The following is a 144179-nucleotide window of genomic DNA, read 5'->3' on the forward strand; positions in this document are numbered from 1 at the left end:
CATTACGTGGTGACTTGCCAATCATGTGAAGGTGTTCTTGAGGACAGGAGTGGAGGAGAGGTAACAGACTGAGAGCTACATAATGGTAAGAGCAGAGTTCACAGCAGCACAGAATATTTCAGGAGAGGAGCGTGCAGATTCTGTGCTGTTGTGAACTCTGCTCTTACCATTACGTAGCTCAGTCTGTTACCTCTCCTCCACTTCTGTCCTCAATAACACCTTCACATGATTGGCAAGTTACCACCCCACACAAGATCTGCACGCTCATCTCCTGAAATACTCTGTGCTGCTGTGAACTCTGCTCTTACCATTACGTGGTGACGTGCCAATCATGTGAAGGTGTTCTTGAGGACAGGAGTGGAGGAAAGGTAATAGACTGAGAGCTACATAATGGTAAGAGCAGAGTTCACAGCAGCACTGAATCTGCACGCTCATCTCCTGAAATACTCTGTGCTGCCTTAAACTCTATGGACAGGTCAGGATCCTGTTTCTTTTAAATGCTGCACTATAGCGCAGCCTTATATAGTAGATCGAGCGGGTTCCCCAGCAGCATTTAAAAGAAACAGTGTGTGTGTTTGGGTATGTGTCTTTGTCTGTTTTTGTTTTTATATGTGTGTTTGTGTATATGTGTGTTTATGTGTGTTTGTGTATATATGGGTGTGTTTGTGTATATGTGTTTGTGTATATGTTTGTGTATATGTGTGTGTATATATGGGTGTATGTGTATATGTTTGTGTGTAGATGTTTGTGTGTATGTGTTTTTGTGTGTGTTTGTGTATATGTGTGTATATGGGTGTGTGTTTATGTGTGTGTTTGTGTATATATGGGTGTGTTTGTGTATATGTGTTTGTGTATATGTGTGTGTATATATGGGTGTATTTGTGTATATGTTTGTGTGTAGATGTTTGTGTGTGTGTGTGTTTTTGTATATGTGTGTGTTTGTGTATATGGGTGTGTGTTTATGTGTGTGTGTTTGTGTATATATGGGTGTTTGTTTATATGTGTGTATGTGTGTTTGTGTATATGTGTGTGTTTGTGTATGGTTGTTTGTGTGTGTGTGCGTGCGTGTATATATGTGTGTGTAGGTGAGTAGAAGTATTGTTATTGTTCACATTGATAACTGTTTTTTTATGTTGTTGCAGATTTTGATGTACAGATTGGACTACATCTTCGATTCGTTGGACTACTGCGTAGATCTACGTTTTTTCAAATTTTAATAAAATGGTTAACGAGGGTTTTGTTGGGGATTTCTTATTTCAATAAAAAAGAATTGTCTTTGTGTTTTTTTTTAAACTTTATTAGTGCCTAGATAATGGCAGTTTGCTGATTGACAGCGTCCATTATTAAGGCGGTACTTAGTGTTAGCCGGTGCAGAGGCTAGCACTAACCACCCATTATTACCCCGGTACCCACCACCACCAGGGGTGCCGGGAAGAGCTTGGTATGATCCAGTACCCGACCATCTGTTGTGATGGTCGGGTACTGGGGCGGCCGTAGGCTGGTATTATGAGGCTGGGAAGGGCCAAAAACAGTGGACCTTCCCACCCTTGTAATGCTAGGCTGCTGCTGCTGTGTTGTATCGGGCTGGTTATAAAAATTGGGGGGACCCGCACGTCGTTTTTTTTTTTTAATTTATCAAATTTAACAATAGACGGGTCCCCCACATTTTTAATAACCAGCCATATACAAGGCCGCAGCAGTCTGGCATTACATGGGTGGGAAGGGCCACTGGTTTTGTCTATTCCCAGGCTAATAACACTGTGTTGTATGTGGCTGGTTATGATAAATTGGGTGGAACCCCATGTCTTTTTTTAAAAAAAATTAAAAAAAAATAATTATTCAAAAAAATGACGTGGGGTCCCCCCCACTTTTATAACCAGCCAGATACAACACAGCAGCAGCAGCAGCCTAGCATTACAAGGGTGGGAAGGTCCACTGTTTTTGGCCCTTCCCAGCCTCATAATACCAGCCTGCAGCCGCCCCAGAGACCGACCATCACAACAGATGGTCGGGTACTGGATCGTACCTGGCTCTTCCCGGCACCCCTGGTGGTGGTGGGTACCGGGGTAATAATGGTGGTTAGTGTTAGCCTCTGCACCGGCAGACAGACAGCGGCCATTACTAAAGTGATAAAGTAATAAAATTTGAAAAGAAAAAGACAAAGATATAGATAAAATATTTTATTGAAATAAAGCACCCCCACACAACCCTCATTAACCATTTTATTGTAGAAAAAAAAAATGTCATCTAAGTAGTCCTCGAAACCGACGTAGTCCAAACACCAAACCTGTAAAATATAAAATGAAATAAAACATGTCGTAGGCTTAGATTCCGTTTAATGTGTGATACTGACTGTTATACCATGTATAGAAGCCTGCCGCGAAGTTGACTTAGATACAGGGCGCCAGCAGACAGTATCATACATGGCCATGCAGACATATATACAAACAAACATACATGCAAACATATATACATACATACAAACATACATACATACATATATATAAGCATGCACATATATACATGCAAACATAAATACATGCAAACATAATTACATATATAAACATACATGCAAACATACATGCAAACATACATGCAAAAATAAAAACATGCAAACATACATGACAACATACATACATATATACATACATGCATACATGACAACATACATACGTACATGCAAACATACATACATGCAAACATACATACAAACATACATGCATACACACATGCAAACATACACACATGCAAACATACATACATGCAAATATATACATGCAAATATACATACAAACATGCACATATATACATACATGCCACAATACATGCAAACATACATGCACATATATACATACATACATGCAAACATATATGCACATATATACATACATGACAACATACATACATACATACATACATGACAACATACATACATACATACATGCCAACATACATAAATGCAAACATACATACATGCAAACATACATACATGCAAACATACACACATGCAAACATACAAACATACATACATGACAACATACATACATACATACATGACAACATACATACATGCAAACATACATACATGCAAACATACATACATACATGCAAACATACATACATGCAAACATACACACGTACGTACGTACGTACGTACGTACGTACGTACGTACGTACGTACGTACGTACGTACGTACGTACGTACGTACATGCAAATATACATGCAAACATACATGCACATATATACATACATACATACATACATACATGACAACATACATACATGCAAACATACATACATGCAAACATACACACGTACGTACGTACGTACGTACGTACGTACGTACGTACGTACGTACGTACGTACGTACGTACGTACATGCAAATATACATGCAAACATACATGCACATATATACATACATACATACATACATACATGACAACATACATACATGCAAACATACATGCATGCATACATGCAAACATACATACATGCAAACATACATGCATACATGCAAATATACATACAAACATGCACATATATACATACATGCCAATATACATGCAAACATACATGCACATATATGACAACATACATGCATGCCAACATACATACATACATACATACATGCCAACATACATACATGCCCAAAAAAAATAATACGTTCATACTTACTTTCCTCCTGTCCGGCCTCCAGCGATGACGTTTCATCCATGTCGCCGCTGCAGCCTGTGATTGGCTGCAGAGGCGGTCACGTGGGATGAAGCGTCATCCTGACGTGCGTGACCGCCACTACAGCCTGTGATTGGCTGCAGCGGCGAAAGGGATGAAACGTCATCGCTGGAGGCCGGACAGGAGGAAAGTAAGTACGAACGTATAATTTTTATTTTTTTATTACATTTAAATTGTATTTTCTGCGCGCCGAGCATGTACTGTCAAGGTTGCTGAAAGAGTTAGTGCAGCCCATTAACTCTATCAGCACCCTTGACAGTAGCATGCTCGGCGCACGGAAGTGACAGGTTCGGTCCGAACTAGTTCGGTCCGAATCAAACTTTTTTGTGAAATTCTGCGAACTAGCCGAACTGAACTTTTGATAAATTCGGTCATCTCTAATCCTCCATATCATTGTGGGTGCCAACCAGATAAGTGTGAGCATTAACAAATTCCTCCATACTTTCTTCTAAATGAGCTGTTCTCTCCCCCACCTCCTGTAATATTAGCATGCATAATGGAGATTGTTGACTGAATGTCATTGTGCAGACCGGGAGATCAGATGGAGGCAGCGCTGCAGCTACAAAATTCCCCTCAGGGGAGAGGGACGGAGGAAAGGGTAGTTTCTCCGGAGAGAGGCTGGGTGGTCTGCTCGTCTGCAGGTTTATCAGAGCCAGAGATATAGTAAGGCTGCTAGTAGGGAATGTGCTCACCTCCGTAGCTGCTAGTAGCTGTGCAGGTCTCCGGCGTATTCCGGCGCCATGTTGGGAGACTGGCGGGAAAAAAGCCGTTAGTTTCGGCGGACCCTGACCTTTCCTCTTACTCCTCGTCATTATTGCAGAACGCCCCAGGTTGAAGGGAGGTAAGCAGGCACAAGGAGCGTGTGTCCAGGTTAATTTTTGCTGCTGTTTGAGCCGCTAATGGAGAAAGTAGCGTGGAGCTCCGGCCTCACACGTCCTCTTCAATCGGCATCCTGCCACGACCTTTTTAACTAGATTGTAAACCAATATGTGTCCAAAGATAGATAACCTATAGATTTTCGGGTACAATTAACACAAAAAAGTGTGGCGGAGAAAATATTAATTTTATTAACATATATCACAAACAATTAAAAATGAGTCATACAGAGCATGAAAAATAAAAACGGTCACCCCCGGACGAAGGCATCCCGCCGAAACGCGCGTCGGGTTTGACGGTCTTTTATCGCAGGGACACCATCAGTATCATGGGCATGTTATTCAACTCATTTCTCCCATGCTGCTTGGGTTTACTATAACATCTATTTTTAAGCAACATTTACCTTTACTCTCTAGCTTTTCAAGCAGTTATATGGGTGATTGGAGTTTGGCTACAGACTTCCATATTGTTCATCACTTTACATTAGTGTCATTGCACATTGTTGCCTGTTACAAAACATCAGTTTGGATCTCTGTGTAGACCATACAACAATGTAATCAGTCTGGTTGCTACACTCACTGGACTTTGTCCCCATTTTCTTTGTACCTGTGCTCCCTGCGATTTTTGAACGTTTTTATTTTTCATGCTCTGTATGACTCATTTTTAATTGTTTGTGATATATGTTAATAAAATTTATATTTTCTCCGCCACACTTTTTTGTGTTAATTGTACCCGAAAATCTATAGGTTATATATTAGTCATTGAGGGTCAATGCACCAAGTCAATTTGCTTTTACATATCGATCTTGTCTTAAATATAGCACTGTCTGCCACACTGCGTTACATTCTTTAGCAAGATCGCTTCCTGTCTGTACCAATAGGTGTTGTGTCCAAAGATAGGCAGCACTCCACGTCAAGGTGAAAAAAGTAGCTTTTAATAGCCCTCGTGCAACGTTTTGGCTCAATACAAGGAGCCTTTCTCAAGCATGTTAACAGTGCACAAAACAGTGGTATATATGGAGGCTAAACAAATAGTCCCAATTAACAATTAACAATAAACAATAAAAAACAGCAAAAATGCCGTACATATCAATGAATATAAAAATACATATTGTGTCAACAATGATCATTCTAAAAGCAGATCAAGTGCAATAATTCCTCAGATGTATGAATAAAGTGCAAAAGTGCTAATTGTTACAAACAATATTAAACAGGTGCATATGTGTGCAATTTGTTAAAAACCACATTGCCATGTAATACAGTGGATCCATGTTCCAGTGTGCTGTTATGTTGTATTATTTCCGGCGTCCTGAGTTTCAAACTGTGCAGGTCTGTCGTTTCACAAATGAGGAATACATCTTCATTAAAATAAACGCTCTTTCCGGCAGAAACCCATTGCGCATGTCCATGCATGCGCACTGGTGATATGAGGTCGTCGGCGGCCATGTTTGGTGAGGTTTTCTCCCCTATAATTATATATACCAATGCGCATGTCAGCGCCTGCGCACTTCAGCGATTATCGTAAATATAAAACAGGACAGCAGTATGCTTATAGATATTAGTAATTGGGATCTCTGCAAGTTATGGAAACAGAGGCTGCATTTTTTTGTAGATTAAAACGAAAAAATCCATCTCATAATGTGGATACTATGATAAATATGCATAATGGAGCCTTAGAAAAATAATTTTTGCGGCTTCAATAATGATAACGTGTATATGTGTATTAATGTCATGGAAAAGGTCTCTGTTGTTGGCCTATGTCCTAGACCTCTAACATTCCATGATAATATTTTCAAAAAATTTATAAAAAAGAAAGAGAAAAAAATAAAAATAAATAAATAAAACAAAAACACAAACTAGCCTTTCCGCTTATCCTGCCTACCCACCCCCATCCTATAACCCCTTCCCTCTTTAGCCACTTTTGACCTTCCTGACAGAGCCTCATTTTTCAAATCTGACATGTGTCACTTTATGTGGTAATAACTCCGGAATGCTTTCACCTATCCAAGCGATTCTGAGATTGTTTTCTCGTGACACATTGGACTTTATGTTACTGGCAAAATTTGCTCGATATGTTCAGTATTTAATTGTGAAAAACACCAAAATTTAGCGAAAAATTGCAAAAATTAGCATTTTTCTCAATTTAAATGTATCTGCTTGTAAGACAGGCAGTTATAATACACAAAATTGTTGCTAATTAACATCCCCCATATGTCTACTTTAGATTGGCATCGTTTTTTGAACATCCTTTTATTTTTCTATGACCTCACAAGGCTTAGAACTTTAGCAGCAATTTCTCACATTTTCAAGAAAATTTCAAAAGGCTATTTTTACAGGGGCCAGTTCAGTTGTGAAGTGGTTTTGAGGGCCTTATATATTAGAAACCCCAAAAAAGTCACCCCATTTTAAAAACTTCACCCCTCAAAGTATTCAAAACAGCATTTAGAAAATGTCTTAACCCTTTAAACATTTCACAGGAATTAAAGCAAAGTAGAGGTGAAATTTACAAATTTCATATTTTTCTGCAGAAATACATTTTTAATACAATTTTTTTTATAACACAGAAGGTTTTACCAGAGAAATGCAACTCAATATTTGTTGCACAGTTTTTGCAGTTTTAGGAAATATCCCACATGTGGCCGTAGCGTGCTACTGGACTGAAACACCGGCCTCAGAAGCAAAGGAGCACCTAGTGGATTTTGGGGCCTTATTTTTGTTAGAATATATTTTAGGCACCATGTCAGGTTTGAAGGGCTCTTGTGGTGCCAAAACAGTCAAAATCCCCCAAAAGTGACCCCATCTGGGAAACTAGACACCTCAAGGAAATTATCTAGGGGTGTAGTGAGCATTTTCACCGCACAGGTTTTTTACAGAAATTATTGGAAGTAGGCCGTGAAAATTAAAATCAACATTTCTTCAAAGAAAATGTAGGTTTAGCGATTTTTTTTCTCATTTCCACAAGGACTAAAGGAGAAAAAGCACCGCAAAATTTGTAAAGCAATTTCTCCCGAGTAAAACAATACCTCACATGTGGTAATAAACGGTTGTTTGGAGACACGGCGTGGCTGAGAAGGGAAAGAGCGCCATTTGGCTTTTGGAGTTCACATTTAGCAGGAATGGTTTGCGGAGGCCATGTCACATTTACAAAGCCCCTGAGGGGACAAAACAGTGAAAACCCCAAACAAGTGACCCCATTTTGGAAACTATAACCCTTGAGGAAATTATCTAGGGGTATAGTGAGCATTTTGACCCCACAGGTTTTTTGCAGAAATTTTTGCAAGTAGGCTGTGAAAATGAAAATCTACATTTTTTCAAATAAAATGTAGGTTTAGCTAATTTTTTTTCATTTCCACAAGGACTAAAGGAGAAAAATCACCATAAAATTTGTAAAGAAATTTCTCCCGAGTAAAACAGTACCCCACATGTGGTAATAAACGGCTGTTTGGACACACGGCGAGGCTGAGAAGGGAAAGAGCGCCATTTGGCTTTTGGAACTCAAATTTAGCAGGAATGGTTTGCGGAGGCCATGTTACATTTACAAAGCCCCTGAGGGGACAAAACAGTGGAAACCCCCCACAAGTGACCCCATTTTGGAAACAACACCCATTGAGGAAATTATCTAGGGGTATAGTGAGCGATTTGACACCACAGTTTTTTTGCAGAAATTATTGGAAGTAGGCCCTGAAAATAATAATCTACATTTTTTCAAAGAAAATGTAGGTTTAGCTAATTTTTTCTCATTTCCAGAAGGACTGAAGGAGAAAAAGCACCACAAAATTTGTAAAGCAATTTCTCCCGAGTAAAACAATACCCCACATGTGGTAATAAACGGCTGTTTGGACACACGGCAGGGCTTAGAAGGGAAAGAGCACTATTTGACTTTTTGAGATCACATTTAGCAGGAATGATTTGCGGAGGCCAGGTCACATTTGCAAAGCCCCTGAGGGGACAAAACAATGAAAACGCCCAAAAAGGGACTCCATTTAGGAAACTACACCTCTTGAAGAATGCATCTAGGGGTGTAGTGAGCATTTTGACCCCACAGATGTTTCATAGAATTTATTAGAATTAGGCAGTGAAAATAAAAACAGTCCTTTTTCTTCAATAAGACGTAGCTTTAGCGCAAATTTTTTCATTTTCTCAACAAATAAAGGAAAAAAAGAACCCAACATTTGTAAAGCTATTTCTCCCGAGTACGGCAATACCCCATATGTGGTCATAAACTGCTGTTTGGGCAAACGGCAGGGCTCAGAAGGGAAGGACCGCCATTTGGAGTGCAGATGTTGCTGGATTGGTTTCTGGGCACCTGTGGGCCCAAAACAGTGGAAACCCCCCAGAAGTGACCCCATTTTGTAAACTACACCCCTCAATGCATTTACCAAGGGGTGTAGTAAGCATTTTAACCCTGCAGGTGTTTTGTAGAAATTAGTGTGCGCTCAATGTTGCAGAGTGAAAATGGGATTTTTTTCCATAGATATGCCAATATGTGGTGCCCGGCTTGTGCCACCATAACAAGACAGCTCTCTAATTATTATGCGGTGTTTCCCGGTTTTAGAAACACCCTACATGTGGCCCTAATCTTTTGTCTGGACATATGACAGGGCTCAGAAGTGAAGAGTACCATGCGGAGTGGAGGCCTAATTTGGCGATTTACAAAGTATTGGTTCACAACTGCAGAGGCTCAGATGTGAAATAATAAAAAGAAACCCCTGATAAGTGACCCCATTATGGAACTGCACCCCTCAAGGCATTTATTAAGGGGTGTAGTGAGCATTTTCACCCCACAGGTCTTTTCCATAAATGAATGCGCTGCGGATGGTGCAAATTAAAAATTTATATTTTTCCCTAGATATGCCATTCAGTGGCAAATATGTCATGCCCAGCTTATGACGCTGGAGACACACACCACAAAAATTGTTAAAAGGGTTCTCACGGGTATGACGGTGCCATATATGTTGAAGGAAACTGCTGTTTGGGCACGCTGTAGGGTTCAGGGCCGAGGGAGCACCATTTGGCTTTTGGAGAGCGGATTTTGCTTGGTACTATATTTGTTTGAGTATTGCTGGTGTTTTATAATGTGGGGGTACATGTAAGCGGGGCGGAGTATATAAGGGGCATAGTCAGGTGGTATAAAAAAATAAAAATAATCCATAGATGTGTGTTACGCTGTGAAGCAATCCTTTCTGCACAGGCCGGTGTCGCACTGATAAATGGTGTCATTTCTTATCCCCCTTTTGGTCCACACTCCGCGCCTTTGTAGTTTGGGGAATTTTGCTGGGAAAGTATTATCCTGGTATAATACGGGCACCGTCGCTTCCATCGGATATGATTGGGCCCTCCCTTCCTGGTTCCCTAATTTTAGGTCCTTGATAAATCGCCTCTTGAAACAGAAGAAATGTTCTCCTCGGGCACAACTGCATATTTTTTTATTTCCTGACTTATTGGAGCCATAACTAATTTTATTTTTCATAGACGTAGCGGTATGAGGGCTGGTTTGTTGCGGGACGAGCTGTAGTTATTATTGGTACCATTTTGGGGTACATGTGACTTTTTGATCACCTTTTATCCTATTTTTTGGGATGCCAGGTAAACCAAAAAACGCAATTCTGGCACAGCTTTTTTTGGGTTTTTTTTATACAGAGTTCACCACGCATTATAAACTACATGTTACCTTTATTCTGCGGGTCAGTACGATTCCGGCGATACCTCATTTATAGAACTTTTTTATGTTTTACAACTTTTTGCACAATAAAATTACTTTTGTAAAAAGAATGTATTTTTTCTGTCGCCAAGTTGTGAGAACCATAACGTTTTAATTTTTTTGTCGACGGAGTTGTATGAGGGCTTGTTTTTTGCGGGACGAGCTATAGTTTTTATAGGTACCATTTTTGGATACGTGCGACTTTTTGATCACTTTTTATTGTAATATTTGTAGGGCAAAGTGACTAAAAAACAGAAACTCTGGTAACGTTTTTTACGGGTTTTTTTTACGCTGTTCACCGCGTGCAATAAATAATATAATATTTTGATACCTCCGGTCGTTACGGTCGTGGCGATACCAAATACATATGGTTTATTATTATTTTTCAATAATAAAGGACTTGATAAGAGTAAAAGGGGGATTGTGTGTTATTTGATTACTTGAAACTTTTATTGTTTTCAAACTTTTATTTTTTGCACTTTTTTTTACACTTTTTTATACTTTTTTTACACTTTTTCTCAAGTCCCACTAGGGGACTTGAAGGTCCAACGGTCAGATTTTTTTTTTTCTAATACATTGCACTACCTATGTAGTGCAATGTATTAGATCTGTCAGTCATTCACTGACAGCAAGCCGTTTAGGCTTCGCCTCCCGGCGGGGCCTAAATCGGCTTCCGTAATGGCAGAGCAGGAGACCATTGTGTCTCCTGTTGCCATAACAGCAGTCGCCAGTCCCGATTGCCTGTCAGGGCTGGCGATCTGCTTGTAACCGCTACGATGCAGCAATCGCTTTCGATTGCTGCATCGAAGGGGTTAATGGCAGGGATCGGAGCTAGCTCCGGTTCCTGCCGTTACAGGTGGATGTCAGCTGTACAGTACAGCTGACTTCCACCGCTGATGACGCCGGATCAGCTCCTGACCCGGCGCCATCTTGCCGGCAGCTACGGAAGCCGATCAGGCTCCGCCGCCGGGCGGATCTTGACCGGCTTCGGTGCTAGGCAGACCGGGAGGCCAGTATTAGGCCTCCGGTTGCCATTGCAGCCACCGGAACCCCGGCAATTTCATTACTGGGGTTCCGATGAGCTGCAAACACCTTAAGTGCAGCGATCGCGTTTGAGCGCTGCACTTAAGGGGTTAATGGCGGGGATCGAAGCTAATTTCGGTCCCCGCCGTTACAGTCGGATGTCAGCTGTAAGATACAGCTGAGATCCGGTGATGATGGGACCGGCTCAGCTTCTGAGCCGGTGCCAAACGTTTGACGTACATGTACGGCAAGATGCGGGAAGTCAGTACTTTCCATGACGTACATGTACGTCAAATGTCGGGAAGGGGTTAATAGCTCCCCAAGAAACATCCTAGAAAGCTCCTAACCCAGGCATTGCTATTGTTGAAATAGATTATATCCCTTTTTTTTCCCTACATGTATATACATAATGTGGGGGCACATGTAAGCTGTGCAGAGTACATCAGGGGCATAGTCAGGTGGTATAATGATTGGGTTAAAAAAACCAGTAAAATAATCCATAGATGTGTGTTACGCTGTGACACAATCCTTTCTACACAGGCCGGTGTGTAACTGATAAATGTCCTTCCTTATCCCCCTTTTGGTCCACACTCCGCACCTTTGCAGTTTGGGGAATTTTGTTAGGAAGTGTTGTCTTGGTGAAATGCGGACACTTTCGCTTCCAGCAGATATGTGTAGTGGCAGGAAGGAGGTGAAGGGAAAGTGAGCCCTAATCTACCCACCGCCCTGTCCCTGCCTACTTGCAACGACCCGCCCTAGGCGACGGGGTACAACTGGGCGGCGGTCCCTACGCTGTCTAAGTGCACGGGAGAACAAACAGGGAACACGCAAGGTAAGGGGCAGTAGCCACGGAACGCCGCGAGAAAACGGAGCAGTGAATGAGTAGTCAGGACCAGGATGAAGTGGAGTATACCAAAGTGAGCACGGAGAAGGAAGCAAGCCAGGGGCAAAGCAAAGCAGGTTAAGCGGAAGGCAGAAGCACGGCAGAAGCAGGCTGGAGCAAGCAGCAGTGAGGCCAGGAATCCAGAAGAATTACAAGCACTGAGGAAGAGAACACGGCAGGTAATAAAGGACAGGGGGCGGAGCTAACCCCGACTGACCAGGCCGCGATAGGCTCTCCCACTCCTGAGCCTGCCACCCTGGTTGGTGGGAGATGGTGTCAGTCGAACAGGTCTGGCCTCAGGTGTGGATTGATTAATCCCAGGAGTATACCTAGACATAGTACCTGGCAGTACCCTAACAATATGTTTGGGCCCTCCCATTCCTGGTTCCCTAATTTTAGGACCTTTATAATTCACCTCTTGAAACAGAAGAAATGTTCCCCTCGGGCCTGCACATCTGCATATATTTTATTTCCTGACTTATGGAAGCCTTCACTAATTTTATTTTTTATAGACGTAGTGGTATAGCTATCGCTATTTGCGGGACGAGCTATCGTTTTTATTGGTACCATTTTAGGGTACATGCGACTTTTTGATCACTTTTTATCCTATTTTTTGGGAAGCAAGATGACCAAAAAACTGCAATTCTGGTATGTTTTATTTCGTTTTCTTTATATAGCGTTCACCATGCGTTATAAATTACATGTTAACTTTATTCTGAGGATCAGTACGATTCTGGCGATACCTATTTATAGCACTTTTTTATATTATACAACTTTTTGCACAATAAAATTACTTTTGTAAAAAGAATGTATTTTTTTGTGTCGCCAAGTTGTGAGAACCATAATGTTTTAATTTTTTCTTCTACTTTTTTTGGGGGAAAAGCAATAACCCCAGCAATTTTGCCACTTTTTTGCATCCTAAATTTACATTCCGAGGTGCATCTGTTGCTCAGCGCTGCGGGACGCGATGTGACGCATCCACCATAGTTGAGAGTCTATGGAGGGATGCGTGATGCGTGAAAAGATAGGACATGCCCTATTTTCCCACGGACCCTTCACACGGTCCGTTCAAACAACGGCTGTGTGATCGGCCACATTGAAAAACATAGGTCCGTGGGACGGCTGCTATTTAAACGGCCGTCCCACGGACATTTAACACGTTCGTGTGAATTAGGTCTTATAAAGTAAAAAACCTTTTTTTCCTCAAAATTATTTGTTTTTGTGTCTCCAAATTTGAAGAGCCATAATTTTTTAATTTTTCCGCCGATGCAGCTGTATCAGGGCTTTGTTTTTGCAGGAAGACTTGCAGTTTTTAATGGTACCATTTTGGTGCACATGCAACTTTTTGATCACTTTTTCTCACCTTTTTTTGAAGGCAGAATGCCCAGAAAACAGCAATTCTTGCACTTTTTTTTAAATTTTTTTACGCCTTTTGCTGAGCGGGTTAAAGGGCGCAATAGCTTTATAGTTGAGGTTGTTACCGACGCAGCAATACCAAATGTGTAACTTTTTTACAGGTTTTTCATAATAAAACAAATTGTAAGGGGAAAAAGTGGGTTTTTCATGTTTATTTACTTGGGAATTTCGTTTATTTATTACAAACTTTATTAACCCGTTAGTGACCGCCAATACGCCTTTTCACGGCGGCCACTAACGGGCTTTATTCTGATGCATATGCCTTTTTACGGCACTGCATCAGAATAAAGTAAACAGAGCAGGGAGCTGTCAAATCTCCCTGCTCTCAGCTGCCAGACGTAGCTGAGGGCTGGGAACATCCCTGCTTGACCGGGTGAGATCGACATTAGTATCGATCTCACCCGTTTAACCAGGGGCGTAGCTAAAGGCTCATGGGCCCCGATGCAAGAATTCTTACTGGGCCCCCCCCGCAAACGTCTCATGGCCGACGGTCCGCAGCTTTCAGCTGCATCGCTTGGTCTCCTAAGTGACCCAACAATGCAGCACTAGCAGCCGGAGGCGTCACTATGGCTGGGTTCACACATCCTATTTACGGACGTAATTCGGGCGTTTTAGCATTGAATTACGTCCGAAAATGCGGCTCAAAAGCGTTGGCAAACATCTGCCCATTCATTTGAATGGGTCTTACGATGTTCTGTGCCGACATTCAATTTTTTCACGCGCCGCTGTCAAAAGGCGGCGCGTAAAAAAGACGCCCGCGTCAAAGAAGTGCCTGTCACTTCTTCAGACGTAAATGGAGCCGTTTTCCATGGACTCCATAGAAAAACAGCTCCAATTACGTCCGTAATGGACGCAGCGAAAGACGCCTGCACATGCCATTACGGCTGAAATTACGGTGCTGTTTTCTCCTGAAAACAGCACCGTAAATTCAGCCGTAACGGACGCTGCCGTGTGAACATACCCTCAGGGCTTAAAATGTCAGGGGAAATAGCCCCAATACATATGTGTCCGCCCCCAAAAAAATGTGTGTATAGGAGACAGCATAGCATATCTATAGCACTACGACCCTATAAACTATGGATAGGATTAGATACAGTGGCTCAGCAGACAGTATCACACATGATAGGATTAGATACAGTGGCTCAGAAGGCAGTATCACACATGATAGGATTAGATACAGTGGCCCAGCAGACAGTATCACACATGATAGGATTAGATACAGTGGCTCAGCAGACAGTATCACACATGATAGGATTAGATACAGTGGCTCAGCAGACAGTATCACACATGATAGGATTAGATACAGTGGCCCAGCAGACAGTATCACACATGATAGGATTAGATACAGTGGCTCAGCAGACAGTACCACACATGATAGGATTAGATACAGTGGCTCAGCAGACAGTACCACACATGATAGGATTAGATACAGTGGCTCAGCAGACAGTACCACACATGATGGGATTAGATACAGTGGCTCAGCAGACAGTACCACACATGATAGGATTAGATACACAGCTCAGCAGACAGTATCACACAAGATACGATTAGATACAGGGCCCAGCAGACAGTATCACACATGACGGGATTAGATACAGGGCCCAGCAGACAGTATCACACATGATTGGATTAGATACACAGCTCAGCAGACAGTATCACATATGATTGGATTAGATACACAGCTCAGCAGACAGTATCACACATGATTGGATTAGATACAGGGCCCAGGTCGCTGACATTGCGTCTCCAGCGCTGGACCCAGGATAGGTAAGAATAATAATTTTGCTTCTTTATGTGTTACTGATTATTTTTTTGTGTTTGTGATTTTTTACAGGTTCGGTTGTTGGACTACGTCGGATTCGAGGACTTCAATGATGGCGTTTTTTTTTATTCTCAATAAAATGGTTAATGAGGGTTGTGTTTTTTTATTTCAATAAAATATTTTTTCTATGTGCTTGTATCTTTTTAAACTTTATTATCACCGCCTTAGTAATGGCCGCTGGCTGATTGACAACGCCCATTACTAAGGCGAGGCTTAATGTTGGCAGGTGCAGAGGCCAACACTAACCCCCATTATTACCCCGGTAACCACCGCCACCAGGAGTACTGGGAAGAGCCGGGTACGAACCAGTACCCGACCATCTGTAGTGACGGGCAGGCACCGGGGTGGCCGCAGGCTGGTAGTATTAGGCTGGGGAAGGCCAAAAACAGTGGCCCTTCGCACCCTTGTAATGCTGCCTGCTGCTGCTGTGTTGTATCTGGCTGGTTATGAAAATCGGGGGGGACCCCACATCGTTCTTTCCAATTTTTTTTTTTTTTTTTTTAAATGACGTGGGGTCCCCCCCATTTTTCATAACCAGCCAGATACAATAAAGCAGCAGCCTATCATCACCAGGGTAGGAAGGGCCACTGTTTTTGGCCTTTCCCCTCCTGATAATACCAGCCTGCGGCCACCCCAGTGGCCGACCATCACTACAGATGGTCAGGTACTGGATCGTACCCGGCTCTTCCCAGCACCCCTGGTTGCGGTGGGTACCGGGGTAATAAAGGGGGTTAGTGTTAGCCGCTGCACCGGCTAACACTAAGCCCCGCCTTAGCAATGGACGTCGTCAATGGACGTCGTCAGCCGGCGGCCATTACTAAGGCGGTAGTAATATAGTTTAAAAAAAACCACAAAGACATAGAAAAAATATTTTATTGAAATAAAAAAAAACCCACACAGCCCTCATTAACCATTTTATTGATAATAAAAAAAAAGCCGGCATCAAAGTAATCCTGGAATCAGACGTAGTCCAACGACCGAACCTGTAAGAAAACACACAAAAAATGATTAGTAACACGTGTTAGGCTTAGATACAGGGCCCATGTGTGATACTGTCTGTGGGACCCTGTATCTAAGCCTACCACAACGTAGGCTTAGATACAGGGTCCAGCAGACAGTAATCTTATACAGTATAAGATTACTGTGTGCTGGGGCCCTGTATCTAAACCTACAGTGTGGTAGGCTTATATACAGGGCCCATCAGACAGGATCACACATGGGCCATGTATCTAAGCCTACCATGTGATTGGCTTAGATACAGGGCCCAGCAGACAGGATCACGCATGGGCCATGTATCTAAGCCTACAGTGTGGTAGGCTTATATACAGGGACCACCAGACAGGATCACACATGGGCCATGTATCTAAGCCTACCATGTGATTGGCTTAGATACAGGGCCCAGCAGACAGGATCACACATGGGCCATGTATCTAAGCCTACCATGTGATTGGCAAAGATACAGGGCCCAGCAGACAGGATCACACAATCTGTGATCCTGTCTCATGGGCCCTCTAAGCCTGCTACATCGTAGGCTTAGGGGTTGTACAGTCCCTAAACATTAATGGCCTATCCACAGGATAGGCCATCAATAGCTGATGTGTCGCCCGGGACCCGCAAATCAGCTGTTTTGAAGGGGCCGCAGCACTCGTACGAGAGCTGCTTCCCCTTCATTTCACTACTCGCTCACACTGTGAATCGCCGACACGGATTCACAGTGTGACCGGAATGAAGTGACAGGAATGAAGGGGAGCAGCTCTCGTACGAGTGCTGCGGCCCCTTCAAAACAGCTGATTGGCGGGTCCCCGGAGTCGGTCCCCGCCAGTCAGGGCTAACCTTACCTTCCTCTTCGGCCGCGGCGGGAGTTCTGTCGTCTCGATGCTGTGCGCGGCGCATAGCGCTGTGACGTCATGCGCTGCGCACAGCGCCTGACGTCAGGACCTCCGCTGCCATCCGGAACCAGTAAGGTAAGTAAAGTATGTTACTATAGTAACAGGGGCCCGCGGCCCGAGTTACTATAGTAACTTTTTATTGATGTGGTGCGGGGGGCCGTGGGCCCCCCTGGCTTCGGTGCCCGGTCGCAATTGCGACCGCTGCGACCCCTATAGCTACGCCAGTGCGTTAAACCCTTCAGATGCGGTGCTCAATAGCGAGCACCGCATCTGAGTGGTTTTGGAGGGAGGGAGCTCCCTCTCTCTCCCACCGACACCCGGCGATAAGATCGCCGACTGTCTGTGTCTCCAATGGCAGCCGGGGGCCTAATAAAAGCCCCTAGGTCTGCCTGTACCGAATGCCTACTAGATCATGACGGAGGCATGACCTAGCAGATGCCTGTCCGTGTACAAAAGTATTGCAGTGTATTATAATAGCGATCGGAGAATCGCATATTAAATTCCCCTAGTGGGACTAGTAAAAAGTAAAAAAAAAAAGTTTAATAAAGTTAATAAAAAAAATGTGAAAAAAAATAATGAAAAACCCACTTTTCCCCTTACAAACTGCTTTAGTATTAGAAAACGTAAAGTAAAAAAGTTACACAAATTTGGTATCGCCGCGTCTGTAACGTCTGTAACGACCCCGACTATAAGCTATTATATTACTTAACCCACACGGTGAACGCCGTAAAAAATGAAATAAAAAACGACGGAAAAATTGCTGTTTTCTGTGAATCCTGACTTTAAAAAAATATGATTAAAAAGTGATAAAAAGTCGCATATACTCCAAAATGGTACCAATAAAAGCTACAAGTCTTCCCGCAAAACAAAACCCCTCATACAACTGCATCGGCGACAAAATAAAAATGTTGCGGCTCTTCAAATATGGAGACACAAAAACAAATAATTTTGAAAGAAAAGCGTTTTTACTGTGTAAAAGTAGTAAAACATACAAAATCTATACAAATTTGGTATCGTTGCAATCGTAACAACCCGCTGAATAATGTTATTGTGTTATTTAGGGGTCTTCACTATGTGATCATCTGATTGCTTTTATAATACACTGCAATACTTCTGTATTACGCCTGTCAGTGTAAAACTGACATTAACTAGAGGCAGACCTGGGGGCCATTGTTAGACCCGCGGCTGCCATAGAAACCATTGGCACCCTGCGGTCACACCTTCCGGTAGCTGAGAGCAGGGAGATTTAACTGCTCCCCCCGCTAAAATGTATTGTGATGCAGCGCTGTAAATAGTCAACTGCATCAGAATAAAGCCTCTTAGTGGCTTCCATAAAAACACCTATGGTCAGTCACTAATGAGCACCAGTGTCATAATATATATAAAGGGTTAAAATTGTGGGTGCTAGGACTACCCCTTTTAGAGAGCACAGGAAGATCATTTGTGGGGATATATATATATATAAATATATATATATATATATATATATATATATATATATATATATATATATATATATATATATATATATATATATACAGTGAAGGAAATAAGTATTTGATCCCTTGCTGATTTTGTAAGTTTGCCCACTGTCAAAGACATGAACAGTCTAATATTTTTAGGCTAGGTTAATTTCACCAGTGAGAGATAGATTATATTTAAAAAAAAAACTGATAATCACATTGTCACAATTATATATATTTATTTGCATTGTGCACAGAGAAATAAGTATTTGATCCCTTTGGCAAACAAGACTTAATACTTGGTGGCAAAACCCTTGTTGGCAAGCACAGCAGTCAGATGTTTTTTGTAGTTGATGATGAGGTTTGCACACATGTTAGATGGAATTTTGGCCCACTCCTCTTTGCAGATCATCTGTAAATCATTAAGATTTCGAGGCTGTCGCTTGGCAACTCGGATCCTCAACTCGCTCCATAAGTTTTCGATGTTATTAAGGTCTGGAGACTGGCTAGGCCACTCCATGACCTTAATGTGCTTCTTTTTGAGCCACTCCTTTGTTGCCTTGGCTGTATGTTTCGGGTCATTGTCGTGATGGAAGATCCATCCACGAGCCATTTTTAATGTCCTGGTGGAGGGAAGGAGGTTGTCACTCAGGATTTGACGGTACATGGCTCCATCCATTCTCCCATTGATGCGGTGAAGTAGTCCTGTGCCCTTAGCAGAGAAACACCCCCAAAACATAATGTTTCCACCTCCATGCTTGACAGTGGGGACGGTATTCTTTGAGTCAAAGGCAGCATTTCTCTTCCTCCAAACACGGCGAGTTGAGTTAATGCCAAAGAGCTCAATTTTAATCTCATCTGACCACAGCACCTTCTCCCAATCACTCTCAGAATCATCCAGATGTTCATTTGCAAACTTCAGACGGGCCTGTACATGTGCCTTCTTGAGCAGGGGGACCTTGCGGGCACTGCAGGATTTTAATCCATTACGGCGTAATGTGTTACCAATGGTTTTCTTGGTGACTGTGGTCCCAGCTGCCTTGAGATCATTAACAAATTCCCCCCGTGTAGTTTTCGGCTGAGCTCTCACCTTCCTCAGGATCAAGGATACCCCACGAGGTGAGATTTTGCATGGAGCCCCAGATCGATGTCGATTGACAGTCATTTTGGATGTCTTCCATTTTCTTACTATTGCACCAACAGTTGTCTCCTTCTCACCCAGCGTCTTACTTATGGTTTTGTAGCCCATTCCAGCCTTGTGCAGGTCTATGATCTTGTCCCTGACATCCTTAGAAAGCTGAACTCTTAATGGTTGGTAGGGGATCAAATACTTATTTCTCTGTGCACAATGCAAATAAATATATATAATTTTGACAATGTGATTTTCATTTTTTTTTTAATATAATCTATCTCTCACTGGTAAAATTAACCTAGCCTAAAAATTTGAGACTGTTCATGTCTTTGACAGTGGGCAAACTTACAAAATCAGCAAAGGATTAAATACTTATTTCCTTTACTGTATATATATATATATATATATATATATATATAGAATATATATATGTTTATACATCCCACTGAAAAGGACATTGGGAGGAGCATTGTATCCACACAGAAAATCTGAAGGTTAGTCCTATTGAATGACATGTGGCTAATCCTCATGATGATCTGCTGCACACCTATGGCACATCCACAACAAAAATGACTCGGATTTAGGACATTTCAGTACCATACTAGTGTATGCCTCCCCCAAAATGGTACGTGTAGAAACTACAACTTGTCCTCCAAAAAAAACAAAACCCCTGACTGAAGGGATTGTAGACTATTCAACCTTCCGCTAACCATTAAATCCCCCCCCCCGCTTACAATTATTTAGGATTTTCTATATCCTTGGATAAACCCTTATCACCCCTTTCGAATACAACCATATAAATACAACTACTTTTGGTTTTCAAAGGCCACAGCAGCCAATTTTATTATCCATCAACATTTAAAACTTTTAAATACAACTAAATAAATAAATAAATAAATAAGAACCTGTTCACATGAGCGCTGCCCTTCCGTTGAAGGTTTCCGTGGGTTTAACCCCCCAACGGAAAGGCAAATGTAAACCTTAGCTTTCGTTTGCATCACCATTGATCTCAATAGTGAAGGAAACTTTGCTAATGGTTTCCGTTTGTCACCGTTGTGAACGGGTTCCGTTTTTTTGATGGAATCAATAGCGCAGTCGACTGCGCTATTGATTCTGTCAAAACAACGTAAAAATCGACGTAAAATTATATTGAAAAATATAATCTTACTAATCGAGCATCATTCTTTAATCTGCAGCTGACCCACGCACTTAAGGTGGTTTTACACGGCCCATCCTGGGTCGTGTAAACGAGCGCCGATCAACGAGAAAGGATTGATAGCAAAATGTTATAAAAAATTACTTAGTCAGAAATTGATAAAGTTCCCCCATTTAATAAAAAAAAAAAAAGGTAGGCAGGAGTAGTAGGAGAATTGGAAGATAGAAGCTGACAAGAGATTATATCAGGGATTAAACATATGGCTTTAAATTCAGCACAAAGACTCTCTCCATTCTATACCATACATAGGTTTTATTATTCCCCTGGAAAATTGACCTAAATGTGCCCAACAAGGCAGCGGTCCCCAACCTTTGTTGCACCAAGGACCACTTTCATGCAAGACAATTTTTCCACGGATCGGCGCACGCGGGGGGGCGGGGGGTTTTGGTTGGATCACACGCATCACAAAACACCCTGCAGACTGCAATTAGATGGAAATAAAGTAAAGTTGGAAACGTTTTTAGGATGAGATCACACGTCGCGTAATTACTGCGGATTTTCCGCAGCGTCATTTGTTTTGCGAAATATCAGAAGCATAATACAGTAGCAGCAAAGTGGATGAGATGGAACAAATCTCATCCACATGCTGCGTAAATACTGAGCTGACAAATGCTCAGAAATTGTCATGCGGTGCAGTTTTATTCCGCAGCAAGTCAATTCTATTTACTGCTTATTTGTTGCGGGTTCAATGGGGAATTCAACCGGGAGGTGAAACCCACAACAAATAGCAGTTGTTGCGTTCATTAGGGCGAAATCGCATCGATTCCACCACAAAAAAACACAACTCAGAAAAAAACAATCTTATACTTACCCAGAAGTCTGTGTTTCTTCCTCCAGGCGAGCATGCTGGGAAGACGTTTCATCCCATGTGACCGCTGCAGCCAATCACAGGCTGTAGCGGTGGTCACATGGGATGAAACGTTATCCCAGGAGGCCGGCCTTGATGACGTCAGACGCCAATCACAGGCTGCAGCTGTCTCCTGGAATGAAATGTCATCCCAGGGGGCTGGCCAGCTAGCAGGCCGGCTAAATGCTGCAGTTTTCCGCAATGGACATTCCAGGCGAAAAACTGCACCACAGTTTGGTGCGGCTTTTCACCCGGTATTCCCTGCAGCCACCGTGGCGGATACCGCGGCCCGGTATCAAATTATCCACGACCTGGTATTGGTCCGCGGCCCGGTGGTTGGGGACCACTGCACTAAGGGACTCAGGGTGCCTGAGATGTGGGGAGGAGGAATCGGACAATTTACATATATTATAGAAAAAGGCCCCTTATTGCAGTATAAACAATTTCTACCTATTTTTATAGGTTCTACCTATAGGACTAATTGGAAGACGGATTAAAAACAGAGTGGTGACTTTTAGCTCATTCAGAAGAGTGTGATCCTCGTCCGTGTGCTGTCCGTTTAAATAATTGACCGCACACGAACAAATGCATTTCAATGGAGCTATTCAGACATGCATGAATTTTCACGCAGCGGCTGTCCGTTGCGTGAAACTCAGTGCATATCCTTTATTGGTCCGTTTCTGCAGACGTTGTCAAATATTGAGGTCTATTGGTGCGTTAACAACACGGACAGCACACGGATGACATCCATGTGCTGTGCGTGTTTCACGCATCAGTTGCTAAGAAATGCAGAGAAATAAAAAAAAATAGAAAAGGGAGTGCTTGTAGAGGATAATCACGGAGGTGAAAACGGATGGCACACGCAAAGCACACTGAGGGCACACGAACATGAAATGCAGGAAATACGGTCTGATTTTTGTGCACAGAAATCAGACATGCTCGTGTGAATGTCCCTAATTCTATGCTAGGAAGTGAATTGTGAAAAACTGAATAAGGAAAGAGGCTCCGGTAATTGAGATGAGGGTCAGATATTCCGATTTCTCCATCCTCAGAGAGAGGTTGTAAAAGATGTTGGGATAGATGGGCATCTCGGGATATGCCCCAGGAGGAGTATAATATAGTGACTGGGGGTGCAGGACGGTAGGGTAGTGGAGATTTTTATACATGATTTTTTTTGGTCTTTTTATGTGAAAGTATGGAGGGGTGTAGTTGTAGGGGGTGGGGGTAATAAGTTGGGCAGTGTAATACACAACTATATAATGGGATTCCTCACGGTCTAGATGACAGATGGACTCCATATTTATTAGGTTTCTGTGATTGTGACACATAGCTGGTCATAGTTTTCTGACGTTGTATTAGAAGTATTCACTTATAGGGGGTTTTGTTAAATCAATAATAATATCAGAGGTAAGAACAAGGTGACCTGAATTAGACGTCTGACAGAGGTCTGTGCAATGCAGTTACCCCCAGCACTATCAGGATATGCTATAACTGGTATTATCCTCCTGCTAGAAGTTACCAATATGAATTTTGCTACTAATTATAATCTATCGTCTGAAACAAGTTGTGCAAAAGTTGTGTATTTATGTAATTGTATAGTACTGTATTCGGAGTAACCTTATTCAATGTCTGATATATTATGTATTCTATACTTATATGTTTTTGTTTTTTTTACGGAAAATAATAAAGATTTAAAAAAAAAAAGAAAAAAAAAAAGGGTTAAAATAACTGTTACAGGAAATGTGGAAGACTTGTCCATAGCAACCAATCAGGTTGCTGCTTGCATTTTGAATCCTGCAGTCAGTTAGAAACCGTTGGTACCTGCCATATTTGGCTGATGGTGAATGCTGAAGAAGCAGTGGTTGTTTTCTTCCTACATTTATACAATAACTATTATTGATAATGTTCATGACAATTATCATCGGGAGCATTATTGTAACAATTGCTCTGGGCCAGGCGATAAAAGAAAGTCCAATAAGGGTCCTATGCTCAGACCCCTCAGACAGGGTCTACACACGGAAGGACAACGAGACACAGGTCAGTTGCATTTGGAAATCAGAGACTGAATTTACATTTGACCCAACTTCTACAGTGGATGTGAATGGCCCCCCACCAAATTGTGCTTGGCACAGAAATAGAGAAAAACTATTTGATACATTGGCCTGGTCTGGCACCATAAAAGTCTCCACCACTGTTGATGATACAGTCACTGTACATTGCATCACTCCCACCTGCTCTTTACCTACTTGTATTCACAAGAAAACCACCATTACGTTGTACAAGCAAGATGTCAAGTTCTTCTTCAGTCCCCCATCCCCCATTCAGCAGTATGAACTTGTATATTTTGGTTGGTGTGCCAAGATGAAGAGCAGTGCCTGGAAATATGAATTTTCCAGCAGGCAAGGTGAGGCAGCGACTGTTATACCAAGCAATTACCACACAGAGATTGAAGACTCGGCTTACCCGGCAGGTCTACGTGACTACTGTTCTACCTACTACAACTACAAGGTCCATGTTAGATATAGCAAAGTGGGAAAATATGTGGCTTCTCTTACTCTCCAAAATAACATGATGCCCGAGCTGGTGGTGTCTATAGAAGTTGAACGGGCTCTGCTGTATGTACTGAGGGCCACCTCTCCCCTACTTCCCCCTAACACTGAGGTAAAACTTTCTTGGATGTTTGAGCAATTGACAAATAAAGTGTCTGCCTTTCAGCTCACAGATGAAAATAGAATAGGGAATTGGGATGTGGCCTTCACCAAATATGCAATTAACACCGTGTTTTGTTCATCACCTTTCAGTACTAGTGGACATGGATTTGCAGTTGCACATTTTTTAACCAATGGGAGCAAAATAGGAAAAGTCAATGGGGATTTTTTGTACACCAAAGGTGCTGTTGCCTTGACCGTCAACCTTAAATCTTCATTCTCTGTAAAACTAAACCCTAGTATTAAAAAAAGCAACACCTACTACTTTAGTCAAACAAGTGGCCTGCACTTCTCATCTGAGAATAAAGAGGACATGAATGGCAGCGACCACTTTATATTCCTTCAACAGGAAAGTTTTGTATATTTGTTCCAGCTTAAGTTTGTAGATACAGAAAAATTCTCTCTCACAGTAGCCGTGTATTTAAACAGAAAAAGCCTTTTGTATAAGTCTTTAAATGATACGGGTCTGGAGGTTCACCTGTTCAGTAGTGGATCTTCATTACTGTATACATCCATATACATAGTTTGGTTTATACCATTTCAACATCCATCTTTACAGTGTGAATGGACCTTTATACTAGAACTATATGGGTCTAAAAAAAACTACCTGTTCAGAAATACAACATACACCTATACAGATAAGGTTTCCAATGCAGCATCATTCATACCAGGCATTGTCCTACCATTCAACCCCAGGTATTATGCAGGCTTTGTAGCCAAGGTGAACTTTACTAGAAGTGGAGTGAAGCCTGTTGTCCTAAAAGCTGTGTATGGCAGACATGACAGGAAAGTATTAGAGACCTCGGTATACTGCTACAAAGTCTTCTGTCAGATAGATGAATTCCGCATAGAAAGACCTGCACATCCAGCAATTATAGTGTCAACAAGAGGAGCACGTCTTTCCATTTTTGTAGCCATACAAGTAAATTGCTCTGCCATGCAAGGGGTAAATATCTTGTGGAGAATCTATAGCGTTTCCTCAGAATCTGACACACCAGTCTGGGATAACTATTTACAATTGCCACAAGTATTAGCAGTAAATCAAAACAATATTGAAATTCCAGAGTTTTCTTTAAATTATGGGTTTTATGTTTTTAACGTCTCCATTGACATTGCTACTGCTGATGATGATGAAGAGTCCTCACGTGCCAATACAGATTCTGTTGTTGTGGAGGTAAGGGAGAGTGACTTGATAGCTGTCATTTCAGGGGGCTCTTATAGGACTGTTGGTTTCAGTGAAAAGTGGACTCTTGACGGGCATTCTTCATATGACCCAGATTCACTAGATCCATTTGAAGGGCTGACATTTTCATGGTATTGCTCAAAAACTGCATCTGATTACCAGACTATGACTCTAAGTACAGGAGAAAGCTGTCAGTCAGAACAAATAAGCTTATTATGGGTGAACCCGAGTGCTGTCAGCCAGTCTGTGGAGCCTGAAACCTTACAAGGCAACAGACATTACCATTTTAGACTGTCTGTTAGTAAAGCAAACAGGACAGCCTATATTGATCAGACCGTTTTCATTGCTCCCGGGTCTCCACCTGCTGTCAGTGTTAAATGTATAGAGAATTGTCGGAGAATTTTAGTTCCAACTGAACGATTTTCTTTGTCAGGAAAATGCACTGATTGTAGTAAAACAAGCCGGCCCCAGTATGAATGGTCTATACGTCAGAGTTCAACAGAATTGAGCTTTGACTGGAAGGCAAAGACCACTACTGGAAGGTCTATTGCCTACATGTCCTTCATGGCTTCAGCATTTATAGATGTTGCAGATATGTGGTATAGTCTTGATCTAACAGTTACGACTTGGACTGGTGCACCATCGGCTTATAAATACACATTTTATGTTAATTCCCCTCCAAAAGCTGGCAGCTGTAATATTGAGCCGTCTATTGGCATCGCTTTGCAGACTAAATTCATTGTTAGTTGTAAAGGATTCTCGGACAAAAATTTACCGTTACGTTATAAAGTTCTAACAGCTTTAGATAAAGTAAGTTACATAAGTTCATTGCAGCAAAACTCATTAGGTGTAATTATTTATGATGGCTATAACAGTTCCACGTCACCATTGTTGCTGCCAATCGGAGCCCCTGATAATTCCTATATTTTGACCGTATATGTTCAAGTGTCCGATGCTCTTTCTTCATACACACAAATAGCCCTAAGTGTAACTGTGGTCAATTCATATGAGGATCAGCCAGAAGAATCATCCATTGAAGAGCTTATTTCCCATGCCCATGACCCCACAATGAGATTTTTTCTTGACACTGGAGACTTTTTAAAAACAGGGCATTTTATATACATGATAGCCTCTGTTTTAAACAGTTTTAAGACCGACACCTTTGTACAAGCTTTGATGGACAAGAGAAGTGAATTGAGAGAAAGTCTTCTGAACATGTCATCTAGTATAATGATCACAAATATCATGGCTGTCAACCAAATAATCACAAGTATCAGCCAACTTACAGAAGAGGCCAAAGAAGTGAATACAAAATCTCAACACATTGCATTGACAAAGTTAAGAGAAGTTAGTGTCGCCTTAACCAAATATAGGAAAGGAATCATTGGTTCCGTAGAGAGCGAGAAGTTAAGCTCTGGTATACTAGAATCCCTGTCCAATGTTCTGAATGCCTCATTAATAAAGATGGACAGATTTGCAGCTGAAATACCTCTTCCATCTGTGGACGTGCTTAAGAACACTTTATCTGTACTGGAGACTGTGACAGATGCTGTATCATTTGGGAAAGTTCCTGGAGAATCGGAAACGTCCATGGTAACCAATAATTTTAGGATCACATTAAAAAGAGAAGAAAAATGGGATCTTTCTGGCTCACATAGAAAAACAGAGAATACGTTCCCATCTTTTTTCCTAAAATTACATGATAAGGAATCGACTGTACCTGTTGATGCTATTGTAACATATGCGTTTTATGAATTCCTGGAGGATCCTCTGCCGTGGTTAAAAAATGGAAGAGATATTGATACGGTGATAACTGGGTTTTATATGGTAGCTCCAGATGATACAGGAAGGTTAATGAATTTACATCCTACTCAAGTTGATGTTATTATGAAAAGAAAGAATATACCTCCCGTTTTTGATATTTGGGTTTCACCAGATGTTCATAAAACAACAAGTGGAATATTTTGTTTTGAAGTTGACCAAACATCGGAGGCAGAGTGGTTTGTGCAGTTTTTTTATGCAGAAAACATCATCTTTGATATTTCACTTCACATTGGGGATAATATCACAAATAACCCTGTTGCATTTTTCCGTATTCCTAATTCAGAAGAGCAAGCAAAAACAAGCGAAGACGAAAACATAAAGACTTGGAATTCCAAAATGATTCGCATTCCATTGGAATCTTTCCCTGAGATCTCGCTCATACACAATATTACAATTGAACTGACCACTACATTTGTTGTTTGGCGCAAAACAAAATTATTGCGCGCATCTATCTTTAATATTGCTTGCTTAGACTTTGAAGACATGGAAAATAATTGGAATGCAGGGAACTGTAAAGTAGGTCATTTTTCAAACAATACAGTGATACATTGCATTTGTGGGGGTTTGACAAAAGCACAAAGACGAAATGTGCCCTTTCTGAAAAAAAGACACACATTTCTATCAGCCAGAGTATTCGTTCTGCCTAATCCAATAGATTTAACGAAAGTTACTGTCCGATCTTTACAGTCAAACTTAGTGACATTGCTTTCTGTTCTTGTCATTTGCGTTACTTATCTGGGATTGTCTATGTGGGCGAGAAATAAAGATATAAGTGACCAGACAAACCGAGATGCAATAAGGTTACCAGCCAATAGCCCAGGCCATGAACATCGTTATAGTGTTACTATTTATACTGGCAGTGGCTTTGGATCTGGTACCACAGCAAAAGTGTATTTGGAAATTATGGGCACAGAGAGAAACCACCGTGTATTGTGTTTAACATTCCCTGGCCGTCAGTTATTCAGACGAGGAGGGATAGATACATTTATGTTTACTACTAGCTACCCCTTAGGAGACATATCTAAAATCCGAATATGGCATGATAATACTGGGAATTCTCCTGGCTGGTTCCTAAGCAGAGTTAAAATTGAAAAAATGTTTAGTGACCAAGAATGGTTTTTTGTGTGTCAGACCTGGCTTGACGCTGAAAGATATCATGGATTAATACATAGATCATTCTCTCCTATGAATACTCAACAGCCGCTAGAAAAGTCGGAATATTTCTATATTATATTCTCTTGCCGGCTCAGAGAAGAACATTTGCGTTTTTCCGTTTTCCTCACTAATTTGCCATTAACTTTGACCAGATTTCAGAGACTTTCGTGTAGTTTTGTGATTCTCATGTGCAGTCTGCTCATCAACATCATTTTTTTCAACGCAGAAAAAAGTGAAATCGATGAACCCGAAATCCAGGTTATTCGATCTTTTATGGTTGGACTTCAAAGCTCCACAGTTATGTTTTTTATAGAGTGGCTAGTAGATAAATTAATACCATTTTCTGCACTGACAACAGCAAACCAGGATTCTTCTGGAGATGGAACAACGGAAAATAGTTCAGAAAACATAGGAATGGAATCTCGTGTCTCCCCCATGGAATGTTTACCCACCAGGCAACGCATGTCACATAACAACTGTGTGCTCCCGGAAGACATAGCGAATCAAATAGATGTATTAGAGGATAGTGATACATGTACTGAAGAACACCCTGAGACACAGCAAGAAAATGTCATGCTAAAAACATGTTATAATGTGTGTAACCATCTGAAAGTAGCTTCATGTTTTCTTGTGGCTTGGGGGTCTAAGTATGTTGTGTGGGGATTACTTTTTAGCATGACCATTATATCAGCAGTACTCATTATATTGTATGGCTTGTCATATGGGTTTAATTTGTCAATGATGTGGCTGACCGCGTCTGTAACATGTTTTTTCCAAAACGGTTTTCTCCAAATTGCCAAAACTGTATTCTTCAGTTTAATTTCCTGCATTAGGCCAAAATATTGCAAAGACATCCCTTGGCCATGTAGACATATGTCAAAGAATAGTGTACTAGAAATTCAGAGGTGTTACAGTTAAGAAAAATGTTGCATTTCACATGTTTAGCACTTTGAAACATTTATCAAATAAAAAAACAAAACGCTAATAATTCTGAAAAATGCTCTAAATAAAAAAAGTTAGTTTATCACAGTCTGTGAATGGATTATTTTTACGTTTAATCGGCTGGAAACAAAATGTATTTCTGCCCAAGTATAAAAACATTGGCATGGGGTGGGTGTAGCCTGTATAACACCAGATTAGTTATCTCAGTGCTTTGGAACATGTGCTTTAATTCCAGAAGGTTTCGGCTAAAGCTGACTTTACACCTTAAATGGATATTCCCAGAATCTTCAATTATCACCGATCCACAGCATTGGGGATAATTGTCTGATCGCTGAGCGCCCCAGCCCTGGGACAACCAGCGATCTTAAGAACGGGAGTCCCGAACCCCCAGATCTTCCTCAATGCTCGACTGTAGGCATTGAATGGAACGGCTGTCCAGCGTGCGCTCTGTGGCTCTATTCAAAGTCCATGGGAATGACGGAAACAGCCGAGTAAAGCCCTTGGCTGTTTCCATCAGTCTCATAGACAGTGAATGGAGCGGTGAATGTACGCAGCATGACACAGTGATCTTTGGATGTTCGACCTGTATCGTGTGTAGCCCCAGCCCAATTGACAAAACTGACAGCATATAATGATTAAATGATGGGCATAAGGCCTCATTTACACGAGCGTAATATACGCGCGTGCGACGCGCGTGCTTTTCACGCATGTTGTACGCACCTATATTAGTCTATGGGGCAGTGTAGACGATGCGTGAATTTTGCACAGCGCGAGTGCGTTGCGTAAAACTCACGACATGTTCTATAATCGTGCGTTTTTCGCGCATCACGCACCCATTGAAGTCAATGGGTGCGTGAAAACCACGCATGCCGCACGGAAGCACTTCCGTGCGAACTGCGTGATTCGCGCAAGAGCTGTCAAAAGGATGAATGTAAACAGAAAAGCACCACGTGCTTTTCTGTTTACAAACATCCAAACGGAGTGTCAAATTAGAGATGAGCGCACCGAACTTCACCGGGTTCGGCCGAACTCGTTTTGACCGAACCCGGCAAAAAATGTTCGGGTACGCGACGGCAGGAGACAGTCACTGTCCACGGTGCTGAAAGAGTTAAACTGGTTCAGCACCATGGACAGTGACTTCCGATCACAATATACATGAACGTGTAAAAAAAAAGTTCTGACTTACCGATAAACCTCCCGGCTTCTTCCTCCAGTCCGACCTCCCGGGATGACAATTCAGTCCAAGTGACAGCTGCAGCCAATCACAGGCCAAGCACAGCCTGCAGCCAATCACAGGCTGCAGCGGTCTCATGGACTGCCGCGTCATCCTGTGAGGTGGGGCCGGATGACAAGAGAGGGACGCGTCACCAAGGCAACGGCCGGGAGACCGGACTGGAGGAAGCAGGAAGTTCATGGTAAGTATGAACGTCTTTTTTTGATTCACAGGTTGGTGTATATTGTGATCGGAACTCACTGTCGAGGGTGCTGAAAGAGTTACTGCCGATCAGTTAGCTCTTTCGGCACCTTGGACAGTGACGGGTGTCGACTAGCCTCATCTCTATGATGGCGGTTGCGCGAAAATCACGCAGCCGCACATCATACACGGATGACACACGGAGCTGTCAAATGCCTTTTGTGCGCGCAAAACGCAGCGTTTTTTGCGCGCGCAAAACGCACACGCTCGTGTAAATCAGGCCTAAAAGACTGCTCATGGAGATACAAGCTTTAGGCTGCGTTCACACGTAGCATCCACAGCGCAGCTGATTGGCGGATGGCGAGCTTTTCGACAAAGTTATTATTTTGGTTTCAGGACTTTGTATGTGCAATTCAGCGTTCACTCAATAGTTTAAAATATTTCACTCATGTAAGTTTAATAGGTTGTGGATTGTGGATGGTGTCGTGGTTTGACAGCAAAACAGCAATTTTACCTGAAAAACCGCGCTGCCATTAACAGTCATTAAAAAAAAGTGCCATTTTTGTGGTTTAATCGCATGTGGGCGCAATTTATTGGTCACATCACCGTGCTGTGGCCGCTATGTGTGAACTCAGCCTAAGGAGCTTATCTGAGTGAAATAACTTTACCCATTTAACCATTGAGTGAATACTGAATTACACATACAAAATCCTAAAGCGAAAAAAACCTTGCTGAAAAACATGCTGGCCTGCCCCACTTTTTCAATGGAAGTGATTGTTTGTTTTTATTGATAGCATTTTTCAATATAAACCCCTTCCCAACATTTGTCGTATGGATACGTCATGGAAAGCCAGTGCTTCCTGTATTTTACCGTATTCATACGACAAATGGATGGCACCGGCTCAGAAGCCGAGTCGGTGCCATCATCGCCGAATGTCAGCTGTGTATTACAGCTGACATCCGGCTGTAATGGCGGGGACCGAAATTAGCTTAGATCCCCGGCATTAAACCCTTGAGGGTATGTTCACACGGCTTATTTTTGGAAGCAGAACGCCTCCAAATATCTGCCCATTGATTTCAATGGAAAAAACAGCGTTCTGTTACAATGGGCCGTTTTTTTATGCGGCCGTTTTGAAGAAAACGGCCGCGTAAAATAACAGCTGCGGAAAAGAAGTGTATGTCCCTTTTTGGGACGTTTTTGAAGCCGTTTTTCATATACTCTATTGAAAACAGCTCCAAAAACGGCCGTAAAAAACGCAGTGAAAAACGCAGCGAAAATCAAGTGTGGCTTAAAAAACGTCTGAAAATCAGGAGCTGTTTTCCCTTGAAAACAGCTCCATATTTTCAGACGTTTTTGAGTTTGCGTGTGAACATACCCTAAAGGGACAGTGTCATGATTTTTTTATTATTATTAATTTATGTGTTTTTATTTAATAAAATATTATATTGACATTATTTATTTTTTCACATAAAAAATTTTTTTATTAACACATACACAGATGGAATACGGCAGCTAGAGTGTATACGGCTCTCGTTCATTGTATCCTCTGCTTCTGCTATGTCACTCTGTACTGCACAGGCACAGTTCAGAGTGACCCAGCATAGAAGCTGGTTTGTAGTTGGAAAGCCGGCGCCATTAGGAAGACCGGCAGCACTGCAGGTAAGGTGTTTGTCCATGTCTGTCTCTAGCGGACCCCCTGCCACACCCCCCCCCTCGTGGCCACCCCCGCACACCTGCTGTAACTGTGTGTGTGTGTGTGTGTGTGTGTGTGTGTATAGCAGAGCTGTATGTGTGTGTGTGTACAAGAGCTGTGTGCTGTGTGTGTGTGTAGCAGAACTGTGTGTGTAGCAAAGGCTGTGTGTGTGTAAGAGAGCTGTGTGTGTAGCAGAGCTGTGTGTGTAGCAGAACTGTGTGTGTGTAGCAGAGATATGTGTGTGTGTGTGTGTGTGTGTGTGTGTAGCAGAGCTGTGTGTATAGCAGAGCTGTGTGTGTGCGTAGTGTGCGCAGAAGAACTGTGTCCTATTTTTGTGCAACGGAGTATGCAAGGGCGCCGCTGATCCTTCATAGCCGCTTATCAGGTGCTTTGAAGAATCAGCGACAAGCAGCCCCCACCACACTCACACACACAAATCCCGCCAAACATGCAGCTGTGCCACACACAACCCCCCCACACTGATCTTTTTTATGCAAAATTATATTTTAAAACGCTTGCATAAAGAAGTAACGGCTCGTTTTCCCATTGATGTAAATGGGAAGCTTAATCAAGCATTTGCCACCTTGTTTGCGTGTTTTTTGACGCATTTTGTGTGTGCATTTTGGCGAATAATTAGGACTCCCATTGACTATGGGAACATTTGGCGTGTTTTACGTGCATAGTAATTGACTCGACACTTCTATATTTACACAGCGCGTTTTTTAAAAACACGTGTCTAAAAAAGCGGGTTGTATATACTAACAGCGCACTTTACCAATTATGTAAATGATAAGTGCAATCAAGCGTTTTTTGATGCAGTCTTTGGTACGTAAAATGCACCAAAAAATCACTCCAAATACACGCCATGTGAACCTGTCAATTGAAAAGTCATTCACTTCACTTTCATCATTTTTAGGGTATGTGCACGCGTAGTGTTTTCAGACACTTTTCGGGCAGTAAACGTCTCAAAAAACGGCTGAAAAATCAGAAGCTGAACGCCCACAAACATCTGCCCATTGATTTCAATGGGAAATATGGCGTTGTGTTCCAACGGGGCATTTTTTTACGCCTTATTTTCAAAAAACGGCACGTAAAAAGACGCCCCACGAAAAAGAGGTGCATGTCACTTCTTGAGCTGTTTTTGAAGCAGTTCTTCATTGACTCTATACAAAAACAGCTCCAAAAACGGCCGTAAAAAAACGCAGCGAAAAAAGCAAGTTTGATTAATAAACACCTGAAAATCAAGAGCTTTTTTCCCTTGAAAACAGCTCCGTATTTTTAGACGTTTTTTATTAAGCGTGTGAACATACCCTTAGCCTTTTGGTGTGTCCTATAGCGTCTACCAGCTGCATTGTACAATCACTCCCAAAATGGGAGCCGGACAATGCTTAGCAATTTGAAGACACCTTTTCCTGGCTTGTAGACAAAAATATGGAGGGGGGTGAGATTCCCTTACACATTTACAGCAGCTGTGAGTCAGCTTGCTTTACCTTATTCACCTTGCTGTAATTCTGGGAAGTACTCCCTCTGGTGGCCAGACATCCACCTGTAATGGCAGGAACCGGAGCAAGCTCCGATCCCTGCCATTAACCCCTTAGATGCAGCGATCGCTGCATCCTTGTGGTTGGCGGCAGATCGGCAGCCCTGCCCTGCAATCGCAGGGCCGCCGACTGCTGCTATGGCAACAGGAAGCCTAACGATGGTCTCCTGCTCTGCTATTATGTAAGCCGATTAGGCCCCGCCCGGAGGCAAAGCTTAATCGATTTGCTGTTAGTGAATGACTGACAGATCTGATACATTGCACTACATAGGTAGAGCAATGTATTAGAAAAAAAAAATCAGACAGTTGGACCTTCAGGTCCCCTAGTGGAACTTAAAAAAAGTGTCAAAAAAGTTTCAAGTAATAAAATAAAATACAATCGTCCTTTTCCCTTATCAAGGCCTTTATTATTTTTTTAAATTAATAAACCACACATATTTGGTATCGCCGCGACCGTAACAACCTGAACTATAAAAATATTATGTTATTTATTCCACGTGGTAAAAAACCCATAAAATCTATACCAGAATTTCTGTTTTCTGGTCACTTTGACCTACAAATATTGGAATAAAAAGTGATCAAAAAGTCGCATGTACCCAAAAATGATACCTATAAAAATTATAGCTTGTCTTGCAATGAAAAAAGCCCTCATACAGCTCCATCGACAAACAAATGAAAAAGTTATGGTTCTCACAACTTGGCGACAGAAAAAATACATTATTTTTACAAAAGTAATTTTATTGTGCAAAAATTTGTAAAACATAAAAAAGTCTATAAATTTGGTTTCGCCGGAATCGTACTGACCCACAGAATAAAGTTAACATGTAATTTATAATGCATGGTGAACGCTGTATAAAAAAAACCCTAAACAAACTATGCCAGAATTGCGGTTTTTGGTCACCTTGCCTCACAAAAAAATTTGATAAAATATTATCAAAAAGTCGCATGTACCCCAAAATGGTACCAATACAAACTACAGCTTGTCCCACAAAAAACAGCCCTCATACCACTGCGTCTATCAAAAAATAAAATTAGTCAAGGCTCCAATAAGTCCGGAAATAAAATATATGCAGTTGTGCAAGCCCGAGGGGAACATTTCTTCGATTTTAAGAGGCAAAGAATCAAGGGCCTAAAATTAGGGAGCCAGGAAGGGGAAGGCCCAAACATATCTGCTGGGGTGCCCGTATTATACCAGGACAACACTTCCCAGCAAAATTCCCCAAACTGCAAAGGTGCCGAGTGTGGACCAAAAGGGGGATAAGGAAGGACATATATCAGTGCGACACCGGCCTGTGCAGAAAGGATTGTGTCACAGCATAACACACATCTATGGATTATTTTATTGTTTTTTTTTTTACCCCATTATTATACCACCTGACTATGCCCCTGATGTACTTTGCCCAGCTCACATATGCCCAACTGTGAAATTAATCCCCATCACTCTTGAGTTCCTTTTCTCCATAACAGAATTTGTCCAGGATTCATTCATATTTACAAAAATGACCGATCGGGAGAGATTGCACATACAATGGTTTGATGTACAGAAATCTAAAATGGCTGTGGACGGAGCCTTTATTTATAGGTTCATGCTTTCACTTAAGACACAACCAATCAGATGATGCCAAGTACATATAGGTATACACCCAACAATACTTCCATATAAGGTAATGACTTTATTCCTGGTACTCATCTGTTTGGAATGCCAGATGATGTAATCTTTACCCTATCTTAGGGGATAGGGAATGCATTCATTTAAGAGAAGATTAAAAACATATCTAATACACATCTAATACATATCTCAAACAATATAATGCAGTCATTTTGTATTGATAATATTAATACAAAATAAATCTAACAGGTATTAGATTTATTACTGACAGTTCCCCTCTTTTTGACAAAATACTGCATCCAACTATTCTATCCCTATGGGAACCGATATCCTCTGAAGGTGAAAACTCGGATCCTCCTATCCCTTCCTAACCTAGTATGGTGTCCATTAGATTGGGGAATCTACCTATCATGAGTTACAGCTGAAACTGTGGTATTGTAATGACGGGGTATTGAGACAGACAGGTGAGCCCTAATCTACCCGCCACTCAGTCCCTGCCTACTTGCATGGCCCGTCCTAGGCGACGGCGTACAACTGAGCGACAGTCCCTACGCTCAATATGTGTACGACAGACAAACAGACAAGGGCACACAGAAGCTAAGGGAAATGGGGCAGTTGCCCATGGCAACACCGTGAGCAACAGGAGTAGTGAAAAAGCAGAGTCAAACCAGGAGTGTACGAGGTACCAAACGCAGAGCATGAGCGTAGTCAGTAAAGCCAGGGTCAAAATGAAGCAAGCTCAATAATAATAGCAGGAGCAGCAGAGCCAGGAAACAGGAAAGAATCACAGGCAAAGACAAGCAGGAAATGCAGGTATAAATAGACCGAGGGCGGGAGCTAGAACCGTCTGGCCTTGCTGTGATAGGTTCTCCCACTCCTGAGCCTACCAGCCTGAGTGGTAGCAGATCGAGTCACTCTATCAGACCTAGGAGCAGGTGCAGACTGATTACCCACGGGTGTCGACACAGAAGCTGTGTCTGGCAGATCCTTTACAGGTATATCACGGATTACACGGGTAGCCACATAAACAGTGGGATCATCAAACTTGCCTTGAGATCCTTTCCCACAGATCATCTATAAATCATTTACCTAAGAGTGGGGTGTTCCTGGCCACACAAATCTATTCCTAATTATATGATTCTTTCCTAACACCACCACGATGGACACATATGTCGACCTGAGAGGGGTTTCATCCATCACAGTAGGCGCATATCCATCCATCATCCTTAATGAATTGAGGCGTGGGAACTGTTACTGGAAGCAGGGATGTAGAAGTTATTTTATGTCCCAATGTTTCTCCTTTTTCTACACATAGAACTTTAATCTGCGTTGGGTTTTTATAACTAATTATAGCTATTATCCTGCTCGATATCATACGTGACTTGCAACAGGCCAGAGGGTTCTATATAATGGCAGCAGGCAGGGCCTACTATCTGACACATACCTCCTTGGGATGGTATGAGATAGTCCAGAACTACAGCATGCTGGATAGTTACTAAGATAAGCTAACTGGTAAATGTGCTAGTTATATTTAAAGAGGCTCTGTCACCAGATTTTGCAACCCCTATCTGCTATTGCAGCAGATAGGCGCTGCAATGTAGATTACAGTAACGTTTTTATTTTAAAAAAACGAGCATTTTTGGCCAAGTTATGACCATTTTTGTAGTTATGCAAATGAGGCTTGCAAAAGTCCAAGTGGGTGTGTTTAAAAGTACAAGTCCAAGTGGGTGTGTATTATGTGCGTACATCGGGGCGTTTTTAATACTTTCTCTAGCTGGGCGCTCTGATGAGAAGTAACATCCTCTTCTCTTCAGAACGCCCAGCTTGTGACAGTGCAGATCTGTGACGTCACTCACAGGTCCTGCATCGTGACGGCCACATCGGCACCAGAGGCTACAGATGATTCTGCAGCAGCATCAGCGTTTGCAGGTAAGTCGATCTTACCTGCAAACGCTGATGCTGCTGCAGAATCAACTGTAGCCTCTGCTGCCGATGTGGCCGTCACGATGCAGGACCTGTGAGTGACGTCACAGATCTGCACTGTCACAAGCTGGGCGTTCTGAAGAGAAGAGGATGTTACTTCTCTTCACAGCGCCCAGCTAGTAAAAGTATTAAAAACGCCCCGATGTACGCACATAATACACACCCACTTGGACTTGTACTTTTAAACACACCCACTTGGACTTTTGCAAGCCTCATTTGCATAATTACAAAAATGGTCATAACTTGGCCAAAAATGCTCGTTTTTTAAAAATAAAAACGTTACTGTAATCTACATTGCAGCGCCTATCTGCTGCAATAGCAGATAGGGGTTGCAAAATCTGGTGACAGAGCCTCTTTAAAGCATCAAAAACATATTCTGTAATATTGTCAAATAAGTCAGCAAGCTTTTCAATATTATGTGCATTTCTTACAGATAGCCCTACTAGTATGAGTGATAGGCCTAACTTTTCTTGCCAGGGAACATATACTAGGGATTTAGCCTTACTCGGGTTAGCTTCCCTCTTGAACAACATATGGTTTGATATGTTACTGTAAGGATAATCATTATCTTCCCATACCCATGTGGCTGACTGGAGTCTAGCTAATGTACAGGTTCCTTCTGCTCCCATAGGTATCCATTTATATGCATTATTACCACACTATATAGATATCATCCGGAAGCTTAAAGGCGCCACTCCTATGATGTACCATCATATCTGCTAATTCCACAAGTCTTAGTGAATTATGGAAAAGGCACCAGGGTTCACTAGTCTTGTTACCCATGGGGCTATGATATCTTTCCTGTCTGTATATGGAAGGATCACTTTGATTAGAATTATCCCCAAGATCAGGAATAGCTCCCCTTTGGGTACAGGTGGTATTTTCTCTTTTCGTAAAATTTGATGCCCATCCACAAGCTTAATCGTGCACATACCAACCTAAACAGTCATTTGAATGTGGCATGTGACAGCCTAGATAATCTGAGGCCTTCTAAAAGCTAATTTTCAATTTACTACTAGTAGTATCTCCCAGCTTAAGTGCCATCATATTGACCCCTTTCCAATTTCCTGGGATTCCTTATCTGTAGTCCATCATCCACGGATGCACTCTTTTAGTAATGTTGACCACCCATCAAGGGTCAAAAACATGCCCTACTATTGTATGAGGGACGCTGACATTCGTCCACATATGGTAATCGTACAATGTCAAGTTCCAACCATCGGACACAAGTTAGTCATTTTTTACGACAGTCTGATGATATTTGATAATCTTGTCTCAATTCTCCTTTGGGATTTAAGGATGTAATACATTGGAGTAAAAGATAGGTTACAATGATGAAGCCTCGGGGTTCAGAACCTTCTTGCAGTGACCGGTAAATATCCAGGAAGCTTTCTCTTCAAGTTTTACCGAACTGGAAATGGTCAGCTGGCTTGATACGGTTCGTTACATCCGGGCTCAAGAGTTATCCAGACGTGTGTCTTTACCATTATCCAATCTCTGGGCTTAACATAATGAGACCCTGCAAGGAAATCTGGATCTGGAAGGGAACCATAAACACGATAATACAAAGAAATTCTATTTTTATTCAGTGCTCCCACAAATGCAGTAAGATCTTTCTGTTTGGAGTGACTCTGACTGAGTGTAACGCTATTAGAAGGCATTCTGTCCATGTTTTTCCTGTCTCAGACATTGCCTTTTGAATTTTTAACTTCAGTGTACCAATTCATTCTTTCTACCGCCCCACTACGCTGGGGGTGATGGGGTTTATGGAACGTGTGTTCAATGTTTAATGCTGACATTACTTCTCTAAATATTTCCCCTGTGAAATGTGTAGCTGGATAATTTTCTATGGTTTCTGCAACACCAGACCTACATATCACTTCATTACGCAGCTTCTTAGCCGTTTTTTTGCATTGGCTGTTGCCACAGATCATGCTTCAGGCCATCCTGAAAAGATATCAACACAGACAAGGACATATTCATACCTACCAACCTTGTGTAGCTGTATGTAATCAATCTGCAGTCGCTGCAATGGGTACAATGGCCTTGCGGTATGCTACTCGGGGGCTTTTACTGTTCTCCCTGTGTTATGGCCGGCACAGAGAAGACATGTCTGCACATATCGGGTAGCAGTGTTGTTGTACCCAGGGACAATCCAGAACCTGGAAACCAAACTTACCATTGCATCCATGTGTTGGTTCATCTGTCATCATAGGGTATTGGACCAAAGGCCGGCTTCTGAGGTTCCCCATACACTGGACACTGGGATACGCCCCCTAACGCCTCTTGGCCGCTTGCACCGCCTCCTTTACAGGAGACGGCGTCCGGCGCCATCTTGGCCACATTGAGTTGAACCGACACCATTTTATTCTGCCCGCTTTCCCGCTCCGACTCCACTGTAGAGGCCGAAGCTGGGGGATTTGCGGGGCTTGCGTCCCGAACGGAGCTCTCACCTGGTCCGAAACGCAAGGAAGACAGGTAGGAATACTTATAGGATACCCCACCTGTCTTCTTCCGTCTTATCTTCCATAGCTTTTTCTTTTGCACTTTGTCCTCCTCCGGTGGCAACTGAGCTCCAAAACAAATGTTCTGGAGGGACACTGGGGACTCCTGCAGCCGTATTTGCGTGAGCAACCCCCGGGGGCTGCTCACTGCCCGATTCAAAGTTTTGTACACCTTGGCTGCAGGAAAGTTCCCCACTTGCCCCTCCATTACTGCCTTCCCAGGGGGCCTCCGAGCCCATCTTCGTCTCCTCCCGGATTGGCATCCTCTCCACCTCCAGACTCTCCTCCACTTCTGCGGCCTCCACTTCTGCGGCCTCTGTAATCCTGGCTTCCTTTTCTGCAGCCTCCAATGCCTCTGCACTTTTAGCAGCCTCTTCATTTTTCCTTTCTTCCCCTTTGTAGGGGGTTTGGTTACATAGCGTGGGGGATGCCATCAGGGAAAACCTCTCGTCATTCTCCAGCTTCTCCCCGAAGGCTCCCCCACCGGCCACGATCTCCAATCTCCTTTCCTCCACCGCCTTCACTTCCTCCAGAATTTGTTTTACCTGGAAACTATACCGGGACCTCTTGGCGCCTGTTGTTTTCGCGGCTCGTCCCCTGGCGACTGCCAGATCTTCCCGTAGCCGCCGCAGGGACTTACTGAGGTCCCGGTATTCTTCCAGTCGGGCAGCTAGGCGGGGGCTGAAGGTTTCCACCGACTTCCCCGACCGCAGTAGCCCCCACTCCTCGACCGTACTCTGGTCCCTGGGTCGGGTATCTTGCCTTGCTGGGCCTTCTCCTGGGCCTTCTCCTGGGCCTCCACCTGGGCGTACTTCCATCTCCTCCTCCACGTCTCTCCTCTCGACACCTTCCAGAGCCCCAGCATCAGGGGGGGCCACACAGATCTTTCCACGGGATGACCTTCACACCCCTGATGCTGGCTGCATCTTCCCAACAGGTTGGGAAGACCCTCTACCCCCCGCCTGCATGCTCAAGGGGGTAGAGGTCTGAGGCTCCATGTATGAATGGAGCCTCCTTCACAGACGTTTCCTTAGCCCAGGCAGGTGATATGAACCTGGGCTGGTGAAAAAAGGAAACTCCCTCCATCCTGGGTGTGGTCCTCACAAATCAGACACAGCAGCAGCACTCAGACACAACCTCCCTCCTCATTAGTCACTGCTGGTACTCTTTTAATAAAAAATATAAAACATTACAAAATATACAATATTTGCAAAACACAACAAAAAAAATGTATGTACATTTCTGTACATCAAAATTAATTTACCCAGCCTGACCATTCTTACATACATCCCCATGCATACATAACTATAATCCCATACTCATTCATACACACACCTATACCCCCCAACCCCAAGGAAACATAACTATAACACTATATACAGCATACTTATTATAACATACTCTTATAACCTTGTGCCAACCAATGGCCCCCTAAAAACCAAAATCACCACATATATAAAACAAAATGAATAATAATCACACTAATAATAGAAATAACAAAATAATAATAATAAACTCTAAAAAATAAAAAATTACCATCCCATGGTGCACTTACTTCAGTGCATTATGTAAATGAAAAAAAAGTACAAAACCCTCAAAAAAATAATGATTTTTTTTTTTAAATGATTTTTTATTTTAGATTTTTTATTTTTTTTTTAATTTAATTTAACTTATCCACATTCATGCCTAACCTTATACATACTAACTTTTTCATCACCACCCATCACCTCCCCTGACCAGCATCACGCCTCATGTCCTCCCATGTCCGCATAGTTCGGATGCTGGCCCCCAACACCCAACACACCGACCCAGCCCGATCCAACGTCACATCTCCTCTTCACGTCCACGTAGTCCAGAATCAGGCTGGGCACACCCCCAGGCCCCCCACCTATGTACTGCCCATCTTACCTCAACATTCACACAAACCCATGCATACACCTATACACCATTCAAATCATAACAGACACATAACTATAACCAAATAGCATACTATATACATAAACCCGAAAACCTAAGTTTGGCCGCTTGTAAACCCTTTTTCTGTCTCCAAAAGCTCAAAACAAACACCTACTTGTGCTTACTCAGCCCATCAACAGAGGGGAAGGAGAGGAAAGCCCCCCTAGAGCACCAGCCCAGAGGCCAAAGCCACCCCCAACCACCACCCCGGTCCCTATCGCTAAACTTATCCAGCTTCCCTATCTCTATCCCTTATTACTTTATAAACTAATCTGTCCCTCCGGCTGTCCCTCATTCTGTCCCTATCACTATTTCACGGTGTCATGGCCAGGTGTAGACCCCTACCCCCAGTCTAATACCCAGGGGCACCCCCTCCCCTCCCCCTAAAGGTTGGTTCGACCTAAGGCACCTAAAATTAAAGCCCCTCCAAAGTCGAGAGGCCTTGGATGCACCCAGTCTCTCAACCTCCAGAGACCGGACCTTCACCAGGTCACCCATGATATTCCTACACACCTCGTCCTCCAGGAGGATTTTAAACTGAGTCGACACGAAACACAAAAATACCTGATCACTAAACTAACTAAAAAATAAGTGCAATGATCCCTTCCACCCAGTTCTCCGAATGCCCCATAGCCCCAACCAGCGTAAGGAGAGGTTAGTCAGACCGGGCCAACCGATGGAAGCTCCCACCCGTTTGTAAACCTCTTCATTGAAGGGACACCGAAGCAAGAAATGGTCCATGCTTTCCAGCGTGTCACCGCACTCCTCCCGAGGACAACCTCTTTCATCTGAGTTTCTATACTTCAGATTGCCCCTTACATACAGCCTCCATGGAAGCAGCGCCAAGCCAGATCCTAAAACTTCTGGGGAATCCTCACAGAGTTTAAAAGTTTTAATCCCACCACGAGGTCTCTACTTGGGCAGTTCCTGAGCGCCAGGGGCTTCTGAAAGCAGGTCAACAAGACCTTTCTGTCAAGAAATTTTCTCGACATGGTCTTGATCTCCCTCGCCTCCAGACCCCACCGACGAACAACCTTCAGAACCGGGGCGGCATGAGTCGGGAGGTGCCCATGGGGTGCACGCAGGTCTTTCGCTTGGCCTCCTGTCTCCCATTCCTGGAAGGTAGGCCGAAACCATCCCCTGCAGGAAGATATCCACAGAGAAGCCCTTTCTCTTTCAAAGAGGTTCGCCAAATTGATTTTAACCCCTTCCCGCATTTTCATGTACAGTTACGTGATGGGAGATGGTGTTTTCATGCAATACCACGTAATTGTACGTGAAGGAGATGGAGCTGGCTCAGGAGCTGAGCCAGCGACATAACGACCGTGTGACAGCTGTATGTTAAAGCTGGCACCCTAAGGTATCGGCCAGGACTGGAGCTAGCCTACGATCCAACCGATTAACCCCTCACATGCTGCGTTCAATAGAGATCGCAGCATGTGAGGAGTTTATAGCCACCGGCACCCCAGCAACATGATCGCTGGGTTGCCGGTGGCTGCAAAGGCGATCGGAGGCCCAATACCTCCCGGTCTGCCAGCAACGAAATCCTCCTATGACCCGTCGTCGGCGGGGCCCAAAAGGCTTCCGGTACCATCGGCAAGATGGCACCGGCTCAGCTTCCGGCTCACAAGCTGAGCCAGCGTCATCAGCAGTGGGTGTCCGCTGTATGTTACAGCGGACATCCCACTGTAAAGGCAGGAAACGGAGCTAGCTCTGATTTCTGTCATTAACCCCTTCAATGCAGCGATCCAATGCAATCGCTGCATCAAAGTGGTTTGTATGAAATCGGCAGCCTGCCAAGCGATGGCAAGGCTGGCGACTGTTACTATGGCAACAGTATGCTTAACAATGGCTTCCTATCTGCCATTACGGAAGCCGATTAGGCCCCGCCCAGTTCTAAAAAATTGCACTACATAGGTAGTGCCAATGTATTAGAACATCAAACAAACAGTTGGAGCTTCAAGTCCCCTAGTGGGACTAAAGAAAAGTGTAAAAAAAAAGTGCAAAAAAAGAAAAAATAAAAGTTGCCAAAAATACAATAAGGCTGGGTTCACACGACCTATTTTCAGGCGTAAACGAGGCGATTTACACCTGAAAATAGGGCAACAATACGTCGGCAAACATCTGCCCATTCATTTGAATGGGTTTGCCGAAGTACTGTGCCGACGACCTGTCATTTACGCGTCGTCGTTTGACAGCTGTCAAACGACGACGCGTAAATTGACTGCCTCGGCAAAGAAGTGCAGGACTCTTCTTTGCAACGAAATTTGAGCCGTTGTTGATTGAAGTCAATGAAGAGCAGCTCAAGATTACGGGCGTCAAAGACGCTTCGCAATAATGCGAGGAGGAGCTTTTACGTCTGAAACGACACAGCTGTTTTCTCCTGAAAACAGTCTGTCTTTTCAGACGTAAAAGCCAGTTCTCGTTTGCACATACCCTTAAAGTTTCAAGCAATAACATAAAACGCAATCGCCCTTTTTCCCTTATCAAGTCTTTTATTATTGAAAAAAATAATAAAGACATACATATTTGGTATCGCTGCGATCGTAACGATCTGAGCTATAAATATATTATGTTATTTATTCCGCACAGTGAACGCCGTAAAAAAAAAAAAAAAATAAAAGATACTAAAAGATACTGACATACTTGCTATTTTTTGGTCACTTTTCTTCCAAAACTTTAAATAAAAAGTGATCAAAAAGTTGCATGTACCCAAAAATGGTACCTATAAAAACTATAATTCTTCTCGCAAAAAACAAGCCCTCAGCTCCTGCGATGAAAAAATTAAAAAGCTGTGGCTCACACAACTTGGCGACAAAAAAAATCCATTCTCTTTACAAAAGTTATTTTATTGTGCAAAAAGTTGTAAAACATAAAAAAGTGCTTGACTAGCCTAAGTAGAGTCATGTGCTGATTAACCATTTTACCTTTATTCCCCTTTTTTCGCCCCCTTCCCAATAAAGATACGTGACAACCGAGGTTGGATGTGAAATGGCCACAGCAGCCGTTTATTTATTTAACATTGATTAAATGCAATTTAATCCGAAACATTCAAATAACTCTTTTAGGAATTCGACCAGAGAATTCCTACTATAATTCACATGACTCAACATGGGTCAATTAACACTAAACAGAGCAGGGGAAGTCCTTGAAGCCATTTTTCCGATTTCCTTTAAATTAGCCATCTGCAAACCACCACCAACTATTTACCTCCAGCTGTAAACCAGCTCGGAAGCACCGCTCACCCCTGTAGATGGCTCCAACCACCAGAAGACCACTTCAAAGGGATAACACCCTATGAAGTCTTCAAATGATCTACCATTTTTTGGGGGACGCATACCCCCGTTGCGACCCCCCCAACATTTTGTACTGACCAACCTCAAGGCTCCCCCCGCCAGCTGCCATGACACCCGGACCTGCTTAAAAGAAATAAAACAAAACACAAGTTACATAAGCATACATCAAAAGCACAAGAAACAGATAAACCCACACCCCAATCCCATAAATGGAACCTAATTCAGGGCGGGTGGGTGGAAGCTAAGTTTTTTGCTTGTTTCTCCTCCCGCTTCTTCCGGCTCAATGCCGAAAACAGCGGGAGGAACAGTTACCACACCCTGGCTCCTCCCATCTCTCCCTCCTCCCTCACCTAACCTGTCCTTCCTATTGGCTGAACCCTCCCTCCTACGGCAGTCATGGAGGCTTCCCGTTAAGCCCTCCGTGCTGCCGTCCAGCCTCTGCTATAAATTAGGTATCGCCAGAATCGGACTGACCCACAGAATAAAGGTAACATGTAATTGATAACGCCTCGTGAACGCTGTATAAAAAAAAAACTAAAAAACTATGCCAGAATTGCTGTTTTTTGGTCACCGTGCCTCCCAAAAAATAAAGGATAACAAGTGATCAAAAAGTCGCATGTACCCCAAAATGGTACCAATAAAAGCTCGTCCCGCAAAAAAAAAAACGCCTTCATACCACTACGTCTATGAAAAAATAAAATTAGTTAAGGCTCCAATAAGTCAGGAAAGAAAAAATATGCAGTTGTGCCGACCCGAGGGGAACATTTCTTCTGTTTCAAGTGGCGAATTATCAAGGCCCCTAAAATAAGGGAACCAGGAAGGGGAGAGCCCAAGCATATCTGCTTGAAGCGAGGGTGCCCGTATTATACCAGGACAACACTTTCCCGGCAAAATTCCCCAAACTGCAAAGATGCCGAGTGTGGACCAAAAGGGGAATAAGTAAGGACCATTTATTAGTGAGACACCGGCCTGTGCAGAAAGGATTGTGTCACAGCGTAACACACATCTATGGATTATTTTATTGGTTTTTTTACCCCATTATTATACCACCTGACTATGCCCCTTATATACTCCGCCGAGCTTACATGTACCCCCTACATTATAAACGGAAACACCAGTAAAAGTACAAACAAAACTACTGCCAAGCAAAATCCATGCTCCAAAAGCCAAATGGTGATCCTTCCCCTCTGAACCCTACAGCATGCCCAAACAGCAGTTTACTTCCACATATATGGCAGCGCCATACCCGGTAAAACCCTTTTAACAATTTTTTGGGTGTGTGTCTCCAGTGGCACAAGATGGGCACGACATATTTGGCACTGAAATAGCACATCTAGGGAAAAATTTTAATTTTACTTTGCATCATTTGCAGCGCAATCATTTATGGAAAAGACCTGTGGGGTGAAAATGCTCACTACACCCCTTAATAAATGCCTTGTGGGGTGCAGTTTTCAAAATGGCGTCACTTCTCAGGGGTTCCTTTTATTATTTCACATCAGAGCCACTGCAATTGTGAACCAATACTCTGTGAATCACCGAATTAGGCCTCAATTTTGCATGGTACTCTTTCACTCCTGAGCCCTGTCAAATGTTGAGGAAAAAGATTAGGGTCACATGTAGGGTGTTTCTAAAACCGGGAAACACAGCATATTAACCCCTCCCCGCCGCAGCCCTTTTTTCAGATTTTCATTTTCGTTTTTTCCGTCGATATAGTCCTATGAGGGCTTGATTTTTGCGGGACGAGTTGTAGGTTTCCGTTGCATCATTTATTGTGCTATATAATGAAGTAGAAAATGGGAAAAAAAGTTATTTGTGGGGTAGAAAATGAAAAAAACAGCGATTCCTCCATGGTTTTTTGTGCGTAGTTTTTTTGACGGAATTCACTGTGCAATTAAAACAACATGTTAACTTTATTTTTTGGGTCAATACGATTACGGCGATACCAAATATATATAGTTTTTTCTATATTTTACTACTTTTACAAGTAAAAACCTAAGTGTAAAAAATAAAATGTATTTTGTGTCGCCAAATTCCGAGAGCCGTAACTTTTTTATTTTTCCGTCGATTAAGTGGTATGAGGGCTTATTTTTTGCGGGATAAGCTGTAGTTTTTAATAATACCATTTTGGTGTACATGCAACGTTTTGATCACGTTTTATTTCATTTTTTGTGGGAGATTAGTTGACCAAAAAAATAGAGGCTCTGGCGTTCACCGTGCGGGTTAAATAATGATATATTGTAATAGTTCAGACTTTTACGGACGCGGCGATACCAATTAAGTTTTTTTTTTTTTTTACTATGCTCTAGGGCAAGGGCATAGCTAGGGGGGGCAGGCGGGGCATGTGCCCCAGATGCAACTACAACGGAAGGAAGGGGGGGCGCCGACCAGGGGAGTGGAGGCATGTGCCCTCCGGGCCGATACCCCCATAGACATTTAGTGCCATGGGCAGCACATGGGACAGGAGTGGGAGCTGTGTAATGTATGCACGATGTTCTCCTGCACAGGCAGAGCGTGTGTGTGTGTGCTCCGGGCAGCTGCATTATACGTCACATGTGACGTCATATAATGCAGCCGGCCATACACTCTGCCTGTGAGGAGAACACCATTGAAGTGTTCAGCTCCAGCTAGCAGACAGACAAGCAGGGAGGATGGAGGAAGAGAGGGATGGGGAGGAGCAGTCTTATCCACAGCTATTCTCCTGCCTGCAACGTGTGACCCCTCATAACATGAAGATCCCACTACGGAGCTCCGAACTGATAAGTACAGCTGTGTATGTGCAAGTAGGGGGAGGTGTGTGTGGAGGTGTGTGTGGAGGTGTGAGTAGAGGTGTGTGTGTGTGTGTGTGTGTGTGGAGGTGTGTGTGTGTGTGTGTGTGTGTATGTCTGTGTGTAGGTGTGTGTGTGGAGGTGTGCGTGTGTGTGTGTGCGTATGTGTGTGTGTAGGTATGTGTGGGGAGGTGTGTGTGTGTGTGTGGAGGTGTGTGCGTGCGTGTGTCTGTGTGTGTGTGTGTGTGTGGAGGTGTGTATAATTGTGTGTGTGTGTGGAGGTGTGTGTGTCGCGCGCGTGTGTGTATGTGTGTGTGTGCGTGTGCGTGTGGAGGTGTGTGTGTGTGTGTGTGTGTGTGTGTGGAGGTGTGTGTGAGTGAAGGTGTGTGTTTGTGGGGAGGTGTGTGTGTGGAGTTGTGTGCTTGTGGAGGTGTGTGTGTGTGTGTGTGTGTGTGTGTGTGTGTGTGTGTGGAGGTGTGTGGAGGTGTGTGGAGGTGTGTGGAGGTGTGCATGTGTGTTTGTGTGTGGAGGTGTGTGTGTGGAAGTGTGTGTGTGGAGTTGTGTGTGTGTGTGTGTGTGTGTGGGTGGAGGCGTATCTGTGGTGGAGGTGTGTGTGTGTCTGTGGAGGTGTGTTTGTGCGTGTCGAGGTGTGTGTGGAGGTGAGTGTGTGTGTGTGTGGAGGTGTGTGTGTGTCGCGCACGCGCGCGCGCGCGCGTGTGTGTGTGTGTGTGTGAGTGTGTTGAGGTGTGTGTGTGGAGGTGTGTGGAAGTGTGTGTATGGAGGTGTGTGTATGTGTGTGTATGGAGGTATGTGTATGTGTTTGTGGAGGTGTGTGTGGAAGTGTGTGGAGGTGTGTGTGTGTGTGTAGGTGTTTGTGTGTGGAGGTGTTTGTGTGCAGAGGTGTGTGTGAGTGGAGGTGTGTGTGTGTATGTGGAGTTGTGTGTTTGTGGAGGTTTCTGTGTGTGTGTGTGTGTGTGTGTGTGTGTGTGTAGAGGTGTTTGTGTGTGGAGGTGTGTGTGTGTGTGTGTGGAGGTATGTGTGGAGGTGTGTGTGTATGGAGGTGTGTGTGGAGCTGTGTGTGGAGGTGTGTAAAGGTGTGTGGAGGTGTGTTTGTGTGTGTGTGTGTCTGTGGAGGTGTGTGTGTGGAAGTGTGTGTGTATGGAGTTGTGTGTGTGTGTGTGTGTGGAGCTGTGTGGAGGTGTGTGTGTGTGTGTGTGGAGGTGTGGAGGTGTGGAGGTGTGTGTGTGTGAGTGGAGGTGTGTGGAGGTGTGTGGAGTTGTGTGTTTGTGGAGGTGTGTGTGTGTGTGTGTGTGTGTGTGGAGGTGTGTGTCTGTGTGTGTGTGGAGGTGTGTGTGTGGAGGTGTTTGGAGGTGTTTGGGGGTGTGTGTTTGTGTGTGTGTCTGGAGGTGTATGTGTGTGTGTATAGAGGTGTGTGTGGAAGTGTGTGTGGAGGTGTGTGTGGAGGTGTGTGTGTGTGTGTGTGTGTGTGTGGAGGTGTGTGTGTGTGTGTGTGTGTGTGTGTGTGTGTGTGTGTGTGGAGGTGTGTGCGTGTGTGTGTGTGTGGAGGTGTGTGTGTGGAGGTGTGTGTGTGGAAGTGTGTGTGTGGAGGTTTGTGTGTGTGGAGGTGTGTGTGTGTGTAGGTGTGTGTGTGTGTGTGTGTGCGTTTGTGTGGAGGTGTGTGTGTGTGTGGAGGTGTGTGTGGAGGTGTGTGAGTGTGTTTATAAATCGTTTTTGTGTCGGAGGTGTGTGAGTATGCATATAAATAAGTTGGGTGAGGGGATTCTGTATAATCTGTTTTAGTGGGGAGGAAGGATTTGACTGTATAGCCTCATGCACACTTCCGTCGGCCGTTCTACTGCCGCTAATGACGGTTTCCGTGAATCACGGACCTCACACGGATGGCTTCCGTGTACAGTCCGTTGTTTCACGGACCAAATCAATGCAAATGCAGAGACTGTTCCGTCAAAAACGGGCAGGAGTAGGACCTGCCCTATTTTTGAGGGAACGGCGGCACGATTGAGTTAAAACAATGGAAGTGTGCATGGACCTATTGAAATAAATTTGTCAGGGTGCTATCAGTTCAAACAACGGATAGCACCCTGATGAAAAAAACTGAAGTGGGCATGAGGCCCAAGGCCTCAAGCACACAACCGTTGCCATTTATACGGCTTCATATCACGGATCCGCAAAACAAGGACCGCACATAGAACTATACTGCTTGTAAAATGTACAAATGGCTTTATGCTCCAGTTACATTAAAATAAAAGTGAAAAAAAAGTTACACCTCATTGATTGGTTGATTAAGCAAACATTGTGAGTGGGAAGGAGATGTCGGGAAAGAGTTTGGGGGGGGGGGGGGGCGCCAAGGTGAATCTTTGCCCCGAGTGCAGGAGAAACTAGCTACGCCTCTGTCTAGGGGGAAAATGGGGAAATGTTTTTTTTTTGCACTTTTAATTTTTTTCTTTTTTTTTTTACATAAAAAAAAAAACTTTGTTTAACTCATTTTTACTTTTTTTTATTAGTCCCCCTAGGTGACTTCAACCAGCGATCGTCAGATCGCTTGCACAATATACTGCAATACTAATGTAAGTACTTATGTAAGGGCTCAATAGATGCACAAAGACGGCGGACCTGGGGGCCTTCATTAGGCCCCCAGGCAGCCATAGAAACCATCGCCCCACCCCCGCGCGATTGCGTTGCGGGGGGCGCAATGAGCTGTTAGAGGGGGTCGCCCCCCTCTTTCTAATGAGTTAAATGCTGCGGTTGCTATTGACCGCAGCATTTAACGAGATAAACGAGCGGGATCGGACTCGAGCGAGATGCCGCTCTTTACTCTGTAACATACAGCAAACACTGGCATCGTATGGAGCGGGTTCACTCTGTGAACTCGTTCCATACTTCCCCTACCCAACTTTGGCGTATGGATACGTCAAATGTCGGGAAGGGGTTAATTAGAGAGCTGTCTTGTTATAGTGGCACAAGCTGGGCACCACATATTGGCATATCTATAGAAAAAAATCCCATTTTCACTCTGAAACATCGAGTGCACACTAATTTTTGCAAAACACCGGCAGGGTTAACATGCTCACTTCACCACTAGCTGAATACCTTGAGAGGTGTAGTTGCCAAAATGGGATCACTTCTGGGGGGGTTTCCACTGTTTTGGACCCACAGGGGCTTTGCAAATGCGACATAGCGACCAGAAACCAATCCAGCAAAATCTGCATTTCAAAATCCAAATGCCGCTCCTTCCCTTGTGAGCCCTACTGTGTGCCCAAAGAGCAGTTTATGACCACAAATGGGGTATTGCCATACTCGGAAGAAATTGCTTTAGAAATGTTGGGGTTCTTTTTTTCCTTTATTTGTTGAGAAAATGAAAAATTTTGAGCTAAATCTACGTCTTTTTATTTTCACTGCCCAATTCTAATAAATTCTATGAAAAACTTGTGGGGTCAAAATGCTCACTACACCCGTAGATGAATTCCTCAAGGGGTGTAGTTTCCTAAATAGAGTTAGTTTTTGGGTGTTTTCACTGTTTTGGTCCCTCAGGGGCTTTGCAAATGTGACATGGCCTCTGCAAATCATTCCTGCTAAATTTGAGCTCCAAAAGCCAAATGGCGCTCTTTCCCTTCTAAGCCCTGCTGTGTCCAAACAGCCATTTTCAACCACATTGTTTTATTCTGGAGAAATTGCTTTACAAATTTTGCAGTGCCTTTTCTCCTTTAGTCCTTGTGTAAATGAGAAAAAATTAGCTAAACCTACATTTTCTTTGAAAAAATGTAGATTTTCATTTTCATCACCTACTTCCAATAATTTCTGCAATAAACCTGTGGGGTCAAAATGCCCACTATACCCCTAGATAATTTCTTTGGTGGATGTAGTTTCCCAAATGGGGTCACTTTTAGTGGTGCCCTTCAAACATGGTGCCTAAAATATATTCTAACAAAAAGAAGGCCCAAAGAATCCACGCTAGGGCCACATGTGGGATATTTTCTAACTCTGCAGAACCTGGGCAATAAATATTGAGTTGCATTTTTCTGGTAATACTTTCTGAAAAAAAACATGAAATTTGTAAATGTCACCTCTATTTTGCTTTAATTCCTGTGAAACGTCTAAAGGGTTAAGAAACTTTCTAAATGCTATTTCGAATACTTTGAGGGGTGAAGTTTTTAAAATAGGATGACTTATTGAAGGTTTCTAATATATGAGGGACTCAAACCCACTTCACATCTGAACTGGCCCCTGTATAAATAGCCTTTTTAAATTTTCTTGAAAATGTGAGAAATTGCTGCTAAAGTTCTAACCTTGTAACGTCCTAGAAAAGTAAAAGGATGTTCAGAAGAACAATGCCAATCTAAAGTAGACATATGGGGGATGTTAATTAGCAACTATTTTGTGTGGTATAAATGCCTGTCGTACAAGCAGATACATTTAAATTTAGAAAAATGCTCATTTTTGCAATTTTTCGCTAAATTTTGGTGTTTTTCACAATTAAATACTGAATGATGGAGCAAATTTTGCCAGTAATATAAAGTCCAATGTGTCATGACAAAACAGTCTCAGAATCCCTTGGATATGTAAAAGCATTCCGAAGTTATTACCACATAAAGTCAAACATGTCAGATTTGAAAAATGTGGCTCTGTCAGGAAGGTCAAAAGTGGCCAAAGAGGTCCCACCTCTGGGACCCGCACCTATCTTAAGAACGGGGCCCCCTAAACCATGTTCTACCTCTTTCTCGCTGCCTCCCGGCCATTTCCTGACTTCAATGTCGGGAGTTACAAAAAAAAGCATAGTTTGCTGAGTTACACTGTTTCCGTAAGTCCCATAGAACCGAATGGTAGTTACGGAAGCAGCGTAGCTCGCATGCTACGCTGCTTCCGTAACTGCCATTCACTACTATGAGAATTATGGAAAGTTACAGAGGGTGACTTCCATGAAGTCAGGAAGAGGCTGGGCGGTAGCAAGAGCAAATTTTCAAATTTCATTTTTTTTTGCAGAAATTCATTTTTAATCTATTTTTTTTGTAACACAGAAGTTTTTACCAGAGAAACGCAACTCAATATTTATTGCCCAGATTCTGCAATTTTTAGAAATATCCCACATGTGGCCCTAGTGCGGTAATGGACTGAAACACAGGCCTCAGAAGCAAAGGAGCACCCAGTGGATTTTGGGGCCTCCTTTTTATTAGAAAATATTTTAGGCACCATGTCAGGTTTCAAGGGCTCTTTCGGTGCCAAAACAGTGGAAATCCACCAAAAGTGACCCCATTTGGGAAACTACACCCCTTGAGGAAATTATCTAGGGGTATAGTGAGCATTTTGACCCCGCAGGTTTTTTGCAGAAATTATTGGAAGTAGGCCGTGAAAATAAAAATCTTCATTCTTTCAAAGATAATGTAGGTTTAGCTAATTTTTTCTAATTTCCACGAGGACTAAAGGAGAAAAAGCACCACAACATTTGTAAAGCAATTTCTCCCGAGTAAAACAATACCGCACATGTGGTTATAAACGGATGTTTGGACACACAGCGGAGCTTAGAAGGGAAAGAGCGCTATTTGGCTTTTGGAGCTCAAATTTAGCAGGAATGGTTTGCGCAGGCCATGTCGCATTTGCAAAGCCCCTGAGGTACCAAAACAGTGAAAACGCCAAAAAAGTGACTCCATTGAGAAAACTACACCCCTTGAGGAATCCATCTAGGGGTGTAGTGAGCATTTTGCCCCCATAGGTGTTTCATAGATTTTATTAGAATTGGGCAGTGAAAACAAAAAAAATCCTTTTTCTTCAATAAGACGTAGCTTTAGCTCCAAATTTTTAATTTTCTCAACAAATAAAGGAAAAAAAGAACCCCAACGTTTGTAAAGCAACGTCTCTGGAGTACGGCAATACCCCACACGTGGTCATAAAATGCTGTTTGGGCACACGGCAGGGCTCAGAAGGGAAGGAGCGCCAGTTGCTTTTGGTGTAGAGATTTTGCTGCATTTGGTTTGGTTTCTGGGCGCTATGTTGCATTTGCAAAGTCCCTGTGGGACCAAAACAGTGTATCCCCCCCAGAAGTGACCCCATTTTGGAAACAACACCCTCAAGGTATTCACCTAGGGGTGTAGTGAGCATGTTAACCCCACAGGTGTTTTGCAGAAATTCGTGTGCACACGATGTGGGAGAATGAAAATGGTAATTTTTCCTTAGATACGCCAATATGTGGTGCCCAGCTTGTGCCACCATAACAAGACAGCTCTCAATTATTATGCGGTGTTTCCCTGTTTTAGAATCACCCTACATGTGGCCCTAATCTTTTGCCTGGACATTCGACAGGGCTCAGGAGTGAAAGAGTACCATGTAAAATTGAGGCCTAATTTGGCGACATATAAAGTATTGGTTCACAACTGCAGAGGCTTTGATGTGAAATAATAAAAGAAACCCCTGAGAAGTGACCCCATTTTGGAAACTGCACCCCTCAAGGCATTTATTAAGAGGTGTAGTGAGCATTTTCACCCCACGTGTCTTTTCCATAAACGATCGCGCTGCGGAAGGTACAAATTTAAATTTTTCCCTAGATATGCCAATTCAGTGTCAAATATGTCGTGCCCAGCTTGTGCCACTGGGGACACACACCCAAAAATTGTTAAAAGGGTTCTCCCGGGTATGGTGATGCCATATATGTGGAAGTAAACTGCTGTTTGGGCACACTGTAGGGCTCAGATGGGTGGGAGCGCCATTTGGGTTTTGGAGCGTGGAATTTGCTTGGTAATAGTTTTGTTTGGAGTATCACTGTTGTTTCCGTTTATAATGTGGGGCACATCTGAGCTGGGCAGAGTACATTAGGGGCATAGTCAGGTGGTATAATAATAAGGTAAAAAAAATAATAAAATGATCCATAGATGTGTATTACGCTGTGATCGATCCTTTCTGCACAGGCCGGTGTCGCACTGATAAATGTCCTTCCTTATGCCCCTTTTGGTCCACACTCCGCACCTTTGCAGTTTGGGGAATTTTGCCGGGAAAGTGTTGTCCTGGTATAATACGGGCACCGTCGCTTCCAGCAGATATGTTTGGGCCCTCCCCTTCCTGGTTCCCTAATTTTAGTGCCTTGATACATCGCCTTTTGAAACAGAAGAAATGTTCCCCTCGGGCCGGCACAACTGGATAATTTTCTTTCCTGAATCATTGGAGCCTTAACTTATTTTATTTTTTCATAGACGTAGTGGTATGAGGGCTCTTTTTTTACGGGACGAGCTGTAGCTTTTATTGGTACATATTGGGGTACAATCAACTTTTTGATCACTTGTTATCCTTTTTTGGGAAGCAAGGTGACAAAAAAAAAAGAAATTCTGCCATAGTTTTTTAGTTGTTTTTTTTTTTATACAGCGTTCAACATGCGTTATAAACTACATGTTACCTTCATTCTGCGGGTCAGTACGATTCCGGCGATACCAAATTTATAGAACTTTTTTTATAACTTTTTGCACAATAAAATTACTTTTGGAAAGAGAATGTATTTTTTCTGTCGCCAAGTTGTGAGAGCCATAACTTTTACATTTTTTCGTCGATGCAGCTGTTTTTTGCGAGACGAGGTATAGATTTTATCGGTACCATTTTTGGATACATGCGACTTTTTGATCACTTTTTATTTCAATTTTTGGAAGACAGTGACCAGTAATTATGGCAGTGTTCTTGAGGTTTTTTTTTTACGGCGTTCACTGCGCTGGATAAATAACATAATATTTTTATAGTTCAGGTCGTTACGGTCGCAGCGATACCAAATATGTATGGCTTTATTATTTTTTTCTATAATAAATGACTTGATAAGTGAAAAAGGGCGATTGTGTTTTGTGTTATTATTTTAAACTTTTATTGTATGTTTTACAACTTTTATTTTTACTTTTTTACACTTTTTTTTTACACTTTTCTTTAGTCCCACTAGGGGACTTGAATGTCCAACTGTTTGTTTGATGTTCTAATACATTGCACTACCTATGTAGTGCAATGTATTGGAACTGTCAGTTGTTCACTGACAGCAAGCCGATCAGGCTCCGCCTCTGGGCGGGGCCTAATCAGCTTACGTAATGGCAGACATGAGCCCATTGTTAGGGCTCCTGTTGCCATAGTAACAGTCGCCAGCCTTGCCATCGCATGGCAAGGCTGCCGATTTTCTACAAACCTCTAGGATGCAGCGATCACAATGGATCGCTGCATCGAAGGGGTTAATGCCAGGAATCGGAGCTAGCTCCGGTTCCTGGTGATAGATCGGGGTGTCCGCTGTAACATACAGTGGACACCCACTGCTGATGACGCCAGCTCCGCTTCTGAGCCGGAAGCTAAGGCGGCACCATCTTGCCGATGGTACCGGAAGCCTCCTGGGCCCCGCCGACGACGAGGCATAGGAGGATTCCGTTACAGGCTGATCGGGAGGTAAGCATTAGCCCTCCGATCGCCTTTGCAGCCACCGGCAACCCAGCGATCACGTTGCTGGGGTGTCGGTGGCTATAAACTCCTCACATGCTGCGATCTCTATTGAACGCAGCATGTGAGGGGTTAATCGGTCGGATCGGAGGCCAGCTCCGGTCCTGGCCGATACCTCAGGGTGCCAGCTGTAACATACAGCTGTCACCCGGCGGTGATGTTGCTGGCTCAGCTCCTGAGCCAGCTTCATCTCCATGATGTACAGTAACGTCAAAATGCGGTAAGACACCGGTTTTAATGACGTTAATATACGTGATCCGGCGGGAAGGGGTTGAAGTGTAACTAAACTACTAAAAAACTTCTGACATGTCATAGTGAAATGTCAGAAGTTTTGAACGGTGGGGGTCCGAGCACTGAGACCCCCATGGATCGCTATAACAAAGTGGCAGAAGGACCGCTGTGCCGCTTAGTTTCTGATCTGCTCTTCTTGAAAAGCCGAGCAAGTGGTGTACCACTCCGAGGAATGACGATCAGAAACGAAGCGGCTTAGCATTCAATCGAGTGCTTTTGCCGCTTCACTTTAGCGATCGGTGGGGGTCTCAGTGCTCAGACCCCCCACCGATTAAAAAGTCTGACATATCACTATGACATGTCAAAAGTTTTATATTAAGAATATATTCTGTGAGAAAAGAGAGAAATAGTAAAAATAAGGGCCAGCACCTATTAGACCCTCGCCCGCCCACCACCCTGTCCCTGATAACGGTATGCGCCGTTTGTATATTGCCAATGCTGCCTGTGGCAGCATATGGCAAATAGTAACAGCCAGGGATCAATCTGAGTGGTCCCTGCAGTGATCTATGTAAGTCTGTTTAGAAAATACAACAAGGACATTGGCTGTCTTCCTCTCCCCTCACTGTAGTTGATCTGTGAGTGAAGAGAGAGACACTATAACCAAATCCTGAGCTGTACAAATGAAGTAAAGTGAAAAAAAACACAAACTTTTCATGTCTGTGCCCCCTGATCACCCCATTTGTGCCCCCTCATCCCCTGTGTGAGCACAAGTGATCAGCCAGTTTTACATATATTTTTTGGCGCTGGATTTAGGAATCTATTTATCTACCTAGTGATAAACTTTTTTTTTTTTTCTTAGTTTGAAAAAAAATACCAAAAAACAAAGAAAATGTTTTTTAGACATAAAACGTAAAAAAACGTAGTAGCCTAATGGTTACAGTTCTACCTAAATAATGGCTCAGAGAAGGTTTACTGTGGAGCAAGCGTACACCTTGATATGCTCCGGCAGTTCAGGCAGCCACACCGACTGCTTCAGAGGTGGAACTTTTTTCAGACAGTGACGGCTCAAGTTATACTTCTACCTCTGGACCCCAGGCCCTATGGTGGTGGAATCAATTGTTGCTGTCAAATCCCCGGTGCAGGGTCAAGTGGTGCAGGGCCTCCCATGTTCTGGGATCCTGCAATTTAATTTACCTCCAGGTCCCGCAACTGTCAGCAATCCCAGGAATAAATGTGGATGTTGCTAATTATACCCCTTTGAACTTCTTCCACATATTTGTCAGTGACCAAGTCCTGGAGTTAATTGTCCAATAGACATATATCTATGCAAGACAGTTTATTGCACAGAAACCCACATCCATCTACTCATCATGGACCCCTACTAGTGTCCCTGAGCTTAATTTTTTTTTAGGCCTAATCTAAATATGGGGTTGGTCAAAAAAACAACTATCCGCTCCTACTGGGCATCAAGAGCTGTCCACACTACCCCTGTATTTGCAGCAGTTATGTCCCGATACCGATATGAATCTATAATGCGCTTCATGCATTTTACAGATACCTCCCAAGTCCCCCAAAGAAATTAACCAAGCTACGGTGGCCTTAATAAATTGAGGCCTTTAATTTCCCTCCTACAAGAATCTTTCGTCAAATTCTACACCCCAGATCAAAATTTATCGGTGGATGAATCCCTGATTAGCTACAAAGACCGTCTTTCATTCCGGCAGTTCATCCCCTCCAAAAGTGCAAAATATGGCGTTAAACTATATAAAGTGTGCTAGAGCACAACAGGTTACACCTGTGGTTTCTTGATCTATGAAGGCAAAGACCGCCAAATTAATCCCCCAGGCTGCCCAGAGACAATTGGCACATCCGGCAAAATTGTGTGGGACCTAATGGTGCCATTCCTGCACCAAGGGTACCATGTCTACACTGATAATTTTATAGTAGTGTCCCCCTTTTTAAATCCCTCCATGCTGCAAATACAGGGGCCTGCTAAACAGTCCATAAAAACAGAGTGGGATTCCCAAAGCAATTGGTGTCCAGACGTGTGGAAAGGGGGGCGTCATTCACACTGGTAAGCGAGCAGTTACTTGTAGTAAAGTGGAATGAGAAGAAGGACATCTATATGTTGTCCACTATGCATCCAGGCACCACGGTGGCTGTTAGAGAGAGGGGGCCATCGTGGAAAAGCGTAGGCCTGTCTGTGTGACAGAGTACAATATATTCATGGGGGTGTAGATCTGTCGGACCAGATGCTTCAACTGTATTTAGTGAAGCGGAAGACCAGGGCCTGGTACAAAAAGGTAGCAATCTACCTAATTCAGATCACTACCTATAATGGGTTTGTACTTTATAAAAAACACAAGGAACGCTCACCTTCCTCCAGTTCCAGGAGGAGGTTATTGAGCGTCTCCTATTTTACTCCAATGACCCTGCATAACCCTACAAGTCTGACGATGTGCAAAGTCTTGCAGAGCGCCATTTTCTTCACCCCGTCCCTTCCACCGAGACGCAAAGATATCCCCAAAAAAAGGTGCCGGATTTCCAGTAAGCATGGAAGGAGGAGGGATAGTCGCTTCTACTGCCCGATGTGCCCATTTCAACTCAATTTTAATTTATATTTTCATTTTAGTTTGTGAGCTTTCCAAGTGGGGAGGAATTATTTTGGGAGAGGTAGTAGAGTTTATTTATTCAGAAAATATTTTAACCCTTTCATATTTTAGATCATTTTGTTTCTTTTGAACAAAGCTGTTATTTTTATTAATATTTCTAATTGGTGATACGGGCATGATCTTTTTTTTTTATTTGGAGGATCACTAATAATCAAGCTGTTCCTAATCGATACACTATGGGCTTTACTACATTTGGGTTTTCGCAGGACCTCCTGCACACGACAATGCTTCTGGAAATACTGACATCATTTTGGGGATCCTTTAGGGTATATTCACACGCTTAAAAAAAACGTCTGAAAATACGGAGCTGTTTTCAAGCCAAAACAGCTCCTGATTTTCAGCTGTTTTTTAAGCAACTTGCGTTTTTTGCGGCGTTTTTTACGGCCGTTCTTGGAGCTGTTTTTCTATTGAGTCAATGAAAAACGGCTCCAAAAACGGCTCAAGAAGTGACATGCACTTCTTTTTACGTTGCTTTATTTTACGTGGCCGTTTTTAAAAACGCCCTGTGGGAACGGAACGCCGTTTTTCCCATTGAAATTAATGGGCAGATGTTAGGAGGCGTTCAGCCCCCCGCATGTTTAGACGTTTTTCGGGGCGTTTACGGCTCGAAGAACGGCTGAAAATCGCCTGTGTGAACATACCCTTACTGTTCCTATAGATGGTTTTGGACACTGCCCCTTTATATATACTTTAACCGTTGGTTGTTTTGTGCACATAACAGTTCCTACCTTGCTGGGCAGAATCAGTTGGCACGTTCGTCATATAGGGATTGATGGAGCTAAAGAGACGTTGTACAACCAGTCACTGAAAAAAAAAAACCTTGTCATGACAGCCGTGCAGGTGTTCAGTGAACAGACTCGAGTTTGCAACATAGTTGGATGCATTTTCCTCCATTATTTTTTTTTAAATATTGCCCGTCACTCCAGTATAGTTTATTTTTTCCTCTCTGACTGATTTTATATTAGGACAGAATTCTGTCCACAATGACATCAGATGAGGGACAACTGCTTCTTTAGCAAGCCATAGTCATAAGTACAGGCAAATACGTCTATAGCGACATGCATCCGTTATAAATACACAGCTTCACTTCTCTTTTGCATGCTCACTACACCACTAGATGAATACCTTTAGGGGGTCTAGTTTTTAAAATGGGGTCATTTCTGGGTGTTTTTTTTTTTTGCTCAGGCAGCTCATTGCTTCTAAATGCTTGATATGGGGCCTATAATTTATTCAATTGTGCCCTGAAAGCCTCCATGTGCTCCCTTCCTTTTGGGCCCTGCCATGCGTCCAGGCAGCGTTTTAGGGCCACAATGAGGGTACTTTTGAAAACAGGAGAAACAGCTTGATGGATTTTGGGGTGTGTTTCTTCATTCTCATGTTCGCTTTACAAAGAAATCTGTCTTTACAATGACACATTTGTGTAAAAAGTGGAATTTTATTTTTTTCCACGTGCTTTACATTAAATTTAGCAAAAAACTGTGGGGTCAAAATGTTTGTGGCATCAAAGGGGGTCTAGTTTTCTAAATGGGGTAATTTATGGGGAGTTTCTATCGGTCTAGCAGCTCAAAGCCTCTCCAAATATGCGGTGGGGTCTAAAACATTTTCAAGCAAAATATGTATCCTGAAAGCCTCCAGGTGCTCCCTTCCTTTTGGGCCCTGCCGTGTGTTCAGGCCGCGTATTAGGGCCACAATGGTGGTATTTATGAAGACAGGAGAAACAGGGTGATAGATTTTTGGGTGTGTTTCTTTATTCTCATGTTCGCTTTACAAAGAAATCTGTCTTTACAATAACACGTTTGTGGAAAAAGTGGAATTTAATTTTTTTTCACCTGCTTTGCATGAGTTCTTACAAAAAAACTGTGGGGTCAAAATACTCACTACACTTCTAGATAAATACCTTAATAGGTATAGTTTTCAAAATGGGGTCATTTGTGGGGGTTTCCATCATTCTGACCCCTATGAGGCCCTGAAAACCTGGTGCAGGAAAACAAAATGTACTTCAAAATGTATGAAATGATTATTAAATTTGTAAGTCTTCTAAATTGTTCAAAATGTATTTTATTTTTTCAAAATTGCTGCTGGAATAGAGTAAAGAGATGGAAATATATATTTAATAAAAAAAATGTACAGTATGTATGTACACATATGTGACATATTGCCAGTTCCAAATAGGGAAAAATGTTAATGTTAATTTTTACAAAATGTCATAAATTTAGATATTTTTTCATTAATTTACACAAATCGTATCAGTCTACTTTTACCAATAAAATAAAGTACAACGTGGGACAAAAAAACGATGTCAGAATTCCTTGGATATGCAAAACTATTGCAGAATTATTCTCTGATAAAGTCACACATACCAGATTTGACAAATCTGGCTTGGTCATTAAGGTCCAAACAAGCTTGGTCATTAAGGGGTTAAAGAGAGGTGATACCTTTTTTTTTATTCTTTTTTTTTGTTTCTCTAATAAAACAGTGTGTTTGGTGCAACTTTCTAAATACTTTTTATTAAAAATTATTTTTACTTTTTGAGATACAGCTGCTTTATATCCTGAATAAATAGCGTCTGTATCTAGTGCTAAAACCTGTATCCGTCAGGTTAGTGGCACTGACGGGTACTGTGTCAGCGGGTTGGGGGGGGGGGTCGAATTGCGTGCGAGGGGAGAGAAGGGGGCCCAAGTTGTGTCAACAGCCCAAGGCACAGGGTACACTTAATCCGCCACTGCTGAGTGACCACACCCAGCACTCTGGGTCAAGTCATATAACATTGTAACAATATGCAGCCCATTATTGCCCCAGATATACTACAGTAGTTTGGGAAATTTTACTGGGAAAGTGTTGCCCTGGTATAACACGGGTGCCCTCGCTTCCAGCAGATGTGCTATGTCCCTTCCCTTCCTAGTTCCTAAATACTAGGGCCCTGAAACTGAAGGAATGTTCCCCTCTGGTCTTCAGATCGGGATGTTTTTTCATCGCCGCATTACTAGTGCCATAACTTTTTTATTTTTCGGTTGATGGAGCAGTGCGCGGGCTTGTTTTTTGTGAGACAAGCTGTAGATTTTATTGGTACCATTATGGGACATATACGACTATTTGATCACTTTTTATTTCATTTTTAGAAGAGGAAATTACCAAAACAAGCAATTCTGGAATAGTTTTTTATTGTGATTATTTTTGGCATTCACTGTGCGCCATAAATTACATGTTAATTTTATTCTGCGGGTTGATACAAATACGGCAATACCAAATTTAGTTTTTTTCATGTATTGCAGCTTTTACACAAATCACTTTTTAAAAAGAAAAAAAAATTCCTGTGTCTCCCTATTCTAAGACGCATAACTTTTATTTTTTACGTCGACAAAGCTATGTCAGGGATTTTTTGCAGGAAGGGCTGTCGTTTTTATTGGTACTATTTTGGGGTAAATTTGACTTTTTCATTACTTTTTATTCAATTTTTTTATCGATTTATTTCTAGAGTAGGAAATTATACAGCTTTCTGATATATATGTATTTTAAATTTGGATCATATGCCTTTTTATACCAGTGTAGTTGTAGTGGTACTGCTCACAGATTAGTCCACAGAAATGAATTTATAGGATAACTGAATAGACTAAGGATGGCGGCAGTCATGTGACCCCTGGCATTCAGGTAATACTGTCCGGGTATATAACAGGTGAATAATAGGTTATTGAAGAGCAGAAGTTATAAAGTATTTCTACCTACAGCAACATCTCATCTTGCCTGTCAGTGTCTGTGAGGAGCAGCTCTTCTCCCTGTCTCCTCTGTGTGTTGTTAATAAAGTTAAAGGGGTTTTACCAGCCAATAAAAATTGATGGCCTATCCTCAGCATAGGCCATCAATTGCTGATGGGTCGGGGGCTGACTCCTGGGACCCCCGCCGATCAGCTATTTTGAAGAGGCTGCAGCGCTCGTAAGCCCCTTCATTTCTTCTTGCTCACTGTGAATGTTCGACACATTTAGTGGCGATTCACAGGTATTGCAGCCTTCTTCTCCCATTGAATTCAGATGCTCATCTCATGAACAGTGCGGCCCTGCTGTCTCCTTCTGTGTATTACATGAGAGGTGTGCAGTATGGGTAATATAAAAGTCCATGCGGAACAGTCCAAGAGGACAAAACACAGTAGTAGAGTATATTACAGTAATCAGTAAGTGCTGCACAATGTTATTTATTACATATAATTGGGGGTACACTTTATATTATGAAATTATTAGAATCTAGGCTATAGATGGAATCTATGAGGTGTTTTCCCAAAAATGGATTGGACTGAAATAAAAACATCAAGTGACAGAACCAAATACTAAACAAACTGAAAAAATCACATAACATATAACAGAATACCTTCCGCAGGGGCGTAGCTAGGGGGGGGCAGGCGGGGAATGTGCCCCGGGCGCAGTTCAGAGGGGGGCGCCAGCGCCACCTCCTCCTGCACTATAATTGTACGTGTGTCGCAAGGACACAGGTACAATTAGAAGCAATGAATGACCGGGCACGTTCCGTGCCCGGCCTTTCCGCGCCTTTCCACGAATGAAGCAACTGGTACCTTTTGTACCAGTAAAGCTTCCGTCGATGAAAGGCGCTGACTGACTGACAGGGAAAGTCATCCTGCCCAGCCAATCAGCGCCTTTCTTAGATGCTGTGTTCAACTCCCTGAAGACCTGCGCAGAAGAGAGCAGGTCTCCATGGCTGCCGGACGGCGTGGGAGCGGGAATAAGGTGAGTTTGAATTTTTTTATTTTTTTAAATTGTAATAAAAGTGTGTGGCTGTATCTGCGAGGGGAGGGGGAACTTTGTCTACACGGGGGGGGGGGGACTTTGTCTACACGGGGGGCCTTTATCTACGGGGGGGGGGCTTTATCTACAGGGGAACTATATCTACAGGGGAACTATATCTACAGGGCTGGGCTATATACAGAGGAACTATATCTACAGGGGGGCTATATACTGGAGTGGGCTGTCTATAGAGCACCATATACAGGGGTGGGCTATAGCTACACCTGTAGATATAGCCCACCCCTGTATATGGTGCTCCATAGATAGCCCACCCCTGTTTATAGCCCCCCTGTAGTTATAGTCACCCTGTATATAGCCCAGCCCTGTAGATATAGCCCCCCCTGTAGATATATTCCCCCTGTATATAGCCCACCCCTGTATATAGCCCCCTGTAGATATAGCCCCTCTGTAGATATAGCCCCCCTGTGTATAGCCCACCCCTGTTGATATAGCCCCCCTGTGTATATCCCAGCCCTGTGTATATCCCAGCCCTGTGTATAGCCCAGCCCTGTGTATAGCCCAGCCTTGTAGATATGGTCCCCCTGTAGATATGGTCCCCCTGTAGATATAGCCCACCCCTGTATATAGTCCCCCTGTAGATATAGCCCACCCCTGTATATAGTCCCCCTGTGGATATAGCCCACCCCTGTATATAGTATCCCACAAATAGCTCCCCCTATAGTGCTCCACAGAAAGCCCACCCCTGTATATAGCCCCCTTGTACATATAGTCCACCCCTGTATATAGTGCTCCACAGATAGCCCACCCTTGTATATAGCATATACAGGGGTGGGCTATCTGTGGAACACTATATACAGGGGTGGACTATCTAGTGGAGCACTATATACAGGGGTGGACTATATGTACAAGGGTGGGCTATATACAGGGGTGGGCTATCTGTGAAACACTATATACAGGGGTGGACTATATGTGGAGCACTATATACAGGGGTGGGCTATATCTACAGGGGGGCTACATACATGGTTGGGCTATCTGTAGAGCTCTATATACAGGGGTGGGCTATATCTACAGGGGGCTATATACAGGGGTGGGCTATCTGTAGAGCACTATAGGGGGAGTTATTTGTGGGACACTATATACAGGGGTGGTCTATATGGGGGCACTATCTACAGGGGCCCTATGGCAGGCACTATCTACAGGGGGCACAGTGTGTGTGTGGGACACGGTGTATGGTGCTATTATAATTAGAGGTGCAGTGTATGGCGCTATTATATGTAGGGGCGTAGTGTGTGGTATAATGATAACGTTATATTTATTTATAGGTGCAGAAATGTAGGTAAAGTGAGAAGCTGAAGACATCTGAGCGGCAAACTGCAGAAATGGGCTGTGACCGGGAGAAGTCATCATAGAGGTCTGGACCGGATGGAGAGGAAGAACTAGAATCTGAGACGTCACCGGTGAGTCACTTAATGTAAATGTTTGTTCTGCCTCTAATCAGTATTGTAGTCACTGTATGATCTGCAGAGAGATGATGGGTGGTATGATTATGATAGGATTTATTTTTTGTGAAACAGCATCTCCCAGCATATCCTTATCATTGTTTGGGCCATGCTGGGAGCTGTAGTTGTACGCCGTACACACCTATACACCAGGGGTTGCACTAAATTGAGCTGTATTTGTGCTGGTGTTGTATATATGTAGTGAGCTTGCTTCTGGGGCTGTATATATGTACTGAGCTTGGTTCTGGTGTTGTGTATAGAACCATATTGCTTGTGAAATGTACAAATGTTTATATGCTCGCGTTACATAAAAAGAAATGACACGTCGATTGGTAGAGAAAACAAACACGGCGAGGGGGAAGGAGATGTCGGGAAAGAGGTTGCGGGGGGCGCCAAACGGAATCTTTGCCCCGGGTGCTGGTGAACCTAGCTACGCCTCTGGCTTCCGGAAAGATCCATGATTACTGACACTGAAGAACTATCTACACAGCTCTGTATATAATATTCACTGATATGTTCTTCATCAATGTACCTGCTGCTCACATACCAATGCTCATTGTGACATCACTACTACATACCAGTGCTCATTGTGACATCACTTCTACATACCAATGCTCATTGTGACATCACTACTACATACCAATGCTCATTGTGACATCACTACTACTATAAGGGCAGCTCTCCCAGGGCGGGGCCTTTAGAATCTTGCTGATTGGTTCTTGTGCGCTGCACGTCTCGTTAATTAGCAAAGTGATTACAAAATGTTGAGGAAAGTGAAGAAAGGTTTGAAACTCGATAAGAGTTCCAGTCTGACCCGGGCCGAAAAAAATATCTGGTAAGTGAAGGAGGAGAATCTCAAGTGTTTCTAAAATGTTTAGATTTCCACAATATTATTAAACACGAGATGATGTTTTGTAGAAACATTTTGTCTCTACGAAGCTTGTCCCTGTTCACACTGGGAATAAATAAATCCTGTATTTTATAGTGTGAACAAAGGTTTATTTCTTCAGGTTCTGTAAGAGAAGTAGATATCCCAGATCTGCTGTTCCATCAGGAATCATAACAAGGGATTGTGTGTTTTACCCCCAGAGCTGCTGGATCCCAGCTACAGACAATCTGCCCTGGGATGTTCAGATACTGATTTCTCCTGCATTACAATGACTATTGAGCAGTAATCATATTTGTACAGTATATGTATGTGGAGAATATATATAGACACAGACCTTGCACTTGACATGCATTTAACTTGTGCACAACTTTTCTTTATGTCCATGTCTTTCTGATTAATATTCATGTACATGTAACTCAGTGTAACTCTATGGACTGTAACTGTCACTCGCAGTTTACATTGGAGCCATCACTCCACAAATAATAAATGTATCTCCAGTCTTATAGAGGGAGTTATGAGTATGGGGCCCCCCTCTATTACCTCATATGGCCCAATAGGTCAGTATTAACCCCTTCCCTCTTTGGCCGCTTTTGACCTTCCTGACAGAGCCTCATTTTTCAAATCTGACATGTTTCACTTAATGTGGTAATAACTCCGGAATGCTTTTACCTATCCAAGTGATTCTGAGATTGTTTTCTCGTGACACATTGGACTTTATGTTACTGGCAAAATTTGCCCGATACATTCAGTATTTAATTGTGAAAAACACCAAAATTTAGCGAAAAATTGCAAAAATTAGCATTTTTCTCAATTTAAATGTATCTGCTTGTAAGACAGGCAGTTATACCACACAAAAATGCTGCTAACTAACATCCCCCATATGTCTACTTTAGATTGGCATCGTTTTTTGAACATCATTTTATTTTTCTAGGACGTTACAAGGCTTAGAACTTTAGCAGCAATTTCTCACATTTTCAAGAAAATTTCAAAATGATATTTTTACAGGGGCCAGTTCAGTTGTGAAGTGGATTTGAGGTCCTTAGATATTAGAAACCCCCAATAAGTCACCCCATTTTAAAAACTGCACCCCTCAAAGTATTCAAAACAGCATTTAGAAAGTTTCTTAACCCTTTAGACATTGCACAGGAATCAAGGCAAAGTAGAGGTGAAATTTACAAAGTTCATTATTTTTTTCCAGAAATTCATTTTGAATCCATTTTTTTTGTACCACAGAATGTTTTACCCAAGAAATGCAACTCAATATGTATTGCCCAGTTTCTGCAGTTTTAGGAAATATCCCACATGTGGCTCTAGTGTGCTACTGGACTGAAGCACCGGCCTCAGAAGCAAAGGAGCACCTGGTGGATTTTGGGTCTCCTTTTTATTAGAATATATTTTAGGCACCATGTCAGCTTTGAACAGGTCTAGTGGAACTAAAACAGTGGAAACCCCCCAAAAGTGACCCCATTTGGGAAACTACACCCCTCGAGGAATTTATCTAGGGATGTAGCAAGCATTTTGACCAGCCAGTTTTTTTGCAAAAATTTTTGGAACTAGGCCATGAAAATGAATATCTACATTTTTTCAAATAAAATGTAGGTTTAGCTAATTTTTTTTCATTTCCAAAAGAACTAAAGTAGAAAAAGCACCACAATATTTGTAGAGCAATTTCTCCCGAGTAAAACAATACCCCACATGTGGTCACAAACATCTGTTTGGACACACGGTAGGGCTCAGAATGGAACTAGCACCATTTGGATTTTGAATAGTGTCTGGGCGCCATGTCACATTTGCTCAGCCCCTGTAGTACTAGTACAGTGGAAACACCCCAAAATTGACTCCATTTGGGAAACTGCACCCCCTGAGGAATCATATAGGGGTATAGTGAAAATTTTGATCCCAAAGGTTTTTTGCTGAATTAATTAGAATTAAGCTATGAAAATGAAAAATAATTTTTTTTTCCAACAAGATGTAGTTTTAGATCAACATTTTTCATTTTTACAAGGAATAGAGAAGAAAAAGCACCCCAACATTTGTAAAGTAATTTCTCCCGAGTACGGTAACACCCCATATGTGGTTATAATCGGCTGTTTACGTATATGGTAGCATTCAGAAGAAAAGGAGCGGTACTTATCTTTTGGAGCGTAGAATTTGCTGGAATGGTTTGCGGACGCCATGTTGCATTTGCAAAACCCCTGATGTACAAAACAAAAGTGACCCCGTTTTAGAAACTACACCCCTAAAGGCATTTATCAAGGGGTGTAGTGAGAATTTAGACTCCACAGGTGTTTTTCAGAAATGAATACGCAGTGGATTGTGCAAAGTGAAAATTGCAATTTTTCCACTGATCTGCCTATTCATCGCACAATATGTTGTGCCCCTGGAGAATCTAACCCCATAAATTGTTAAGCGGGTTCTCCCGGGTATGGTAATGCCTTACTTGTGGCCATAAATTGCTGTTTGGGGACGCTGTAGGGCTAAGAAGGAATAGACCGCCATTTTGAGCATGGATTTTGCTTGGTAGTTTTGTTTGAGTTTTGCTGGTATTTCTGTTTATAATGTGGGGGCATGTGTAATCTGTGCGGAGAACATCAGGATATATGTAATCTGTGCGGAGAACATCAGGATATATGTAATCTGTGCGGAGAACATCAGGGCATAATAAGAGGGTATAATAATGCGGTAAATAATACAATTATCCATAGATGTGTGTTACGCTGTGAAGCGATCCGTTATGCACAGGCCGGTGTAACACTGATAAACGGTTTTCTTTCTTATCCCCCTTTTGTAACGCTCTGCACCTTTTGGGGACTTTTTCTCCTTCGTTGTTTGGGAAATATTGCTGGGAAAGTTTTCTGCTGGTATAATACGGGCGCCCTCGCTTCCAGCGGATGTGCTATGTCTCTTCCCTTTCCTAGTTCCTAAATACTAGGGCCCTGAAACTGAAGGAATGTTCCCCTCCGGCCTGCACATTCAGATGTTTTTTCATCACCGCATTACTAGTGCCGTAACTTTTTTGTTTTTCAGTTGATTGAGCGGTGTGCAGGCTTGTTTTTTGCGAGACGGGCTGTAGATTTTATTGGTACCATTTTGGAACACATACGACTTTTTGATCACTTTTTATTTCATTTTTTGGTAAAGGAAATTACCAAAAACAAACAATTCTGGAATCGTTTTTTATTGTTTTTTTTATCGGCATCCACAGTGCGCCATAAATTACATGTTAGCTTTATTCTGCGGGTCGATACGATTACAGCGATACCAAATTTATATAGTTTTTTTTATGTATTGCAGCTTTTGCACAATAAAATCACTTTTTTTATAAAATCATTTGTTTTCTGTGTCGCCATATTCTAAAACCCATAACTTTTTTATTTTTGCGTGCACAAAGCGGTGTCAGGGTTTATTTTTTGCGGGACGGATTGTCGTTTTTATTAGTACTATTTTGGAGTAAATGTGACTTTTTGATCACTTTTTATAGCATTTTTTGGAAGGAAATGTGACCTAAAAACAAAGATTCTGGCGTTGTTTTTCATGTTTTTTTTTACGGCGTTCACTGTGCGGGATAAATTACATAATAGTTTTGTAGTTTGGGTCGTTACGGACGCGGCGATACCAATTATGTATAGTTTGTTTTTTTTTTTATGGGTTTTCCCATAATAAAATACTTACTATGGGAAAAAAGTCAGTTTAGCTTTATTTTTATTTGAAATGTGTGTGTTTTTATTGTTTTACCACATTTTTATTATCTTTTTTTTACTTTTCTGACTTGTCCCACTAGGGGACATGAGGGCCTGATGCCCCGATCGCTACTCTAATACACTGCACTACATACGAAGTGCAGTGTATTAGCGCTGTCAGTTATTCACTGACAGCAAGCCTATGAGGACACGCCGCAGGCGGGTCCTCATCGGCTCCCGTACAAGGCAAACTCGGACGCCATTTTCTGGCGTCCGATTGCCACAGCAACCCAGCGATTGCATCACTGGGTTGCCGGTAGGGTGAAAACCTATCAGATGCTGCGCTCTATTGAGCGCAGCATCTGAGGGGTTAATCTGCCGGATCGGAGAGTAGCTCCGGTGCTGGCAGTTACAGGAGGGTGCCAGCTGTATAATACAGCCGTCACCCAGCGGTGATGGTGCCGGCTCTGCTTCTGAGCCCGCACCATCACTGCGCCGTACATCTACGGCGCTTTGCGGGAAGCACCTCCCGACAGCGCCGTACATGTACGGCGCATGTCGGGAAGGGGTTAATGGTGGACAAGCTTGTAAGGGCTGTTTGCATGGAGTAATAACCCCCACTACCCTAATACTGCTATTTAGATATGATTTATGGAGGAATGTGTTGTATTATATATATATATATATATATATATATCTCTATCAGTATATTTATGTACTGAATGGCCACTTTCTTAGAGACACCTGCACTTTCACGGTTAGAGCTTCCCTTTAAGAAAATTAGACATTAGTCATTAGACCCTGCGGTGCAGCATTAGATCAAGTATTTGTATGATGAGAAAAACCACTGTGCTCACTATTTAGCAATGTTGATTTCTACTTTATTCAGCATAAGCAGTAGTGGGATGTGGAGTGTTAACCTACGGCAGTTTCACGTGTACCCTTATACTTTGTAAAGGCCTCGGCGTTATATAGAAACAAGGCAACTTTAAATCGTACATTACAGTGATACATAAGACACAACAAATGTTTGGACAGAGTCTACGCAGTTACATCTGTATAAGATGAATAGAATAACATACTTTAACTTAAAAAATGCACTTAGATCTTTGCGATCAATAAGACCTAATGGAACGAGGGCTTCCGCCTGTAAGATCAATTTCTGCCTCTTTTTTGAAGCAAAAGGTTATGTCTATTCCCCCCCTGTGAAAGCGTGTTTAATGCACAAAATGCCCGCAATCCACATTCCCCTGGGATTACCTCCATGATATGTAAGCATGCGTTCACTAAAAGGAGGAGATCCCTACCTTGTACCCAATAGATCGTACATGCTGCCTGAATCTCTTGAATATCGGGTGGATGGTCCTCCTGATGTAATAGAGATTACAGGGACACATGACAATACACACAACAAATTCGGTTCTACAGGTAATGAATGATGTTATCCACTTTAGTCGTCAAGCCTCCTAATTTCAATCCTTGCACGATTGAGTTGGCTGCAGAATCTGCAGTGTCCAGATCTATAATCTCCTCTCGGAGCCAACTCAATCGTGGAAAGAACCTGAAATAAGGAGGGAAACTACAGTCACACAGTTTAACCGCTTCCCGACCGCCCACTGTATATTCACGTCGGCACTTGCTGGGCTCTGTGCAGTGCCGACGTGAATTCACGGTGGGTGTTAAAAGCGCGATCCGGGTGTCTCAGAGTAGCGCTGACACCCGGATCGCGCTGTTATCACCTGCCTCTGGTCCCGGAGATATGATCGGGACCTGATTAGTTCAGGTCCCGGTCATGTGATCGCAGGGAAAGTGTGTTGTAGCAACGAACTGGAAAGTTTGTTGCTATAACAAAGTGGAAAGTTTGTTGCTACAACAAACTTTCCCGGGGACCGATTGCGGGTGCTGCAGTCGGTTATAAGGCAGAACCGGGGGCCATATAACAGCGCCCGGGTCTGCCATGCACAGCAGCCTATGAGAACCATCCGGATGCTGGCTCTCATAAGCTTCCTGTCAGTGTGACTCTCAGCGTCACACTGACAGTTTATAATACGTTACACTACCTAGGTAGTGTAATGTATTATAGCAGCGATCAGTGCTGCCAGGCTTCAAGTAAAAAGTAAAAAATAAAGTAATAAAAAAGTTTTATAAAAGTGTAAAAACAAGTTATAAAAGTTACAAAAAAAAAGAATGCTTTTTTCCCTATAATAAGTCTTTTATTATAGGAAAAAAATGAAAATGTTAAAAAAAAGTACACATATTTGGTATCACCGCGTTCGTAACGACCCAAACTATAAAACTATAATATTATTTTTCCCGCACGGTGAACACCGCAAAAAAAATAAATTAAAAAACAATGTCAAGAATCACTTTTTTTTGGTCATCAACCCTCCCAAAATATAGAATAAAAAGTGATCAAAAAGTCGCATGTACCCCAAAATAATACCTATAAAAACTACAACCTGTCCCGCAAAAAACAAGCCCTTACACCGCTTTTTTGACGGAAAAATATAAAATTATGACTCTCAGAATACACAAAAAATAAATAATTTCATCAAAGTGATTTTATTGCGCAATCGCCACAAAACATAAAAAACCTATATACATATGGTATCGCCGTAATCGTACCGACCCGCAGAATAAAGTAAAATGTCATTTATACCGCACGGTGAACACTGTAAAAAAAATATACGAAAAACATTGTCAGAATTAATGTTTCTTTGTCACTTTGCTTCCAAAAAAATCTAACAAAATGTGATTTAAAAAAATCACATGTACCCTAAAATGGTACCAATGAAAAGTACAGATTGTCCCGCAACAAATAAGCCCTCACACGGCTCCGTTGGAGAAAAAATAAAAAAGTTCTGGCTCTCAGAATATGGCGATGCAAAATGTGCAGAGTGTTCCAAAAGCGGATAAGATTGGGCACCATTTATCAGTGCGACACCGGCCACATATCTGCGAATTATTATTTATGTACCCCATTATTATACCCTCTTATTATGCCCTGATGTACTCCGCACAGATTACATATACCCCCACATCATAAACTGAAATACCAGCAAAACCCCAAACAGAACAGTTACCAAGCAAAATCTGCGCTCCAAAAGCCAAATGGTGTTCCCTCCCCCCACAGCGTGCCCAAACACCAGCTTACGTCCACATATATGACATTTTATATCTGGGAGAACCCGCTCAACATTGTATGAGGTATTTGTCTTCAGTGGCACAAACTGGGCACAATATATTGTACATTAAAATGGCATATCAGTGGAAAATTTTAATTTTCACTTTGCACCATCCGCTGCGCATTAACGCCTTGGCGCACCACGACTTAATAGCATGTCGTGGTGCGAGGGGTTATTTATGGAGCGGGCTCATGCGCTGTGCACGCTCCATATTCTGCAGGTGTCAGCTGTGTATTACAGCTGACACCCGGGACTAACGGACAGGAACAGCGATCGCGCTGTTACAGGAGCCTGTATAATGACATTATACTGCAATACATTAGTATTGCAGTGTATTGTACCAGCGACCTAATGATCGCTCGTTCCAGTCCCCTAAAGGGACTTTTGGGAGGTTTCCACTGTTTTGGTACCTCAGGGGCTTTGCATATGCGACATGACACCCGAAAACCATTCCAGCTAAATTTGAGCTCCAAAAGCCAAATATTGTTCCTTCCCTCCTGAGTCCTGCCGTGGGTCCAAACAGCAGTTTATTACCACATATGGCATATTGCTGTAATCAGGACAAAATGCTTTACAAATTTTGGGGTAATTTTTCTCCTTTATTCATTGTGAAAATTAAAAATTTCTATGTTTTTTCAGAAAAAAGTAGATTTTCATTTTCACGGCCTAATTCCACTAAATTCAGCAAAAAAACTGTGGGGTCAAAATGCTAACTTTACACCTAGAACAATTCCTTGAGGGGTGTAGTCTTCAAAATGGGGTCAGTTTTGGGGGGATTCCACTGTTTTGCTTACTCCAGGGCGTTGCAAACGCGATATGGAACTGAAAACCAATCCAGCAAAATCTGCGCTTCAAAATCCAAATGGCGCTCCTTCCCTTCTGAGCTCTGCCGTGGGTCCAAACAGCAGTTTAGTACCACATATGGGGTATTGGCGTGAAGTAGCTTTACAAGTTCTGGGGGCTTTTTAATCTTTATTCCTTGCAAATATTATTTTTTTTAATATTTTTTCAGAAAAAAAAGTAGATTTTCACTTTCACAGACAAACTTCAATAAATATAGCAAAATACCTGTGGGGTCAAGATGCTAACTATACCCCTAGATAAATTCCTTGAGGTGTGTAGTTTCCAAAACCGTCTCACTTTTGGGGGATTTCCACTGTTTTGGCACCACAAGACCTCTTCAAACCTGACATGGTGCCTAAAATATATTCTAAAAAAAGGAGGCCCCAAAATCCACTAGGTGCACCTTTGCTTCTGAGGCCGGTATTTCAGTCCATTATCACACTAGAGCCACATGTGGGATATTTCTAAAATCTGCAGAATCTGGGCAATAAATATTGAGTTGCATTTCTCGGGTAAAACCTTCTGTGTTACAGAAAAAAATGTATTACAAATGAATTTGTAAATTTGTAAATTTCACCTCTACTTTGCTTTAATTCCTGTGAAGTGCCTAATGGGTTAAGAAACTTTCTGAATGCTATTTTGAATACTTTGAGGGGTGCAGTTTTTAATATGGGGTGATTTATGGGGTCTATCTAGTACATAAGGCCCTCAAAGCCACTTCAGAACTGAACTGGTCCCTGTAAAAATAGCCTTTTGAAATTTTCTTGAAAACGTGAGAAATTGCTGCTAAAGTTCTAAACGTTGTAACGTCCTAGAAAAATAAAATAATGTTCAAAAAACAATGCAAATATAAAGTAGACATATGGAATATATAAAATAGTAACTATTTTGTGTGGTATTACTATCTGTTTTACAAGCAGATACATTTAAAATGAGAAAAATCATAATTAACTCTTTCAGCACCCTGGACAGTGACTATCTCCTGACGTCGCGTACCGGAATTTTTTTTGCCGGGTTCGGCCAAAACGAGTTCGGCCGAACCCGGTGAAGTTCGGTTCGATTGTCCGGGTTCGCTCATCTCAAAGACACTCCATTTGGATGTTTGGAAACAGAAAAGCACGTGGTGCTTTTCTGTTTACATTCATCCTTTTGACAGCTGGTGCGCTGTTTCAGTCGGTTCGCACGGAAGTGCTTCCATGCGACCAGCGTGGTTTTCACGCACCCATTGACTTCAATGGGTGCGTGATGCGCGAAATACGCGGAGATATTGAGCATGTCGCGCTTTTTGCGCAGCTGACAAACGCTGCGCAAAAAGCACGGACTGTCTGTACTGCCCCATAGACTTGTATTGGTCTGTGCGTGGCGCGTGAAAACCACGCGGCCCGCACGGACCCAATACACGCTCGTGTGAATCCCCCCTTATTACCACATAAAGAGACACATGTCAGATTTGAGAAAATGGGGCTGGTCATGAAGGTCAAAATGAGCTCGGTCTTGAAAGGGTTAAGTTGTTATGATGGTCCTCAATGGTTGCTTCTAGCAAAAACAGAGACGACATTATACTTTATAGTTCTGTCTGCCAAGTTCCTGGATCCTATAAGACATCCATACAGAATATGTGCACACTGATTCCAACTAATGTACTTACCATTTGTTTTCATCCTGATGGAATAAATGGGATCTGTCAGAGGAGACATTGTTTATTTATTGTATTGTTTCCATGTATAGTAGATGCAGTATACAGAATACATTCAGCTTTCTCTTTAAAGTCACTGCTAATGCTGCATGTACAATAATGATCCAGTCATTCAATGTTCTCATTTTCCTAATTATTTATTCAACTTTTAGGGCCGCCGATGACGAATCGGAAGAACGCCTCCAAAGGGAAGGCAGACAGTTCAGTGACCATCTTATAAACCCAGTGATCACCGATGTCCCTGACTTTAAGGAGAGATTATCTGGAGAACTGGTCTTCCTGAAAACATCCCAGATCGTCCATGGAATCTTCTCTGAGGTAATTTCAGTTCTATGTATCTGACCAGCAGGTTGTATATGAAGAGATGATTGTATATGGACGAGTGTTATTTTCATAGATGCTTTATGAATGTTATCAGTGAATATATTCAGAGTAATATTGGTCATACATCTTCCATATGTTCTGTCTGATCTCCTGGTTGGGCTGAGAATGAAGCTCTGCTGTGAGAGAAGTTGTAGATCTGTCCAGTACATTGTACAGCACTGTCCTCTGTATACAGCAGTGGTGACTAGTAGCTGTATACAGAGGTTAGGATAGGGAAGGCTATATATGAAACAAGTGTATACTCCCAGTGTGTAATTCTGTCTCCATTTACTTACGCAGCTGATTAAAAAAGAGAAGATCGGACGAAAGAGGGAGAAAATTATCGAGTTTAGGAGAGCGCCTCTAATAACAGTGCTGGCTGTAATATCAAGGCAGCAGGATTCATTTCTGGCGGAGGAACTCCTATGGATAGATTACAACCCTCTAATGGATGAATTCATGCCTAGAAGGTAAGGGATCATGGGAATTATATATCCTTCCATATGTCCACTAAACTGATTACATTACCATAGAAAACCTCACTAATTTTGCAGTAATGCATCATATGGTATATTGCCACAAGTCTTATCTACTATAAATCTCAATATACTTTGTGTTATAACAGCCCCCTCCCCCATAATGAGCTGTGTAATATGTGGTGCTGTCTAAATAAAGGCTGATAATAATAATATGAACTATAATGTAGTAAGAATTATAACTTATAATATAGAGAAATTGTTCCAACAATGATTCTCCGCTAAATCTTATTCTCTGTCTTCTTCATTTCTTGCAGGATGTGGCCGGTGTCCAAAATCAAGATGGCCACAAAACAGCTTCACCAATTATATCAAATTGTGTCTGTGGAAACTGAAGGAGAACATTTATTTCATGTTCATTCCCCAAAAGAAGAACGTGACAAAACCTTCCTTCAGTGGGAATATATAATCCATCACATCAACCAGCAGGAACCTGTGAGTCACGATTTTATCCACTGAATTACTGGGGTTTTGTAGGTTTAGTGATGGAAAAGGAGAAATTGATGGCACAGAACAAAGAGACTTGTATTAGGACGTTCTGGTGAAGTCTAATGGAGATTGAAGGCCTTCTCCTGTATCTTTGACATAATGTTTCCTGCAGCTCAGCCGCTCATGCTTTATTAGGGTATGTTCACACGTACACGTCCGTAACGGCTGAAATCACAGAGCTGTTTTCAGGAGAAAACAGCTCCGCAATTTCAGACGTAATGGCAAGTGCAGGCGCTTTTCGCGGACGTAATTGGAGCTGTTTTTCCATTGTGTCAATGGAAAATGTCTCCAATTACATCTCAAGAAGTGACAGGCACTTCTTTGACGCGGGCGTCTTTTTTACACGCCGTCTTTTGACAGCGGCGCGAGTAAATAAAATGACCGTCGGCACAGAACATCGTAAAACCCATTCAAATGAATGGGCAGATGTGTGCCGATGCTTTGGAACCGTATTTTCGGACGTAATTCGGGGCTAAAACGCCCGATTAACGTCCGTAAATAGGGTGTGTGAACCCAGCCTTAATAATAATAGTAATAGTAATAACCTTCATTTCTACAGCAGGTATAATATATTCCACGGGACAAATGAGCGGCCCCTGCCCGTTAGCGCTTACAATCTAGAGATGCCGGATTGTGGGGTTCCTTGTATGTCACAAATAGGAACTAACGTCTTTATTCATTGTCTTTCACAGTTTCATCTTGATGACATATTATCTGCAGATACAAGGTATGTTATTTATTTCACTCTCATCATTTTATTTTATGTCTTTTTTATGTTTTGTGCTGGGACATGTAGACCCCACAGGTTATATTAATAAATGAGGCCCTAGAGGCTGAGTCAGGACAAGGTACCATTTTTTTAATTAAAACATAGTATAAATTTAAACCCCAAGTATGAGAAATAGGGTAACATAAAATTCAGTAAAAGAAAGGACTGTGTCTCCAGAAGTTGTTCTATAACATACAATAATTCACATATCTTTTCATTTTTCCTTTTTTGCACTTCACAGGTCAATGGATTGGAAATTCAATGAAAAGATCCGTAATATCGATCCTGAATGCTGGATACAAGAGGAGAATATAAAGAGAAGTAAGTCGTCTTTTATAGTGTGTATGGTGTCTGTACATCAAGCTCTTATAGAAAGTGTGACTGCAGTTATTCCGTCTTCTCCTGGATAAGACGCTGCTTCCTATGTGAATGTCATGTGAACAGAAGGTGCTACAAGAGGAAGTAATATGCAGGAGTTTAGTATCGGAACCTGATTACTTTACACAACCCGGGTAATAGAGGGTGTTACTGATTAAGGGGTCCCCCTCTATTATGTCCATATGCCCTAATAAATCTTAAATGTGCATCGCTGAATACGCCGTTCTCTTCAGAAGAATACACAGGGGGTCTAAATCTAATTTAGAGGAAAAATACAATGCTGCCGCTCATGGAAACCAATCATATCTCTGCTTTCATATTTTAACCTTCAATAGTACAATGGAAACTTAAATTTGATTGGTCGCCATAAACAAAGTCAGCTGTTCCTACCTACAATTGTTTATATACATTATTCCTGTATCCTTCTGGGCGGCCCACAATATTTACTAGAATATTACTGGAGCTCGTCCTCACTCAGCGATAGTGATGTACACCGCACCCCACCATACACGTAACCTGTGTGTACAAAAATTCCAGGATTTAGGCATGATGAGGTTAAAAATGCAATAGGCACTCAAAACCACAGCATTCACAAACAGTTGTGTAAATGGGTATCATAACTATCCATTCACTGCACAAAAAATTAACCAACACTGCAAAGTGTGAACGAGGCATAGTTTATATATTGTAGGTATATAAAGGTATTGCAGGTACTTTGTGTTGCGGCTTTATAATTGTGTTATTTTGTTTTAGGGGGCTGGCTAAGAATGAGTGATGATGTCAGATATTGGTGGAAAGTTGCTAAATCTAAAATCTCTGGAAAGAAAGTCACTCAAGAAAAAAGTAGAGAGAGCAAAGAAAGACCAGAAAACATTAAAGAACCCTCCTCTTCTTCATCATCTCAACCAGAGAGCTCAGACCCAGAGCCCACCGTGCAGGATGACCTTACAGAGCTAGTCCTGAAAGAGGTAGAAGATCCTAAGGAAAACATCAACTTATTAAGATCTGAGGAGCAGGACCTGAGAGAGAGGATCATAGAAGTGCAGAATGGACAGATTGTGAGACCACGCTCAAATCTCGGGTTAACATATGACAATGATTATACAACAACTTGGAGACTATCTGGCTGGTGGGAAATGATCAGCCTATAATTCTGCTTTATCAGAGGGTTACAAAATCAGCCCCTTCCATCCGCTTTCAGGAATCTGTTGGGAGAATTTTCCATTCTTATCAATAAAAATTCAATGATTCATCTGAATAAGTGCTTCTTTTATTCTTGCGGCAAGGAGACAAATGGCAGATCAGCAGTTGTCTGAGCTTCATCACATAAGCACACGTTTATATAGGCTTTAACCACAACCAGGTGACATTTTGCACATGACAGTGAGTATCTTACACAAAATACTAGTCTAATGCAGTTTTGCTTCATATAGCATATTTTGACACTAACAACTGAAACTGGGATAAAGTTGAACTTCCTTAAAGTCCATCTGTCTCTATTGAGAAATCCAACTGCCCCAAACTTGAAAGCAAAGCATATTTAACACTTTATCAGAAAAATCATTTCCTGAGAAGTTCTGCATAGCTCAGTGTATATTTCATTTCATTGCATCAAATAAGCATACATTTTAAATAAAACTTTCCTAACAGAATCTCAAAAAACCTAATGTTTACAATTCAAAAGTGCAAAGCAGGAAAAACAATCAAAAGTTTTTTGCAAATATCAGAACTTCCCGCACCGACCCGCACCATGTGTGCAAAAAGTAACATCTTTAAAAAAGGGTTTAATGAAAGAGAAATAGCAGTACAAACAGCTATTATTTCTATATTCTCTCTATCAATAAAACATAACCTCGTCTCAAAGAAGTGTTTTGTGTGCTTTTCTAACAAAGGATTTGACCAATCCATCTCAAACAAGTAGTTAACTTTGGAATATTCAATGGGTTATCGAGAGACGGATAGTTGTACAAGATGTTAGGGCTTGCAGGGAGATTTGATCCACTTATTGTGGAATTGTCCAAAGTTAAGAAGATACTGGAACAGGGTTATAGAAGTTTTGAATAGAATTTATAACGTTGAGATAGATTGCAGTCCAATTACATGTATACTTTGATGTAGTCTTGGGACAACTCTAAATAATTCCCCAAAAAGATCTCTAGGGTGTAGTTTATATATTGCTAGAAAAATGATACTGAAACAATGGATCTCTAATGAGCCCCAGAATGGAAGGTAGCGGTCCTGAGATACATCCATCTTAAAGGTATTACATGTAAAAACATGAAGGCAACTAGAAAATGTTCTCAGCAATGGGGAAGATGGTGTAATGAGGTATCCCCAGATGTTAAAAAAAACTGTTTGGTTGAAAGCAGGAAAATAAAATAATAATAAAAAAATATATATATTTATTTATTTTTTTGCTCTCTTTTTATCGTGGGGGGGGGGGGGGGGAATGCGATTTTTTTCAGTGCGAAGCAATTTTATAGATGAAAATTATTGAAAGAATTTTGTATTTGAAAGAAGAAAATGTAAAAATGTAAAAAAAAATAACTTTTGGAATAAACAAAGTCTGTGTAGTTAAAATTTGCAATAGCACCCTAAACGCAGGAAAATAAAAAATAAAGCAGGTCCACATGTCGGTATAGGCAGTCAATACAAATATATGATTTGCGCAGCTCATGCTTATTTGAGATTTCAGACAAGGATTGAGAATGTTAGAAGACTTGCTGCTTTAGTCTATTTTAAGGGTATGACCAGACGTGGCGTCTTTCTACAGACACTGTCCGCATCAATGCCGCACATAATCTGCGTTGCAGATTTTGTTGCGGCTTTGCCTAAAATGTGCATAAGGGCTTGTTTACACGAACGTATATTACGTCCGTGCAACGCGCGTGATTTTCACGCGTGTTGTACAGACCTATGTTAGTCTATGGGGCAGTGCAGACAGTCCGTGAGTTTTGCGCAGCGTGAGTCCGCTGCAAAAAACGTACGACTTGTCCTATATTTGTGCGTTGTTCGCGCATCACGCACCCATTGATGTAAATGGGTGCGTGAAAACCACGCATGTCACACAGAAGCACTTCCGTGGGACAAGCGTGATTTGCGTAACAGCGGTAAAAAGTATGAATGAAAACAGAAAAGCACCACGTGCTTTTCTGTTTACAAACATCCAAACGGAGTGTCATAATGATGGCGGCTGCGCGAAAAGCACGCAGCGGCACATCAGATGGTTATGACACACGGAGCTGTTAAGTGCCGTTTGCGCACGCAAAATGCCACGTTATTTGCGTGCGCAAAACGCACATGCTCGTGTAAACCAGGCCTTAAATTGATGCGGATTAGCCGTTGCGTATTCAGGTGAAGAGTACTTCCCTTCTCTCTATGTAAAGGATCGGCTAGACATAGCTTCTGTGTCGACGCCCGTTTTTACTCACTCTGCACCTGCTCCTAAGTCTGGTCGAGTGACCCCTTCTTCCACCAATCAGCCTGGGAGGCTGAGGAGTGGGAGAGCCTATCACAGCCTGGCCAGACGGAGCTAGCTCCCGCCCTCTGTCCATTTATACCATCACTTCCTGCTCCTCCTTTGCCTGTGATTCTTTTCAGTCTGTTTCCTGGCCTTGCTGCTGCTGCTTACTACTTGTCTTCTGCTTCATATTGACCCTGGCTTGACTGACTATTCTCCTGCTCTGCGTTTTGTATCTCGTCCTCTCCTGGTTTGACTCGGCTCGTTCACTATTCTCCTGCTCTGCGTTTTGTACCTTGTCCACTGCTGGTTTAACTCGGCTCGTTCACTATTCTTGTTGCTCACGGGGTTGCTGTGGGCAACAGCCCCATTTCGCTTAGCTTCTGTGTACCCTTGTCTGTTTGTCTGTCGTGCACTTAGTGAGCGTGGGGACCGTCGCCCAGTTGTGCGCCGTCGCTTAGGACGGGCCGTTGCAAGTAGGCGGGGACTGAGTGGCTGGTAGATTAGGGCTCACCTGTCTGTCTCCTTACCCCGCCATTACATAATAACAGGCCCATAAACCTTTTCTACCCTGGTCCCTGTCACTACTATGGACCCCCTTGAGACCCTGGCTCAGCAAATGCAGGGCCTCTCCCTACAGGTCCAAGCCCTGGCTCAGAGCGGCAACCAGCAAGATGCTACCCTGGTAGTGCCCCCCACCTCACCTCTTGAACCCCACCTCAAGTTGCCTGACCGGTTCTCAGGGGACCGGAAGACTTTTTTCTCCTTTCGGGAGAGTTGTAGGCTCTATTTCCGTCTAAAGCCCCACTACTCAGGTTCCGAGAGCCAGTGAGTGGGTATAATTATGTCCCGGCTCCAGGACGGGCCCCAAGAATGGGCCTTCTCCTTGGCTCCCAACGCCCCTGAACTTTCCTCTGTTGACCTTTTTTTTCTGCTCTCGGGCTCATATATGACGAGACTGACAAGACTGCCTTTGCCGAGAGTCAGCTGGTGACCTTACGTCAGGGGTAAGAGACCCGTTGAGGAGTACTGTTCAGACTTTAGGAAGTGGTGTGTAGCTTCTCGGTGGAATGACCCTGCCTTGAGGTGCCAGTTTAGATTGGGTCTGTCGAACGCCCTGAAGGACCTGTTAGTTAGCTACCCCTCTTCTGACTCTCTAGATCAGGTTATGGCTTTAGCGGTACGACTTGACCGACGTTTCAGGGAACGACGACTTGAAAGTTTTTGTGCCTTCTCCTCTGGCTCCCCCATGATGGCTCCCGAAGTTCCGTTGCTTCGTTCTTCCACGGAAAACTCGGATGAACCAATGCAACTCGGGGCCTCCGTGTCTCCCCAACAACGTAGAGACTTCCGGAGGAAGAATGGTCTCTGCTTCTACTGTGGGGAGAACAAGCATCAAGTGAATAACTGTCCTAGGCGTAAGAATAAGCAGCCAGAAGAACTTCCGCGCCTAAGTGATCATCGGGGAGGTCACTTGGGCGCACAGGTATTTCCCGTAAATATGAAACCTAATAAGATCTTGCTTCCCTTTCAGGTCTCTTTTGGTGGTAGGTCTGCTACCGGCAGTGCCTTCGTGGATTCAGGGTCTTCTGCTAATATTATGTCTGTGGAATTTGCTATATCTCTAGCTATGCCATTGATTGATTTGCCTAAACCTGTCCCAGTAGTGGGTATCGACTCCACTCCTCTTGCTAATGGTTATTTTATACAGCATACCCCTGTTTTTGTATTCCTTGTTGGCTCCATGCATTTGGAGCAGTGCTCTGTACTGGTTATGCAGGGTATATCGTCCGATTTGGCATTAGGCCTTCCCTGGTTGCAGTTGCATAATCCCACGTTTAACTGGAATACTGGGGATCTTACCAAATGGGGTAATGAATGAATGACGTCACGTTTTTCTGTTAATTTTATTTCTCTCCCTGAGGAGGTGAACACTCTACCTGAGTTTATTCAGGATTTCGCTGATGTTTTTTCTAAAAAGGCCTTTGAAGCGTTACCTCCTCATAGAGAATACGATTGCGCAATCGATTTGGTGCCAGGAGCTAAGCTCCCTAAGGGTAGGATATTTAATCTCTCTTGTCCCGAACGTGAAGCCATGAGAGAATATATCCAGGAATGCCTGGCCAAGGGTTACATTCGCCCCTCTACTTCGCCGGTAGGTGCTGGCTTCTTCTTCGTAGGGAAGAAGGATGGTGGTCTTAGGCCGTGCATTGATTACCGAAACTTGAATAAGGTCACTGTAAGGAACCAGTATCCCCTTCCTTTGATTCCTGATCTCTTCAATCAGGTTCAGGGGGCCCAATGGTTCTCTAAGTTTGATCTACGGGGGGCTTATAACCTTATCCGCATCAAAGAGGGGGATGAGTGGAAGACTGTGTTTAACACGCCCGAAGGTCATTTCGAATACCTCGTCATGCCCTTTTGGTTGTGTAATGCTCCCGCGGTCTTCCAGAATTTCATAAATTAGATTTTAAGAGACTACCTTGGGGTATTTCTTGTAGTGTACCTTGATGACATCCTAGTGTTTTCCAAGGACTGGTCCTCCCACATTGAGCATGTCAGGAAGGTGCTCCAGGCCCTTCGGGAAAACAAACTGTTTGCTAAAACCGAAAAATGTGTGTTTGGGGTGCAGGAGATACCATTTTTGGGTCAAATCCTCACTCCTCATGAATCCCGCATGGACCCTGCCAAGGTTCAGGCTGTGGCGGAATGGGTCCAACCTGCCTCCCTGAAGGCGTTACAGTGCTTCCTGGGGTTTGCTAATTATTACATGAGATTTATTGCTAACTTCTCGGTCATCGCTAAGCCTCTTACGGATCTCACTCGCAAAGGTGCTGATCTCCTCCATTGGCCTCCAGAGGCGGTCCAGGCTTTTGAGATCCTTAAGAAATGCTTTATCTCGGCCCCAGTGCTGATTCAGCCTAACCAAATGGAGCCATTTATCGTGGAGGTTGACGCGTCCGAGGTGGGAGTGGGTGCTGTTTTGTCCCAGGGTACCAGGTCCCTCATCCATCTCCGTCCCTGTGCCTACTTCTCCAGGAAGTTCTCACCCACTGAGAGTAACTACGACATTGGCAACCGCGAACTCTTAGCCATTAAATGGGCATTTGAAGAGTGGTGCCACTTCCTGGAGGGGGCTAGTCACCAGGTTACGGTCCTTACCGACCACAAGAATCTAGTTTTCTTAGAATCTGCTTGGAGGCTAAACCCGAGACAAGCTCGATGGGCGTTATTTTTTACTAGATTCAACTTTTTGGTCACCTATAGGGCTGGGTCTAAAAATATTAAGGCTGATGCACTGTCGCGTAGCTTCATGGCCAGCCCTCCTTCGGAGGAAGATCCTGCTTGTGTTTTGCCCCCAGGTATAATCATTTCCTCTGTTGATTCTGTCTTAGTCTCCGAAATTGCGGCTGATCAAGGTTCAGCTCCCGGGAACCTTCCTGAGAACAAGCTGTTTGTTCCTCTGCAATTCTGGCTAAGGGTACTCAGGGAACATCATGACTCTGCACTATCTGGCCATCCAGGCATCCTGGGCACCAAGCACCTCATTGCCAGAGACTATTGGTGGCCTAGGTTGCTTAAAGACGTTAAGGCCTACGTCGCCGCTTGTGAAATTTGTGCTAGGTCCAAGACTCCCAGGTCCCGACCAGCGGGCTTACTATGTTCTTTGCCCATTCCCCAGAGACCTTGGACCCATATCTCCATGGATTTTTTTTCCGATCTGCCTCCATCTCAAGGCAAGTCGGTGGTATGGGTGGTAGTGGACCGCTTCAGTAAGATGTGCCACTTTGTGCCCCTCAAGAAACTACCCAATGCTAAGACGTTAGCTACCTTTTTTATCAAACACTTCCTGCGTCTCCATGGGGTTCCTGTCAATATTGTCTCTGACAGAGGGGTACAATTTGTTTCATTGATTTGGAGAGCCTTCTGTAAAAAGTTGGAGATTGATCTGTCCTTCTCCTCGGCCTTCCATCCTGAAACTAATGGCCAAACGGAGAGGACTAATCAGTCTCTAGAACAATATTTAAGGTGTTTTATCTCTGACTGTCAATATGATTGGGTCTCCTTCATTTCCCTCGCTGAATTTTCCCTTAATAACTGGGTCAGTAACTCGTCAGGGGTCTCCCACTTTTTCTGTATTTTTGGGTTCAATCCACGGTTCCCCTCCGTTTCACCTGGTGGTTCCAACAATCCTGAGGTAGATGTCGTTCATCGTGAACGGTGCACAGTCTGGGCCCAGGTTCAGAAGAACCTAGAGGTGTCCCAGAGCATACAAAAGACCCAGGTAGATAGAAGACGTTCTGCTAACCCCTTGTTTGCAGTCGGGGATCTGGTGTGGCTGTCTTCAAGAAATTTGCGCCTTAAAGTCCCGTCCAAAAAATTTGCTCCCAGGTATATAGGGCCGTACAAGGTCATTGAAGTACTTAACCCTGTCTCCTTCCGACTGGAGTTACCCCCGTCTTTTCGAATACGCAACGTCTTTCATGCCTCCCTCCTGAAACGCTGCTCCCCATCCTTGGCTCCCGCGAGGAAACCTCCGGTCCCTGTTCTCACCCCTGAAGGGGTAGAATTCGAGGTGGCCAAGATTGTGGACAGAAGGATGGTCCAAGACTCTTTCCAGTACCTGGTCCATTGGAGAGGATACGGGCCTGAGGAGAGGAATTGGGTACCCGCCCGGGATGTTCACGCTGCAGTATTGCTCAGGAGGTTCCATCTTCGGTTCCCCTATAAGCCAGGTCCACCTAGTAAGGGTCCAGTGGCCCCTCATAATAGGGGGTTACTGTAAAGGATCGGCCAGACACAGCTTCTGTGTCGACGCCCGTGGTTACTCACTCTGCACCTGCTCCTAAGTCTGGTCGAGTGACCCCCTTCGTCCACCAATCAGCCTGGGAGGATGAGGAGTGGGAGAGCCTATCACAGCCTGGCCAGACGGAGCTGGCTCCCACCCTCTGTCTATTTATACCCTCAATTCCTGCTCCTCCTTTGCCTGTGATTCTTTTCAGTCTGTTTCCTGGCCTTGCTGCTGCTGCTTACTGTAATGTCCGTGGCTGCGGGCTGTCAGCTCCAGCCTCCCGCTGACAGCCGCACCCACGAGTCGGCAAGCGCTGGCCCCAGCCTCCTCCTCAGGAGACGCCAGCGCTTGCATCCACTCACCTCCGCCGGAGCCCGCAAGACATCTTGAACGACCTTTGACCCGTGAGTACCCTGGGCTATAAGAGGGGTCCAGCCCCCTAGTTCGATGCCTGAGCGTTGTTAGTTTTCCCAGTCTGTCTTGCAAATGGTCCCTTAGTGTTTCCCGTTCCTGTTGTTACCCGTACCTTGTTCCCCGTTCCTGTTTCCCGTGCTTTGCCCTAGTGTCTAGCCGTGCCACGTCCTGTGTCATCTGCCACGTCCGGAGGAATCCGCTACTTTCTGTGTCATCTGCCACGTCCGGAGGAATCTGCCACGTCCTGTGTCATCTGCCACGTCCGGAGGAATCCGCCACGTCCTGTGTCATCTGCCACGTCCGGAGGAATCCGCCACGTCCGGAGGAATCCACCACGTCCTGTGTTATCTGCCACATCCGGAGGAATCCGCCACATCTGGCGCAACTTGCGGCTCCTGTGTCATCCACCACGTTTGGCGCCATCTGCTGCACCCATCTCATCTGTGCCAGAACTGCGGCCACAATCTGGACTAATCAGGTACCCTTGTGTGGGACATTGTATTTCTGGGGTGTCCTGTTGTTTGGCCAGCTGCCTCCCCGCTGCGGCGGTACGGCCTAGTGGGTCCACTAACCTGCTTCGTGACACTTACTACTTGTCTTCTGTTTCATATTGACCATGGCTTGACTGACTATTCTCCTGCTCTGCGTTTTGTACCTCGTCCTCTCCTGGTTTGACTCGGCTCGTTCACTATTCTCCTGCTCTGCGTTTTGTACCTTGTCCACTCCTGGTTTTACTCGGCTCGTTCGCTATTCTTGTTGCTCACGGGGTTGCCGTTGGCAACAGCCCCATTTCCCTTAGCTTCTGTGTACCCTTGTCTGTTTGTCTGTCATGCACTTAGTGAGCGTGGGGACCGTCGCCCAGTTGTGTGCCGTCGCTTAGGACAGGCTGTTGCAAGTAGGCGGGGACTGAGTGGCAGGTAGATTAGGGCTCACCTGTCTGTCTCCTTACCCTGCCATTACACTCTATCAGTGCAGGATAAAGAGAAGGGGCAGCCCTTTCCCTAGTAAAAGTAAAAGAAATTCATACTTACCCGGACGTTGTCTTGGTGACGCGTCCCTTTTTCAACATCCAGCCCGACCTTCCTGGATGACGTGGCAGTCCATGTGACTGCTGCAGCCTGGGATTGGCCTGTGATTGGCCTATGATTGGCTGCAGGGAGTTCTGGGTAAGTATGAACTTCTATTTTTTTTTACACGTTGATCTATATTGTGATCGGTAGTCACTGTCCAGGGTGCTGAAACAGTTACTGCCGATCGTTAAACTTTTTCAGCACCCTGGACAGTGACTATCTCCTGACGTCGCCTAGCAACGCACACACGTAGTCACCCGTAATTACGGGAGCCCCATAGACTTCTATGGGCCTGCCCGTACCGTAATAACGGCCCGTGATTACGGGCGTTTTTACTTTCTTGTGCATAGGGCCTCAGTCTGGCTATAGACCTAGAAATACATAGGTCCAGCCAGAATGAAGAAATATCATGTTGGTAAAACCAATACGCTACGCAACACACATAACATCTGCGGAATTCATTGCGGAATTTAGAATCTCCATTGAAGTCAATGGAGAAATTCCGCAATGAGTCCGCAACAAGTCCACTACACATCCGCAACAGCCAGTGTATGCTGCGGACACCAAATTCCGCACCGCAGCCTATGGTCCGTAGCGGAGTTTTCCTCAACGTGTGCACAAACCTAACTAAAAAGCTGTGGAAAGCAATGGAGAAAATGTCCGCTGCGGATTTCCGCAGCAGACTGCCCGCAGCGGAATTCCAGAGCAATTCCGCCACATCTGGTCACATGCCCTCAAAGCATGTTGTACTTTAAGGATCTCCATTGTTCATAATGAGGACATGTCTTCCCAACGTGAGTCTGTTTCCTCCATACCTGTTTCCCTCTAAAAAGGGAAAAGAAAAACACCGACCTCCAATGGTGTAATAACGCAATGGTAAAAACTAAGAGTTAATTATACTCACAAACATACACAATAAACGAGTATGTAGATAAAAGTAATATAGAGAAACACCGAGGTCCAGCATGTGACCCGACTCGAGTTTCACCACACAGCTTTTTCCAGGGTATGTTTCCATATCATAATCCCCTTCTTTACGTTTAAGTAAATTGACATGCTGCGAAGTAAAAAAAAACTGCACTGCAGGGATGTAGCAAGTCATGAATGAGTAAGGATGCACGTCTGAGCTCCTCTGGTATCCAGCACTAAAGCAGGTTTTTGGCTGCCTATATCCAACATGGGAAGCACAAAAAAAGGCAAGTCAAGACCCCCATCACCTCCACAGGACACACAGGGGGACATTCAGTCCTATTTCCACCGGCACGAGCCGCTGGAACTTCCAGCTCCATACTCACCCCAAGATGGCCGACTGAGCCGCTCCTCCATGGAGGAATGCCTGATGAGGGCTTCCCCTCCCAGCCTTACACTCTCTGGGGTTGCGTAGTGCTCTGCGGTGACTGCGAAATCGGTCACCAGGAGCGGTCACAATGCCACGCGCTCCAGACCGGAAATGACGCCATCTTTCCATAACGGGTGTGGTCCACGCACCATGCAGACACAAGGTGTGCCATGCGCATCACAGGAAAGACAGCGGGAGCTCAGGGAGTTAAATGCATGGCTTAAGTCTTGGTGTAGAGGAGAAGGATTTGGGTTCCTAGAGCACTGGGCTGACTTTTCATTGGGGTACAAACTGTATTCTGCAGATGATTTGCACCTAAATGGAACGGGGTCTGCTGTGCTGGGGGAGAGAATTCTAGCTGGGGTGGCGGAGTATTTAAACTAGGGCTGAGGAGGGAGGTCAATGTAGAAAAAAAGGGGTAGCCAGGTTAGAGAGGGGTCAGACTATATTGGTGGGGGGAGAAACAGAATGTGGGGAGAGGACTAGACAACAAGATAAGGAGATCCTTTCATTACAAAACATCAGTGTAAATAAAAAGGCCCAATTAACCCCTTAATGACCGGGCCATTTTGCACGTTAATGACCAAGGATTATTTTTTGTTTTTTCACGGTCGCATTCCAAGAGTCGTAACTCTTTTTTTATTCCGTCGACATAGCCGTATAAGGGCTTGTTTTTTCCGGGACGAGTTGTATTTTGTAATTGTACCATTTTTAGATGCTTATAACATATTGATTAACTTTTATTAACTTTATTTTAGGAGAGAATTGAAAATAAGCAGCTATTCCAGCATTAATTTTCACGTTATAAATTTACGCCGTTTACTATGCAGCGTAAATAACATGTTCACTTTATTCTATGGGTCGGCACGATTACAGGGATACCAAATGTGTAAAGGTTTTATATGTTTTTTCTATGTTTGCACAATAAAAACCCTTTTAGAAAAAAATTACTTGTTTTTGCATCGCCGCGTTCCAAGAGGCGTAATTTTTTTATTTTTCCGTCGATGTGGCCGTACGTGGGCTTGATTTTTGCGGGACAATGTGTAGTTTTCATTAGTACTATTTTGGGGTACATAGGACTTATAGATGAACTTTTATTTTATTTTTTATGGGGGGAATGGGAGAAAAGAGAGAATTTTGCCGTTGTTTTTTGCGTTTTCTTTGGACGCCGTTCATCCGGCGGTTTAATTAATGTGTTCATTTTATTGGTCAAGTTGTTACGATCGCGGGGATACCATATATGTGCATGTGTGATTTGTTTTGACCGTTTTATTAAATAAAACCACTTTTTGGGGCAAAAAAGTAGTTTTATTTGACTTTGACTGTAATTTTTTTTATTTTTTTTTTCACAAACTTTATTTAACGGTTTTACTTTTTTTTTTTTAGTCCCACCAGGGGACTTCACTATGCGATATGCCGATCGCATATATAATGCTTTGGTATACTTCGTATACCAAAGCATTATTGCCTGTCAGTGTAAAACTGACAGGCAACCTATTAGGTCATGCCTCTGGCATCGCCTAACAGGCAGATGCTGAAGACAGACCTGGGGGTCTTTGTTAGACCCCCGGCTGTCATGGAAACCCGACGGCGACCCGCGATTTGTTTGCGGGGGCGCCGATCGGGAGACAGAGGGAATTCCCCCCTCTGTCAAACACATTAAATGCCGCTGTCACTATTGACAGCGGCATTTAATGGGTTAAACTGCCGGAATCGGCGCGTGCTTCGATTCCGGCAGTTGCAGCAGGAGCCAGGCTGTGTATAACAGCCGTGCTCCTGCCGCTGATCGCATGGGTAAACTGTCAGTACCCGCGCGATCACAGGACGGATATATCCGTCCTCCTGCGCGAACTAGCAGCTGCTGAGGACGGATATATCCGTCCTTCGGCGTTAAGGGGTTAATGTCAAATCACATTTCTGATAATAAAAGTGAAAAACTGACAGGCAAGTTAAAGTGTATGTTCACAAATGCCAGAAGTCTAGCAATCAAAATGGGGGAGCTGGAGGCCTTGATACTGGAAGAAAATATATATATAGTTGGTGTTGCTGAAACATGGCTGGACTCTTCACATGACTGGGCTGTAAATCTACAGGGTTTTACACTTTTTCGGAAAGACAGGACAAATAGGAAAGGTGGTGGTGTATGTCTGTATGTGAGAAATGATATGAAGGCGAGTCTGAAAGAGACAATAGTGGGTGAATACTGTGAGGAGGTTGAAACCTTGTGGGTGGAACTAGAAAGGGAGGTAAACACTGAAAAAATTACTTTTGGTGTAATCTATAGACCCCCCAATATAACTGAGGAGATGGAAGTTCAGCTATATAAACAGATGGAGCGAGCTGCACAGGCGGGTACTGTAGTGATAATGGGAGATTTTAATTTCCGGGATATTAATTGGTGTCATGGTTCAGCTTGAACTGCAAAGGGGAGACATTTCCTCAACCTGTTGCAGGAATATTTTATGGGCCAGTTTGTGCAAGACCCGACTAGAGGTGAAGCTCTGTTGGATCTGGTCATTTCTAATAATGCAGATCTTGTTGGGAATGTCAATGTTCGTGAAAACCTCGGTAAAAGTGATCATAATATAGTTACATTTTACCTATACTGTAAAAAACAAACGCAGGCTGGGAGGTAAAAACATTTAATTTTAAGAAAGCCAATTTCCCCAGGATGAGGGCTGCAATTCAGGATATGGACTGGGAAGAACTAATGTCAAATAATGGAACAAATGATAAATGGGAGATTTTCAAATCTACTTTGAGTTATTATAGTGCAAAATTTATTCCTATAGGTAACAAGTATAAACGACTCAAATTAAACCCCACATGGCTTACACCTTCTGTGAAAGGGGCAATACATGACAAAAAAAGGGCATTTAAAAAATACAAATCTGAGGGTACAGCTGTAGCCTTTGTAAAATATAAAGAGCTTAATAAAATCTGTAAAAATGTAATAAAATTAGCAAAAATACAAAATGAAAGGCAGGTGGCCAAGGATAGTAAAACAAATCCCAAAAAATTCTTCAAGTATATAAATGCTAAAAAGCCAAGGTCTGAACATGTAGGACCCCTAGATAATGGTAATGGGGAGTTGATCACAGGGGATCAAGAGAAGGCAGAGTTACTAAATGGGTTCTTTAGCTCTGTATATACAACAGAAGAAAGAGCAGCTGATGTAGCCGGTGCCAGTGCTGTTAATATATCAGTTGATATACTGAATTGGATGAATGTAGATATGGTCCAAGCTAAATTAAATAAAATAAATGTGCACAAGGCCCCGGGACCAGATGGGTTACACTCTAGAATTCTTAAAGAGCTTAGTTCAGTTATTTCTGTCCCCCTTTTCATAATATTTAGAGAATCTCTAGTGACTGGTATAGTGCCAAGGGACTGGCGCAGCGCAAATGTGGTGCCTATTTTCAAAAAGGGCTCTAGGTCTTCCCCGGGTAATTATAGACCAGTAAGCTTAACATCCATCGTGGGGAAAATGTTTGAGGGGCTATTGAGGGACTATATACAGGATTATGTGACAATAAATAGTATTATAAGTGACAGCCAGCACGGTTTTACTAAGGACAGAAGTTGTCAAACTAACCTAATCTGTTTTTATGAAGAGGTGAGCAGAAGTCTAGACAGAGGGGCCGCTGTGGATTTAGTGTTTTTGGACTTTGCAAAGGCATTTGACACTGTCCCCCATAGACGCCTAATGGGTAAATTAAGGACTATAGGTTTAGAAAATATAGTTTGTAATTGGATTGGGAATTGGCTCAAGGACCGTATCCAGAGAGTTGTGGTCAATGATTCCTACTCTGAATGGTCCCTGGTAATAAGTGGTGTACCCCAGGGTTCAGTGCTGGGACCACTATTATTCAACTTATTTATTAATGATATAGAAGATGGGATTAATAGCACTATTTCTATTTTTGCAGATGACACCAAGCTATGTAATATAGTTCAGTCTATGGAAGATGTTCATGAATTGCAGGCAGATTTAAACAAACTAAGTGTTTGGGCGTCCACTTGGCAGATGAAGTTTAGTAGATAAATGTAAAGTTATGCATCTGGGTACCAACAACCTGCATGCATCATATGTCCTAGGGGGAGCTACACTGGCGGATTCACTTGTTGAGAAGGATCTGGGTGTTCTTGTAAATCATAAACTCAATAACAGCATGCAGTGTCAATCAGCTGCTTCAAAGGCCAGCAGGATATTGTCGTGTATTAAAAGAGGCATGGACTCGCGGGACAGGGATGTAATATTGCCACTTTACAAAGCATTAGTGAGGCCTCATCTAGAATATGCAGTTCAGTCCTGGGCTCCAGTTCATAGAAAGGATGCCCTGGAGTTGGAAAAAATACAAAGAAGAGCAACGAAACTATTAGGGGCATGGAGAATTTAAGTTATGAGGAAAGATTGAAAGAATTAAACCTATTTAGCCTAGAAAAAAGACGACTAAGGGGGGACATGATTAACTTATATAAATATATTAATGGCACATACAAAAAATATGGTGAAATCCTGTTCCTTGTAAAACCCCCTCAAAAAACAAGGGGGCACTCCCTCCGTCTGGAGAAAAAAAGGTTCAAGCTGCAGAGGCGACAAGGCTTCTTTACCGTGAGAACTGTGAATCTATGGAATAGCCTACCGCAGGAGCTGGTCACAGCAGGGACAGTAGATGGCTTTAAAAAAGGGTTAGATCATTTCCTAGAACAAAAAAATATTAGCTCCTATGTGTAGAAATTTTTCCTTCCCTTTTCCCGTCCCTTGGTTGAACTTGATGGACATGTGTCTTTTTTCAGCCGTACTAACTATGTAACTATGTAACTATGTAAGGTGGAGGAGCCCGAGCCAGTGACCATTGGGAGACTCTGAACCCTGTCTGGGACTGCTGACTGCTGTGCAAGTTCCGCTGCAGCTGGGTGTTTCTACATTTCAGTCCAGCCTTCAATTGCGGACCCCTCCAGTGACACAAGTGCCTGGCTCGTGCGACCGATCACCGGACAGCCTTTCCATCATTGCTGCAGGGCAGGGAGGAGAAGCAACATCTCCTCCATCACCCCAAGTATGACCACTGGACGTTGGGGTGCATCAGGTGGGAGGTAATGCGGCACGAATTGGGGCTATTTCTCCACCAAGGGCCACTGCTGGTCAAACCCGGGGCTCTATTATAGACCCCCCCCCCCGGCTGATTAAGCCATCTCGTCTTGTGCCAGATGGCATAGCTTCTCCCATGGACCACCTATCAGGGTTCCCAAGCCTACTGACCACACAATCTCCGGTACCTGAGCACCTTCCTGAATCACCCGGTCTCACGGATGGCTTATGCCCTGCAGATCAAATCAGCTAGTCAAGATCACAGGTCAACTCTACCTCCTCAAGTCAGGAGAATAACAGAGCTTCCAAATTGTCGGACATACAGATGTTGTTACGTACTTCTCTGTACAGGGACGACATGGCAGAATATGCCAGATGTATCATAGCTAAATGCACACACAAGAAATCTCCAAATTTCAATCGGACCTATCTGTCCTCTCATGTAGACACCAAGGAACAAACTATGATGGCATCTCTTCAGAGCTAAAAGAGAAAAAGTAGAGATGCACGGCGCCACATAGTGCAGATGACGCAGGGAGGGATGTCTAGATAGATGAGATAAGTAGTATGCTCAACCAAATGGAGTTGTGCTAATTCGGGCACAACCCTGATGTCAGCGGAGAATAAAAGACCAGATAGTAAGCTGCTACCACGGTCCAAACCGGTAACAGGTTTTGTTACCTCAGGATATAGGATTTGAGGTTAATAGGAAAAAAGGGGACCACACCTGGCGCTGCTATACATTACTCATTCAAAATAAAGATGTATAAAATTATGATAATTTATTATATTAAATAACAAGGTTACGCTTTTTGATGTTGGTCGATAAGAATGACAGTGAACACACAACCTTAAATATACTGTGTGTGACATCTCTTCAGAACACTTTTAGAACTCACACTATGCATATTGTGGCCTTACAATCACAATTAGACAATTTAAAAAACCGTAACAGGCTGAATACTCTCCGCATCAGAGGCCTTCCAGAAACTGTAACCACCCAAGATCGTGCTTGAACATTAGTATGTATCTTCAATGGCATCCTGTACTCTCCTCCTTCCACCAAGATTGAACTTGACAGGGCCCATAGAGCCCTCCGTCCTCGGGATCCAGTCCCCAACAAACCGCGAGACATCATTTGTCGAGTGCATCACTACAGGATAAAAGAGGAGATACTTATGAAAGCCAGAGAACATCCTGCAGCTACATTTGATGGTCACTTACTCCAGATTCTCCCGGACCTTTCCAGATACACGTTGACTATGAGAGCAGCTCCCTGCCCTCTCACTAATGTCCTCAAAGACCGCAACTTGCCATTTCGTTGGGGATTCCCCTTCGCTCTAACAGTGCGCCATGATGGACGCTCTTTGACTCTTCGTGTTCCAGGTGACTTGCTATCTCCCACATCTTCAATTGTCTCACTGGATATAGTTTTTCACTTTGAGCCGAGAGCCCAACCAGTTCATCCTCAGACCCCTTCATCACCTACCGGGTTGCCTCAGAGACTGTCAAGGCGACGATATCCCTATGACTTCTGACCTCATGGCCGGAGGTTACCACCTCCTGAGAACCCGCTCAATGTCTGCTTAATGTCTCAACAATGCTTTACTTTCCATTTAATGTTCTGTTTTCTTCAAGTGAAGATAGCTGATTTGAGTTATTGTATTGCATTGCATTTATTAATACTTGAATTGATGAATCTCGGGTTTGCTCGGTGGGGGTCGCTGAGGGTGAGGGCTTGACCCTCTCCTGCGGTGGCCTGGTGGTCGTGCTCGGTCGAGATTTGTTTCCTTTCCTACTGTGTCCACACGTAATTGATCAGAAAACGCTATCAGTATTGTAATTGTAAATTTGGACCCGCTTACTCTACCCTTACGTAATTTGTTACTACGAATAGGAGCTGAGTCACCTTCTACGCCTTCTACGCCTGTCACTTTCCCCATGTAGGTATCAAGCTTCTGGTTTGGGGAATCTCCCAGACCTAGCTGGATATATTTCTTTATACCCAGTTGTCGATAGTGGGGTTCCTACTGTCTTTTTTGTTGTCCTTCTTTAATATCTCCTTGTTACATTCCTTTCACATCATTTTCAAGTCCCCTATTATATGGCAATTGGCGGTTGAACAGATGGGACATCATGGGGCCTTTTTTTTTTTTTTTAAACAGTTTATTTGTTTTATTTTATCCAAAACAGAGCAATATTTGATTCCTAACAAAACATTTTTTAGAATAGTATAACTATTATTGCTTCCTATATAATTTACCCAAATTTCAGTTATTTTTAAAGCCAACTCCCCCCACCCCTTAAACGGAAAGGAGAACATTTAAAAATAAATAAATAAATAAATAAATAAATAAATTCATAAATAAATACCACAAATGTACTTAATCTCTAGGACAAAGTTTCTGTCAGTTTGTTCCAAGGTTTCAATACATGGTTGCCATTTAGATTTGAAATAACTACTTCTAGCCTCCTCAGCATAGTAAACCTTTTCATAAAGTATTGTCTTGTAAATCTGCTTCTTCCATATGAGAAAAAGTGGGGGGTTACCAGATATCCATGTTTTAAGTATTTCTAACCTGCCAAGAACAGTAATTGAAGAGTTAGTATTACCTGTATTTTATTATATATAGTATCAATTCCAGTCATCTAGCAAAATCAAACTTTCATCATAATCTGTATCAAAAGTTGTGATCCCTGAGTAAGTGACACCAATAACTTGGGCATCTCCAAAGTAAGTGAATCAAATCTGCTCCCAAAGAGCCACACTTTGGACAGCTATCAATGGATCTAAATCCCAGGTTAACTAATTTTTTAGGCATGTACCATATAGTGAGAAAATCTATGTGCCATATTATGTGAAACATAATCCAAATTATTGTGAATCGATTCATATTGAGATTCATTAATTGAACCCAAATCACTCATCCACTTATTTTTGTTCGTTAATTCCATATTATTTTTACATCCCAAATTTTAGCATAGTGAAATTACCCTATTACTTAGTTTATTTTATAACATATCCCCAACGGGAAATGGTTTAATTCTAAATTTGTGTTTATCTTTGGTGACATTCCATGCAGGATATAATTGAAGATACGATAACTAGCAATTTTTTGATAATCCAAAATCCATCTGGGGATCCTGGAAGCTCCTCTGGTTGCAATTATCAAATAAATGTGATAATTGCGTTATCCCGTATTTATTCCACAACTGTGAGTCCTTTATTTTAAAAAATTAATATAAATGAAGATTATTCCAAAGAGGTGCAAATTCTAGATATCCACCATAAGAAAGGATACTTTTGGTCTCCTGCCAGACTTTAACATATAATTTTAACAAAGGGTCAGAGAAGTATTGGGAACTATTCAAAGCCCCTAGCTCTAATATTTGAAAAACACTCCAATCCTGACCACCCACCCCCCTCTCAAGCAATATTATTTTGTTGACAGTCAAGTGCTTTCAATACAAAAAGGGTTGCAATTGAGATGCCAAAAAATATTTCGAGAATTCCGGGAGGGCAAAACCCCCTCCTGAACTGGTCGACAAAGTCTATTATATTTAATACAATAAGTTCCTGAATAATTGCTTGGAGAGTTATAAAAATAGTTCTAGGTATCCATAATAGCGCATTATCAAAAGTATGAAGTACCAACAGCAAAATTACCCTTTTAATTAGTGCTATTCGTGACGCATATTGGGGTAATATCATATTCCAGATTCTAACCTTGTGTCATAAAGTAAAAAATAATGGAAGAATATTTAGTGGCACATAATCTGTTATTATCCTTGAAATTCTAATGCGTAAGTATTGAATAGAGTCGACCAGCTGAAGCCTTTAATACATACTTGGAGTAAAAAACCATCAATAATGATTTATCACAGTTGATCTGAACTCCTGAAAACTCGCCAAAGGTCTCATATACTTCAATGACATGAACAATATCAGATGTATCTCTAAGGAATAATAACATGTCATCAGCATATAAGAATATTTTTCTTTAATATCGCCCCTCAAAAAGCCTTTTATACGACTATCTTTTCTTATATTAACAGCCAAGACCTCGATAAGCAGGAGAGACAGAAATTGGGAAATGGGGCACCCCTGTCTAGTGCCTCGAGACAATTTCACCAAATTATCCCCAATGCCAAATGACCGAAGTACCTCCCATAACAAGTCCCATTCCACCGTATCAAACGCTTTACAAGCATCTAGAGACAATAATGCACCCTTTGGAAAACTGATACCGCCATATTGGATATTAGTGAAGGCCTTTCTAAGATTACAGGAGATTGAATTACCAGGAAGGAAACCAGTCTGGTCCGGACTCACCAATAGAGGAATAACTGTCATAAGTTAATATTGATACCCAATATACTCCTCATATGGGATTCCATGTTTGTAAAGAAGCCATCGTGCCTCTAAAGAATGCTTTAAAAGCCTCCCAGACAACGGATATAGGAGCAGAACCTACGTTCACGGAAGAAAAAAAAAGCTGAACTACTGTTTTATGGTGTTGTCCAAATGTCCTGTATTGTAAAATACTTAATCTCAAAATGGCATTGTCCCCATTTTCTAGAAAGGATCTCTACCAACATTGGCAAGTGATTGGATAAACCTCTTGTCTCATATTGAACTTTTTTAATTATTCTCGCATTTTTCTCATTAGCAATTGCTAGATCTATCAGAGAGAGTCTATCCGAAGATTTAGAGTAACACAATTGCTGTGTATCCAGGTGTCTAGACCTCCATACATCAGACCAGGTCCCGTAACTGTCAGCAATCCCAGGAATAAATGTGGATGTTGCTAATTATACCCCTTTGAACTTCTTCCACATATTTGTCAGTGACCAAGTCCTGGAGTTAATTGTCCAATAGACATATATCTATGCAATACAGTTTATTGCACAGAAACCCACATCCATCTACTCATCATGGACCCCTACTAGTGTCCCTGAGCTTAATTTTTTTTTAGAACTAACTCTAAATATGGGGTTGGTCAAAAAAACAACTATCCGCTCCTACTGGGCATCAAGAGCTGTCCACACTACCCCTGTATTTGCAGCATTTATGTCCCGATACCGATATGAATCTATAATGCGCTTCATGTATTTTACAGATACCTCCCAAGTCCCCCAAAGAAATTACCCAAGCTACGGTCGCCTTAATAAATTGAGGCCTTTCATTTCCCTCCTACAAGAATCTTTCCTCAAATCCTACACACCAGATCAAAATTTATCGGTGGATGAATCCCTGATTAGCTACAAAGACCCTCTTTCATTCCGGCAGTTCATCCCCTCCAAAAGTGCAAAATATGGCGTTAAACTATATAAAGTGTGCGAGAGCACAACAGGTTACACCTGTGGTTTCTTGATCTATGAAGGCAAAGACCGCCAAATTAATCCCCCAGGCTGCCCATAGACAATTGGCACATCCGGCAAAATTGTGTGGGACCTAATGGTGCCATTCCTGCACCAAGGGTACCACGTCTACACTGATAATTTTATAGCAGTGTCCCCCTTTTTAAATCCCTCCATGCTGCAAATACAGGGGCCTGCTAAACAGTCCATAAAAACAGGGTGGGATTCCCAAAGCAATTGGTGTCCAGACGTGTGGAAAGGGGGGCGTCATTCACACTGGTTAGCGAGCAGTTACTTGTAGTAAAGTGGAATGAGAAGAAGGACATCTATATGTTGTCCACTATGCATCCAGGCACCACGGTGGCTGTTAGAGAGAGGGGGCCATCGTGGAAAAGCGTAGGCCTGTCTGTGTGACAGAGTACAATAAATTCATGGGGGTGTAGATCTGTCGGACCAGATGCTTCAACTGTATTTGGTGAAGCGGAAGACCAGGGCCTGGTACAAAAAGGTAGCAATCTACCTAATTCAGATCACTACCTATAATGGGTTTGTACTTTATAAAAAAACACAAGGAACGCTCACCTTCCTCCAGTTCCAGGAGGAGGTTATTGAGCGTCTCCTATTTTACTCCAATGACCCTGCATAACCCTACAAGTCTGAGGATGTGCAAAGTCTTGCAGAGCGCCATTTTCTTCACCCCGTCCCTTCCACCGAGACGCAAAGATATCCCCAAAAAAAGGTGCCGGATTTCCAGTAAGCATGGAAGGAGGAGGGATAGACGCTTCTACTGCCCGATGTGCCCATTTCAACTCAATTTGAATTTATATTTTCATTTTAGTTTGTGAGCTTTCCAAGTTGGGAGGAATTATTTTGGGAGAGGTAGTAGAGTTTATTTATTCAGAAAATATTTTAACCCTTTCATACTTTAGATCATTTTGTTTCTTTTGAACAAAGCTGTTATTTTTATTAATATTTCTAATTGGTGATACGGGCATGATCTTTTTTTTTTATTTGGAGGATCACTAATAATCAAGCTGTTCCTAATCAATACACTATGGGCTTTACTACATTTGGGTTTTCGCAGGACCTCCTGCACACGACAATGCTTCTGGAAATACTGACATCATTTTGGGGATTAGTGATCCTTTAGGGTATATTCACACGCTTAAAAAAAACATCTGAAAATACCGAGCTGTTTTCAAGCCAAAACAGCTCCTGATTTTCAGCTGTTTTTTAAGCAACTTGCGTTTTTTGCGGCGTTTTTTACGGCCGTTCTTGGAGCTGTTTTTCTATTGAGTCAATGAAAAACGGCTCCAAAAATGGCTCAAGAAGTGACATGCACTTCTTTTTACGAGGCTTTATTTTACGCGGCCTTCTTTAAAAACGGGCGCGTAAAATACGCCCCGTGGGAACGGAACGCCGTTTTCCCATTGAAATCAATGGGCAGATGTTTGGAGGTGTTCAGCTCACGCATGTTTAGCCGTTTTTTGGGGCGTTTATGGCTCGAAAAACGGCTGAAAATCGCCTGTGTGAACATACCCTTACTGTTCCTATAGATGGTTTTGGACACTGCCCCTTTATATATACTTTAACCGTTGGTTGTTTTGTGCACATAGCGGTTCCTACCTTGCCGGGCAGGGGCCTGTTATGGTGTACCGCGTCACTTGGCACGTTCATCCCTCATATAGGGATTGATGGAGCTAAAGAGACGTTGTACAACCAGTCACTGAAAAAAAAAACCTTGTCATGACAGCCGCGCAGGTGTTCAGTGAACAGACTCGAGTTTGCAACATAGTTGAATACATTTTCCTCCCTTTTTTTTTGAAGATATTGCCCGTCACTCCAGTACAGTTTATTTTTTCCTCTCTGACTGATTTTATATTAGGACAGAATTCTGTCCACAATGACATCATAATGGCACAGATGAGGGACAACTGCTTCTTTAGCAAGATATAGTCATACAGGCAAATACGTCTATAGCGACATGCATCCGTTATGAATACACAGCTTCACTTCTCTTTTGCATGCTCACTACACCACTAGATGAATACCTTTAGGGGTCTAGTTTTTAAAATGGGGTCATTTCTGGGTGTTTTTTTTTTTGTTCAGGCAGCTCGGCAGCTCAATGCCTCTAAATGCATGATATGGGACCTATAATTTATTCAATTGTGCCCTGAAAGCCTCCATGTGCTCCCTTCCTTTTGGGCCCTGCCATGCGTCCAGGCAGCGTTTTAGGGCCACAATGAGGGTACTTTTGAAAACAGGAGAAACAGGGTGATGGATTTTGGGGTGTGTTTCTTCATTCTCATGTTCGCTTTACAAATAAATCTGTCTTTACAATAACACATTTGTGGAAAAAGTGGATTTTTTTTTTTTTTTCACCTGCTTTGCATGAGTTCTTACAAAAAACTGTGGGGTCAAAATACTCACTACACCCCTAGATAAATACCTTAAGAGGTAAAGTTTTAAAAATGGGGTCATTTGTGGGGGTTTCCGTCATTCTGACCCCTATGAGGTCCTGAAAACCTGTCTTGGAGCAGGAAAACAAAATGTATAAAATTATTATTACATCTATAATTCTTCTAAATTGTTCAAAATGTATTTTATTTTTTCAAAATTGCTGCCAAAATAGAGTAAAGAGATGGAAATATATATATTTAATTAAAAAAAATGTACAGTATGTAAGTACACATATGTGACATATTGCAAGTTCCAAATAGGGAAAAATGTTAATTTTTACAAAATGTCATAAATTTTTGTATTCTTTCATTAATTTACGCAAATTGTATCAGTCTACTTTTACCACTAAAATAAAGTACAACATGTGACGAAAAAACAATGTCAGAATTCCTTGGATATGCAAAACTATTGCAGAGTTATTCTTTGATAAATTCAGAAATACCAGATTTGACAAATCTGGCTTGGTCATTAACCTCTTCACGCGCTGCGCGGCAACTGTACGTCCTGTAGAGGGCTTGCTTCCCGCATCAGGACGTACAGTTGCGGAGTAGTTCCTAACGGACAGTGTCCGGGAACCGGGAGGTCAGCTGACACTCCAGTCTTGCCTGTCAGCGTACCATCGCCGCTAATTTCAGCAATTAACCCATAAATGCCACGACAGATTGCGTTTGCCACATTTAAGGGGTTTGAAGCACATCGGCAGCCCCCACGAAGTGATTGTGGGGGCTGCCGATGCTTGTCATGGCAATCGGAGGCCAGACAATGACCTCCGGGTTGAAATGTACAGAAGCCTCGGAGGAGCAGCCCCCGGCCGGTCCATCGAGTCTTCCTGTCAGTGCGACTGTCACATCACAATGACAGTTAGAATACATTACACTACGTAGCTAGTGTAATGTACTCTAGCAGCGATCAAAGCTACAAGTCTAAATGTCCCGTAGTGGGACATGTGAAAAAATAAAAAAACAGTAATAAAAATGTTTTAAAAAAAGTGTAAAAATAAAAGTCCTAAGTTATATAAACAAACACTGCTTTTTTCCTATAATAAGAATTTCATTATAGGAAAAAAATGAACACGTTAAAAAAAGTACACATATCTGGTATCACCGCGTTCATAACGACCCCAACTATAAAACTATAATGTTATTTTTCTCGCTCGATGAACACCCCAAAAAAAATCAATAAAAAACTACACCAGAATCGCTATTTTCTGGTCACCACCCCTTCCAAAATAGATAATCAAAAAGTCGCATGTTCCCGAAAATAGTACGAATAAAAACTACAACCCGTCCCGCAAAAAACCAGCCCGTACACAGCTATTTTGACTGAAAAATAAAAAAAGTTATGGCTCTCAGAATATGGTGACACAAAAAAATAATTTATTTTATAAAAAAGTGATTAAAGAAAAAAGAGAATAAAGTAAAATTGTCATTTATAGCACACGGTGAACGCCGCAAAAAATAAACTAAAAAACATTGTCAGAATTGCTTGTTTATGGTCACCTGGCTTGCAAAAAAATTGAATAGAAGATGATCAAAAAAATCACATGTATCCCAAAATGGTACCAATGAAAAGTACAAATTGCCCCGCAACAAATAAGCCCTCACACAGCTCCGGTGGTGAAAAAATAAAAAAGTTCTGGCTCTCAGAATATGCCGATGCAAAATGTGCAGAGTGTTCCAACAGTGGATAAGATCAGGCGCCATTTATCAGATCGACACCGGCCACATATCTATGAATTATTATTTCTTTACCGCATTATTATACCCTCTTATTATGCCCGGATGTTCTCCGCACAGATTAACAATGCCCCCACATTATAAACTGAAATACCAGCAAAATCCCAAACAGAACTATTACCAAGCAAAATCTGCGATCCAAAAGCAAAATGGCGTCCCTCCCTTCTGAGCCATGCAGCGTGCACAAACAGCAGTTTGCGCACACATATATGGCATCGCCATACCCGATTGAACCCGCTTAACGTTTTATCAGGTATTTGTCTTCAGTGGTACAAACTGGGCACAACATATAATGGCATATCAGTGGAAAATTGCAATATTCACACCATCCGCTGTGCATTAATCCCTTTGCGCACTATGACTTAATAGCACGTCATGGTGCGGGGGTTGATGTATGGAGCGGGCTCACATGCTGAGCCCGCTCCATACGCTGCGGGTGTCGGCTGTGTATTACAGCTGACACCCAGGACTAACGGACAGGAACAGCGATCGTGCGGTTACAGAAGCCTGTAAAAATAACAATATACTGCAATACATTAGTATTGCAGTCATTGTACCCACGATCCAATGATCGCTGGTTCAAGTCCCCTAAGGGGACTAATAAAATGTGTAGAAGAATTAAAGTTATTAGTAGTGAGAAAGAAAAAAGTTTAAAGTAAAAAAAAAAAAACACCTTTTCCCATTTTTCTTCTAAAGTAATGTAAAAAAAAAAAAATAACTTGGTATCGCTACGTCCGTAAAATGCCGAACTATTACAATATCCATTATTTAACTTGCACGGTGAACACCGTAAAAAACGTAAATAATTTAAACCGCCAAAATCGCTGTATTTTTCGTTTTTACCGCACGTCGAAAGCAGTAAAAACTAAAACCCAAAAAATGGAAATCAGATTTTTTTCCTATATCAGCCCGCAAATAATTTTTTTTCAGTTTCCCAGTACATTTTATGGTACTTTAAATGGTGTCAATAGAAACTACAATTCCTCCCGCAAGAAATAAGCCCTCACATTACTCTACTGACCGAAAAAGAAAAAGTTATGGCTCTAAGAACGTGGGGAGGGAAAAACAAAAAGAAAGCAAAAAATGGATCAGTCCTGAAAGGGTTAACTCATTTCTAATGAAAAAAAAACACTTTTGACCACATGTGGGCTATTTCCGTACTCGGGAGAAATTGCTTTAGAAAGTTGGTTGTTTTTTTCTACTTTATCCCTTGTGAAAATGAGAAAAATCAACATTTTAGTGGAAAAAAATTGTGATATTCATTTTCACGGCCTAATTCTAATAAATTCTGCAAAAGACCTGTGGGGTCTGAATGCTCACTATACCCCTAAAAAAAATAGCTTGAGGGGTGTTTCCAAAATGGGGTAACTTGGGGGGTTTCCACTGTTTTGGTCCCTCCAGGGCGTTGCATTTGTCGAAAAACAATCCAGCAAAATCCATGCTCCAAAATCCAAATGGCGCTCCTTCCCTCCTGAGCACCGCCATGGGTCTAATCAGCAGTTTATTACCACATATGGGGTATTGTCGTAATCGGGAGACATTGCTTTACAAATGTTGTGGTTCTTTTTTTCCTTTATTCCTTGTAAAAATTTAAAACTTCTATGCTTTTTCAGAAAAAAAGTTAATTTTCATTTTCACTGCCTAATTCCACTAAATTCTGCAAAAAAACCTGTGTGGTTAAAATGCTAACTATACCCCTAGATAAATCCTTGAGGGTTGTAGTTTCCAAAATGGGGTAACTTTTGGGGTGTTTCCACTGTTTTGGCACCACAAGACCTCTTCATATCTGACAAGGTGCCTAAAATATATTCTAAAAAAAGGAGGCCCAAAATCCACTGGGCGGTCCTTTGCTTCTGAGGCCTGTGTTTCAGTCCATTACCACACTAGAGCCAAAAACTGAAGAATCTGGGCAATAAATATTGAGTTGCATTTCTCTGGTAAAACCTTCTGTGTTACAAAAAAAAATGTATTAGAAATGATACTTTGCTTTAATTCCTGTAACGCATAAAGGGTTAAAACACTTATTGAATGCTAATATGAATACCTTGAGGGGTGCCGTTTTCAAAATGGGGTGACGTCTGGGGATTTTCTAATACATAAGGCCCTCAAAGCCACTTCAGAACTGAACTGGTCCCTGAAAAAATGGCCATTTTAAATTTTCTTTAAAATATGAGAAGTTGCTGCTAAAGTTCTAAGCCTTGTAACGTCCTAGAAAAATAAAAGGACGTTCAAAAAACGATGCAAACATAAAGTAGACATATGGGAAATGTTAACTAGTAACTATTTTGTGTGGTATTACTATCTGTTTTACCGGCAGATACGTTTAAATTTAGAAAAATTTACATTTTTGGCTAATTTGTCAAAATTTTGGTGTTTTTCAGAAATAAATACTGAACTTATCGACCAAATTTTTTCACCAACATAAAGTACAACATGTCACGAGAAAACAATCTCAGAATCGCTTGGATAGGTAAAAGCATTAAAACGTTATTACCACATGAAGTAACACATGTCAGATTTGAAAAAATCGTCTGTATCCTGAAGGCCAAAACAGGCTGGGTCCTGAAGGGGTTAAGGTCCAAACAAGCTTAGTCATTAAGGGTTTAAAGAGAGGTGATACCATTTTTTTATTATTTTCTTTAATAAAACAGTGTATCAGTGTGTTTGGTGCAACTTTCTAAATACTTTTTATAAAAAATTATTTTTACTTTTTGAGATACAGCTGCTTTATATCCTGAATACAGAGCAGCTGTATCTAGTGCTAAAACCTGTATCCGTCAGGTTAGTGGCACTGACGGGTACTGTGTCAACGGGTACAGAATCTGCACGCTCCTCTCCTGAAATACTCTGTGCTGCTGTGAACTCTGCTCTTACCATTACGTAGCTCAGTCTGTTACCTCTCCTCCACTCCTGTCCTCAATAACACCTTCACATGATTGGCAAGTCACCACCGCGCACAAGATCTGCACGCTCATCTCCTGAAATACTCTGTGCTGCTGTGAACTCTGCTCTTACCATTACGTGGTGACTTGCCAATCATGTGAAGGTGTTATTGAGGACAGGAGTGGAGGAGAGGTACAACTGAGCTACGTAATGGTAAGAGCAGAGTTCACAGCAGCACTGAATATGCACGCTCATCTCCTGAAATACTCTGTGCTGCCTTAAACTCTATGGACAGGTCAGGATCCTGTTTCTTTTAAATGCTGCACTGTAGCGCAGCCTTATATAGTGGATCGAGCGGGTTCCCCAGCAGCATTTAAAAGAAACAGGATCCTGACCTGTCCACAGAGTTTAAAGGGTTATTCCCAAGTTGATAAATGTAGCTATGAAGCTCCCCCATGTAAAAATAAGAAGTTTTCTAATTACCTGTCCGTCGCCCAGCGATGTCGTTTTCCTGCGATTCTTGATTGAAGTCTAGGTCGGTCCCTCTTTGTATCTTGTCTAGGTTCCCGGCCACCGCTATTTACCTTTAGCGGTGGCCGCGCATGCGTAATGACATCCTCTCCTTCCTGAGGAGAGGATGTCATTTATCTTGTGAACGCGCATCTCGGCGCATGCGCCGTAGATGCACGACGAGACACCAGGCGAGACACCAGTCGCACGGTATGTATATATATATATATATATATATATATGTGTGTGTGTGTGTGTGTTTGTGTATGTGTGTGTTTGTGTATATATGTGTGTTTGGGTATGTGTCTTTGTCTGTTTTTGTTTTTATATGTGTTTGTGTATGTGTCTGTGTTTGTGTGTTTGTGTATATATGGGTGTGTTTGTGTATATGTGTTTGTGTATATGTTTGTGTATATGTGTGTGTGTGTATATATGGGTGTATTTGTGTAGATGTTTGTGTGTGTGTGTTTTTGTATATGTGTGTGTTTGTGTATAAGTGTGTGTTTGTGTGTTTATGTGTGTGTGTGTGTGTGTGTATATATGGGTTTGTTTGTGCATATGTGTTTGTGCATATGTTTGTGTGTAGATGTTTGTGTGTGTGTGTTTTTGTATATGTGTGTTTGTGTATATGTGTGTGTGTGTATATAGGTGTGTGTTTGTGTGTTTATGTGTGTGTGTGTTTGTGTATATATGGGTGTGTTTGTGTATATGTGTTTGTGTATATGTTTGTGTGTGTGTGTGTGTGTGTGTGTGTGTGTTTGTGTGTATATGGGTCTGTTTGTGTACATGTGTTTGTTTGTATATGTGTTGTGTATATGTGTTAGTTCGTGTATATGTGTGTGTATATGTGTGTGTGTGTGTTTGTCTCTTTAGGTGTGTGTGTGTTTGTGTATATCTCGTTGTGTTTGTGTATAACTGTGTATATGTGTTTGTGTATGTGTGTGTGTGTGTGTTTGTGTATACGTGTGTGTTCGTGTATATGTGTGTGTTTGGATATGTGTGTTTTTGTTTGTATATGTGTGAGTTCGTGTATATGTGTGTGTGTGTGTTTGTCTGTTTATGTGTGTGTGTGTGTGTGTGTGTGTGTGTGTATATCTTGTTGTGTTTGTGTATATATGTGTATGTTTGTGTATGGTTGTTTGTTTGTTTGTGTGTGCGTGTATATATGTGTGTGTAGGTGAGTAGAGGTATTGGTATTGTTCACATTAATAACTGTTTTTTTATGTTGTTGCAAATTTTGATGTACCGATTGGACTACATCTTCGATTCGTTGGACTACTGCGTAGATCTACGTTTTTTCACATTTTAATAAAATGGTTAACGAGGGTTTTGTTGGGGATTTCTTATTTCAATAAAAAATAATTGTCTTTGTGTTTTTTTTTAAACTTTATTAGTGCCTAGATAATGGCAGTTAGCAGCAGCCTAGCATTACAAGGGTGGGAAGGTCCACTGTTTTTGGCCCTTCCCAGCCTCATAATACCAGCCTGCGGCCGCCCCAGAGCCCGACCATCACAACAGATGGTCGGGTACTGGATCGTACCTGGCTCTTCCCGGCACCCCTGGTGGTGGTGGGTACCGGGGTAATAATGGTGGTTAGTGTTAGCCTCTACACCGGTTAACACTAAGCCTCACCTTAGTAATGGATGTTGTCACTCAGACAGCGGCCATTACTAAAGTGGTAGTAATAAAATTTGAAAATAAAATACAGAGATATAGATAAAATATTTTATTGAAATAAAGCACCCCCAACACAACCCTCGTTAACCATTTTATTGTAGAAAAAAAAACGTCATCTAAGTAGTCCTCGAAACCTACGTAGTCCAAACACAAAAACTGGAAAAAATAAAATTTAAAATAAAATTAAATAAAACATGTCGTAGGCTTAGATTCACTTTAATGTGTGATACTGACTGTTATACCATGTATAGAAGCCTGCCGCGAAGTTGACTTAGATACAGGGCGCCAACAGACAGTATCATACATGGCCATACAGACATATATACAAACAAACATACATGCAAACATACATACATGCAAACATACATACATATATACAAACATACATACATATATACAAGCATGCACATATATACATGCAAATATACATACATGCAAACATGCACACATATATACATATATACATGCAAACTATCATACATACATACATACATACATGCATACACACACACATGAAAACATACATACATACAAACAAACATGCAAATATACATACATACATACATACATACATACATATATACAAGCATGCACAAATATACATGCAAACATAAATACATGCAAACATAATTACATACATGCACATATATATAAACATACATGCAAACATACATGCAAAAATAAAAACATGCAAACATACATACATGCACATATATACATATATACATGCCAACATACACACATGCCAACATACATACATGCAGACATACATACATGCAAACATACATACAAACATACATACAAACAAACATACATACATACATACATACATGCAAATATGTACATGCAAACATAAATACATGCAAACATAATTACATACATGCACATACATATAAACATACATACAAACATACATTCAACAATAAATACATGCAAACATACATACATACACACACATATATACATACGTACATGGCAACATACATACATGCCAACATACATACATGCTAACATACATACATGCAAACATACATACATGCCAACATACATACATACATACATACATACATACATACATACATACATACATGCAAACATACATACATGCAAATATACATGCAAATATATACATGCAAATATACATACAAACATGCACATGTATACATACATGCCAACATACATGCAAGCATACATGCACATATATACATACATACATACATACATACATACATGACAACATACATACATACATACATACATACATGCCAACATACATACATGCAAACATACATACATGCAAACATACATGCACATATACACATACATACATGACAACATACATACATGACAAAATACATACATACATACATACATGCAAACATACATACATAAATAAACTCACCTAAGACGTTCCCACGACGATTTGAATGGTCCCATCACTTTTCTTCTTACTGCTCCCATTCACAATAACAGAGCGGTGGGCGCTGATGACGTAATCACGTGTGCCTGATATGATTACGTTATCTGCGCCACAACGCATTGTTAATATGAATGCGAGCGGCGCCAAGTAGAAGGAAGATGGCGAGTATTTTTAAGGAGAGGAGCGTGTGATTGGCTGCAGAGGCCGCTGCAGCCTGTGATTGGCTGCAGAGGGCGCTGCAGCCTGTGGTTGGCTGCAGAGGCGGTCACGTGGGATGAAGCGTCATCCCTGGAGGCCGGCCTTCTGACGTCATCCTGACGAGCGTGACCGCCACTACAGCCTGTGATTGGCTGCAGCGGCGACATGGATGAAACGTCATCGCTGGAGGCCGGACAGGAGGAAAGTAAGTTTGAACGTATTATTTTTTTATTTTTTTTATTACAATAAAATGGTATTTTCCGCGCACCGAGCATGTACTGTCAAGGTTGCTGAAAGAGTTAGTGCAGCCCATTAACTCTATCAGCACCCTGGACAGTACCATGCTCGGGTACCATACAGGTTCCGAATCGAACTTTTTCGTGAAATTCGGCGAACTAGCCGAACCGAACTTTTCATAAGTTCGCTCATCTCTACTAATGACTTTCTTAATGCCCAACTGGGCGTGTTTTACTTTTTGACCAAGTGGGCATTGTGGAGAGAAGTGTATGACGCTGACCAATCAGCATCATACACTTCTCTCCATTCATTTACTCTGCACATAGTGATCTTACTAGATCACTATGTGCAGCCACATACACACACACTAACGTTACTGAAGTGTCCTGACAGTAAATAGACATCACTACCAGCCAGGACGTGATGTCTATTCAGAACCCTAACACTTCGGTAACGTTTGTATGTGATTTACAGCACAGCAAGTGTAGTCTCGTTGGATTACGCTGTAAAATGTCATCTACAGCGGGATTACGCTTGCTGTGTTGTAAATCACACACAAACGTTAGCGAAGTGTCAGGATTGTGAATAGACATCGCGTCCTGGCTGGAGGTGATGTCTATTCACTGTCAGGACACTTCAGTAACGTTAATGTGTGTGTATCTGGCTGCACATAGTGATCTAGTAAGATCACTATGTGCTGTGTAAATGAATGGAGAGAAGTGTATGACGCTGATTGGTCAGCATCATACACTTCTCTCCACAACGCCCATTTGGTAAAAAAGTAAAACACGCCCAGTTGGGCATTAAGAAAGTCATTAGCATAAAAGTAAAATATGTCATAACTCCGTCACAAATGATAGTTTTTCTAAATAAAAAACACTGCTGTAATCTACATTAAAGCGCCGATCAGACTATGTAGAAGATAGGGAACTTATAATGTGGCGACAGAGCCTCTTTAAGTCCCCTAACGTTCAGGGAGGATGTTTTAACCCCTTAAGGACGCAGCCTAGTTTGGGCCTTAAGGCTCAGAGCCCATTTTTCAAATCTGACATATTTCACTTTATGTGGTAATAACGTCGGAATGCTTAAACCTATCCAAGCGATTCTGAGATTGTTTTCTCGTGACACTTTGGGCTTCATGTTCGTGGTAAAATTTGGTCGATATATTCAGTCTTTATTTGTGAAAAATTGCAAAATTTAGAGAAAATTTACAAAAAATAGCATTTTTCAGAATTTAAATGCATCTGCTTGAAAAACAGACGGTTATACCACCCAAAATAGTTACTAGTTCACATTTCCCATATGTCTACTTTAGATTGGCATCGTTTTTTGAACATTATTTTATTTTTCTTGGACGTTACAAGGTTTAGAACATAAACAGCAATTTCTCATATTCTTAAGAAAATTTCAAAAGCCTTTTTTTGAAGGTGCCAGTTCAGTTCTGAAGTGGATTTGAGGGGCCTATGTATTAGAAACCCCCATAAAACACCCCATTTTAAAAACTAGACCCCTCAAAGTATTCAAAACAGCATATAGAAAGTTTTTTAACCCTTCAGGAATTTCACAGGAATTAAAGCAAAGTGGAAATGAAATTTGCAAATTTCATTTTTTCTGCTGAATTTCAATTTTATTCAATTTTTTTTTAGTAACAGAGAAGGTTTTACCAGAGAAACACTACTAAATATGTATTGTCCAGATTCTGCAGTTTTTAGAAATGTCCCACATGTGGCCCTACTGCGCTCGTGGACTAAAACACAAGCCCTAGAAGCAAAGAAGCACCTAGTGCATTTTGAGGCCTCTTTTTTATTAGAATATATTTTAGGCAGCATGCCAGGTTTGAAGAGGCGTTGAGGTATCAAAACAATGGAAACCCACCAGAAGTGACCCCATTTTGGAAATTACACCCCTCAAGGAATTCATTTATGGTTTTTGTTATCATTTTGACCGCACAGTTTTTTCACAGCACCTATTTGAATTGGGCTGTGAAATGAAAAAAATGATATTTTTTCCAATAAAATGTCATTTTTGATCAAATTTTCTTATTTTCACAGGGAACAACATACCCCATTTTGTTGCCCAATTTGTCCTTAGTGCGGCAATACCCCATTTGTGGTGATAAACTGCCGTTTGGGCCCATGGGAGGGCTCAGACGGAAAGGAGCGCTATGTGTTTGTTGGAGTCCAGATTTTGCTGGATTGGTTTTCGGGTGCCATGTTGCATTTGCAGAGCCCCAGAGGTATCAAAGCAATGGAAACCCACCAGAAGTGACCCCATTTTGGAAACTACACCCCTCAAGGAATTCATTTATGGTTTTTGTTATCATTTTGACCGCACAGTTTTTTCACAGCACCTATTTGAATTGGGCTGTGAAATGAAAAAAATGATATTTTTTCCAATAAGATGTCATTTTTGATCAAAATTTCTTATTTTCACAAGGAACAACATACCCCATTTTGTTGCCCAATTTGTCCTTAGTGCGGCAATACCCCACTTGTGGTGATAAACTGCCCTTTGGGCCCATGGGAGGGCTCAGAAGGAAAGGACCACCATTTGGCCTACTGGAGCTTTTCTGGTGCTAAGTCATGTGTGCAGAAGCCCCTGAGGTACCAGTACAGTTGAAACCCCCGAGAAGTGACCCCATTTTAAAAACTACACCCCTTAAGACATTCATCTAGAGGTGTAGTGAGCATTTTGACCCCACAGGTACTGTGTAAAAGATAATGCGCAGCAGATGGTGCAGTGTGAGATTTGCAATTTTATATATGTATATGCCATTTTAGTGTCCAATATAGTGTGCCCAGCATGCGCCACCGGAGATATACACCCCTTAAATTGTAATGTGGGTTCTCCTGGGTACGACAATACCCTACATGTGGCTGTTATTAGCTGCCTGGGCATACGGCAGGGCTCAGAAGGGAAAGATGAGGGGGGTAAGCTGTGCGGAGTGCATCAGGATAAATTAAAAATCAAGGGATGTATGATACATTTTAAAACAATCTTTTATACAGAGCCCTGGTTTTTCGGGACACGTGTCACATTGGTATATTGTGTTCTTCCTTATCCCCCTCTTATAGCAGACTCTGCACCTCTTTTGACTCTTTCCCTTTCCACCGGTTTGGGGACCTTCTCCTGGAAAGTGTTGCCCTGGTACGATGCGTGTGGCCTCGCTTCCAGAAGTACTGGGTGCCCCCCCTTCCTGGTCCCTAAAGATTAGATCTTGAAATTCCAGGAAAGTTCCCCTCTGGCCTGCACATCGACGTAGCACATACGCATTGTACAAAGCCATCTGTATGATGTGCCCGGCCAGCTTCTTATACCACACCGCATGGCGCTGTAGGGCTTCAGGACTTGATTTGACAAGTCCATCCCTCCCATGTACCTATTGTAGTCCAGGATGCAGTCTGGTTTGGGGGTGGCCTTTCCTTCATATATCCTAAACCTGTAGGTATACCCTGATGCACTCTCGCACAGCTTATACATCTTCACGCCATACCTTGCCCTCTTACCTGGCAGGTACTGGCGGAATTGAACCCTCCCTTTAAAATGTACCAGGGACTCATCAATAGAAAAACACTTCTCGGGGGTGTATGCTTGGGAAAACCGGGCACTGGAACGGTCTAATAGGGGTCTCCGTTTATACAAACGGTCAAAACTGGGGTCATCTCGGAGTGGGCACGGCTCATTATCAGTATAATGTAAGAAGCGAAGTATTGCCTCATTTATTTATTTTTTTAGGTTCCAGTTCATTTCTGAAGTTGCTTTGAGGGGCCCATATATTAGAAACCCCTATCAAACACCCCATTTTAGAAACTAGACCCCTCAAAGTATTCACAACAGCATTTAGAAAGTTTATGAACCCTTTAGGTGTTTCACAGAAATTTAGAGAAAAGTAGAGGTGAAATTTACTCTTTTTATACCATTTTTTTTATAACACATCAGAGAAACACAAATTAATACTTATTGCCCAGATTCTGCAGTTTAGAGAAATATCCCACATGTTGCCCTCGGGCGGTAATGGACTGAAGCACCGGCCTCCGAAGCAAAGGAGCACCTAGCGGATTTTGAGCCCTCTTTTTTATTAGGCACCATGTCCGGTTTGAAGAGGTCTTGTGGTGCCAAAACATTGGAAACCCCCGAAAAGTGACCCCAATTTGGAAACTAGACCCCTTGAGGAATCCATTGTAGTTTTCATGGGGTGCATGCGGCTTTTTGATCAGTTTTTATTCCATTTTTAGGTGGCGTGGTGACTAATAAACAGCAATTCTACTATTGTTTTTGTATACTTTTTTTTTTACAGCGTTCACCGTGCGCTATAAATGATATATTAACTTTATTCTGCGGGGCGATACGATCACGTCGATACCAGATGTTTATTGTTTTTTTTTATGTCTTATGGCGTTTGCACAATAAAATACGTTTTGTAAACAATCATTCACTTTTTTTGTTACCTTATTCTAAGAGCCAGAACGTTTTTATTTTTCAATCAATAAAGCCGTGCGAGGACTTATTTTTTGCGTAACGAACTGTAGTTTCGATCAGTACCATTTTTAGGTACATGCGACTTTTTGATCTCTTTTTATTCCATTTTTTGGGAGGTGAAGTGACCAAACAATTGTGATTGTGGTACGGTTTATTAATATTTTTTTTTACGGCGTTCACCGTGCGGGATAAATAACAAAATAATTTTGTAGTTCAGGCCGTTACGGACGCGGCGATACCAATTATGTATAGTTTATTTGTTTGTTTATATATTTTTATTAATAATAAAGGACTGATAAGGGAAAAAGTGGGACTTTTACTTTTATTACTTTTAAAACTTTTATTTTCTTATTTTTACACATCTTTTTTTAACTTTTTTTTTACTTTATTACTTTGTCCCACTAGGGGACTTGAGGGCAGGAGGCCCTGATCGCTATTCTAATACACTGCACTACATGCGTAGTGCAGTGTATTAGAACTGTCAGCTACTCACTGACAGCAAGCATAGTGGGTCCTGACGTTGTCAGGACCCACTAGGCTTCCGTCTATGGCATAGCCGGACGCCATTGTTTGGTGTCCGGTTGCCATAGTCACCATCGCCGGCCGCTATCGCGTAGCAGGCCGGCGATGGCAGCTTAACCCCTAAAAAGCCGCGATCTCTATAGAACGCGGCTTTTAAGGGGTTAATCAGCGGGGACACAGCGATCGGTCCCCGCTGTAGGAGCTGTGACAGCTGCTGAACAAGACAGCAGCGTCACAGCTCCTGTATGTGTCGGGAGGATGGCCGAAACGGCCGTTACTCCCGAGACGTACTATTACGGCATGGAGCGCGAACGATACAGCTGCCATGACGTAATAGTACGTCAAGGAGCGGGAAGGGGTTAAACACCATTTATACATATATAGAGTAGTTGAGTTAACCCTTAGATATAGAAAGGAAGAGTGAGAGCGCAGAGCAGCCTGATTAATGAATTTTGACCATTTTATGACATTAAATGAACATTTTAAAAAAATTAAAAAACATGTAAAACAGTAATACAAAACATAATAAAATAAACGAAGCACCATACAATATAGCAGAAAATTACTGTCCAGGTTCAAAATGAACCCTTGGGAAACCACAGGTAAGGCAACCCAAAATGGAGGGTGGTTCCACATAGTAAGAAGAGCAAAGATTACCAATTAGAGGCAGAAGGAGCTCCGGCACCTTCAATCAGAGGAATGAAGCAAAGGTAGTTCACTTATTTTATGTATATAAGAAATGTCAGCTGTAAGATTTAACCCCTTCCCGACATTTGACGTATCCATACGCCAAAGTCGGGTAGGGGAAGTATAGAGCGCTCAATACGATGCTGATGTCGCCTGTATGTTACAGCTGACACTTCAGAGTAACGAGCGGGGTCGCGCTCGACCGCAGCATTTAAATAGTTAGAAAGAGGGGGGCGATCCCCTTTAACAGCTCATCACGCCCCCCGCAACGCAATTGTGGGGTGGCGATAGTTGCTATGGCTGCCTGGGGGCCTAATGAAGGCCCCCAGGTCCGCCATCTTTGGACTCCTATTAAACCCTGCCTCCGGCAGAGCTTAATAGACGCCTGTCAGAATCACGATATACTGCAATACATTAGTATTGCAGTATATCGTGCAAGCGATCTAACGATCGCTGATTGAAGTCGCATAGGGGGACTAATAAAAAAAGTAAAAATTAGTAAAATAGGGTTTTTGTTATGTTAAAAAAAATACATTTCAAATTAAAAGTTAAAAAAAAAACCCTTTTCCCATTTTCCCCCTAGAGCAGAGTAAAAAAATAAATAAACATAATTAGTATTGCCGCGTAAAAGTCTGAACTATTATAATATATCATTATTTAACGCCGTAAAACAAAAAATTGTAAACGCCAGAATCTCTATTTTTTGGTCACCTCATCTCCCATAAAAAATGAAATAAAAAGTCATCGAAACGTTGCATGTGCCCCAAAATGGTATCATTAAAAACTACAGTTTATCCCGCAAAAAATAAGCCCTCATATCACTTAATTGACGGAAAAATTAAAAAAGTTACGGCTCTTGGAATTTGGCGAGACAAAATAAATTGTATTTTTAGACTTAGGTTTTACTTGAAAAAAAATGGTAAAATATAGAAAAAACTATATATATATTTGGTATTGGCGTAATCGTATTGACCCGCAGAATAAAGTTAACATGTTCTATTAATTGCACAGTGAATTCCGTAAAAACGACCAGCAAAAAACAATGGAGGAATCTCTGTTTTTTTTTCATTTTCTACCCCACAAATATTTTTTTTCCCTTTTCCTAGCACATTATATGGCACAATAAATGGTGCTAAGAAAAACAACAACTCGTCCCGCAAAAAATCAAGCCCTCATAGGACTATATAGATGGAAAAATACAAAAGTTTTGGCTTATGGAAGGTGGGGAGGAAAAAATGAAATAGAAAATCTGAAAAAGTTATGCAGTGGGAAGGGGTTAAAGGAACGGAGAGAAACTTATCCATAGGAAAAGGTGGCACCTGAGAGGCCGTAAGTCCTGAATTCAGGTAGCCTCATGAGAGTGTTTGCCATCCTTTGATTTTATCCATTCCTGAGCAAGTGTTGGAGGAGTTTTTTCTTGGGAGGGGATCTATCGCCATCTTGTGGCTAGTAGAGAGACCAATTTGTCAGAATGGCTGCACCTTTTGGATCGAGGACAACATGAGTAGAGGTCTGCAAATAAAGAGATTTGTTGGAAGCGTTCTGGAAGATAATTTTTATGGATTGCCGCCTTCATTATCGCCTCCTTAAAGTGGTAGAAGTGGAGACGAGCAAGAACATCCCTTGACACACTGGAGGAAAGGTTCTTTGGTTTAGGGACCCTGTGGGCTCCGTCAATAAGGAGATCTCTTTCTTTAGCTGTAGGAATGAGAGCTACAAATAAATCGGTCAGGAATCCTGTAGTTTTGTGTCTGAGACAGATTCAGGAATGTTCCTGAACCTGATATTGTTTCTCCTGGAGCGATCTTGCAGGTCAGCTAACTTGAGCTTTATAATGGGAATATCATCCTCCATATCATTGTGGGTGCCAACCAGATAAGTGTGAGCATTAACAAATTCCTCCATACTTTCTTCTAAATGAGCTGTTCTCTCCCCCACCTCCTGTAATATTAGCATGCATAATGGAGATTGCTGACTGAATGTCATTGTGCAGACCGGGAGATCAGATGGAGGCAGCGCTGCAGCTACAAAATTCCCCTCAGGGGAGAGGGACGGAGGAAAGGGTAGTTTCTCCGGAGAGAGGCTGGGTGGTCTGCTCGTCTGCAGGTTTATCAGAGCCAGAGATATAGTAAGGCTGCTAGTAGGGAATGTGCTCACCTCCGTAGCTGCTAGTAGCTGTGCAGGTCTCCGGCGTATTCCGGCGCCATCTTGGGAGACTGGCGGGGAAAAAGCCGTTAGTTTCGGCGGACCCTGACCTTTCCTCTTACTCCTCGTCATTATTGCAGAACGCCCCAGGTTGAAGGGAGGTAAGCAGGCACAAGGAGCGTGTGTCCAGGTTAATTTTTGCTGCTGTTTGAGCCGCTAATGGAGAAAGTAGCGCGGAGCTCCGGCCTCACACGTCCTCTTCAATCGGCATCCTGCCACGCCCTTTTTAACTAGATTGTAAACCAATATGTGTCCAAAGATAGGCAGCACTCCACATCAAGGTGAAAAAGGTCGCTTTTAATAGCCCTCGTGCAACGTTTCGGCTCAATACAAGGAGCCTTTCTCAAGCATGTTAACAGTGTACAAAACAGTGGTATATATGGAGGCTAAACAAATAGTCCCAATTAACAGGTGATTGATACAAAACAATAAAGAACAGCAAAAATGCCGTACATATCAATGAACATAAAAATACATATTGTGTCAACAATGATCATTCTAAAAGCAGATCAAGTGCAATAATTCCTCAGATGTATGAATAAAGTGCAAAAGTGCTAATTGTTACAAACAATATTAAACAGGTGCATATGTGTGCAATTTGTTAAAAACCACATTGCCATGTAATACAGTGGATCCATGTTCCAGTGTGCTGTTATGTTGTATTATTTCCAGCGTCCTGAGTTTCAAACTGTGCAGGTCTGTCGTTTCACAAATGAGGAATACATCTTCATTAAAATAAACGCTCTTTCCGGCAGAAACCCATTGCGCATGTCCATGCATGCGCACTGGTGATATGAGGTCGTCGGCGGCCATGTTTGGTGAGGTTTTCTCCCCTATAATTATATATACCAATGCGCATGTCAGCGCCTGCGCACTTCAGCGATTATCGTAAATATAAAACAGGACAGCAGTATGCTTATAGATATTAGTAATTGGGATCTCTGCAAGTTATGGAAACAGAGGCTGCATTTTTTTGTAGATTAAAACGAAAAAATCCATCTCATAATGTGGATACTATGATAAATATGCATAATGGAGCCTTAGAAAAATAATTTTTGCGGCTTCAATAATGATAACGTGTATATGTGTATTAATGTCATGGAAAAGGTCTCTGTTGTTGGCCTATGTCCTAGACCTCTAACATTCCATGATAATATTTTCAAAAAATTTATAAAAAAGAAAGAGAAAAAAATAAAAATAAATAAATAAAACAAAAACACAAACTAGCCTTTCCACTTATCCTGCCTACCCACCCCCATCCTTTAATAGCTCCCCAAGAAACATCCTAGAAAGCTCCTAACCCAGGCATTGCTGCCTCCCCCAGTCATCCCCCAGCTAAACTACCTATTGTTGAAATAGATTATATCCCTTTTTTTCCCTACATGTATATACATAATGTGGGGGCACATGTAAGCTGTGCAGAGTACATCAGGGGCATAGTCAGGTGGTATAATGATTGGGTTAAAAAAACCAGTAAAATAATCCATAGATGTGTGTTATGCTGTGACACAATCCTTTCTACACAGGCCGGTGTGTAACTGATAAATGTCCTTCCTTATCCCCCTTTTGGTCCACACTCCGCACCTTTGCAGTTTGGGGAATTTTGTTAGGAAGTGTTGTCTTGGTGAAATGCGGACACTTTCGCTTCCAGCAGATATGTGTAGTGGCAGGAAGGAGGTGAAGGGAAAGTGAGCCCTAATCTACCCACCGCCCTGTCCCTGCCTACTTGCAACGACCCGCCCTAGGCGACGGGGTACAACTGGGCGGCGGTCCCTACGCTGTCTAAGTGCACGGGAGAACAAACAGGGAACACGCAAGGGAAGGGGCAGTAGCCACGGAACGCCGCGAGAAAACGGAGCAGTGAATGAGTAGTCAGGACCAGGATGAAGTGGAGTATACCAAAGTGAGCACGGAGAAGGAAGCAAGCCAGGGGCAAAGCAAAGCAGGTTAAGCGGAAGGCAGAAGCACGGCAGAAGCAGGCTGGAGCAAGCAGCAGTGAGGCCAGGAATCCAGAAGAATTACAAGCACTGAGGAAGAGAACACGGCAGGTAATAAAGGACAGGGGGCGGAGCTAACTCCGACTGACCAGGCCGCGATAGGCTCTCCCACTCCTGAGCCTGCCACCCTGGTTGGTGGGAGATGGTGTCAGTCGAACAGGTCTGGCCTCAGGTGTGGATTGATTAATCCCAGGAGTATACCTAGACATAGTACCTGGCAGTACCCTAACAATATGTTTGGGCCCTCCCATTCCTGGTTCCCTAATTTTAGGACCTTTATAATTCACCTCTTGAAACAGAAGAAATGTTCCCCTCGGGCCTGCACATCTGCATATATTTTATTTCCTGACTTATGGAAGCCTTCACTAATTTTATTTTTTATAGACGTAGTGGTATAGCTATCGCTATTTGCGGGACGAGCTATCGTTTTTATTGGTACCATTTTGGGGTACATGCGACTTTTTGATCACTTTTTATCCTATTTTTTGGGAAGCAAGATGACCAAAAAACTGCAATTCTGGTATGTTTTATTTCGTTTTCTTTATATAGCGTTCACCATGCGTTATAAATTACATGTTAACTTTATTCTGAGGGTCAGTACGATTCTGGCGATACCTATTTATAGCACTTTTTTATATTATACAACTTTTTGCACAATAAAATTACTTTTGTAAAAAGAATGTATTTTTTTGTGTCGCCAAGTTGTGAGAACCATAATGTTTTAATTTTTTCTTCTACTTTTTTTGGGGGAAAAGCAATAACCCCAGCAATTTTGCCACTTTTTTGCATCCTAAATTTACATTCCGAGGTGCATCTGTTGCTCAGCGCTGCGGGACGCGATGTGACGCATCCACCATAGTTGAGAGTCTATGGAGGGATGCGTGATGCGTGAAAAGATAGGACATGCCCTATTTTCCCACGGACCCTTCACACGGTCCGTTCAAACAACGGCTGTGTGATCGGCCACATTGAAAAACATAGGTCCGTGGGACGGCTGCTATTTCAACGGCCGTCCCACGGACATTTAACACGTTCGTGTGAATTAGGTCTTATAAAGTAAAAAACCTTTTTTTCCTCAAAATTATTTGTTTTTGTGTCTCCAAATTTGAAGAGCCATAATTTTTTAATTTTTCCGCCGATGCAGCTGTATCAGGGCTTTGTTTTTGCAGGAAGACTTGCAGTTTTTAATGGTACCATTTTGGTGCACATGCAACTTTTTGATCACTTTTTCTCAGAATGCCCAGAAAACAGCAACTCTTGCACTTTTTTTTAAATTTTTTTACGCCTTTTGCTGAGCGGGTTAAAGGGCGCAATAGCTTTATAGTTGAGGTTGTTACGGACGCAGCAATACCAAATGTGTAACTTTTTTACAGGTTTTTCATAATAAAACAAATTGTAAGGGGAAAAAGTGGGTTTTTCATGTTTATTTACTTGGGAATTTCGTTTATTTATTACAAAATTTATTAACCCGTTAGTGACCGCCAATACGCCTTTTCACGGCGGCCACTAACGGGCTTTATTCTGATGCATATGCCTTTTTACGGCACTGCATCAGAATAAAGTAAACAGAGCAGGGAGCTGTCAAATCTCCCTGCTCTCAGCTGCCAGACGTAGCTGAGGGCTGGGAACATCCCTGCTCGACCGGGTGAGATCGACATTAGTATCGATCTCACCCGTTTAACCAGGGGCGTAGCTAAAGGCTCATGGGCCCCGATGCAAGAATTCTTACTGGGCCCCCCCCCCGCAAACGTCTCATGGCCGACGGTCCGCAGCTTTCAGCTGCATCGCTTGGTCTCCTAAGTGACCCAACAATGCAGCACTAGCAGCCGGGGGCGTCACTATGGCTGGGTTCACACACCCTATTTACGGACGTAATTCGGGCGTTTTAGCATTGAATTACGTCCGAAAATGCGGCTCAAAAGCGTTGGCAAACATCTGCCCATTCATTTGAATGGGTCTTACGATGTTCTGTGCCGACATTCAATTTTTTCACGCGCCGCTGTCAAAAGGCGGCGCGTAAAAAAGACGCCCGCGTCAAAGAAGTGCCTGTCACTTCTTCAGACGTAAATGGAGCCGTTTTCCATGGACTCCATAGAAAAACAGCTCCAATTACGTCCGTAATGGACGCAGCGAAAGACGCCTGCACATGCCATTACGGCTGAAATTACGGTGCTGTTTTCTCCTGAAAACAGCACCGTAAATTCAGCCGTAACGGACGCTGCCGTGTGAACATACCCTCAGGGCTTAAAATGTCAGGGGAAATAGCCCCAATACATATGTGTCCGCCCAAAAAAAAATGTGTGTATAGGAGACAGCATAGCATATCTATAGCACTACGACCCTATCAACTATGGATAGGATTAGATACAGTGGCTCAGCAGACAGTATCACACATGATAGGATTAGATACAGTGGCTCAGAAGGCAGTATCACACATGATAGGATTAGATACAGTGGCCCAGCAGACAGTATCACACATGATAGGATTAGATACAGTGGCTCAGCAGACAGTATCACACATGATAGGATTAGATACAGTGGCTCAGCAGACAGTATCACACATGATAGGATTAGATACAGTGGCCCAGCAGACAGTATCACACATGATAGGATTAGATACAGTGGCTCAGCAGACAGTACCACACATGATAGGATTAGATACAGTGGCTCAGCAGACAGTACCACACATGATAGGATTAGATACAGTGGCTCAGCAGACAGTACCACACATGATGGGATTAGATACAGTGGCTCAACAGACAGTACCACACATGATAGGATTAGATACACAGCTCAGCAGACAGTATCACACAAGATACGATTAGATACAGGGCCCAGCAGACAGTATCACACATGACGGGATTAGATACAGGGCCCAGCAGACAGTATCACACATGATTGGATTAGATACACAGCTCAGCAGACAGTATCACATATGATTGGATTAGATACACAGCTCAGCAGACAGTATCACACATGATTGGATTAGATACAGGGCCCAGGTCGCTGACATTGCGTCTCCAGCGCTGGACCCAGGATAGGTAAGAATAATAATTTTGCTTCTTTATGTGTTACTGATTATTTTTTTGTGTTTGTGATTTTTTACAGGTTCGGTTGTTGGACTACGTCGGATTCGAGGACTTCAATGACGGCGTTTTTTTTTATTCTCAATAAAATGGTTAAAGAGGGTTGTGTTTTTTTATTTCAATAAAATATTTTTTCTATGTGCTTGTATCTTTTTAAACTTTATTATCACCGCCTTAGTAATGGCCGCTGGCTGATTGACAACGCCCATTACTAAGGCGAGGCTTAATGTTGGCAGGTGCAGAGGCCAACACTAACCCCCATTATTACCCCGGTAACCACCGCCACCAGGTGTGCTGGGAAGAGCCGGGTACGAACCAGTACCCGACCATCTGTAGTGACGGGCAGGCACCGGGGTGGCCGCAGGCTGGTAGTATTAGGCTGGGGAAGGCCAAAAACAGTGGCCCTTCGCACCCTTGTAATGCTGCCTGCTGCTGCTGTGTTGTATCTGGCTGGTTATGAAAATCGGGGGGGACCCCACATCGTTCTTTCCAATTTTTTTTTATTTTTTTTTAAATGACGTGGGGTCCCCCCCATTTTTCATAACCAGCCAGATACAATAAAGCAGCAGCCTATCATCACCAGGGTAGGAAGGGCCACTGTTTTTGGCCTTTCCCCTCCTGATAATACCAGCCTGCGGCCACCCCAGTGGCCGACCATCACTACAGATGGTCAGGTACTGGATCGTACCCGGCTCTTCCCAGCACCCCTGGTTGCGGTGGGTACCGGGGTAATAAAGGGGGTTAGTGTTAGCCGCTGCACCGGCTAACACTAAGCCCCGCCTTAGCAATGGACGTCGTCAATCAGCCGGCGGCCATTACTAAGGCGGTAGTAATATAGTTTAAAAAAAAACACAAAGACATAGAAAAAATATTTTATTGAAATAAAAAAAAACCCACACAGCCCTCATTAACCATTTTATTGATAATAAAAAAAAAGACGTCATCGAAGTAATCCTGGAATCAGACGTAGTCCAACGACCGAACCTGTAAGAAAACACACAAAAAATGATTAGTAACACGTGTTAGGCTTAGATACAGGGCCCATGTGTGATACTGTCTGTGGGACCCTGTATCTAAGCCTACCACAACGTAGGCTTAGATACAGGGTCCAGCAGACAGTAATCTTATACAGTATAAGATTACTGTGTGCTGGGGCCCTGTATCTAAACCTACAGTGTGGTAGGCTTATATACAGGGCCCATCAGACAGGATCACACATGGGCCATGTATCTAAGCCTACCATGTGATTGGCTTAGATACAGGGCCCAGCAGACAGGATCACGCATGGGCCATGTATCTAAGCCTACAGTGTGGTAGGCTTATATACAGGGACCACCAGACAGGATCACACATAGGCCATGTATCTAAGCCTACCATGTGATTGGCTTAGATACAGGGCCCAGCAGACAGGATCACACATGGGCCATGTATCTAAGCCTACCATGTGATTGGCAAAGATACAGGGCCCAGCAGACAGGATCACACAATCTGTGATCCTGTCCCATGGGCCCTCTAAGCCTGCTACATCGTAGGCTTAGGGGTTGTACAGTCCCTAAACATTAATGGCCTATCCACAGGATAGGCCATCAATAGCTGATGTGTCGCCCGGGACCCGCAAATCAGCTGTTTTGAAGGGGCCGCAGCACTCGTACGAGAGCTGCTTCCCCTTCATTTCACTACTCGCTCACACTGTGAATCGCCGACACGGATTCACAGTGTGACCGGAATGAAGTGACAGGAATGAAGGGGAGCAGCTCTCGTACGAGTGCTGCGGCCCCTTCAAAACAGCTGATTGGCGGGTCCCGGGAGTCGGTCCCCGCCAGTCAGGGCTAACCTTACCTTCCTCTTCGGCCATGCGGCAGTTCTGTCGTCTCGATGCTGTGCGCGGCGCATAGCGCTGTGACGTCATGCGCTGCGCACAGCGCCTGACGTCAGGACCTCCGCTGCCATCCGGAACCAGGAAGGTAAGTAAAGTATGTTACTATAGTAACAGGGGCCCGCGGCCCGAGTTACTATAGTAACTTTTTATTGATGTGGTGCGGGGGGCCGTGGGCCCCCCTGGCTTCGGTGCCCGGTCGCAATTGCGACCGCTGCGACCCCTATAGCTACGCCAGTGCGTTAAACCCTTCAGATGCGGTGCTCAATAGCGAGCACCGCATCTGAGTGGTTTTGGAGGGAGGGAGCTCCCTCTCTCTCCCACCGACACCCGGCGATAAGATCGCCGACTGTCTGTGTCTCCAATGGCAGCCGGGGGCCTAATAAAAGCCCCTAGGTCTGCCTGTACCGAATGCCTACTAGATCATGACGGAGGCATGACCTAGCAGATGCCTGTCCGTGTTAAACGGACTGGCAGTAATACGCTGCAATACAAAAGTATTGCAGTGTATTATAATAGCGATCGGAGAATCGCATATTAAATTCCCCTAGTGGGACTAGTAAAAAGTAAAAAAAAAAAGTTTAATAAAGTTAATAAAAAAAATGTGAAAAAAAATAATGAAAAACCCACTTTTCCCCTTACAAACTGCTTTAGTATTAGAAAACGTAAAGTAAAAAAGTTACACAAATTTGGTATCGTCTGTAATGACCCCGACTATAAGCTATTATATTACTTAATATATATATATATCAGTGTGAAGAGTGGGAGAAGAGGGTTGCATTGACAATCCAACACAATGGGCAGCACTTTGAACACATTTTATAAGTGGTCAGAAACTTGTAAATAACTCATGAAAGAATAAAGTAACGTTAAAACCAAGCACACCATTGTTTTTCTTGTGAAATTCTCGATAAGTTTGATGTGTCACATGACCCTCTTCCCATTGAAAAAACTAAAGTTGGATACAAAATGGCCTACTTCAAAATGGCCGCCATGGTCAACACCCAGCTTGAAAAGTTTCCCCCCTCCCATATACTAATGTGCCACAAACAGGAAGTTAATATCACCAACCACTCCCATTTTATTTAGGTGTATCCATATAAATGGCCCACCCTGTATATTTATTTGCATTGTGCACAGAGAAATAAGTATTTGATCCCTTTGGCAAACAAGACTTAATACTTGGTGGCAAAACCCTTGTTGGCAAGCACAGCAGTCAGATGTTTTTTGTAGTTGATGATGAGGTTTGCACACATGTTAGATGGAATTTTGGCCCACTCCTCTTTGCAGATCATCTGTAAATCATTAAGATTTCGAGGCTGTCGCTTGGCAACTCGGATCGTCAACTCCCTCCATAAGTTTTCGATGTTATTAAGGTCTGGAGACTGGCTAGGCCACTCCATGACCTTAATGTGCTTCTTTTTGAGCCACTCCTTTGTTGCCTTGGCTGTATGTTTCGGGTCATTGTCGTGATGGAAGATCCATCCACGAGCCATTTTTAATGTCCTGGTGGAGGGAAGGAGGTTGTCACTCAGGATTTGACGGTACATGGCTCCATCCATTCTCCCATTGATGCGGTGAAGTAGTCCTGTGCCCTTAGCAGAGAAACACCCCCAAAACATAATGTTTCCACCTCCATGCTTGACAGTGGGGACGGTATTCTTTGAGTCAAAGGCAGCATTTCTCTTCCTCCAAACACGGCGAGTTGAGTTAATGCCAAAGAGCTCAATTTTAATCTCATCTGACCACAGCACCTTCTCCCAATCACTCTCAGAATCATCCAGATGTTCATTTGCAAACTTCAGACGGGCCTGTACATGTGCCTTCTTGAGCAGGGGGACCTTGCGGGCACTGCAGGATTTTAATCCATTACGGCGTAATGTGTTACCAATGGTTTTCTTGGTGACTGTGGTCCCAGCTGCCTTGAGATCATTAACAAATTCCCCCCGTGTAGTTTTCGGCTGAGCTCTCACCTTCCTCAGGATCAAGGATACCCCACGAGGTGAGATTTTGCATGGAGCCCCAGATCGATGTCGATTGACAGTCATTTTGTATGTCTTCCATTTTCTTGCTATTGCACCAACAGTTGTCTCCTTCTCACCCAGCGTCTTACTTATGGTTTTGTAGCCCATTCCAGCCTTGTGCAGGTCTATGATCTTGTCCCTGACATCCTTAGAAAGCTGAACTCTTAATGGTTGGTAGGGGATCAAATACTTATTTCTCTGTGCACAATGCAAATAAATATATATAATTTTGACAATGTGATTTTCATTTTTTTTTTTAATATAATCTATCTCTCACTGGTAAAATTAACCTAGCCTAAAAATTTGAGACTGTTCATGTCTTTGACAGTGGGCAAACTTACAAAATCAGCAAGGGATTAAATACTTATTTCCTTCACTGTGTATATATATATATATATATATATATATATATATATATATATATATATATATATATATATATATATATATATAATATATATATGTTTATACATCCCACTGAAAAGGACATTGGGAGGAGCATTATATCCACACAGAAAATCTGAAGGTTAGTCCTATTGAATGACATGTGGCTAATCCTCATGCAGATCTGCTGCACACCTATGGCACATCCACAACAAAAATGACTCGGATTTAGGACATTTCAGTACCATACTAGTGTATGCCTCCCCAAAATGGTACGTGTAGAAACTACAACTTGTCCTCCAAAAAAAACAAAACCCCTGACTGAAGGGATTGTAGACTATTCAACCTTCCGCTAACCATTAAATCCCCCCCCCCCCCCGCTTACAATTATTTAGGATTTTCTATATCCTTGGATAAACCCTTATCACCCCTTTCGAATACAACCATATAAATACAACTACTTTTGGTTTTCAAAGGCCACAGCAGCCAATTTTATTATCCATCAACATTTAAAACTTTTAAATACAACTAAATAAATAAATAAATAAATAAGAACCTGTTCACATGAGCGCTGCCCTTCCGTTGAAGGTTTCCGTGGGTTTAACCCCCCAACGGAAAGGCAAATGTAAACCTTAGCTTTCGTTTGCATCACCATTGATCTCAATAGTGAAGGAAACTTTGCTAATGGTTTCCGTTTGTCACCGTTGTGAACGGGTTCCGTTTTTTTGATGGAATCAATAGCGCAGTCGACTGCGCTATTGATTCTGTCAAAACAACGTAAAAATCGACGTAAAATTATATTGAAAAATATAATCTTACTAATCGAGCATCATTCTTTAATCTGCAGCTGACCCACGCACTTAAGGTGGTTTTACACGGCCCATCCTGGGTCGTGTAAACGAGCGCCGATCAACGAGAAAGGATTGATAGCAAAATGTTATAAAAAATGACTTAGTCAGAAATTGATAAAGTTCCCCCATTTAATAAAAAAAAAAAAAGGTAGGCAGGAGTAGTAGGAGAATTGGAAGATAGAAGCTGACAAGAGATTATATCAGGGATTAAACATATGGCTTTAAATTCAGCACAAAGACTCTCTCCATTCTATACCATACATAGGTTTTATTATTCCCCTGGAAAATTGACCTAAATGTGCCCAACAAGGCAGCGGTCCCCAACCTTTGTTGCACCAAGGACCACTTTCATGCAAGACAATTTTTCCACGGATCGGCGCACGCGGGGGGGCGGGGGGTTTTGGTTGGATCACACGCATCACAAAACACCCTGCAGACTGCAATTAGATGGAAATAAAGTAAAGTTGGAAACGTTTTTAGGATGAGATCACACGTCGCGTAATTACTGCGGATTTTCCGCAGCGTCATTTGTTTTGCGAAATATCAGAAGCATAATACAGTAGCAGCAAAGTGGATGAGATGGAACAAATCTCATCCACATGCTGCGTAAATACTGAGCTGACAAATGCTCAGAAATTGTCATGCGGTGCAGTTTTATTCCGCAGCAAGTCAATTCTATTTACTGCTTATTTGTTGCGGGTTCAATGGGGAATTCAACCGGGAGGTGAAACCCACAACAAATAGCAGTTGTTGCGTTCATTAGGGCGAAATCGCATCGATTCCACCACAAAAAAACACAACTCAGAAAAAAACAATCTTATACTTACCCAGAAGTCTGTGTTTCTTCCTCCAGGCGAGCATGCTGGGAAGACGTTTCATCCCATGTGACCGCTGCAGCCAATCACAGGCTGTAGCGGTGGTCACATGGGATGAAACGTTATCCCAGGAGGCCGGCCTGGATGACGTCAGACGCCAATCACAGGCTGCAGCTGTCTCCTGGAATGAAATGTCATCCCAGGGGGCTGGCCAGCTAGCAGGCCGGCTAAATGCTGCAGTTTTCCGCAATGGACATTCCAGGCGAAAAACTGCACCACAGTTTGGTGCGGCTTTTCACCCGGTATTCCCTGCAGCCACCGTGGCGGATACCGCGGCCCGGTATCAAATTATCCACGACCTGGTATTGGTCCGCGGCCCGGTGGTTGGGGACCACTGCACTAAGGGACTCAGGGTGCCTGAGATGTGGGGAGGAGGAATCGGACAATTTACATATATTATAGAAAAAGGCCCCTTATTGCAGTATAAACAATTTCTACCTATTTTTATAGGTTCTACCTATAGGACTAATTGGAAGACGGATTAAAAACAGAGTGGTGACTTTTAGCTCATTCAGAAGAGTGTGATCCTCGTCCGTGTGCTGTCCGTTTAAATAATTGACCGCACACGAACAAATGCATTTCAATGGAGCTATTCAGACATGCATGAATTTTCACGCAGCGGGTGTCCGTTGCGTGAAACTCAGTGCATATCCTTTATTGGTCCGTTTCTGCAGACGTTGTCAAATATTGAGGTCTATTGGTGCGTTAACAACACGGACAGCACACGGATGATATCCGTGTGCTGTGCGTGTTTCATGCATCAGTTGCTAAGAAATGCAGAGAAATAAAAAAAAATAGAAAAGGGAGTGCTTGTAGAGGATAATCACGGAGGTGAAAACGGATGGCACACGCAAAGCACACTAAGGGCACACGAACATGAAATGCAGGAAATAGGATCTGATTTTTGTGCACAGAAATCAGACATGCTCGTGTGAATGTCCCTAATTCTATGCTAGGAAGTGAATTGTGAAAAACTGAATAAGGAAAGAGGCTCCGGTAATTGAGATGAGGGTCAGATATTCCGATTTCTCCATCCTCAGAGAGAGGCTGTAAAAGATGTTGGGATAGATGGGAATCTCGGGATATGCCCCAGGAGGAGTATAATATAGTGACTGGGGGGGTGCAGGACGGTAGGGTAGTGGAGATTTTTATACATGATTTTTTTTTGTCTTTTTATGTGAAAGTATGGAGGGGTGTAGTTGTAGGGGGTGGGGGTAATAAGTTGGGCAGTGTAATACACAACTATATAATGGGATTCCTCACGGTCTAGATGACAGATGGACTCCATATTTATTAGGTTTCTGTGATTGTGACACATAGCTGGTCATAGTTTTCTGACGTTGTATTAGAAGTATTCACTTATAGGGGGTTTTGTTAAATCAATAATAATATCAGAGGTAAGAACAAGGTGACCTGAATTAGACGTCTGACAGAGGTCTGTGCAATGCAGTTACCCCTAGCACTATCAGGATATGCTATAACTGGTATTATCCTCCTGCTAGAAGTTACCAATATGAATTTTGCTACTAATTATAATCTATCGTCTGAAACAAGTTGTGCAAAAGTTGTGTATTTATGTAATTGTATAGTACTGTAGTCGGAGTAACCTTATTCAATGTCTGATATATTATGTATTCTATACTTATATTATATGTGTTTGTTTTTTTTACGGAAAATAATAAAGATTTAAAAAAAAAAGAAAAAAAAAGAAAGGGTTAAAATAACTGTTACAGGAAATGTGGAAGACTTGTCCATAGCAACCAATCAGGTTGCTGCTTGCATTTTGAATCCTGCAGTCAGTTAGAAACCGTTGGTACCTGCCATATTTGGCTGATGGTGAATGCTGAAGAAGCAGTGGTTGTTTTCTTCCTACATTTATACAATAACTATTATTGATAATGTTCATGACAATTATCATCGGGAGCATTATTGTAACAATTGCTCTGGGCCAGGCGATAAAAGAAAGTCCAATAAGGGTCCTATGTTCAGACCCCTCAGACAGGGTCTACACACGGAAGGACAACGAGACACAGGTCAGTTGCATTTGGAAATCAGAGACTGAATTTACATTTGACCCAACTTCTACAGTGGATGTGAATGGCCCGCCACCAAATTGTGCCTGGCACAGAAATAGAGAAAAACTATTTGATACATTGGCCTGGTCTGGCACCATAAAAGTCTCCACCACTGTTGATGATACAGTCACTGTACATTGCATCACTCCCACCTGCTCTTTACCTACTTGTATTCACAAGAAAACCACCATTACGTTGTACAAGCAAGATGTCAAGTTCTTCTTCAGTCCCCCATCCCCCATTCAGCAGTATGAACTTGTATATTTTGGTTGGTGTGCCAAGATGAAGAGCAGTGCCTGGAAATATGAATTTTCCAGCAGGCAAGGTGAGGCAGCGACTGTTATACCAAGCAATTACCACACAGAGATTGAAGACTCGGCTTACCCGGCAGGTCTACGTGACTACTGTTCTACCTACTACAACTACAAGGTCCATGTTAGATATAGCAAAGTGGGAAAATATGTGGCTTCTCTTACTCTCCAAAATAGCATGATGCCCGAGCTGGTTGTGTCTATAGAAGTTGAACGGGCTCTGCTGTATGTACTGAGGGCCACCTCTCCCCTACTTCCCCCTAACACTGAGGTAAAACTTTCTTGGATGTTTGAGCAATTGACAAATAAAGTGTCTGCCTTTCAGCTCACAGATGAAAATAGAATAGGGAATTGGGATGTGGCCTTCACCAAATCTGCAATTAACACCGTGTTTTGTTCATCACCTTTCAGTACTAGTGGACATGGATTTGCAGTTGCACATTTCTTAACCAATGGGAGCAAAATAGGAAAAGTCAATGGGGATTTTTTGTACACCAAAGGTGCTGTTGCCTTGACCGTCAACCTTAAATCTTCATTCTCTATAAAACTAAACCCTAGTATTAAAAAAAGCAACACCTACTACTTTAGTCAAACAAGTGGCCTGCACTTCTCATCTGAGAATAAAGAGGACATGAATGGCAGCGACCACTTTATATTCCTTCAACAGGAAAGTTTTGTATATTTGTTCCAGCTTAAGTTTGTAGATACAGAAAAATTCTCTCTCACAGTAGCCGTGTATTTAAACAGAAAAAGCCTTTTGTATAAGTCTTTAAATGATACGGGTCTGGAGGTTCACCTGTTCAGTAGTGGATCTTCATTACTGTATACATCCATATACATAGTTTGGTTTATACCATTTCAACATCCATCTTTACAGTGTGAATGGACCTTTATACTAGAACTATATGGGTCTAAAAAAAGCTACCTGTTCAGCAATACAACATACACCTATACAGATAAGGTTTCCAATGCAGCATCATTCATACCAGGCATTGTCCTACCATTCAACCCCAGGTATTATGCAGGCTTTGTAGCCAAGGTGAACTTTACTAGAAGTGGAGTGAAGCCTGTCGTCCTAAAAGCTGTGTATGGCAGACATGACAGGAAAGTATTAGAGACCTCGGTATACTGCTACAAAGTCTTCTGTCAGATAGATGAATTCCACATAGAAAGACCTGCACATCCAGCAATTATAGTGTCAACAAGAGGAGCACGTCTTTCCATTTTTGTAGCCATACAAGTAAATTGCTCTGCCATGCAAGGGGTAAATATCTTGTGGAGAATCTATAGCGTTTCCTCAGAATCTGACACACCAGTCTGGGATAACTATTTACAATTGCCACAAGTATTAGCAGTAAATCAAAACAATATTGAAATTCCAGAGTTTTCTTTAAATTATGGGTTTTATGTTTTTAACGTCTCCATTGACATTGCTACTGCTGATGATGATGAAGAGTCCTCACGTGCCAATACAGATTCTGTTGTTGTGGAGGTAAGGGAGAGTGACTTGATAGCTGTCATTTCAGGGGGCTCTTATAGGACTGTTGGTTTCAGTGAAAAGTGGGCTCTTGACGGGCATTCTTCATATGACCCAGATTCACTAGATCCATTTGAAGGGCTGACATTTTCATGGTATTGCTCAAAAACTGCATCTGATTACCAGACTATGACTCTAAGTACAGGAGAAAGCTGTCAGTCAGAACAAATAAGCTTATTATGGGTGAACCCAAGTGCTGTCAGCCAGTCTGTGGAGCCTGAAACCTTACAAGGCAACAGACATTACCATTTTAGACTGTCTGTTAGAAAAGCAAACAGGACAGCCTATATTGATCAGACCGTTTTCATTGCTCCCGGGTCTCCACCTGCTGTCAGTGTTAAATGTATAGAGAATTGTCGGAGAATTTTAGTTCCAACTGAACGATTTTCTTTGTCAGGAAAATGCACTGATTGTAGTAAAACAAGCCGGCCCCAGTATGAATGGTTTATACGTCAGAGTTCAACAGAATTGAGCTTTGACTGGAAGGCAAAGACCACTACTGGAAGGTCTATTGCCTACATGTCCTTCATGGCTTCAGCATTTATAGATGTTGCAGATATGTGGTATAGTCTTGATCTAACAGTTACGACTTGGACTGGTGCACCATCGGTTTATAAATACACATTTTATGTTAATTCCCCTCCAAAAGCTGGCAGCTGTAATATTGAGCCGTCTATTGGCATCGCTTTGCAGACTAAATTCATTGTTAGTTGTAAAGGATTCTTGGACAAAAATTTACCGTTACGTTATAAAGTTCTAACAGCTTTAGATAAAGTAAGTTACATAAGTTCATTGCAGCAAAACTCATTAGGTGTAATTATTTATGATGGCTATAACAGTTCCACGTCACCATTGTTGCTGCCAATCGGAGCCCCTGATAATTCCTATATTTTGACCGTATATGTTCAAGTGTCCGATGCTCTTTCTTCATACACACAAATAGCCCTAAGTGTAACTGTGGTCAATTCATTTGAGGATCAGCCAGAAGAATCATCCATTGAAGAGCTTATTTCCCATGCCCATGACCCCACAATGAGATTTTTTCTTGACACTGGAGACTTTTTAAAAACAGGGCATTTTATATACATGATAGCCTCTGTTTTAAACAGTTTTAAGACCGACACCTTTGTACAAGCTTTGATGAATAAGAGAAGTGAATTGAGAGAAAGTCTTCTGAACATGTCATCTAGTATAATGATCACAAACATCATGGCTGTCAACCAAATAATCACAAGTATCAGCCAACTTACAGAAGAGGCCAAAGAAGTGAATACAAAATCTCAACACATTGCATTGACAAAGTTAAGAGAAGTTAGTGTCGCCTTAACCAAGCATAGGAAAGGAATCATTGGTTCCGTAGAGAGCGAGAAGTTAAGCTCTGGTATATTAGAATCCCTGTCCAATGTTCTGAATGCCTCATTAATACAGATGGACAGATTTGCAGCTGAAATACCTCTTCCATCTGTGGACGTGCTTAAGAACACTTTATCTGTACTGGAGACTGTGACAGATGCTGTATCATTTGGGAAAGTTCCTGGAGAAACGGAAACTTCCATGGTAACCAATAATTTTAGGATCACATTAAAAAGAGAAGAAAAATGGGATCTTTCTGGCTCACATAGAAAAACAGAGAATACGTTCCCATCTTTTTTCCTAAAATTACATGATAATGAATCGACTGTACCTGTTGATGCTATTGTGACATATGCTTTTTATGAATTCCTGGAGGATCCTCTGCCGTGGTTAAAAAATGGAAGAGATATTGATACAGTGATAACTGGGTTTTATATGGTAGCTCCAGATGATACAGGAAGGTTAATGAATTTACATCCTACTCAAGTTGATGTTATTATGAAAAGAAAGAATATACCTCCCGTTTTTGATATTTGGGTTTCACCAGATGTTCATAAAACAACAAGTGGAATATTTTGTTTTGAAGTTGACCAAACATCGGAGGCAGAGTGGTTTGTGCAGTTTTTTTATGCAGAAAGCATCATCTTTGATATTTCACTTCACATTGGGGATAATATCACAAATAACCCTGTTGCATTTTTCCGTATTCCTAATTCAGAAGAGCAAGCAAAAACAAGCGAAGACGAAAACATAAAGACTTGGAATTCCAAAATGATTCGCATTCCATTGGAATCTTTCCCTGAGATCTCGCTCATACACAATATTACAATTGAACTGACCACTACATTTGTTGTTTGGCGCAAAACAAAATTATTGCGCGCATCTATCTTTAATATTGCTTGCTTAGACTTTGAAGACATGGGAAATAATTGGAATGAAGGGAACTGTAAAGTAGGTAATTTTTCAAATAATACAGTGATACATTGCATTTGTGAGGGTTTGACAAAAGCACAAAGACGAAATGTGCCCTTTCTGAAAAAAAGACACACATTTCTATCAGCCAGAGTATTCGTTCTGCCTAATCCAATAGATTTAACGAAAGTTACTGTCCGATCTTTACAGTCAAACTTAGTGACATTGCTTTCTGTTCTTGTCATTTGCGTTACTTATCTGGGATTGTCTATGTGGGCGAGAAAAAAAGATATAAGTGACCAGACAAACCGAGATGCAATAAGGTTACCAGCCAATAGCCCAGGCCATGAACATCGTTATAGTGTTACTATTTATACTGGCAGTGGCTTTGGATCTGGTACCACAGCAAAAGTGTATTTGGAAATTATGGGCACAGAGAGAAACCACCGTGTATTGTGTTTAACATTCCCTGGCCGTCAGTTATTCAGACGAGGAGGGATAGATACATTTATTTTTACTACTAGCTACCCCTTAGGAGACATATCTAAAATCCGAATATGGCATGATAATACTGGGAATTCTCCTGGCTGGTTCCTAAGCAGAGTTAAAATTGAAAAAATGTTTAGTGACCAAGAATGGTTTTTTGTGTGTCAGGCCTGGCTTGACGCTGAAAGACATTATGGATTAATACATAGATCATTCTCTCCTATGAATACTCAACAGCCGCTAGAAAAATCGGAATATTTCTATATTATATTATCTTGCCGGCTCAAAGAAGAACATTTGTGTTTTTCCGTTTTCCTCACTAATTTGCCATTAGCTTTGACCAGATTTCAGAGACTTTCGTGTAGTTTTGTGATTCTCATGTGCAGTCTGCTCATCAACATCATTTTTTTCAACGCAGAAAAAAGTGAAATCGATGAACCCGAAATCCAGGTTATTAGATCTTTTATGGTGGGACTTCAAAGCTCCACAGTTATGTTTTTTATAGAGTGGCTAGTAGATAAATTAATACCATTTTCTGCACTGACAAAAACATCTTTAGTAAGTGACACAGCAAACCAGGATTCTTCTGGAGATGGAACAACGGAAAATAGTTCAGAAAACATAGGAATGGAATCTCGTGTCACCCCCATGGAATGTTTACCCACCAGGCAACGCATGTCACATAACAACTGTGTGCTCCCGGAAGACATAGCGAATCAAATAGATGTATTAGAGGATAGTGATACATGTACTGAAGAACACCCTGAGACACAGCAAGAAAATGTCATGCTAAAAACATGTTATAATGTGTGTAACCATCTGAAAGGAGCTTCATGTTTTCTTGTGGCTTGGGGGTCTAAGTATGTTGTGTGGGGATTACTTTTTAGCATGACCATTATATCAGCAGTACTCATTATATTGTATGGCTTGTCATATGGGTTTAATTTGTCAATGATGTGGCTGACCGCGTCTGTAACATGTTTTTTCCAAAACGGTTTTCTCCAAATTGCCAAAACTGTATTCTTCAGTTTAATTTCCTGCATTAGGCCAAAATATTGCAAAGACATCCCTTGGCCATGTAGACATATGTCAAAGAATAGTGTACTAGAAATTCAGAGGTGTTACAGTTAAGAAAAATGTTGCATTTCACATGTTTAGCACTTTGAAACATTTATCAAATAAAAAAACAAAACGCTAATAATTCTGAAAAATGCTCTAAATAAAAAAAGTTAGTTTATCACAGTCTGTGAATGGATTATTTTTACGTTTAATCGGCTGGAAACAAAATGTATTTCTGCCCAAGTATAAAAACACTGGCATGGGGTGGGTGTAGCCTGTATAACAACAGATTAGTTATCTCAGTGCTTTGGAACATGTGCTTTAATTCCAGAAGGTTTCGGCTAAAGCTGACTTTACACCTTAAATGGATATTCCCAGAATCTTCAATTATCACCGATCCACAGCATTGGGGATAATTGTCTGATCGCTGAGCGCCCCAGCCCTGGGACAACCAGCGATCTTAAGAACGGGAGTACCGAACCCCCAGATCTTCCTCAATGCTCGACTGTAGGCATTGAATGGAACGGCTGTCCAGCGTGCGCTCTGTGGCTCTATTCAAAGTCCATGGGAATGACGGAAACAGCCGAGTAAAGCCCTTGGCTGTTTCCATCAGTCTCATAGACAGTGAATGGAGCGGTGGATGTACGCAGCGCGACACAGCGATCTTTGGATGTGTGACCTGTATCGTGTGTAGCCCCAGCCCAATTGACAAAACTGACAGTATATAATGATTAAATGATGGGCATAAAAGACTGCTCATGGAGATACAAGCTTTAGGCTGCGTTCACACGTAGCATCCACAGCGCAGCTGATTGGCGGATGGCGAGCTTTTCGACAAAGTTATTATTTTGGTTTCAGGACTTTGTATATGCAATTCAGCGTTCACTCAAAAGTTTAAAATATTTCACTCATGTAAGTTTCATAGGCTGTGGATGGTGTCGTGGTTTGACAGCAAAACAGCAATTTTACCTGAAAAACTGCGCTGCCATTAACAGTCATTAAAAAAAAGTGCCATTTTTTTAGTATAATCGCATGTGGGCGCAATTTATTGGTCACATCACCGTGCTGTGGCCGCTATGTGTGAACTCAGCCTAAGGAGCTTATCTGAGCGAAATAATTTTACCCATTTAACCATTGAGTGAATACTGAATTACACATACAAAATCCTAAAGCGAAAAAAACCTTGCTGAAAAACATGCTGGCCTGCCCCACTTTTTCAATGGAAGTGATTGTTTGTTTTTATTGATATCATTTTTCAATATAAACCCCTTCCCAACATTTGTCGTATGGATACGTCATGGAAAGCCAGTGCTTCCTGTATTTTACCGTATTCATACGACAAATGGATGGCACCGGCTCAGAAGCCGAGTCGGTGCCATCATCGCCGAATGTCAGCTGTGTATTACAGCTGACATCCGGCTGGAATGGCGGGGAACGAAATTAGCTTAGATCCGCGGTATTAAACTCTTGAGGGTATGTTCACACGGCTTATTTTTGGAAGCAGAACGCCTCCAAACATCTGCCTATTGATTTCAATGGAAAAAACAGCGTTCTGTTACGATGGGCCGTTTTTTTATGCGGCCGTTTTGAGAAAACGGCCGCGTAAAATAACAGCTGCGGAAAAGAAGTGTATGTCCCTTTTTGGGACGTTTTTGAAGCCGTTTTTCATATACTCTATTAAAAACAGCTCCAAAAACGGCCGTAAAAAAACGCAGTGAAAAACGCCGCGAAAATCAAGTGTGGCTTAAAAAACGTCTGAAAATCAGGAGCTGTTTTCCCTTGAAAACAGCTCCATATTTTCAGACGTTTTTGAGTTTGCGTGTGAACATACCCTAAAGGGACAGTGTCATGATTTTTTTATTATTATTAATTTATGTGTTTTTATTTAATAAAATATTATATTGACATTATTTATTTTTTCACATAAAAATTTTTTTTATTAACACATACACAGATGGAATACGGCAGCTAGAGTGTATACGGCTCTCCTTCATTGTATCCTCTGCTTCTGCTATGTCACTCTGTACTGCGCAGGCACAGTTCAGAGCGACCCAGCATAGAAGCTGGTTTGTAGGTGGAAAGCCGGCGCCATTAGGAAGACCGGCAGCACTGCAGGTAAGGTGTTTGTCCATGTCTGTCTCTCGCGGCCCCCCTGCCACACCCCCCCCCCCCTCGTGGTCACCCCCGCACACTTGCTGTAACTGTGTGTGTGTGTGTGTGTGTGTGTATAGCAGAGCTGTATGTGTGTGTGTGTAGCAGAGCTGTGTGTGTGTGTAGCAGAACTGTGTGTGTAGCAAAGGCTGTGTGTGTATGAGAGCTTTGTGTGTAGCAGAGCTGTGTGTGTAGCAGAACTGTGTGTGTGTAGCAGAGATATGTGAGTGTGTGTGTGTGTGTGTGTGTGTAGCAGAGCTGTGTGTATAGCAGAGCTGTGTGTGTGCGTAGTGTGCGCAGAAGAGCTGTGTCCTATTTTTGTGCAACGGAGTATGCAAGGGCGCCGCTGATCCTTCATAGCCGCTTATCAGGTGTTTTGAAGAATCAGCGACAAGCACCCCCCACCACACTCACACACACAAATCCCCCCAAACATGCAGCTGTGCCACACACAACCCCCCCACTGATCTTTTTTATGCAAAATTATATTTTAAAACGCTTGCATAAAGAAGTAACGGCTCGTTTTCCCATTGATATAAATGGGAAGCTTAATCAAGCATTTGCCACCTTGTTTGTGTGTTTTTTGACGCATTTTGTGTGTGCATTTTGGCGAATAATTAGGACTCCCATTGACTATGGGAACATTTGGCGTGTTTTACGTGCATAGTAATTGACTCGACACTTCTATATTTACACAGCGCATTTTTTAAAAACACGTGTGTAAAAAAGCGGGTTGTATATACTAACAGCGCACTTTACCAATTATGTAAATGATAAGTGCAATCAAGCGTTTTTTGATGCAGTCTTTGGTACGTAAAATGCACCAAAAAAATCACGCCAAATACACACCATGTGAACCTGTCAATTGAAAAGTCATTCACTTCACTTTCATCATTTTTAGGGTATGTGCACGCGTAGTGTTTTCAGACACTTTTCGGGCAGTAAACGTCTCAAAAAACGGCTGAAAAATCAGAAGCTGAACGCCCACAAACATCTGCCCATTGATTTCAATGGGAAATACGGCGTTGTGTTCCAACGGGGCATTTTTTTACGCCTTATTTTCAAAAAACGGCACGTAAAAAGACGCCCCACGAAAAAGAGGTGCATGTCACTTCTTGAGCTGTTTTTGAAGCAGTTCTTCATTGACTCTATACAAAAACAGCTCCAAAAACGGCCGTAAAAAACGCAGCGAAAAAAGCAAGTTTGATTAATAAATGCCTGAAAATCAAGAGCTTTTTTCCCTTGAAAACAGCTCCGTATTTTTAGACGTTTTTTATTAAAGGGAATGTGTTGCCAGAAAAACATTTTTTTTTTTTTAATTAAACATTTAGTGTGTAGGTGATTAAACATTGTTCAAATTTTTTTTATTTTTTTCACGAGTCAGGAAATATTATAAATTAATTCTAATTTATAATATTTCCCATTGCTGGTCACTAGATGGAGCTATTCCCAAAATTACAGCATTGCAAAATTGGCTAAAAAGCCCTCGCTCTAGTGAGCTCTCAGCATCCCCCCCTCCTTTATCCTGGCTAGTGCCGGGATAAACGAGGGGTTTGAACGGTCTAACCTCCTACACTGTGTGTCGCCATTTTTTGAGCTAACACACAGTGTAGTAGGTTTACATACAGTAGTAAACGTACACAAACACGAACATACATAGAAATCTCTTACCTGCTCCTGCTGCCGCGGCTCCCTCCGGCCCGTCCGCTCCGTCTGCTGCCGCTGGTCCAAGTGCACAAGTCCGGAAGCCGCGACCGGAAGTAGTAATCTTACTGTCCGGCCGCGACTTCCGGTCCACAGGAAAATGGCGCCGGACGGCGCGCATTTCAAATTGGACTGTGTGGGAGCGGTGCATGCGCAGTTCCCACACAGACGGCGTACATGTTAGTGGATGGAACGGGCCCCGTTCGCAGTCCCTATGGGACTGTGGCTGCCGTATTCCATGTCTGTATGTGTCGTTAATCGACACATACAGAAATGGAAAAAAAAATGGCAGCCCCCATAGGGAAGAAAAAGTGTAAAAATAAGAAAAAGTAAAACACAAACACACAAATAAATATAAACGTTTTTAATAAAGCACTAACATCTTTAACATATTTAAAAAAAAATTGTGATGACACTGTTCCTTTAAGCGTGTGAACATACCCTTAGCCTTTTGGTGTGTCCTATAGCGTCTACCAGCTGCATTGTACAATCACTCCCAAAATGGGAGCCGGACAATGCTTAGCAATTTGAAGACACCTTTTCCTGGCTTGTAGACAAAAATAGGGAGGGGGGTGAGATTCCCTTACACATTTACAGCAGCTGTGAGTCAGCTTGCTTTACCTTATTCACCTTGCTGTAATTCTGGGAAGTACTCCCTCTGGTGGCCAGACATCCACCTGTAATGGCAGGAACTGGAGCAAGCTCCGATCCCTGCCATTAACCCCTTAGATGCAGCGATCGCTGCATCCTTGTGGTTGGCGGCAGATCGGCAGCCCTGCCCTGCAATCGCAGGGCCCCCGACTGCTGCTATGGCAACAGGAAGCCTAATGATGGTCTCCTGCTCTGCTATTATGTAAGCCGATTAGGCCCCGCCCGGAGGCGAAGCTTAATCGATTTGCTGTTAGTGAATGACTGACAGATCTGATACATTGCACTACATAGGTAGTGCAATGTATTAGAAAAAAAAAAATCAGACAGTTGGACCTTCAGGTCCCCTAGTGGAATTTAAAAAAAAGTGTCAAAAAAGTTTCAAGTAACTGATACCATGTATGTCTTTGTTCATATGAAAAAAAAAATATATATAATTCAAAAAAAAAAAAAAAAAAAGTTTCAAGTAATAAAATAAAATGCAATCGTCCTTTTCCCTTATCAAGGCCTTTATTATTTTTAAAAAATAAATAAACCACACATATTTGGTGTCGCCGCGACCGTAACAACCTGAACTATAAAAATATTATGTTATTTATTCCACGTGGTAAAAAACCCATAAAATCTATACCAGAATTTCTGTTTTTTGGTCACTTTGACCTACAAATATTGGAATAAAAAGTGATCAAAAAGTCGCATGTACCCAAAAATGATACCTATAAAAATTATAGCTCGTCTTGCAAAAAAAAAGCCCTCATACAGCCCCATCGACAAACAAATTAAAAAGTTATGGTTTTCACAACTTGGCGACAGAAAAAATACATTATTTTTACAAAAGTAATTTTATTGTGCAAAAATTTGTAAAACATAAAAAAGTGCTATAAATTTGGTTTCGCCGGAATCGTACTGACCCGCAGAATAAAGTTAACATGTAATTTATAATGCATGGTGAACGCTGTATAAAAAAAATCCTAAACAAACTATGCCAGAATTGCGGTTTTTGGTCACCTTGCCTCCCAAAAAATTAGATAAAATATTATCAAAAAGTCGCATGTACCCCAAAATGGTACCAAATACAAACTACAGCTTGTCCCACAAAAAACAGCCCTCATACCACTGCGTCTATCAAAAAATAAAATTAGTCAAGGCTCCAATAAGTCAGGAAATAAAATATATGCAGTTGTGCAAGCCCGAGGGGAACATTTCTTCGATTTTAAGAGGCAAAGAATCAAGGGCCTAAAATTAGGGAGCCAGGAAGGGGAAGGCCCAAACATATCTGCTGGGGTGCCC

General features: G+C 42.4%; 1 protein-coding gene across 2 annotated transcripts; it reads left to right on the forward strand.

Annotated features, from left to right (window-relative positions):
* Positions 1-48361: 48361 nt before the first annotated feature.
* On the forward strand, positions 48362-80220 carry LOC142687356 (uncharacterized). Of its 2 annotated transcripts, none has more exons than XM_075847560.1 (7): positions 48362-48579; positions 76633-76798; positions 77144-77313; positions 77637-77814; positions 78561-78595; positions 78879-78958; positions 79769-80220. In XM_075847560.1, the coding sequence occupies exons 1-7, from the start codon at positions 48458-48460 to the stop codon at positions 80164-80166; spliced, it is 1149 nt and encodes a 382-aa protein (XP_075703675.1). In that variant the 5' UTR covers positions 48362-48457; the 3' UTR covers positions 80167-80220. The 2 variants fall into 2 exon arrangements, with proteins under 2 accessions (XP_075703675.1, XP_075703676.1); XM_075847561.1 differs by lacking the exon at positions 48362-48579 and adding an exon at positions 66908-67022.
* The last annotated feature ends 63959 nt before the right edge of the window (positions 80221-144179 follow it).

The sequence above is a fragment of the Rhinoderma darwinii genome (genome assembly GCF_050947455.1).
Source record: "Rhinoderma darwinii isolate aRhiDar2 chromosome 5 unlocalized genomic scaffold, aRhiDar2.hap1 SUPER_5_unloc_22, whole genome shotgun sequence".
NCBI classification, from domain to species: Eukaryota; Metazoa; Chordata; class Amphibia; order Anura; family Rhinodermatidae; genus Rhinoderma; species Rhinoderma darwinii.

Bases quoted from the DNA above. Each gene is read 5' to 3' on its own strand.
- LOC142687356 (XM_075847560.1), top strand. From the start codon at position 48,458: ATGGAGGAAGAGAGGGATGGGGAGGAGCAGTCTTATCCACAGCTATTC. The intron at 77,815-78,560 runs GTGAGTCACGAT...TGTCTTTCACAG, and splicing joins ACATCAACCAGCAGGAACCT to TTTCATCTTGATGACATATT. The intron at 78,959-79,768 runs GTAAGTCGTCTT...ATTTTGTTTTAG, and splicing joins AGAGGAGAATATAAAGAGAA to GGGGCTGGCTAAGAATGAGT.